The 114150-nt window shown below is 38.1% G+C and overlaps 9 protein-coding genes and 4 non-coding genes across 17 annotated transcripts; 5 read left to right on the top strand and 8 right to left on the bottom strand.

Annotated features, from left to right (window-relative positions):
- The first annotated feature begins 12425 nt into the window (after nt 1-12425).
- Nucleotides 12426-17484, top strand: b3gnt5b (UDP-GlcNAc:betaGal beta-1,3-N-acetylglucosaminyltransferase 5b). The gene is given in 3 exon segments (XM_034702185.1): nt 12426-12788; nt 15324-15897; nt 15900-17484. Coding segments are annotated over 2 exon segments (1161 nt in total). The 5' UTR covers nt 12426-12788; nt 15324-15614; the 3' UTR covers nt 16778-17484.
- Nucleotides 17485-23197: 5713 nt separating this feature from the next.
- Nucleotides 23198-31600, bottom strand: eif4a2 (eukaryotic translation initiation factor 4A). 2 transcript variants are annotated; one of them, XM_034703236.1, is made up of 11 exons: nt 31563-31600; nt 29733-29790; nt 26686-26818; nt 26322-26461; nt 25748-25916; nt 25547-25656; nt 25106-25249; nt 24585-24722; nt 24413-24502; nt 24089-24168; nt 23198-24007 (listed from the first exon to the last, which is right to left on the bottom strand). In XM_034703236.1, the coding sequence occupies exons 1-11, from the start codon at nt 31577-31579 to the stop codon at nt 23863-23865; spliced, it is 1224 nt and encodes a 407-aa protein (XP_034559127.1). In that variant the 5' UTR covers nt 31580-31600; the 3' UTR covers nt 23198-23862. The 2 variants fall into 2 exon arrangements, with proteins under 2 accessions (XP_034559127.1, XP_034559126.1); XM_034703235.1 differs by lacking the exons at nt 29733-29790; nt 31563-31600 and adding exons at nt 27661-27718; nt 28576-28703.
- Nucleotides 24841-25022, bottom strand: LOC117827442. Its single transcript, XR_004634217.1, has one exon. It is a non-coding gene; the product is annotated as a small nucleolar RNA SNORA81 (small nucleolar RNA).
- Nucleotides 25319-25500, bottom strand: LOC117827443. The gene has a single exon (XR_004634218.1). It is a non-coding gene; the product is annotated as a small nucleolar RNA SNORA81 (small nucleolar RNA).
- On the bottom strand, nt 26003-26077 carry LOC117827444. The gene has a single exon (XR_004634219.1). It is a non-coding gene; the product is annotated as a small nucleolar RNA SNORD2 (small nucleolar RNA).
- Nucleotides 26574-26647, bottom strand: LOC117827445. The gene has a single exon (XR_004634220.1). It is a non-coding gene; the product is annotated as a small nucleolar RNA SNORD2 (small nucleolar RNA).
- A 587-nt stretch (nt 31601-32187) lies between the features above and the next one.
- setd9 (SET domain containing 9) lies at nt 32188-33835 on the bottom strand. Its single transcript, XM_034702928.1, has 2 exons — nt 33817-33835; nt 32188-33271 (listed from the first exon to the last, which is right to left on the bottom strand). Exons 1-2 carry the CDS (start codon nt 33833-33835, stop codon nt 32334-32336), a joined length of 957 nt encoding a protein of 318 aa, XP_034558819.1. The 3' UTR covers nt 32188-32333.
- Nucleotides 33836-34425: 590 nt separating this feature from the next.
- Nucleotides 34426-41610, top strand: dcun1d1 (DCN1, defective in cullin neddylation 1, domain containing 1 (S. cerevisiae)). Its single transcript, XM_034703707.1, has 7 exons — nt 34426-34533; nt 36381-36594; nt 37218-37386; nt 40353-40483; nt 40568-40650; nt 40737-40833; nt 40979-41610. The coding sequence occupies exons 1-7, from the start codon at nt 34531-34533 to the stop codon at nt 41053-41055; spliced, it is 774 nt and encodes a 257-aa protein (XP_034559598.1). The 5' UTR covers nt 34426-34530; the 3' UTR covers nt 41056-41610.
- Nucleotides 41611-45752: 4142 nt separating this feature from the next.
- On the top strand, nt 45753-57063 carry ccdc39 (coiled-coil domain containing 39). Its single transcript, XM_034703785.1, has 20 exons — nt 45753-46012; nt 48861-48980; nt 49106-49252; nt 49339-49497; nt 49584-49676; nt 50705-50833; nt 50958-51149; nt 51317-51420; nt 51511-51643; nt 51986-52180; nt 52283-52447; nt 52549-52686; nt 54247-54455; nt 54627-54750; nt 54838-54997; nt 55113-55219; nt 55593-55733; nt 55959-56138; nt 56280-56368; nt 56648-57063. The coding sequence occupies exons 1-20, from the start codon at nt 45902-45904 to the stop codon at nt 56805-56807; spliced, it is 2856 nt and encodes a 951-aa protein (XP_034559676.1). The 5' UTR covers nt 45753-45901; the 3' UTR covers nt 56808-57063.
- Nucleotides 57064-63001: 5938 nt separating this feature from the next.
- On the top strand, nt 63002-65857 carry wu:fc46h12 (uncharacterized protein LOC568958 homolog). The gene is made up of 4 exons (XM_034703636.1): nt 63002-63456; nt 64647-64757; nt 65410-65488; nt 65590-65857. The coding sequence occupies exons 1-4, from the start codon at nt 63151-63153 to the stop codon at nt 65676-65678; spliced, it is 585 nt and encodes a 194-aa protein (XP_034559527.1). The 5' UTR covers nt 63002-63150; the 3' UTR covers nt 65679-65857.
- Nucleotides 65858-66913: 1056 nt separating this feature from the next.
- On the bottom strand, nt 66914-77286 carry LOC117827141 (Y+L amino acid transporter 2). The gene is made up of 11 exons (XM_034703635.1): nt 77012-77286; nt 75426-75537; nt 74653-75182; nt 72925-73050; nt 72685-72829; nt 71547-71670; nt 71210-71313; nt 71036-71132; nt 70773-70922; nt 69260-69443; nt 66914-67908 (listed from the first exon to the last, which is right to left on the bottom strand). Exons 3-11 carry the CDS (start codon nt 75170-75172, stop codon nt 67814-67816), a joined length of 1545 nt encoding a protein of 514 aa, XP_034559526.1. The 5' UTR covers nt 75173-75182; nt 75426-75537; nt 77012-77286; the 3' UTR covers nt 66914-67813.
- A 3078-nt stretch (nt 77287-80364) lies between these two features.
- On the bottom strand, nt 80365-93225 carry LOC117827178 (receptor-interacting serine/threonine-protein kinase 2-like). 2 transcript variants are annotated; one of them, XM_034703690.1, is made up of 11 exons: nt 92644-93225; nt 90646-90799; nt 89893-90048; nt 89106-89263; nt 88586-88635; nt 88286-88447; nt 87362-87447; nt 86170-86271; nt 85960-86056; nt 85567-85764; nt 80365-83547 (listed from the first exon to the last, which is right to left on the bottom strand). In XM_034703690.1, the coding sequence occupies exons 1-11, from the start codon at nt 92841-92843 to the stop codon at nt 83168-83170; spliced, it is 1743 nt and encodes a 580-aa protein (XP_034559581.1). In that variant the 5' UTR covers nt 92844-93225; the 3' UTR covers nt 80365-83167. The 2 variants fall into 2 exon arrangements, with proteins under 2 accessions (XP_034559581.1, XP_034559580.1); XM_034703689.1 differs by having other exon boundaries at nt 80365-83550; nt 92644-93224.
- Nucleotides 92722-100233, top strand: LOC117827179 (sorting nexin-16-like). Of its 3 annotated transcripts, XM_034703693.1 has the most exons (7): nt 92722-93169; nt 96021-96314; nt 96783-96869; nt 98985-99133; nt 99224-99293; nt 99379-99515; nt 99592-100233. In XM_034703693.1, exons 2-7 carry the CDS (start codon nt 96021-96023, stop codon nt 99824-99826), a joined length of 972 nt encoding a protein of 323 aa, XP_034559584.1. In that variant the 5' UTR covers nt 92722-93169; the 3' UTR covers nt 99827-100233. The 3 variants fall into 3 exon arrangements, with proteins under 3 accessions (XP_034559584.1, XP_034559583.1, XP_034559585.1); XM_034703692.1 differs by lacking the exon at nt 92722-93169 and having other exon boundaries at nt 95310-96314; XM_034703694.1 differs by lacking the exons at nt 92722-93169; nt 96783-96869 and having other exon boundaries at nt 95311-96314.
- Nucleotides 100234-114150: the final 13917 nt, after the last annotated feature.

Genomic DNA, 114150 nt, shown 5'->3' with positions numbered 1-114150 from the left:
AACGTGTTTACAGACTGGTACAAACATTAATTTTGTTCTCATTAGCCCATTTATTTATCTATACACTCTGTAACAGGGCGATTTGGGGGGAAAAACGTGTGTTGATTGTATTAAGTCTAAGGGTTATGGGTACTTTTGACTATTTACGTGTTGCAAGTTAACCTATGGGGAGTAGCTATTTGCCAGGAAGCGTTAGGCTCAGTGGCGGTTCTGGGGAGGGACCAACAGGGGCCGTTCCCCCTGTAATACTGAACCTGTGCCCCCCCTCCAAACAAATATTATACAATAAAAAAAGCTTTGGTATTGCGCCGATGTTACAGGCTGAACACATGCGTGTGGCACTTGGTTCCAGTCCCTTAGAGCGCTAAGGGACTCATGTTGAGTGTAAACAGCCAAACAGCTACTGTCAAGCTGCATTTTGATATAGTACACAGTAGTATATATGTCTAGTATATAGGGATGCACTGATGTTTTGCCAGTTTGTTCTCAGCCGGTCTTCGCCCTTCTCAGTCTCTTTTGTCAGGGTTGAATGTGTCCCTCTGACGACACCCTTGGCCCCAGCCTGCCCCCCCCAGTAAAATTGGTCTAGAACCGCCACTGGTTAGGCTCACCTCATCTCCACATCTTTGCCTGTTTATTTGAATCAAAGTTAAGTTGTGTCAACATTTACAAAATGGAAAGCCGCATTGTTGGGCTCATCGACAAAACATGGACAGGACAACAGTTCCCCAAAAGTGACGCCATAAGTTTTAGACCTGCCCCTGGTGACTGGCTGCAGTATAGATCTTAAAGCCCACCTCCTCCATTATAAAACATGGAACATGAGTCAAAGCAGGAAATTAAAATACTCGTCAAGTTTTTCTCAAATACGCTCTCTGTCGTAACAGTTAGCTCATATTATGCTTTATGTTTGAATTTGTTATTGTATGTTAAAAACGGAGGATGAGACATCATGATTGACTGCTCTGTTGACAAATCCAGCTCCTGCAGCATTCTTTTCTGGATTAGCAGTTCAGATAAGGATCTGGGAAGAAATTGTTTCCAACAATCATAGGCTGTTGAGCTTTCCATTGCCATAAGTGCCAATCAACACTTGTAGCTGTTTCCCTTCGGACTGTATCAGTAAGTTAGATGGGTGTTTTGGTGAGCAGAGAAAGGGTGTGACTTTACTTTCTTTACTTTTTTGCAAGGGTAGGATGTGGAGGCCGTCATTGCACATTGCATCCAATTCAACTCAACTTTATTTATATAGCACCTTTCATACATAGTAACATGCAGCCCAAAGTGCTTCACAGAATAACAGAGAGACAGAAAACAAAAGCAATGGTAAAATTAGAAAAGGCATGATTACAAATAAAGTACTTAAAAATAAAATAAAATCAATACAGTAAAAGTAATGAACTAAGTAAGAGTGGAAAGAAAAGTTAAAAATAAGGTAGCGTTGACAAGATCAGATGAATACAATAAATAAATAGATAAATAAATAATTAAATAAGATGAATAAATGTTAAAGCAATGATTAAAATAATAATGCAGTCCAGGGCTAAAAATAAATTACTCCAAATTAAAAGCTAGATTAAAAAGGTGAGTCTTAAGTTTACTTTTAAAACTTACTTTTATCCATGTTTCCTACAGTCCATGGTTTTCACCAAGATAGGATGTTACTGGTCCCTGTTGGCCCAGCTGTCGAAGCACATATGTACAGAGGCTGTAGTCCTCGTCAGAGCAGTCACAAACCCCCGGACTCTCAATTTGCTGCATGTCTTCCCCCTGCTTTCTACTACCCACATTTCCTGACTCTCAAGCTGTCCTAGCCTATTAAGGCAAACATTTCCCAAAACACAACTCAAAAAAGAAAAAAAGATAGGTTGTTACACAAATATAATTAAATGTATGTGAATTGTACACCAAAAATTATCTCCAAGTATCAAGCCTAACATGGCTGTAATGGCTATCTGTTGCCTTCTTTCTTACTGCTATGTATAGCGCTTACTTGTTTTCATAACCATTCTTGAGTGATGACATGACACTGCTTCACTCATTGAGTCAGCTCACTGACATACTTGCACACTGTAATACAACTGTGGTGCTCTGCCTCACTCCTTTATTGAGAACAACAGAATACCTGTCACAGACAATACTTCACTTCCTGTCTCTTAGTCACATGACTACCAGAGCCACGTAAGACAGCAAACTATATAGGAAATAAACCAGCGAATATTCCAATATACTTTCTTTTTTTTTGTATAATTTTTTTAATTCACATTTGACTGTATACACATGACACCAAAACAAATAAACAATAAAAAAATAAAACACAGGGGACAATTAAATTAACAGTAACACAAAACAACAAACAAACAAAAACAAGATCCACAAACTGAACAGAGGGAAAAAAAAGGACTTATACAGACATTAACTCACTCCTCACACCAACAAGCTCAACCTCTAGAATTTCATAATTTGTCTTCTTTAAATAAATTTTAGCTGTTTAAAAAAATATATATATAGATCGAAATAACTGAAAATATGTGATCACAAATCTAACGTTGTGCTACTCTCACTAAAACTTATGGACTAAGTGCGTGTAATACTTAAACCCCTATGTTTTTCAAATAAAATATTTTTTGCTTTTCATATTTGAATATTCCAATATTCTTTCCAAAACTCAACAAAATGTTTTTCTCTTTTTAGTCAAATTATATCATTAAAATACTATAAACTTATCATTGTTAAATGGCGCTTACACTGGCTTTACAAAGTGATGTAACTGCAGTTCCTGGATGACCACCTGAGGCTGGTGCCAAGTGCAGATCAATCTTCCTTTTATTTCTCCTTCATCTTAAAAAGCCTAACTTTACAGAAAGTTGTTTATAGAACCAAACATTACATTATTTGGGTTATTTTATATGTAACTGTGCCATTTTAATAATAAGACCAAAAGTTGTGAATGATTTAAGACAAGTGTAATATGTGGTTTTGGCTAGCTGCGATTTTAGCATCACTCTATCACAGTCAAAACTAGAGCCTGCCTACCTGGACTTTGTATAGTCACTGTTTAACATTTCCATTGTGTAAATGTTAAAATGCACTTGAGCAGCCTCACAGAGCTGGTAGCATGGATGTACATTCTTAACATTGCTCAACTGAAGAACAGGAAACCTTATAGTCCTCTGCCGTTACTGTCTGTGGTTCAACAGGATAAAGGTGCTGCCGGCAGCCTTTTAAAATGTCATCAAAATTATAAAGCACTTAGTACTGACAGGAATGACTTAGTCTCAAAGTTCCATATCTTCCACTAATTTCCCTTTTTTTTTCCCACCCAACCTTTGTCATCAGCGCTGCAGTTGTTCCCGCCCACTAGATTCTATTTTGTGCTGATAGGTTAAACCTCAAAAGCCTTTCCTTCAGTTAATATACAAAGCATGTTCAAACCATGAGCCTGATAAAATATGTCAACCGTGGGACAATGAACAGTCAAAACTCAGCCTGATATATTTGGTATCTTTAAAGACTATGGGACCTAAAACCAAACAAGTATTGAGACGCAAGCCTCTTGAAACAGGTTTAAATGCTGGATAATAACAATGAAAAAGATAAAGTAAAATACAAAGTGTCTCAGACATTGGCAATAGTGTGAAGTCACTCTATTTCTGGCAGATCTCATCTGCATCTGAGGTTTTTTTTAGGTAACACATGTAGTGTTTGGCCCAACAGGCTGAAGAGTCTGGGCCTGTTGATATACATGTAGTGTCCTCGACTGGTTGGAAGAAGAGCATGAAGTGAAGTTAGCTTCTGCCACCTGCAAAATTCAGTGTGGATGTTGGCTATAACTGGTGATAGTTTAATGTTATCTGCCACACTAGAAGACAGGGTTTTCTTACATAACTATTGTATTTAAAATGCAAACATATTTATACTAAAACTTTGACAACAAGACACCACTCCGCAGCAATCAAAGACTGAATGTTCAATCAATCAATCAAGCTTTATTAATATAGCACCTTTCATGCAAATCAAATCTAACCCAAAGTGTTTTACAGCAATTGAAAAACAAGAAAGAAGCCCTCTCTTCAGGCACAGAGGGCACGCTGTTGACTTAACCATGCCCCAGGAAAACAAGTTGGGTGGGCTTGGCATAACGTCATAGACAGCCTGGATTAAGAACTTTATTCGGTGGGGCTCAGCTTTCTACAGCTTGGTCCATGAGACTTTGCGCTCCATGGCTTGCTCCCATCTCGTCCAGGCTCCCTGTTGCCGCATTCCAACCATCTTGCTTGTTCGCTGATCTTCGACTGATGCTCTCACCTCCTCTTGGATCAGCGACCTCTTGTCCTTTCCCTGTGCCTAGTCGTAGCGAGGTGTTTTGCTGCTCCCCAGGCCAGCTCTTCCACGAGTCACTGTCCCCACCAGCACCCTGTGCTTTAGCCATGCCTCAGCGACATCGACAGCCTCTGCAGCCTTCCACTTCTGACCGGTCCTGACCTCAATCCCAGCCTGGGAGACTTTTGGGTCGCAGGACTCCCGGTATTGAAACTAATGCGCACCAAAAATAAAATATGTGTAACTAAAATAAGTTAAAGCATCAAAATTAAGAACACAAATAGTTAAAATAAATAGATTTAAAAAGGGGAAGGATATGACTGTTGAATGTTCAGTACGAATGATCTGCGACCTGCTTCAAAAGCAGGTTTGGAAAAACTCTTGATTTCATACTGATGAAGAGTGCTGCAAGTCTGTAGTTCATCAACAGGCACTCTTCATACTTAAACTGTGAAGGATATACTATAAATGTCAAAAGAGGATCAGATTTTTGCTGGTAAATCTATATTGAACATTTCTTGTGGTCACAATATATCGGAAGAGTTGGTGTTGCTGTTCAGCTATATAAAGAACTGAAATGAAAAAAAAGAGGGAAATGTCATTTATACCACTATAAAGTTTAGGGTTGTTTTTTTTTCTGACATTACAGCTTACAGACATTACAAATTCATCCCTTTGCTTTCCTTCTCTCCGTAAATGTATGAGGCGAATTTATGAAGTCCAAAAAATCTGAAATTCTTCCAACTACTTTACAGAAGTTTGGATCCAGTCAGGCTGATGTGAGGGTTCACTCCGTTACATTTAACATTGATAGTCGCAAACAGTTTTTTTTTCAATTCTAGCTTAATATAGACTTCACAAGGATGTGGACTGAAGCAGTTGACAGTTACAGGGACCTGTGACTGCTCACACGAGTGAATTAAGCTCTAACATTTCTCCACTGAAGCTAACATGTTAGTTTTGTTTATTCAAATTCCCCATCGTTTTCTTTCCCCTCATGACTCTGAGAAATACAACCAGTGAAAACACAAATTTCAGAGTAAAGTCATTAGCTGAACCTAGCTGAACTCAAGTTATTTTAGAGTCTCTTAATGCACATTTTAGAAGAAGGGCTCATTCACAGTCAGTGCAGAAAGGAAGTATCATAATAGCACTGAATACATCTTTGTCATACATGATTTGAATACTGTATCAGCATGAGCCTGAAATAAACCAAGGTCTTTGTGCATGTCAACCATTTTATTGATGCATAAATAGTTTACGCTGAGATCAGTTCCTGCTTTAGTAACAGAGATGCAGGTGTGTATTTTTGTATGTGTGTGTGCACAGGATCGACAAAGCTTTTTTTGTGTACTTAACTTGCGAGTCTGTTCAACAAGACCTGGCTGTTCTGTACTGCGACAGTCTGTGACCTGCAGTTACTCTAATCAGGTCTTTCATGATATTTTGAGATATTCGTCTTCTGCTTCCTGTTTTAATTCTGAAAAGCTGTGTATTAAACTGTTTGCAGGCAGTTCATCTCTGACTGAGCGATACAGTTAATAAATGATACCATCTCTGCAACCACTTACCTCAGTGAATAAAGAACGGCGTGACAGACTGTTTGAATGAAAAGTTCATTCTAAAATACAAAATAAAAATAAGTAAAAAAGAAAAAGATTCAATTGCTTTTGTTTGTTTTAGTTAGATTAGATTTTTTTTTTTTTGATGGTGTCATTGCATTATCATTATGGATGGGCCATTTTATTGTCTTGTATTGTAGTGTGTTGTGCTTGTACTTGATTTTTGTCTAGATAATAGACAAATAGAAGATAATAATACAAAAATAAAATAACATTTCGACCCGTAGGCATTAAATAATCACCCAAAATGCAGAAGGGTGCATTAATTTATACTATATTCCGTAAAATATTTAAAGGTTGTTTAGACAATCACATTAAAAACCACAAGCAAGTAAACCCAATACAAGAACTGCAGAGGACAAGTCAGTATGATGAAAATCAGGATGGAACCATGAACTTTTGTATTACATTTTTCCTTTCATAGACCCAAAAACAACTAAAACAATGATTATACATAATACATATACTTATGTTGATTGCAAAAAAAAAAGATTACTATTAACCGGAAGGATACAAAACCACCAACAATTGCTCAGTGGAAACCGAGACTGGGGCGGGTCTCCATCATGGAACGGATGACAGCCGATCTGCAACTGGACCTTTCTGTGCAGAGATGGAACTGCATTTGTATTTAATTGGACATGTAATCATGCAATTGGCATGGAGCGTGGTTGTACGGGTGGCCCTGACCCTTGCCTGAAATGCCTGTCATTATGTTGTGTTTTATTCATATTTTTACCATTACTTTGTATTATTATTAATTATATATATATATATAAATATATATATATATTTATTTATTTATTTAAATATTTATTTTTTAATTTATATACAAATGTTTATTTCATTTCATTTTATTTATTTCTTTATTATAATTTTTTGCCCTTTTTATATGGATTGTGAGTGGTGTAGAGAATGTGTGTTAAGTAGTGAAAAACCAAAATAAACAGTAAAAAAAAAAAAAAGATTAATTCTCAGTAGCAAAACAACACCAGGGCCAACCTGATTACACAGGTTAGATAAAACCACTCCGCCGGCACATTTCACCTCCTCCTGTTGACACTGTGGCAAAGACATTAGTTTCCATTAGTATTCTAAACCAGAAAACATGAAGGTAAAAACGTTAGTATCCGTCTCAGGCTGGTCTTCAGGGTCGGTTCAGTCACCAGGCACAGAAAAGAGAGCAGTCTTGGAAGCTACCTGGCCTCAAACATTGCTGAAAATGAAAGATGGAGCAACATCCCATCAATCCAGGCAACTGCAGCTGAGCTGGTGAGTGCACCCCTAAGTTTCTGATCCCTCCAAAGTACCTTCAATGATAAGAAATAGTGATAGCAGTGTTAAAAAAAATTGATAATTGCCTCATTTGTGTTCAAAGGTGTGTCAACTGTAAAGCTCTGTGGAGAAGCTGAATCAGGACAGAAATGTTAACATTAATATTCCTGCAGAAGTCAATCAATCAATCAATCAATCAATCTTTATTTGTATAGCGCCAAATCACAACAAACGTTATCTCAAGACGCTTTTACAAACATAGGAGGTCTAGACCACTCTATGTCAAATTATGAACAGAGACCCAACACCAAGACAGGGTAAGTCCTGTTCATCCATTCTTACTTTACCTTCAGTGGAAATAGTTTAATATAAATCATGACAAATTAGCAGGCAAATGTTCTAACTTTACTCTATAAGGGTTCATTGAGACTCTAATTTACATAACTACCTGTTGACTCTACATTATCATGATATAAATATATTTTCGGTTCTGTAAGTTCTTCATGTTGTTGTTCTTATAAGAAGCATACTATTATCTGTAAGTCATGGGGGGGAAATAGACGGAAAACCTCAGCCTGTTTCCAACGAACGTCACCTGAAACTAGGGCAGACCACCTCAATATGACCAGATTGAAATAGGTCAAGGAAATTTACAAGAAGAGGCATAGTTTAATCGGAAATAAGTACATTTTTGTATCTAAGTCATTGCCCCATGTGCCATTTGCTATGACATGGCAGCCATTTTACTGGCAACCAGCTCAAGATGAGAAGAAAATTCTGTTTATTATCAAACACATTTTAACATTTCCCTTTTTATCAGAAACTAAAAAAAAAATACATGTCGATGGTTTGGGCACTGGTTTGGCATAGTGGTTCAAGTGGGCACCCTATATACAGAGGCTGTGGTCCTCGTTTACAGCAGCCATTGATTTGAGTGCTGGCCACTCTTGCAGCATGTCATCCCCCACTCTTTCTATCCCAGCATTACCTCTCTCTCTCTCTCTCTCTCTCTCTCTCTCTCTCTCTCTCTCTCTATTTCTCTCTATATTTATTTTTTAATTTATATACAAATGTTTATTTCATTTCATTTTATTTATTTCTTTATTATAATTTTTTGCCCTTTTTATATGGATTGTGAGTGGTGTAGAGAATGTGTGTTAAGTAGTGAAAAACCAAAATATACAGTAAAAAAAAAAAAAGATTAATTCTCAGTAGCAAAACAACACCAGGGCCAACCTGATTACACAGGTTAGATAAAACCAATCCACCTGCACATTTCACCTCCTCCTGTTGACACTGTGGCAAAGACATTAGTTTCCATTAGTATTCTAAACCAGAAAACATGAAGGTAAAAACGTTAGTATCCGTCTCAGGCTGGTCTTCAGGGTCGGTTCAGTCACCAGGCACAGAAAAGAGAGCAGTCTTGGAAGCTACCTGGCCTCAAACATTGCTGAAAATGAAAGATGGAGCAACATCCCATCAATCCAGGCAACTGCAGCTGAGCTGGTGAGTGCACCCCTAAGTTTCTGATCCCTCCAAAGTACCTTCAATGATAAGAAATAGTGATAGCAGTGTTAAAAAAATTTGATAATTGCCTCATTTGTGTTCAAAGGTGTGTCAACTGTAAAGCTCTGTGGAGAAGCTGAATCAGGACAGAAATGTTAACATTAATATCCCTGCAGAAGTCAATCAATCAATCAATCAATCAATCTTTATTTGTATAGCGCCAAATCACAACAAACGTTATCTCAAGACGCTTTTACAAACATAGGAGGTCTAGACCACTCTATGTCAAATTATGAACAGAGACCCAACACCAAGACAGGGTAAGTCCTGTTCATCCATTCTTACTTTACCTTCAGTGGAAATAGTTTAATATAAATCATGACAAATTAGCAGGCAAATGTTCTAACTTTACTCTATAAGGGTTCATTGAGACTCTAATTTGCATAACTACCTGTTGACTCTACATTATCATGATATAAATATATTTTCGGTTCTGTAAGTTCTTCATGTTGTTGTTCTTATAAGAAGCATACTATTATCTGTAAGTCATGGGGGGGAAATGGACGGAAAACCTCAGCCTGTTTCCAACGAACGTCACCTGAAACTAGGGCAGACCACCTCAATATGACCAGATTGAAATAGGTCAAGGAAATTTACAAGAAGAGGCATAGTTTAATCGGAAATAAGTACATTTTTGTATCTAAGTCATTGCCCCATGTGCCATTTGCTATGACATGGCAGCCATTTTACTGGCAACCAGCTCAAAATGAGAAGAAAATTCTGTTTATTATCAAACACATTTTAACATTTCCCTTTTTATCAGAAACTAAAAAAAAAATACATGTCGATGGTTTGGGCACTGGTTTGGCATAGTGGTTTAAGTGGGCACCCTACATACAGAGGCTGTGGTCCTCGTTTACAGCAGCCATTGATTTAAGTGCTGGCCACTCTTGCAGCATGTCATCCCCCACTCTTTCTATCCCAGCATTACCTCTCTCTCTCTCTCTCTCTATCTCTCTCTCTCTCTCTCTCTCTCTCTCTCTCTCTCTCTCTCTCTCTCTCTCTCTCTCTCCAGCTATCCTAACTTAAAAAGGCAGAAGATAACTTAAGAAGTGAAAATGATGGTTTTTGCTTTATATATCTTAACAATCTAGCTCTACAAAAAGGGTCAATATGGTATATAGTGAGTGGGTTGTTATGGAGAATGGTACCCCGCTCATTAAACTGAACATTTATACTGATGTTAGAGGAAAAAAAGATTGACTTGACTGCAGATATATGTGCCCCACCTGATCGAGTTTTTCTGCTTCATCACGGTCAGAGACTGTGCCGTTTTTCTTCCATTTATCAGTCCATAAACATGTTGTATCCCGTACTGTGTCTCAGTGTTTACTTCGTGTACCATCTTTGATTTTGTAGATTTCTCTGTTGTAGCCGAGGGTGTCCAGACTTTTTTGACTAGGGTAGCCCAACATGGGCAGTGAGCTACACAGGGGTGGCAAAAAATATGTGTGCACCAACACAAGAATGAACATAACCTATCATCCCTTTTTGTCTCCATTAATGATATCTACTTTGATTACAAATGTTAGATTTTTTTTGAATAACTTTTTAAACTTTTAACACAACAGAGTGGCAACATCTTCTTAGCATTATTCTTTAAAAAGTAACTAAGCTCCTGAGAAAGTTGAACAACAGCGTTGGCAAGAAAACAAAATTGTTTAAAGGTACTTTTACCTTGAAATAAGAAAAAAAATCTGCCAATAGAACAAGCGAAAATTTGCTTGTTAAGATTTCTTACAAGGCGTAATATTTAGAAAACTGTGATCTTAAAATTAGCAGGGAAATTAATTTTAAGCATTATTTTACCAGTATTTTAAAGCTTACTGTCTCAGAATAAGCCAGAAATGCTAACAATTAGTATTTTTTTCACTGAAAAAAGTTTTTTTTTGTATTTTTAATACATTTCATGTCAACTTCTTCATTTGAGATATATTCACCTTAATTTGAGTTGTATTATAGCGGCACTTCTCTAGGTTTAAGACCATCTTGTACTTGAAATAAAGTTTAATTTGAGCATCTTGAGATATAATGTCTTCTCATAGTTAGCTGGATATACTAATATTAAGTCATGTTGTTTTTTAGGATAAGCCAGCTATGCTCAAAAGTTGGTGTTTCATTGTGTGCATGTAGTTTGAGAATGTATATTTGTATCTGATTAAGAAGAAACAGTGCCTGAAAACTGTAACCCACCCTTAAAAACAACAACTATTCTTTCTTTCTTTCTTTCTTTCTTTCTTTCTTTCTTTCTTTCTTTCTTTCTTTCTTTCTTTCTTTCTTTCATCAATGGAGCTGTTTTCTGAAAGATTCTCCAATAAAATGCATTTACTTAAATCAAGTGAAGGGTTTGTCTTCAATCAAGATTATCCATCTTCTACAAATAAGATCTCAGTTTGAATAATGTATGAAATGTAAAATACGCCTTGTTCCTTCTAAATTACAACTCAAAACAAGATCATTTCAAGATTGTTTGACTGAGCAAGATATTTAAGATGAATTGTCTTTAAAAAAATCCCTCTGTCTTGCTCAAATGTTACTTGTTAACCCTCCTGTTATGTTCCTTTCTAAGGGACAACAATAATGTTCCTGGGTCATCTTGACCCGGGGCATATTAAATGATTCAAAAGTGTCAGAACCCCAAAAAAACAACAAACATTTTTTAAATCTCATTATTAACTCCATTACTAACCATTTAAATCTGTATTTAGTGCATTGGTGTTCTTTATTTCTCACCGATTATAGTTCAATGAGGATAACTCACTCGTTTTTATGAAAATCCATGTTAAATTTTTTTTTTATGTACATTGGAAAGTGATTGGGTTGAAATGTGTCACACAGTTGCAAAGAAACATTTAGTATTTGACACCTCTGACTCCTTTTAGCCTCAACTTTGACTGCAGGGTCAAATTGACCCACAAACAGTATGTGGTATAAACATGGGAGGGGCAGTGGCGGTTCTAGACCAATTTTACTGGGGGGGCAGGCTAGGGCCAAGGGTTTTGTCAGAGGGACACATTCAACCCTGACAAAAGAGACTGAGAAGGGCGAGGACCGGCTGAGAACAAACTGGCAAAACATCAGTGCATCCCTATATACTAGACATATGTGCTACTGTGTACTAGATCAAAATGCAGACTGACAGCAGCTGTTTGGCTGTTTACACTCAACATGAGTCCCTTAGCACTCTAAGGGACTGGAACCAAGTGCCACACACATGTGTTCTGCCTGTAACATTGGCGCGATACCGAAGCTTTTATTTTATTGTATAATATTATTTTGGTATGGAGGGGGGCCAAAGGGGGGTCCGGGTTCAGTTTTACAGGGGCACTGGCCCCTGTTGGCCCCTCTCCAGAACCGCCACTGGGAAGGGGGGGTTGCAAATGTGTGAAATGAACCATTTTAATTGTATATGTTGGTCACACTAATTACAACAAGCAGAAGAAATTTCATAGCGAAAATTACTTTTAACATTTTTTTAAGATTTTTTAACTTTAGTATGGGTCAATTTGACCCGCAACATAACAGGAGGGTTAAGTAAATGTATCTTAAATCCAGTGGGATAAGACATTTTGACTAAAAATGAGACAATTTAACTTGGTTACCCTTTTACATTTTGGGGGGTATCCATGGGGACGCAGCCGCCGACGCCCTCGCCTGGGTTTGTTGGGCGTGGTTAAAAGTTGGCTGTAAAAACAGAAAGGGGGGTATGAACACCAAGGGAACCTGCACACTCACTAACTAACTGGCTTTCAACCAGTGTACACAGTCAGAGTGGTGGAGAAGAAGCGCCGTCAGTGACACCCCTCCTCACACAGACGCACACATAACGAGCCGACGGTTGAACAGCATTGGTGTCCTGATTATAAGCGCTTCTCCTGCTTACATGTGAGGGATAACTTAAAACCAAGGAAGGAGAGCATCTGTGCAGCAAAGAAGACCACCGTGGAAGGAGACTGTTGCTGCTCCTTGGATTCACTCACACGCAGATGTTTTCTTTTATCGGTGAGTCTTTTCCTCTTAAGTGTGGAGATGGTTTACTTTTTCCTCTTTCCAACCCTATGTGTGTGTGTGTGTGTGTGTGTGTGTGTGTGTGTGTGTGTGTGTGTTTCAAATCTATAAATAGAGAAGGGGTCTTTGGAAACATGCATGTAGGGTCGGGTAGTTCACTTTCACAGTGCTTGTTTTAGATGCAGCCGAGACTGTGGACGAGAATCGACACTGTGTTCATACTGGCTCCTCTGTAGGTGTTGTATAGCCTACAGGGTGAATGCAAAAAAACCTGTTCAAAGGACAAGACAGTGACAGCACCTTTGGTAAACAGTGAATACATAATGACTTTAAACAGCTAAAAGTTACCCTTCTTTAACTTATTGAAGCTTTTAGTTCATTTCACCTTTGTTTTCCCTTTTGAGATACAACATCTATTTTCCAATGAGCCCTGGATACATGGGGAAAAAAAGTTTTAAGATGTTCTTGGTAAATTAAAGTAGTACAGACAAAAACAGAATATGCAATGCTGAAAAAAAAAGGCTGCTCATATGTTGTCTGCGCTGCTGCCACATTTTCTTTGAGTGTCTTTATAGGCTATTAAGTTTGCTCTCTGTTGTCTTTGAGTCCGATTTTCCCATTGATAAGACAAGATTGTCAGGTCTCATATGTCGTTTGCAGTTTTTTATGAAGTTACACATTTCCAAACAGTGTGACAGAGAGAAACATACTGAAACATCTTTACTAACATGTCATTTTCTCTATCATTGTATGAGTACAAAAGCTGTGAGGAAGAAAAGGTTTGTATTGAGCCACAATAACTGGACCTGAACTACAGTTAAATACAGTGCTCTGTTCTCTCTGTGATTATCATGCAGATAGTTACTTTTTCTTAATTAGAAAAAAATGTTTTCAGGCCTTTATGCCTTCATTTAGAGATTCTAGGGTAGTGGTTTAGAGCATGAAACCTGAGAGAAAAAGGGGAGTGACATCCAGGCAAGTGTCTGTAGGTCGAATCTAACTGAAGCCGACTGCCTTACCATATAGCCTCTTTGCTCAGAACACATCTTAACCACAAAGCCACACTGGTGCCCAATTCATGCAGATAGTTTTGACTGAAGCTTCAAACTTAACGTGACAGAGGTGAATGGCATGCATAACGACATGTAAATGTAAAAAAAAAATAAACAGAACTTGTTATTACAGAAACATTCTCTGTGACTAGCTTGAGGCAGTTCTCATTCAAAGTGCTTCCTGCTGAAGGAACAGTCTTTGTGGAAACTACTAACAACAGTGATAGGGAAGCTTTTCCAGAAAGAGACAAATGTTGCTGTTTAATGTTAATAAAGAAATGTTTCAGTACTGTGTGCAAAACATTGAGTTAGTGTAGAGGGAGAGATATCAAAAACAGATATCTAATATTCACTAGAGTGACCTCCAGCATGGTTTGATGTCTGTCTTTTTTTATTTTGGGTGAGCTACACCTTTAAGGTTAAAATATGACTAGTTGTCTTACCCAATTTGATAACCAGCAATCCTTCTGTTTTCTCAAAAATTCATTATATACATGTACACGAACTATCATAGTGTAGTCCATGGTCCAGCAGGTGTTTGCTTATCTCTCTGTTCGGCAGTAAGACTTCATCACTCCCTTTTCAGTTGCTGGTGCTGCTTTTACTTTGTGAAGCTGTGAGCTAAAGTTGTATAGATAAGAAAAATGTACAGTATGATAAAGAGTTTAGTTAAACAGTTTGTGTCGGTATAAAAGCACATGGCTGATATGAACCAGAGGTGAAGCCGAGTGTCTCATTATCAGGCCAAGAGAAAAGAGAGCCATTCTGAGCCAGTGACCCCATTAGGCACAGGCCATCCAATGATGTTTAAAAAGCTCTCGGGGTGCGTTGGGAGTCCCAGGCCCCGGGCCCATCATGATCCCCCCTTGGTTTCAGACCGCGCCCGGGCGGAAGCAGGCTATTCTCATCCAGTATTGTGTTGCCGAGCTATTCTGACGCCTTCCATTGTGTCCGAATGCTTTCCATGACTCTCAGCGATTTCAGTGGGTCTGCCCCTTAAACCCCTCCATTATGGACTTTGCTCGCATTGCCATATTTGCTGTGTTGGCTTTTGCATTCAGCCATCCTCTCCACCCCCTGTACATCACCCACTAACATTTGACTTTTCAGCTAGCATTAGTACTCTTGTGCTGAATACAAGAGAGGAAAGTCAAATGCCAAGTTCAGATCCAACCAGAAGAAGAGTCTCAGTTGATTGTAGTTACATTTGGATGCTGTTATGACTCTGTAGGATATTTATTGAATGCAGAGTTAAAGAGCACTTCATTAAGAAATCCTGTGGCAACACATATCATGAAGTCAGCAGCATCGGTCTAAAATGTGCTTCCTAAAAGAGGAAGTATTGGTCAATCAGATATTGTGCAATGGGGTATTTTCACATCCTGACTTCCTTCTTTTTAGAAGAAAGATGGAGTTTTAGCTTTAAAGATGAAAATCTGTCGCAATAGTAAATGTGTTTTTTCTTTGTGTTCCACAGAGCAACTTCTTCATGAGTAAAAGATGAATCTCCAGCAGCTGGGTGACTGTGGGCGTTTTAGTGACTCTTCTGCGATTGTGGACGATTCGCAGCAGATCCATTGACCCCCATCTATGTCTCCTGCTGAATGTGGAAAGCCTAGGATGGAAGACCCACCACGTGCTGGTCCGAGGCACTGGAACAACATTCTCAACCATCACATCCTCAACCATCTTGCCTCTTCCCCCTCCTCACAAACTACCACCACCATATCAAACCAGACAGGGACTATCGCCAACGGCTGATTCCAGGATGTACGTGAATATGCGACGTATCCGAAGATGTCAGTGTGTGCAACTTATGGCCACCTGCTTGGTGCTGTCAGTGGTGATGGTTTGCTGGGAGCAGCTGGACAGTAACGTCGTCAGCCATGTCAAGTCCTACTCCTACCGCTACCTGGTCAACCGCTTCACCTTCATCAACAAGAGCCTCACCATCCCACGACAGCAGGCCAGAAGTTTCAGCCATTTCCCCTACCTGCTGGACCACCCGGACAAGTGCGTCGGCCAGAATGTCCTCCTCCTCCTCTTCGTCAAACATCTCCAGAGAACATCGAGAGGCGAAATGCTATCAGATCCATTTGGGGAAATGAGACCTACATCAGAACCGCCCTGGGAGTGACAGTCAAGGTGGTGTTTGCCTTAGGAGCACCTCGGACAAGGAAGGAGGAGCCCTCATGGAGCAAGAGGAGTGGGGTTGGTTCTCAGGAGCGGCTCATCCATGAGGACCGTCTTCATGGGGATTTGATCCAACAAGATTTTTTGGACTCCTTCCACAACCTGACCCTGAAGCTCATCATGCAGTTCCGCTGGATGCACAGCCACTGCGCACACGCCCGCTTCCTCATGACAGCTGACGACGACATCTTTGTCCACATGCCCAACCTTGTGAGCTACCTGCAGGACGAGAGCAGCAGGGGTGTCACGGATTTCTGGATTGGACGGGTGCACAGAGGGGCACCTCCAATCCGCAGCAAAGACAGCAAGTATTATGTGTCCTTCGAGATGTACCAGTGGATGTCGTACCCTGACTACACAGCTGGGGCAGGTTATGTGGTCTCCAGGGACGTAGCTGAAAGAATCTACCAAGCCACGCTAACCTTGAATGCCTCTCTTTACATAGACGATGTGTTTATGGGCATCTGTGCCAACAGCATCAATGTGTCCCCACAGGAGCATGTCTTCTTCTCAGGTGAAGGCAAAGCACCGTACCACCTGTGCATCTATAACCAGATGATGACTTCACACGGTCACGTGGAAGACATTTACGACCTGTGGAAGGCAGCGACCGACTCTCGGGTGAAACAGAAGACATCTGGACTCATAGGGAGGTTGTATTGCACGGCCGTGAAAATCTCACTCCTCTGTAAACCATACTTTTTTAACACATACCCTTGCAAAGCAGCCTTTTTGTAGTGTTACTTCAGGTTTGTGTGTGTAAGTGTGTGTCAGAGAGGGAGTTTGTCATAGGTCATAATGAAAGGAGAATCATCGCTGCGAATATTACCTCAGTCCTTTCAGTTGGACACCCATATCAAACACTGAAGTGTGTGTGTGTGTGTGTGTGTGTTCTACTTGTATGTTTCAAGAGGCAAAAAGACCAGACGGTTCGTGTTTGTGTGATCACCTTCCTGTCAAAGATGTTGAGTCCTGGAGGTTTAATAATAATGGTAATAACACTGGCTTATGAGCACATGCTCATGAATTAGATTTTAACTGATAAACTAATTTACTGTCCATTTCAGCAGGGTAATCAATACCTCCCTTCTGCCCCTTCAACTGCTGGCATATATAAGAGGGTTGCCAAAAACATGAATTGACTTCAGACTATTCATTAACTTAAAAGTTAACTTGATGATTGGGCTTATAAGAAAATCATGATGCAAAGAGGAAGTAACAATTTGAGTGTTGTGAAAATTGCCACAGGTCAATGACGTCTCTGAACCAAAAATGCCTCTGTGTCACAAAGTGCAAAATTCATCACAGTGAAGTAATGTGAAACCAATGTGCGGAAAGCTCCTGTGCTGCAAGTACTTGTGAAGTCATGATGAGCAAGAAAGTGGGGGTGCAAAATAGTATTTTGTGTTAAAAGATCTTTTTTTGTAATAAAAATCTGTGTCAAATGTTGTTTTTTTTTAAGAATAAAACCTCTAAAGTTAAAAGTGTTGGATTTTTTTTCTCATCAGCAGTAATCAATGTCACTTTGTTGGCCAAGAAACACAAGATCATGAAATGTATACAGTATATCAGGAAATAATCTAATTATTGAAGATTTACTCTGTGTGGCTACAAATTTCAGAATTAGCATTTCAGTGGCAGCGGGACAGTTCAACATATTCAACAACATAACGCTCTTTCTGCTTTGACTTTTCTCTAAATTACATTTCTATTCTATGTACCTAAAAAAATAATGTGATTCTCTGAACATTACCAGGAAACAGACACTTTTTATTGTCCATGCTAACCCTCAACCAATAAGCAACTTTGAACCACTTGAACATATTCATTATTTTAACCCTTAGCTCTATCCAAAGATAAGCATAATCTGTCTGTCAGCATTTGAAGGTAAACATAGATGTTATATGATAATAGTTTAATCTTTAGAAGAGACTAAAATAGTATCATGACATAATAAGTTTGTGTCCCGTCATCCTAAGCATGATTTGTAATTGAATCTGTTGTTGCCCAGTGACGCAAAAACACCAGGACACAAGAATGGCTGCTCACATAGCTTCGAACTTTAACAGTTTAAACTGGGTTTTATTTATTTATTTATTTATTTACTTATTTTGTTATCAGTGATGCTAGCCAGCTAGCCTACACTGACAGTTATGGAGGGATAGAAAAGATAGGATTTGTAACCTTTGTCACGATGATCGTGTGGGCGATGAGTACCATATTTTGTTTGACTGCAGGAACACAAGCATTCTGAATAATAGAGAGAGGTTCATACCTAGGTATTATTTCCAACGTCCCTCTGTGTTTAAATTAATTCTACTTTTGCAATTAGACAAGCCAAAACTTATCTGTAAATTAGGGGCTTTTCTGAAGAATGTCCTTCCTTTGTTTAAGTAAGATCAGACCATGCCGTGTGCCATCATTATATTGTTTTGTTATTTGTAATTTATGTTCTGCTGCTCCATACCATGTGATCATGGTCTGAGAATCAAATTAAAATGAAATGAAATAGCTCATCTAACTCTGTATTTATGCATCAAAATCTACCCTTGCCTATAAACCTGAGCTTTAAAATATTATACATAATTGTTTTACATCTTGCACCAGCCAGAAGTTAAAAAACAACAACATTGTTTTGGGTGTTGGCTACATGCTAAATTAAAAGCAAATAGATGAAATTACAAAATTTTCAAACTACTCCAGAAGAGAATAATTTATTTTGTTGCATTTACCTGAGAGCACAGAGTAAGGTTTAGTATTCAGTTACATGTGCACATGTTTTTTCAAGGAACTGCCACTTTAAATTAAAAACATGAGAAAAAAAGGACACAGCCACAGATCTGAAATCATAATGGGCATCATAAAAATGCATAATAAAAATATCACTCATTTTAAAGAGTCAAGCTGTATTTTAAGTAAGTTTTAAAAAATATTAATATTTTTAGCATCTCTTAAAGTTGGAGTTCCCTTTAAGAGCAGTTAATAGTGACTGTTAAGCACTGGCCTCTGGTGCACATGCAGCACATTATCACAGCTCTATCCTCACTCTGCTTTAACACCTTCAACCATTCAATGTGGGCATAGTTTTGGTAAACAGAAAGCTTCAATACAGACCCATGCATCAAAACCACCTGCAGAAGACAGAAAGCTCTACACAAGCCTGAAGCCTCTCCCCTCCAAGTGTTTGCCTCTTCTCTCCATAGCAACAGTTTGCAAAACAGAGCAGTTGAGGGGGCTGCACAGCCCTCATTAGAGAGGGAATGCAAACAGCTTTCACTTCAAGTACACACTCAATCTACACAAACACATCTTATATGTGAAGGTACAAACTTTGCCTGAGTGTGTGTACTAGAATGTTTCACTATGATTTTCATTCAGGCGTTTTTCCACCAGACATGTGATACGCAGAGCCAAAAATACCCCGGCATCAGCTACAGAGTCATCAGAGGGTCTGATCCATCGAGGCATCTGGCACAGTCCTGACAGTAATAACTGAGGCTAGTACTGTGTCAGCGCTCTGCAGGCAGAAATTAAATGTCACAGACAAACTAAACTGGTGGCTATACTTTCTATTTTGTGACTATGTATTACAGACAGGAAGAAATACTGTAAACGAAAACATAATGACAGCTATGACAGTCTGTTTAATAAGACACAAAAAGAACCCCCATGCTCTAATTAGTACATCAGTCCATAAAATGTTTCCTTTTATGTTTTTAAACCAAGCAATCATCCTGTTGTATCAGTTTAAGTTCATACAGAGGTCTCCCTCTCTTCCCTCCACCTTACTGTGAATGATCTATATGTTTATTTGGGGCACCTCGTCCTGAAATGTAATGTTTCCTAGATTAGCTGTTCCCTAAACAGCTGCCCTGTTTCCAAGGCAACACACAAGGAAGAAAAATTCACACAACAGACCAAAGACAGGCCCAAAATCTCCAACATCTCACATCTGTTTACTAGTCTGCTGAAGCTTACAGTTGTTAGAATTAGGACATCATGACAGTACCGAGTAGGTATGAGCTGTTTGTTGAGTCTGATTTTCCTTGGAGATACAGACGTGTTTATTTTTAGACCCTAGTGATTATTAATGAGGAGTCAGCTGCTAACTTCAGTCATCCAAACAATGAAACTAGTCTTTAGTCACCTAATAAGACTTGGATTAGCTAAATAATTGTGCTGACACGTGCGAAACATAGATACAGACTTTGCACGTTAATAAACAAGCTACTTTCTTGAAAGAAACTGTCTCTTTTTTTAAGAGAGATTGAGCTTGCTCATTTTGAACACAATCATGTGTTGTTTTGCCCTCTCATGTGTTGCAAAATAGTATTTGTCAATCCAAAATAAAATGTTTACACAATTTATCTGGAAGGGAGCAACAGTTCATTGAAACGATGACTTCAAGTGACTTAAACAAGTACATGAACATTTTGAGATTTCACTTCTTTTCCTTCTATTTGAATATTTATTCAAGTTTCACCTCTGAAGTGTTGAGCGATACCACACTTTTGCCAAGTTTGCCCAAAGTATCATCTTTTAAATCCCTTCTTAAAAAACACTTTTATTAACAAGCTTTTATATACATTTTCTCTCAGTGCCTTTTATTCTTTTAACGTCATCTTTTACAGTATCATAGCAAATGTCTGTTGATATCTTTTAATCATTTGCCTTCATTGTTGTGGATTTGTTGATTATGGAAAGCACTTTGTAAACTTTGTTTTAACAAAGGTGCTGTACAAATGAAAGTTATCATTATCATTATTATTATTATTATTATTATTATTATTATTATTATTATTATTATTATAGTATTATTATTATTTTTTGTATTATTATTATTATTATTATTATTATTATTATTATTATTATTATTATTATTATTATTATTATTATTATTATTATTATTATACACTTATTCAGAGGAAAGCTGGGCTTTAAAACTCCTTGATGGAATAAATGAGCAACATTGGAATCTATGAACACATTATTTTTTAGAAAATACATATAAATCAATCAAGTTCAGAAGCATTATGTCTATTTTATTTTAAAAGGAAAGCTATTTTGATGGCATGTATTTATTTTCAATGAATACTATTTACTATTTGTAATATCACAGACTATAGTACTTCATGTAAGCCAAAAGGAGTTTTTGAAGCTTGACACTAAAGCATAATTATCACTGAAGAATGCATTTTACCTTTTCTCATATTCAGCTCTTTTGATGATATAATAATGTTGGATCTTTATATGTGATAAAATACATAATAGATGACATAGTAAAAATCTTGTGCAACAACATCATTTTTCAGTGTCAAAGCACTGATGTTTACTCGTGACCATGGACCGAAAAGACATAATTTGCTCAAAGAGGTTCATTAATAGACACTTGTTGGTTGTATACATTTCCTGTTTTGGACTTCTGTCAGGACACACTTTGAAAATACCCCCACCCCCCACCAAAATTAACATCCTCTTGTGTGGTTCTTCTGATTTTTCAAAAACAGAAGATTCATATGTTGACATTTCCTTTTAACTTGTGTGACATGTGAAATGTAAGTGCAAGATGGACTTTTGTCACTACTGAAAACCATCCAAAGCTACCACTGAGACAGGCCAGACAGACTAACACAATTACTGTGAGGGGTGACCTTCTTTATAAATTACATTTTGGTGCCGGTACATGTAAACCATGAATGTATTGATCCATGATTGAAGGGGACAGATCAATGGATAATACAGGCTTAATCTATCTCATCTGTCTTAGATACATAGCCCCTTTTTCATTCAGGGGGAGACTAAATGTCAAAGCTGTCATCCAACATGAAGATTAAATTCTCCAACAGAAAAATGTTGACCATCATGATACCATTTACTGAACAAAATGATGCAAATGAAACATTTTCTTTATCGTAGGTCTCCTTCAGGAAGCAGATTCATTTGTTTTCCAGGGCAGCTTTGTGACTGCATTTGTTCTTAAGGACCCACCAGATACAGTTCAAGTGCAGTCTAGTCTTCCAGATAATTTCCCCCACCACCTTCTGTTTAGAGTGAAAAACATACATGTCAATTCCATACTACATCTGTTAAGTGTTTTAGAGCAGGGGATCCCAAACTTTTCACCCCCAAAATATAGATGCCAAAGTCTTGCGACCCCCACTGTTCCTCAGAGTGATTTGATGTGGGTTCATTTAGCTGGTCTGCAGAAAAAAGGTCTACCTATATGAGCATGTGTCTGTTTTTCCTGTGCCGTTATGAATTAACCTACTGCTACTGATGCTTTTGATAATTAACTGTTCCCTAACCCTAAACTTAGGAGCAGTTCTAGCTGTTGTATTTCCTGTTTGAAGCATTTTCAGTTTTTCTCTTGTTTGTAGCATTTTCAGTTGTAACTTACATTTGCAGTATATTCAGTTGTATTTTCTGTTTGTTGCATTTTTCTGTCCTTGTGTTTCATGTTTGTAGTATTTTTGTGTTTTTGTATTGTATTTCTACATAGCATTCAGTTTTTCTTTGTTTGCAGCATTTTCAGTTTTGTATTTGTTTTTTGCCTTTTTCTGTATTTGTATTTTATGTTTGTTGCATTTTCAGTTTTGAATTTTGTGTTTGTTACATTTTTCTGTTTCATGTTTGTTGCATTTTCAGTTTTGTATTTCATGTATATTTTGTATGTTATATTTGTTTTATATGGACCCCAGGAAGAGTAGCTGCTGCATTAGTTGCAGCTAATGGGGATCTGAATAACAGATTCATCTGGCAACAAAGAAAGGCAGACAACTCATTACATTTTCTAGTTTCAAGGTTTAATTTAAAGTTTAGATACCATAATGGGTAAATGTACTATTTTTAGATAACTTAAAAAAAAATAAAAAATAAAAAAATCTGGAAGATTTTTCACAACCCCTCATTTGCCTTACCCGTTTTTAGAGAATAGTCATAGTTGGCCACTAGGTGGTGCTGTCAAAATGCAATTTGTTCAGTGGCTCTCCAGCAACACAGCCAGATTTAAGAGTGAGTGTAGGTGGCATCTCCATGCCAATTACTCAGACAGCTTTACAAAAAAATAAATAAAAACCAGGTCTTCAGTTACTGTAGGAATATCAGCTTAAGACATGTCAAATTAAATACACTTAGAAAGACATATCTCCACACAGCAAGTTTACTTACAGTAATTTGAGTTTATTAAGACATTCATACAATTCCAGTGAGGAAGAAATCTGAGTAGTAGTTAAGAGGGAGGAAATAGCAATATACTCTGTAAGGTTAAAACCACGTCAGCAAAGTATGGCCAACCAGTGAGGAACTCCGATATGGCATGTGGGATAAAAGAAAATATATGGTACATTTAAATTAAAACATTCACAAAAGATAACCAAAAAGCAAGTGAATCTACAGTTTAATATAACAAGTGCCTCTATTAAGCAAGGCCCACGATACACCGCACATATGTTAGCATAACATAACTTGCAGACTTTATACAGCACTTATACCTTTTAGTCCACAAGTAGGTTACTAAATGGTGGAGAACATCAAATGCATACATATTAATCAAACATGGAAAGAAATACCTGATAAGAACCTTTATGTTTACAGACCCCATAGCTTTGTAGCTCCAACCAGCCCGCTGTCGAGGTTAGAATCTACAACTCACCAAGAGGGACCACCATAGAAGTCACCTCGCTTTTAACACATACCAAAATTCTGATCCAAGGTTTAGCATTTAGAAGTTTTTTTTTCTCCCCCTCGAATAATATAAGCACAATGCAAGTGGACGATCGCTATCACTGCGTTTAAAAGAAAAAAGAAAAGATAATTCTCAGGGCTCAAATCAGGTCAGCCACATTCATAGGCATCTCCTCAACGGTTGTATTGTAAAACGTCTCGATGTCCCGAAGAATCCTCTTGTCCTCCTCTGTGACAAAGTTGATAGCAACTCCTTTTCTGCCAAAACGGCCGCCACGACCGATTCTAGAGCGGAGACAGAGGAGTGACTTCAGACACTGATATCAGTTCAGCGCATGTGTTGGTGCGATGTGTGATTAAACGTACCTGTGAATGTAGTTCTCTCGGTTTGTAGGAAGGTCATAGTTAATGACCAATGAAACCTGCTGGACATCAATGCCACGAGCCTGTAGAATTAGAAACATGTCATGAAAAAGTAATTGGTGACCAACAGCATAACAACAAACATTGACATTTTATTGTTGCTCATTAAAAAGTAACAGGTTCCTACAGTAGAGGTACCCATTGTGGAGAACGAGCCCTAATCTCCCAAAAGTTTTGACTGCTTGGTCATTTCAGGACTGTTGCAGATTTGACACATTTTGGGTTTCAAGTTTTTTTTCACACAACACACCAAAGCCCCATACTAACCAGGAGATCTGTAGTGATCAACACTCGGCTTGATCCAGACCTGAACTCTCTCATAATCACGTCACGCTCCTTCTGGTCCATGTCACCGTGCTGGAAAAATAATTTGTCAGATGAGGAAAGGGGCCCTTTCAATCAAAGTGTGTTCTTCAAATTACATTTGTACAGATCTTACCAGAGCAGACACGGTGAAATCCCTAGCGTGCATCTTCTCAGTTAACCAGTCAACTTTTCTCCTGGTGTTGAGGAAGATGACAGCCTGGGTGATTGTCAGAGTTTCGTACAGATCACACAGGGTGTCCAGTTTCCACTCCTGGAACCAAAAAGTGAGAAAGAATGCATCGTCAGTTCACCTTACCACTCGAAATACAAGCCTGCAGCAAGGTCACTCAAACATTTGACTGTATTGTCCAAAAAAGACAAAAAATCTTATTTGTAACACAGAACCCTGAGACAAAGGACACTGGACATTAAGAAAGAGGTCCCTCCCAGCCTCATTTCAGGTACTGTGTCTTTAATCTCCTTCCCTGGTGTACCCATGCTTACACGGTCACATGAGCCAAACCTGAGGCCTGGCTCCTGCAGTTTTAGCAGGGTGCTTTAAAGAGAAGTGAAAACTAACATCCATAGCTGTTTAGGAGTCTTCAAATATAGCATATTACAGTGTACAGTAGTCCTAGGGTGACGCAAACCCACCTCTCGCTCCACATTAATGTAGAATTGCTTGATACCCTCTAGGGTAAGCTCTTCTTTCTTCACCAAGATGCGGATAGGGTCTCGCATGAACTTCTTGGTCACCTCCAACACCTCTGCTGGCATGGTGGCAGAAAGCAGGACCACCTGGAGACAACATGTAAACATGAGATCCAAGAGACTAAACTATCAAGTTGCTTTTTCTTTTAGCTCCATGCATGTGGCACAGCACCTTGAGACAGAGGCCAATGAACATTAAGAAAGCGGTTCGACCACGGCTCATTTTCAGTGCAATGCACAGTCATCTCCTTCCACATAAATACTCGGCTAGCATTATTACGTGAAACAGATCAATCTGAATCACACAATTATAGCAGACTTCTGTTAATGCAGAAGGGCTTTATATTCAACATGTTGGTGTGGAGTTTGTCCTTCATTACTCACTTGAATATTGGTGCTCAGCTTCTGAAAGATCTCATAGATCTGATCTTTGAACCCTCGACTCAACATCTCGTCAGCTTCATCCAGAACAAACATCTTGATGTATTTAGCACCTGTAAAGAAATGTGGCATGATAAGTTTAACCACTGCAAATGTTGCAGAATGACTAAAAGGTTTCACCATTTGAAAACCTGTCAGACTTACACAGATGTCCTCTGTTGAGCATGTCGAACACACGTCCTGGTGTGCCCACCACTATATGAGGAGCCTCAGCATCCAGCTTCTGGATTTCTGTACGGAGGTTAGTACCCCCAATGCAGGCGTGGCAGGCTGCTCCCATGTAGTCACCCAGAGCCAGAATGACCTTCTGGATCTAATAGAGGATGACAGGGGAAAAATAAATCTGGTTCAGTACTAATGCAGACACAATGACAAGACAGCTCAAACAAAATGTAGAAAGAGTGATCAGTGAAATAAAAGGAAGTCTCCATTTCAAGAGTCAGTCCCGAAAGATGATATGCCATCATATCACTCTGCATTCTACAGAAATACACAAATATTCAAAGGACAGTTTATTCATACAGCCAGATTGCCTTTCAAACCAATGTAGCCATGGACACAGACTACACCAGTTGTAAGAGGATGCATTAATTTCACATTATCAGAATTTGGACAGGTTTTAGAAAAAAAGGGTACCTTCGTACTTGAATCAATGTCCTCAATGTGCTGTCTAGGTCTGAGATACTGTTGAGGTTATTGTGACCTCAGAACAGCATACCTGCTGAGCCAGCTCTCTGGTGGGAGCCAACACCAGAGCCTGAGTCTCCTTATGCTCAATGTCCAGCTGCTGCAAGATAGAGATGGCAAACGTGGCCGTCTTGCCAGTGCCTGACTGGGCCTGGGCAATGACATCATAGCCTAACAGCAAGAAAATAATATTATATACAGTATAACATAGTGGTTATAGACATAAGAAGTCTGCTATGACCAATGCAAGTCAGGGCTGTTGGCAGTTCAGGTTAACTGCAATGAGTGATCAGTAAAGATAAAAGATATCCCCATGATTGGGTAAGTCCCGAAAGATGGTAAAGCATCACTTCACTCAAACAACCCTTCAACAAGTAACACTTAAGTTTCTGTACCTTTAATGCAAGGAATGATAGCCCTTTGCTGAATGGCAGATGGCTTTTCAAAACCATATGCGTATATTCCCCTTAGAAGAGTCTCCTTCAGGTTCATGTCATCAAAGTTATCCGTAATCTCACTCCAGTTGCTCTGTAATGAAAAGAGCACAGAGGTGAGTACATGTGTAAATGAAACTTTTTTTTATCAAGTATGAAAAGACTATAGAGGTGGGGTGTCAAACATGCGGCCCGTGGGTCAATCAGTCCCACCAAACGACTTTGTAAAGTGAAAAATATATAAAAATTTAAAAAATAAAATAAAAAAAATCACAGAAAAGACATTAACTGCATTTTTTCAATAAAAGTAACTATTATTTCAGATTTGTCCTCTGGGGGTCGCATAAAATCAGTGCTGATTGAGCGCACCTGAACAGCACTTTTTCTCAAAGTAAGAAAATTGATTACTTGCAGTTTGCATAATCCGGTTGAGATTCAAAGACTCTTTAGAGCACTATAAGATGATCCACTAACTACTAACACTACACCCCTGCATACAACACTGTCCAGCAAGCAAACTGTTCCTACTGGAGCTGAGGGGTCCAAAATAAATCAACTTTACCTTCTTCATTATTATAATCTATTCTGTTCTTTTGATGTCAACATTATACACCGTGTCAGGTGAACCTGTGTGTTTGGTATGTTTGCAGCAGGTTTCAGGGCTTAAAGAGCAACACAGTCGGCCCCACTATGAGACTCATCATGGCAAAAAAATACATCTGTTTGTAAAAATATAATTCATTAAATGTGAACATTTACAGAATTGCATCTTATTTGCACTAAAACAAAAAAAGGGACACATTTGGAGCTTTCAGTATTTATAGGTTATTAGGTCATGATTTTACTGGTCCAGCCCACTTCAGATCAACTTGGGCTGTATGTGTCCCCTGAACTGAAATGAGTTTGAAGCCCCTGGAATAGAGGTTTTGTGCTTACCTCGATGACACCATCAGGCTCCATTCCATCTGGGCCCCCATGGCCTCGATCTTTTGAGCTGTTGAAAAAAAAAAAAAAGAGACGCAGGTGAAATTTCAGGAAATGTCCACTTTGAATTAAAAAGAAATTAAAGTCCACTCCCTAAAGAACAAGCCAGGCAGGCTGGTGGAGCAACAATAGCGATCAGTCGGGTTTACCACGTGTCATGACATGCCACTCCTAACGAACAAGGCCGACCATGTAAACCAACTTTGTGTTTATAGTGTAAAAGTTAAGTAAGTTGTTAAGCAAGCATGTCTTCGGTGGACTGGGTTCCGCCCAGAGTTCCTCATTGAGTCCTTACTGGCGCTGGGCCCACGTGTCAAATTCCACGAGCAGACCATGATCACCTTCCCCTCCTAAAATACAGATTATGTAACACAAGGTGCGACAGAGACTCGTACGTCCAGTCTTACTTTTTCTGTTCGCAATGAAAAGCTACAGACACGTCTCTACAACTTCTGCATTTCTTAACGTGGAGCCATTATGTCGGGCATCTGGGCCTGTGCTGCCAAAAGAGGGCTCCTGAGAACCAGGCCGAACCGCAGCCTGGACTGATGGTTCCTCTAACTCAGACCACGATGGGAGAAAGCAGTTTAAAGAACACAACTCGATCAATACGGGTTATTTTATTTGGCTTTGAGAACTCTCACACCTTTAATGTACAAGGCGTTCAACGGTTACTTAGAACTGCGGTGTAACTATGAAGCTAACGTTAGCAACCACGTCTCCCTGACAGCCGTGTGGGGCCTACCTACCTAGATAACTGAATATTGGTCATTTTACAACACGCATAGTGCCAATTTCAGAGACACTCTTAAACACACTTAAAAACTGAGGGATGTCACAAACAGATGTCTCAAAGCGCGGGTTTACCTGTTGTAATCAGCAGAATCACTAGACATCATCCGTTCCCAACTTCAGCATGCGACTGGAAAGATCTCTGAAGGCGATGCCAACTGGTTTTATGTGGAGGGACTACTTTCACTCGGACGAGGAGAACGCTCGGTTTGGTGAACAATAGAGTCAAATTTGACAGATTTAATACATTAATCACATTTACTTTTGTAATAGTAAGTTACACAAACATTTTCATTTCAATAACAGGGAAATTGTGAACATTATTCCAGACTATATTCATCAGCGGAAGGATATTGCAGTAATAAAAGGTTCTTGGGCTCTACGGAGGCCCTGATAAGTCAAAAAACTGTCGACAAGGTTGTGCTTTTTTTTGGAGAGGGTTCGCGTGAAGCTGTTGAGATATAATTTATTAAATATGATAGAAAGGCGAATGCTTTATAGAACAACGTATTACTATTTATCTCATATAGTATAACACACATTCATTTCACTTGTGATAATCCTGCCATAGTATTTATCTGTTTCCCTTGGAAATGACTCATGTGATGATGATGATCTGCAGCAACAGTGCTGTAAACTTTATGCACAGGCAGAGGTGGGTAGAGTAGACCGAAACCGTACTCATGCAAAAGTACTATTACTTTACAATCCTATTACTCAAGTAGAAGTAAGAGTACTTGTAGAAATAAGGACTTGAGTAAGAGTGAATAAGTACCTTTAAAAAAAACTACTCAAGTAGTGAGTAACTTGTGAGTAGTATCATATATAAAATTGTAGTGTATTGGAAAGGCTAATAACAATGTGAAGAGCACACTGCCTTTCATAAAGTGACATAAATAGGAGCTCACTATGTGTCAGGTGAACTTTTGTGTTTGGTGTGTTCGCAGCAGGTTTCAGGGCTTAAAGAATGTCACATTCAGCCCACTATGAGACTCATCATGGCAGAAATACAACATCTGTTTGTGAAAATATAGTTCATTAAATGTGAACATTTACAGAATTGTATCTTTTTTGCATTAAAACAAAAAAGGGAAACATTTGGAGTTTTCAGTATTTATAGGTTATTGTGTTATGATTTTACTGGCCCGGCCAGCTTCAGATCAACTTGGGCTGTATGTGTCCCCGGAACTGAAATGAGTTTGACACCCCTGGAATAGAGGTTTTGTGCTTACCTCGATGACACCATCAGGCTCCATTCCATCTGGGCCCCCATGGCCTCGATCTTTTGAGCTGTTGAGATATAAAAAAAAGGAGACGCAGGTGAAATTTCATGAAAAGTCTACTTTAAATTAAAAAAATAATAATTAAAGTACATGGTAGGACTCCCTAAAGAACAAGCCAGGCAGGCTGGTCGAGCAACAATAGTGATCGGTCTGGTTTACCACGTGTCATGACATGCCACTCCTAACGAACAAGGCCGACCATTTAAACAGAAATGACTTATGTGATGATGATGACGATCTGCAGCGACAGTGCTGTAAACTTTATGCACAGGCAGAGGTGGGTAGAGTAGACCGAAACCGTACTCAAGTAAAAGTACTGATACTTTACAATGCTGTTACCCAAGTAGAAGTAAGAGTACTTGTAGAAATAAGTACTTCAGTAAGAGTGAATAAGTACCTTTAAAAAAAACTACTCAAGTAGTGAGTAACTTGTGAGTAGTATCATATATAAAATTGTAGTGTATTGGAAATTCTAATAACAATGTGAAGAGCACACTGCCTTTCATAAAGTGACATAAATAGGAAAATACCAAAATGAATGCTGTAAGGCATGGTTTACTTTCAAACATTAAAGTAAGAGGAGCTGCACTGTGCACAATCTAATGTACCCGCATTAGCCTAGAAGAAAAATTCTGAGTAGCTGAATATTTACAATTTGACATGAAAAACACAAAATGTCCTCTCACCTCAAGTTCAGCTGTCTTACTCCAGAGAATACTATGTAGGTGAGATCTGATCCTAATTCTGGAAATGTCCATACCCCAATTTGAGAGATAATTTACTGTACTCCTCCTTATACTGCCCATCTTTGGTGCAGTTACAGTAGAGCTAAGATGAAAAAGCTTCAGGTAGCATATAATGATGCATATCGAATTTTCCTTAAACTACCAAGATAGACCAGTGCAAGTTTTATAAAAAAATATAAATATATATCTATGCCTTCGAAACTTTCTTTTTTAACCTTCAACTTATTTTCAGTACATCTTACTTAAAAACATAACTTTAAAGTGCTAAAACAACTTGGAAGTGTTTAAAAAGGCCATGAACTCAGTCCTGAAGAATCTCTCTGAGGTGACTGTTGAGCTTCAGAAGCAGTTGTTTTTATCAGCATGCTACCTTACTGCTCTTATAAGTTAGTTTAGATTACTTTCCATGTGCAGCACCGGCTAATATGCTGGCTGACATTTCCAATGTGCACAGATAATGTTAAAACAGAGCTGTCAGATAAATACTCCACCTGTCAGATAAATACTCTCTGTAAATATACATGTAGATATACAATGCAACAATTCTCAAGCAGAATTCCATATTTCTATTTTTTGTATTATTTAACTTCTATTTTTATAATGTAAAACTACCTCTGCAACTCACCACTGCACTTTATCATATTTTTTAGCCTGTACATATTAGTCAAGCTATTGTTGTTTCTTTGTATTTATAGCTAAGGTTATTGTTATTATATTTTCATTTTATTTTTTATTGTAGTTCTTATTCTTATTCCTATTCTTATGCCTTGTACAAAGAGAGCACAGTTTACTAAAGTCAAATTCCTTGTGTGTTCAAGCATACCTGGCGAATAAAGCTGATTCTGATTCTGATTCTGATTCTTTTTAGAGCTTACTGTACTCCTCCTTATACTGCCCATTTGTGGTGCAGTTACAGTAGAGCTAAAATGAAAAAAGCTTCAGGTAGCATATAATGATGCATATCGCATTTTCCTTAATGTGATCTTTTCATACTTGATAAAAAAAGTTTGACTCCATTTACACATTTACTCACCTCTGTGCTCTTTTCATTACAGAGCAACTGGAGTGAGATTACGGATAACTTTGATGACATGAACCTGAAGGAGACTCTTCTAAGGGGAATATACGCATATGGTTTTGAAAAGCCATCTGCCATTCAGCAAAGGGCTATCATTCCTTGCATTAAATGTACAGAAACTTAAGTGTTACTTGTTGAAGGGTTGTTTGAGTGAAGTGATCTGCTGTTAAACTACAAGCATGTCCGTATGTGTGCATCACTTTTAAGTGTCCTCCGGAAACACTTCTGTCGTGTTGTGGTCTTTGCAGCGTTTTTTTCTAATGTGTTTATTTGTGGTCTTTGCAGTGCGTTTTTTTCTAATGTGTTGTGCTGTGGTCTTTGCAGTGCGTTTTCTAAATGCTGCGCATGTGTTGTCAAATTGATGAAGATGTTTTCTTAATTTGCTTGTGTTTTGTCTTTTTGCATGTTTTCTTAAGTTGCAGTGCTGTGAGCTCTCAGAGCCACCGTATATTTGTCTTTTGCAAATAACAACAAACAATTTTGGCTTTACTCCAAAGGACAACTGGACTTGTTTGCCTTTAAATAACTTTGAATTACCATGACTTTGGATTACTGAGAACCTTTACAGGAAAAAAGCCACCACCATTCAGACATGTTTTTAATTTAATTGTTTGATACAATTTACAAAAAACGTTTATTGGATTGATCAGCAACAATCGAATTTTACTTTGTAATTTGTGTTTTCTTCAGTTAACATTGAAGCAGCTCAGTTGGTTGTATTGGAGTCTAATGCACAACAGTGTAGTAGTTTGAGAACAGTTCTTCCCCAGCTGTAATGTCTCTGAGTGACACTAGGACCACACAGCGTACAGTACTCTGTGAGTCCTGGCTGTAGTTGACATTTGGGAGAAACTGGTGCAGCTCGATGGGAAATAAGTCGGGTACATCATACTCCTGGTAGCACACGTTAGCAGGCCATTCATTGGAGGAGTTGTTGACATACTGACCAACAGCAAGTGGATTTTGTGGACTTGCTGTCAGCCAGCTGGTGTCACTCAAAGTGAAAGGTCCTAATCTGTCCCTTCCACTGCAGGACTTGTAGACCACTTTGGAGATGCCTTTGTCATTTCCATCAATCAATACACCATCAATACACCGGAATACAAAAGGGTTTCTGATGGACTGGAGGAGAATTGGCTCGAAGACTTGATAAACCGTACCAGGATACATGGCAACTGTAGCTCCTTTGGGCACAAATCCTTTAGTAACAAACACCCCGGTCCCTGCAGAGGGCAGAGTGCTGGGTTTCCGCTCAATGCAGAACCCCAGACACTGTAACATGGCATCACCACCACTCGTCGGGAACCCTCCTTCTAAGTTTTCTTCATTTGTTACCCGCCTGAGAAAGTGAGTCTGAGCAGCTCTGAGCTCCGCATGTTCAGACAGGTGACTCCCGAGGAGGACTCTGAAGAGCTTCAGTAGAGTCTGTGAAACCTCCTCATCGGGGACCTGTTTGTCCTTCGAGCTCTCCTTCACCCGCCGCAGAGTTTTCTCATTTTTAGACAGATTTAGCACAACCCAAGGCACAAATCTGTGTCGATACGACTTCCATTTATCCTGAAATGTTCTGAGAACACTTCTTAACATCCAGAGCGACGTCTTTTCCTTCTCATGTGAAGGAATTAGTTTGTTCTGTGACACTATCAGCCACTTCCGGGTGGTGGCTTCAAAATAAAAGTATTTAAAAACATATTTTATATCCATTATAAAAAGATTTAAAGTTTATTAATAAAGTGTCGTATTCATGTTTCGATATATTGGTTTAATATGTATGATAACAATGATAAAATCGAATTATTTTATTGTGTAGGGTATGCAGTGGTGGACAAAGTACACAGCTTCATTACTTTAGTCAAAGTATAGATACTCCAGGTCAAATATTACTCCAATACAAGTGAAAGTTTCTCTGTCAGATTATTTCTTGAGTTAAAGTACTGAAGTACTTGCTTTTAAAAATACTTAAGTATTCAAAGTACTTCTTAAAAAATCTCGAAACATTGTATTTTCACAATACATAAGTGGAGTCAAGGATACATATATACATTTGGTTACATCATGTTTATTTAGAAACCATTACTTGAAATCTCTAAAAACTATACCATGCTTTCTCAGGTTGGACAGTGAATCTTTGTATGTTTGTGCAGAGTGGGAAACAGGGAGAACATTTCAAATGATACGTATCATTCTTCATTTCAAAAACCTCTAACACAGGCTGAAGATATGGTCATGGGTGCTTAGGTAGACACATGCGTGTGGAACTTGGTTCCAGTCCCTTAGAGCGCTAAGGGACTCATGTTGAGTGTAAACAGCCAAACAGCTGCTGTCAGTCTGCATTTTGATATAGTACACAGTAGTATATATGTCTAGTATATAGGGATGCACTAATGTTTTGGCAGTTTGTCCTCGCCCTTCTCAGTCTCTTTTGTCAGGGTTGAATGTGTCCCTCTGACAACACCCTTGGCCCCCCCCAGTAAAATTGGTCTAGAACCGCCACTGCCTGATCTGAGTGAAATTTGATATGCGTTTGATCCACGTTCAACCTTGGGATCAGATTTCAGAAAAGAGAAGGAAATCATGAGTTGACTTCAAAGCAAAGTAGTGAGTAACTAGAGCATTGATAAAAATGCAGTGGAGTAAAAAGTACAATAATTGTCTTCTGAATGTAGTGTAGTAAAAGTCATACGTTTTCCCCAAAAATAATACTCAAGTTAAGTACAGATACTCAAAAAATGTACTTAAGTACAGTACTCAAGTAAATGTACTCTTTTACTGTCTATCACTGAGGGTATGGCAGGATGGATAAGCAGCTGGTTTCATGCTTTTATTTTGAAAAGGGACGCTTCCACCGGAAATAAGTCATACCTGAAGTCTTGACGCTATTAGCCAGCTGGATGGGAGGAAAGAGAGTCAGGCAAAGACAAACATGGTAAGAAATTACTTTTTTAAATTATCGTTCCGTGATACAATCAAGAACAGTTCTCTCAGGGACACCGTATTACTTCAGTAGTTCTTTATATAAGTACAGAATGCGCTCATGATCTAGTGTTCCTTTAATATTTTGAAAACAAACGAAGCCTCCGACATCAGCATTAGCTAACTAGCTTACGGTTCAGACTAGCCAGTTTAGCTAAGCTTGCTAGGCTGAAAGCCAACTGACAAACACAATTAGCTCTACAAACTGCGGGAGCGTAATCTGTGAATTGTTGTCGATGTGATTTCAATACAATAGTGCTTGTTCAATATTAACTACAACGTTAAATTAGCCTTGTTGCAAACGCACGGTCTTCTCAATGCAATCGGTCACTGCTGTCAGAGTAGCATGTTATGCTAGTTCGCTTGTTGTTCTCATCTGGATCTGTTAAACAGGGTTTGTTGTTCATTGATAACCTACAGATCCACCAAGTTGTGTTTTGTAGGTGTCCTGCAGTGATATACTGACAGATGTTGATCAAATCTGTTTTTAAACAACATTTCTTTCCGTTGTTATACAGATGATACACAACTCTACCTCAACAAACTAACCAACCTCAACTAACTGTCTTCTAGAAGTGAAATCATGGATGGCTGCTAATTTCTTACCACTCAATGACAATAAAACAGAAATGGTTTTATTAGGACCACCACATTTGACCAATAGCATTTCCCCCCATCTTGACTCACTGCCCCCATTCATAAAACCTCACGCAGAAAACTCTGCAGTCATACTCGATTCAGGACTAAAATTTGACAAACAGATAAATCAGGTAGTAAAAATAAGTTTCATAGATAATAATGATACTGTCAGTTTGAAATTGTTCTTTTTATTTTGGTTTAAAAAGTCAGAAAAGCCTGAAGTTGCCAAAACATGATTCTGTCCTCACATTAAGGAATAGAGATTGTTAAATCAATACTGGGATCGAATCGGCTAGTATCATTATCAGCAGATACCAAAGCCCAGCAGGTATGGATAGTGGTATCGGGACCTAAAAAGTAGGATCGGTGCACCCCTACTCATTATCCCGCCTTCAAATAGTTCAAAATGCAACAGACAGGATCCTGACAAGGTCAAAAAAGAGAGACCACATAACACCATTTCTTGCCTCCCTACACTGGCTTCTGGTCAGCTACAGAATTAATTCCAAAATTCTTCTGTTTGTTTATAAAGCACTTCATGGTTTTGCCCCCACTTACATCTCAGAACTCCTGTCTCCGTATCACTCTGTCAGAGCACTCAGATCATCACACCAAAACGTCCTGTATGTCCGAACATCAAGGTCAAAAAGATATGGGGACAGGGCCTTCTCCATCTGTGCCCCAAAACTGTGGAATTATCTTCCCTCCACCGTCCGATTCTCCTCCTCTGACTTTTAAAAGTCGTCTCAAAACACACCTCTATTAATTAGCTTTTAACTGCCCCTAACCACACTGGCTCAGACACTCACTGCACTGTTAATTGTATTTCTTGTCATTACTGTTGTTATTATTACTGTTAATTTCATTTTTAATAATATTCCTCTCTTATCACTCGTCTTTCCCTCTCTCTTCCTCTGTTTGTGTTGTTTTTATTTCATTCTCTCTTTGTTTTCCTCATTTTCTGTTGTAAAGCACTTTGGATCAACTGTGTTGAGTGTAAAGTGCTATATGAATAGAGTTGATTTGATTTGAAAGTTGATTTTAAGCTTACTAAAATACTTATTATGTCACAGAGATAACATGTTTGATTTGTTATTACATGAGTCTAATCGTTTTTGCTGTACTGATGTTCTTGTCTTTGTTTTCCTTTTCCTTCTCTAGAACAAGCTGAAGTCCTCACAGAAGGATAAAGTTCGTCAGTTCATGATTTTCACTCAGTCCAATGAGAAGACTGCGCTGACCTGTCTGTCACAGAATGATTGGAAACTAGATGTTGCCACTGACAAGTTTTTTCAAAATCCAGAGCTCTATGTTTCAAGTTTAAAGGGGGCCTTAGACAAGAAGAAGCTTGAACAGCTGTACAACAGATACAGAGGTATGTGAAAGACTGAAGAAACACTGTGATATTCAGTACAAAAGGTGTTTTTCGACCGCCGGAACTTTACCCCGGAACTAGGGACTTTACCCCTGAACTAGGTGCGTTTCGACTGGAGGAACCAGGGTCTAAATTTTGTTCAGGGGTAGATAATCTCCCCCTGAAAAGCCCATGCTTTGGGGGTAGTACTTTTCAAAGGTCCTGGGACTTTCGGTTGAACGTAATGGTGTTTGTGGAGTTAACACAGTTGTTGAAACACAGAGGGAGTTCCTGGGAATGCATACTAGTTTAGTTTTTAATTAAGATTTCAAAATATTATTTAATATAATCTTTTTTCTCCATACATCACTGGCCTGATTTGTACAATCTACCCGACACTTCAGAGCCCGTGTTCGAAATGCAGACAATGGGGGCAGAGGAACCGCTTAGTTCCGGGTAAAGTAGTTCTGGGGGCTAAAAGACCCCGGGACCCTTGGTCGAAATGCACCTTAAGAACGTATTCATTTTTAACCGAGAGCAGAGGGATGAATCATAATCTTATTAAATGAAAAGTGTTGAGTTTTATTGATTATAAATGGTTGTGATTCGCTAGATCAAGTCACTCATCCCACTCTTTTACTTAGATCCCCACGATGACAACAAGATCGGCATTGATGGGATCCAGTTGTTCTGTGATGACTTGAGTCTGGACCCAGCCAGTATAAGTGTCCTCCTCATAGCCTGGAAGTTCAGGGCAGCAACACAGTGCGAGTTCTCAAAACAGGAATTCATGGATGGCATGGCAGAACAGGGGTGAGTGTGTTTTCAGCAGAGGTTGAAAGAGTACAGAATATTCTGCTCAAGTAAATGTACAGTTACTGTGGTGACATTTTACTTTAGTAGAAAGTAAAAGCACTGGTCTGTGAATCTTCTCAGGAACTTTGTTTTAAAATGCACTTAAAGTACTGAAGGATGAGTACTCTTACTATTAAACTGGGTACTTGGGGCTTGGGTTAAGCAATGAGATAGCTCTCCCCTCTGTGTAGTACACATGCCAAGAGGATATGAATCTCAAAACAGGTTGTTTAATGAAGTAGATACCTTTTTTACATTTAGCGCAATGCAACAGCAAATCTTGGAGCAGAGTCACTAATCCGGCCATGCTCCATAGCATTTAAACAGAAATATATACTAAGTAATCCACAGGAAAGACATGCAAACAGTTCAACTGAAATACAATGTAAGGCCAACCGGTGGATTATTCCAGGAGAAACATTAAGCAAGATAATGCAACCAATGATCATAATGTAAGGGAAAGTATGATCCAGTATAATATCAAACTGAAATTGTTTCCACCTTTTTAAATAAAATACTTCTGAATTCTTTTTTAAGCTCATGTGTCCACGTTTTACCATTTCACTCCAATTTTGCGGCTGTGCTCGAGCAGCAACTGTTTCTTAAAGTTAGTAGAGTTCTCTCCGGGGCAGGAAGTTCAGAATAGAGTTTTGATAGTCTGTTTGATGTTAGGGTGTTTGTGTAGTAGATCCATCTTGTCGTGGGTACCCATCCTGCTCCGCTGTATCTGGTGAGCTCTGGACTTCACTGAGGAGAAGAGATCCTCTCCCTCTGGTGAATGTTGCCTGACTTGCTTTAGCCCGTTCTCTGTCATCTGGTCAAGTTGTTTTTTCTCATCAACAAAACCTGAAAAGACCACTTTGAATCTACATTGTGAAGTGCAATTTCTAGACCTACAGATTTTCCTTTAGGCTACAAAGTTAGGACTCAGTGACCACATGATCAGAGAGGCACAGAGGAGGGTCTTCACAGCTATTATAACTCCCCATATTATGGTTAACATTTTAAGCTTATGGATCAAAACACCACAACTTCTGTTGTAACCATGGACAGTATAAATAATGGACATAGTATCCGTGATATCACCCATCTGTGTCTGAGTGCTGTTAAAGCCAATCGGCGGAGGCAGCCATATTGGAAATGCGGAACTCAACCAGGCATAGTGTGACGTAGAGAGGCGGAGTTTGAGCCTATGTGTTCGCGTCCGGGAGTCAATTCAGTCATGTCCTCATTTGGGCAAAAACAGGTTATCTTAATATCTTCTGAACTGTCACGTTAGAAAAAAACTCACCCCGTACATTGTGTGCCAATAGAGAAATCATCTACGTAGACCCAAGCCGTTTTTTGAACAAGGCTGTAAACATATTTATTAATGCCACAAAGACCGTCTTTTTTTAATTGGTGTCTATGTGGTTTCCGGTGTTTCTGCAGCCAGCCTCAAGCAGATTCTCGATGAATTGCAGTTTATAACACTTCCACATGGGCTTCATAGTTTGAGACTGGCGGTTGCCGCTTGGTTGAAACACAAATCACTATTATTTCTGTATGTCATCAATGAACTGTAACAGTTTAGTAACCAGCATATGGTTTGGGCTAACTAATGTTGATATTGAGTTTTCAGAAGCAGATAGCTCTTTTTCTCTGGGCAAACATGGGGCACACTCATAGACTGTATAAAATATGGACGTAGTATCCGTGACGTCACCCATCTGTTTCTGAAGCACTGTGTTGAGGCCAATCGTCAGCAGGCAGCCATAGTGCTGCTGTCGAGCAATTGTGACGTAAAGAGGCGGGCTTTGAGCCTCCAAGCCAACAGCTACAGTGTTCCCGCCTGTCCATCAAGTCAGCTGTGCCTCTCATTGGAAGACTTGTAATCTCAATATCTTCAAAATTGCTGCGTTAGATTTTTTTTAACCCCCCCACAGTGTGTGCCGATCGAGAAATGAGCTATCCACACTACACTTGTCTTTTGTACCAGACTGTAAACATGTTTATTTCTGCTGTAAAGATCAGCTTTTTTGAATTGGTGTGTATGTGACTTCCGGTACTTCTAGAGCCAGCCTCAAGTGGATCCTCATTGAACTGCAGTTTGTAGCACTTCTGCATTGGACTCATATTTTTAGACTGTAGGTTGCCGCTAGGGCACACTGCATGACAGATCTGTTGTGTCTCTTGCAGTTGCAGACGCAGTGGTCCCAAAAATAGTGGTCAGGGATTCACATCAATTTTCTTCAATTCTTCTTTACCTTTAATGGGCTTTGGATCCACATGTATTCATGATTCACCCCTCTGTCTTGTTGGGACTCTAGGGCGAGAATGCATGTTTCCCTTTGTTACATAGAAAGCCAATCAGTTGGAGTGTTTAATGCAGTCAAGGGAAAGCTTGGATCAAATTGATTTTAACTTCTTACATGTTTGAAACTCTGTAACAGAAATACTTGAGCAAAAGTACTAATTAATTATAAAATGTACTCAAAAGAGAACACAAAAAGCTACTCGATTTCAGTAACATGAGTAACAGTAGTTTGTTACTCTCCAACCCTGGTTTTCAGATGGTGCAAACAAAACTGTAACCTTTCCTTTGTTCTTTTCTGTACTGACATTATAGTCTCAATTCAACAATGCTTAGTTTATCATATTAACTGTGTGTATCTTCTTGATTATTGACTCTCAGAACCAGTTCAGCTCTTGAAGACATAATGACATGGATTGTAACCCCTTGACATGCTTATACATCATTTATACATGTATCCACTGTTGGGAAGAGTTTGTTTGAACGTTTTGAAGAAAGGTAGTTAGTTCGGTTTCTGGTTTACAAAGTTCCAAAGACAAAAGGTCTAATAACATTGCATAGCTTCACAAAAAAACAACCTAATCTGCTTTGTTAAAAAATGAATAATCTTATCTCCTTTTTGTTTTCCCAGCTGTGACAGTATAGAGAAGCTAAAAGCTCAGCTGCCAAAGATGGAGCAAGAGTTAAAGGACCAAGGGAAATTTAAGGACTTTTACCAGTTTACATTTAATTTTGCAAAGAATCCAGGCCAGAAAGGTTTGGGTAAGAATCTTTCCATGGTCATCATGTGAATTGTATTGTTTTTTTGGTTGAAGATATACTGAACCATGACTGTTTCTCTTACAGATTTAGAAATGGCTATTGCATATTGGAATTTAGTACTGGCTGGAAGATTCAAGTTCCTGGATTTGTGGAACAGGTTTTTAGTTGTAAGTTCATAATCACAAACAAGATTACTATTTTAAAAAATGCAATTATTAGTTATTCTTATGTGTTGCATGATCGTGTTTCACAGGAGCATCACAAAAGATCCATTCCTAAGGACACTTGGAACCTCTTACTAGACTTCAGCACAATGATCACAGATGACATGTCAAACTATGATGAGGAAGGTTAGTACAGAGTTTAGTCTAAGCAGGAAGGGAAGCCACCATTTCTCAGTTCTGCACAGGTTGTTTAACTATCTCTACCCTGCTTCATATTCATGTCCTTACTCATTGTTTTTGTTTGTTTATTTTTTGTGTGTACGTTCAACAGGAGCATGGCCTGTCCTTATTGATGACTTTGTGGAGTTTGCACGGCCACACATCGGGACAAAAAGCACAGCAGTTTAATGGTGGCTCTCACTGAAGGGACATCCATGTGAGGTTTCTACCGAGGGGAGAGCGCTGTGAAAGGAGGACAAGGGGACCGCACTGAGCTGAGAACTATGTTGCCTTTTCAACCCTCAGGACTGAAATATTTTACACAGCAGAGACTTTATATATGTTTGTGTGTATTTACATATATAAAAAAGGCATATCTCTTTGTTGGTCACCTTGTGGTGGTTTGGAACTTTTATCTAAAGTATTGGGCTTTTTGTGTGCGCTCAAGCCAAATAGAGAGGAGTCACCATCTTGGTCCACATGGTTCATTGATGTGGTTGGGCTCCACTCAGAAACAGGTAGATAGACATACTTTTGAATTGTAATCTAAACACGAGGGTTTGCAAGGGGATGTTGTTCTTTTAATATTGACTTTAATACCCGTGTGCTTTCTGGATTTTGTTATTGTTTTATGATACATTTGTGCAACAAGTCAGTATAAAAAATTGATTGTAATTTTTTAAGCATAATGCTGTTTTGTTTAAACACAAAAGTATGAAGACAAAATAAATGTTTCAATTTGGATATCTTTACAGCTGTCAGGTCTCTGACTGGAGCCCGGAATGGGAACTATTTCCAATAATCTAACAAAAGATATCGGGGTAAACAACTTCAAACTTCAATCAAATACTTTGCTGTTTTTTTATTCCTCCAAAGATTTTTTTTATATTGAATCAAGTCAAAAACCATCACAAATGCAGGAGTTGCATGATGCTCTCTTGAAAATTCTAAGGGTTTTATTTTTTATCTTTGCAGAAATTATGGTTTACAGTTGGCTTGCAATTATACCTAACTTATAATTTTCTCTTTGCTTGGATGTCTACACATTCTGAAACATTAATCAAAGTAATACCTCTAAAAACTGCTCAATATCAACCTTTTCATTCAATACATACCTTCAGTTGTATTAAATTTGAACTAATGAGATAATATAGTTAGACACTAGTAATTGTAGGAAAGCCCTTTGAATGTCCTCAGAAGGTAAAAATATATGACTGTTGTGTTAGTTGTATGCTCTGTAATGTTACTGGCATATATTATTGTATTAAGTAACTGTGAAGGTCGCTGTCCCTTTAACGGAGCTGAGTGTTAATTAGCGGCTCCTGTCAAGGTCTGTGAGGCAGTCAGTGCGTTCATGGCTAGAGATATAGGGGTGTCAAACTAATTTCAATTTAGGGGCCACATACAATCCAAATTGATCTGAAGTGGGCCGGACCAGTAAAACCGCAACATAATAACCTATAAATACTGAAAACTCCAAATGTTTCCCTTTTGTTTTAGTGCAAATAAGATTCAATTCTGTAAATGTTCACATTTAATGAATTGTAGATTTTTTTTTACAAAAACAGCTGTTGTATTTTAGTACTACGATAGTGACAGAGCGCACCTGTGACGCATCCACATGCACGGTAAGCACGCAGACAATATTGGCCCTTTTCCACTACCCAGTTCCAGCCCTACTTGACTCCACTCGGTTTGGGTTTCTTTTCCACCAGACCAGGTACCGACTCACGGTGGGCGGGGTTGTCATAACACAGCTGCGAGAAACTGCGTTCACGTCATTTTGAACACAAACACAAACACAACAATCACAAACAATGGAGGACATGGAGGCAATGGTGTACTAGCTGCTCGGTCTGTGGCTTTTTTGTTGCAGGCCGAGCGAGAGAGGAAAGCAAAAGAAGAGCAAAAGAGTACTTATGGGCTGTTTCCGAAATCGCCTACTATACTAGCAGTACGTACTGATATGTCCAAAATTCAGTATGTAGTAAGTAGTATGTGAACAAGAGCAAAATCTGCAGTATGCCAAAACTCCCCGGATGTCTACTGATTCGGGAAAATATCTCAGTGTACATCGGACCAGTCTGCCTCGCGTACTGTTTCCCATAATGCACAGCGCTCGTTCTGCTTTTTCTTTTTCCTCATTTTTTGACAGGAGGAAATCCGTTTTTGGGTGCTGTGAAAGTTATCAAATTACATATAAATCACTTCCTAACTTTTTAAATCATAAATGGATGCTAAATAAGCAGTTTATTTATCGGCTTCGCCGTTGTTTACTTCCGCTTTCCGAAACCGGAAATCCAGCGAAGTCTGGCTCAGCATGCTGCATGACAGATCGAACAGAACAGTCATACTACATACTAAATTGAATCGCAGTATGTAGTAGGCAATACCTACTGCCTACTACATTAGTAAGTAGTATGTAGCAGGCCGTTTCGGAAACAGCCATGGTGTTTTTTTTTTTAAAAATGGCGGGTTTGATTCCTGTGTTGAGCGCATAGGTTGAGCGTCGCACTCATGACTCTTCCGTGACGACATTCTCTGACCAATCAGTGGCCGGCAGTCCTTCGACGTCACCTTTTAGTATCGGCTCAGCTGGCTTGGAACTGACACGAGGCACTGCGCCCGTGGAAACCATAGACTGTATAAAATATGGACGTAGTATCCTTGACGTCACCCATCTGTTCCTGAGAGCTGTTTTGAAGCAAATAGACGGCGGCAGCCATATTGGAAATGTGGAACTCAACCAGGCAGAGTGTGACGAAGTTTGAACCACCTAGCCAATAGTATGTGTTCCCTACCAGGAGTCATGTCAGTCATGTCCTTATTTGGGCAAAAACTCGTAATCTTAATATCTTCTGAACCGTCACGTTAGAAAAAAATTCACCCCCCGTACAGTGTGTGCCCATAGAGAAATTAGCTTCGTAGGGCCAAGCTGTTTTTTTAACCAAGCTGTAAACATTTTCATTAATGCTGCAAGATCGTCTTCTTCCCATTCATTTCTATGTGGTTTCCGGTGTTTCTGCAGCCAGCCTTAAGCGGATTTTCGATGTATTGCAGTTTATAACACTTCCGCATGGGCTTCATAGTTTGACCGGAGGTTGCCGCTTGTTGGAAACACAACACAAACCGAGTAGAGTAGAGTCGAGTAAAGTAGGGCTAAGACGGGCAGGTGGAAAAGGGCCATATGTGGCTCCTTTCTAAGAATGTGGAACCACAGCTCCTGCTGTGACAAGTTTAAATCTAAATAAACTTGAGTGCTAATTGGATCTTGAAATGCTCTAAAAAGTCTTAATGAATTTCAACCGGAAACAGCAAGTATTCTTTTTCCTCACTTTGAGGAAAAAAAGTCGCAAAATGCCATTCAGTTGAGCTCCACTATGATTTTATGCAACAAATTTGTATTAGCAGTTACTTTTGTTTAAAAAATTGCAGTTAATTAAGGTCTTCTCTGTAATTTTTTCACTTTGCAGTCATCTCGCGGGCCGGATTGGAGCCTCTGACGGGCCGGTTTTGGCCCGCGGGCCATATATTTGACAAAAAAACCTTTTTTTTTTTTCCATTTATCAATTAATTGGCATGAAAGCAGTCCTTATTGTCCGGCATTTTTATGTTATAATATATGATGAGATGAGATGCGAAAGTGAATTGTGTATTCTGGAAATTAATTTCACTTTTAATCTGTGTGTCACTTCTAGTTATTTCTGAATATTATCTAAACCTCTAGTTTTGTACATTTTTTAACGCCTATTTATTGTTGCTGAGACTACGACGGCGTATTAGGGCCATTATGAAAAAAAAAAGAGTAAATTTTCGAGTTTATAAAGTCGTAAATCTATGAGGAATCAAACTCGAAATTTTCGAGTTTTTAAAGTCGTACATTTTCGAGAAAAACTCAAAATTTCTGAGATTATAAAGTCATAGATTTTCGAGAAAATACTTAAAAATTTCGAGTTTTAAAAGAAACGCCTGCAGAGACAATAAAAAGTCATTTTTGTAAATAATGAATCCACGAAGTCCAAAATATGAGCTGACAGCAGTTTGTGACTCTACAAAACATCAGACACTTACTTTATGGGTGGATGCATAATTCGGCAATACTGATTTGTCTGCCGAAATATGCATCCACCTATTATTCAGCTATAGGGACAGAGTTTTAAACTACATTGCCGTGGACAGCTCTACTATGAGCGGTGCGCATTCCGGCGAAGTGTATCCAATTCTCGGCGTGCAGGCGTTTCTCGGCACAACACCTGCAATGTCTTTTCAAAGTCCTGATGCTTATAAGAATGTGAAGATTCTGGGCTAGAATCAGAAGTATCTCCTTATTGCTGAGTCCAAGTAGGAAGTACAATTTGATGAGGCTGTCAAGTAGGTCCACGATGCAGTGAAATGGCCAAAGGGCTGCTTGAGTTTGATTTCTCACAGATTTATCAGAATCAGAATCAGAATCAGAATCAGAATCATCTTTATTGGTCAGGTATGCTTGAACACACAATGAATTTGACTTTGGTAAACTGTGCTCTCTTTGTACAAGGCATAGGAATAAGACATACAAATAAAATTAAAATATAATAATAACTTCAGCTATAAACAACAAAAGAACAACAAGTAGGTATGACTAATATGTAGGCTAAAATAATATGATACAATTGCAGTGGTGAGTTGCAGATGTAGTTTTTACATTAAAAAAAATAGTAGTTAAATAATAAAATAAATAGAAATATGGAATTCTTGAAGTCCACTGTCATATCTACCGTCTTGAGCGGGTTCAGCTCCAGATGGTTCTGACTACACCAGAGAGCCAGCTGTTCCACCTCCTTCCCCCCTCCCCTGCGGATGATCCAGCCTCGCGCTGCCTCCCTGTGGTGACAACACTACAAGGCACGTGCGGTTGCTAGGGGTGCCTGACAACAAACGGGAGTTGCAGCGTTCACTGTTCAGACAAGTAGAGAAAGAAACGACATTTTACTATAAAGTACCGGAAAAGCAACTCATGTTATTTTAGTCAAACCAAACGGAACAGTGTGTCAAAATGTCGAGCGCTGTAGATCAAGCTCTAGAGGCTCTAGAATTTGAAGTAGGCTGGGATAAGCGTTATGCCATCCCCGAACCTAACGCTGAAAACAAGGCCCTGATGGAGGACGTGAGTGTTAGAAACTGTTTTTAATTATCATATAACTCATTGTACTTTTAGTGGCCTTTTGTAAATAGCTATATGGTATGTGTTGTAAAAACCCTAACTTGTTCAGCTTAGGCCGATGAAACGCTGCTAACAATCAAACCAGAGTAACGTTTAACTTTTAACGTTTAATGTCGGATTACGTAAACTAACTGTAACTGTGTTCAAACAAAAAATTAACAAAGGACTCAAACAATGTGACTTTGGATAATATACTGTAAACGGTGACACTTTACAATAATGGAACAGTTTTCTTAGTAAAGTATTATGGGGCGCCGTTTGCAAAGTTGTGCACACTGAAAATAACAGGTACAATTCTCCACATTTAGCTCCAACATGTCATAAAAATTTAGAGTGCATTTTTAAAAGTCACCTTTTTTTTTTAATCACATTTAGAGGAATATTTGTGATTTTCTTCATATTTATTTTGTTGTGAAATATATTGAGTTAAAATCAATGTTAAATCTTATTGCTAAATCTAAATCTAAATGCTAGATCTAAATCTAAATGTTAAATCTAAATCTAAATGTTAAATCTAAATCTAAATGTTGAATACAAATCTAAATGTTCAACATTAGATCTAAATGTTAAATATAAAACTAAATGTTAAATATATATCTAAATGTTAAATATAAATATAAATGCTAAATATAAATATAAATGTTAAATATAAATGTAAAATATAAATATAAATGTTCAGCAATAAATCTAAATATTCAACGTTAAATCCAAATGTTAAATATAAATATAAATGTTAAAAATAAATATAAATGTTAAATATAACTGTTAAATATAACTGTTAAATATAAATATAAATTTTCAAAGTTAAATCTAAATTTTCAACGACAAATCTAAATGTTAAATATAAATCTAAATGTTAAATATAAATTGAAATGTTAAACATAAATATAAATGGTAAAAATAAATATAAATATTAAATATAAATATAAATGTTGAATATAAATATTAAATATAAATGTTCAACATTAAATCTACATGTAAATCACAAGTATTCCTGTAAATGTGATTAAAAAAAAGTGACTTTTAAAAATGCACTCCAAATTTGTATGACATTTTGGAGCTAAATGTGGAGAATTGTATCTGTTATTTTTAGTGTGCACAACTTTACAAACGGTGCCCCATAAAGTAATGCTTAATTCATGTTGAAGTAATGCATGACTCATGATTAATTCTGTATGAATTAATTATTAATTCCTGTTGTTCACTATGAACTAATGATCCTGACACTATGACTTCATGTAATGATAAAGTGTTTAATACATCATTAGTTAAGTTATGGTAATTAACAGTTACTTCATACATCAGTTCACATTTGACCAAATTTGCTGGACCGTTTTTTTATTAGGATAATTACATATGAACAGCTTCTCAGGCTGAATTTTAAAACATCATATTTCTGATGACAAACTTAATGGTTTGTGTGTATAAATATATATATATATATATATATACACAGTATATATACACATGTTTGTTTATATACAGACTGGTGAAGATGGCCAGCTCTGTCCTGGGCTGCCCATTGGACCCTGTGGAGGTGGTGGCTGACAGGAGGATGATAGCAAAGCTATCTTCTCTGATGGACAACAAGTCACACCCCCTCCATGAGACCATAACAACACTAAGAAGCTTGTTTAGTGACAGACTTCCTCACCCGCGGAGTCTCACGGAGAGACACCGCAGGTCTTTTCTTCCTGCAGTGGTCAGACTCTATAACCAATAATATATATACACCATGTCAACCTGTCACTATTGATTTTTTTTACATCTATTTAATTTAAATTCCATTTGTAACATTGTATATATCTAAATTGTATTCTACCTTTATTCATCTATTTTTATTTTTTCTTATTTTATTTTTACTTATTGAAACTTCTTTCTTGATTGTACTTATGTCTGGGTTGCTGTAACAACTGAATTTCCCCCCTGGGGGATCAATAAAGTAATATCTTATCTTATCTTATCTTATCTTATATGTGTGTGATTTTAAGATATGCTTATTTTTTTACCTCTTTAATTTAATTTTAATTTTAATTGCTAATAACTTTTTAATAATTGTTACTTTATAGGCTCTTTATATATTTCTTTTGCACTGTCTACTCTGTTACTGTGACACTTGAATTTCCCTGTTGTGGGACGAGTAAAGGAATCTCTCATCTCTCTTATATTATACTGTATATACATATATATATATATATATATATATATGTGTGTGTATATATGTGTGTGTGTGTGTGTGTGTGTGTGTGTGTATAGATACACACCATTCAGTTTGTCATCAGAAATATGATGTTTAAAAATTCAGCCTGAGAAGCTGTTCATATGTAATTATCCTAATATAAAAACCCTGTTTTTTGGTCATATATGAACTGATGTATGAAGTAACTGTTAATTACCATAACTTAACTAATGATGTATTAAACACGGTGTCATTACATGAAGTCATAGTGACAAGATCATTAGTTCATGGTAAACATCAGGAATTAATTATTAATACATACAGAAATTAATCATGAGTCATACATTTCTTCAACATGAATTAAGCATTACTTCACGAACAAAGCTGTTCCATTATTGTAAAGTGTTACCCTATAAACTACCATATATGACGGCAGGACTGCAAGATGGAAACGTATGCTTCTTTTATGAGCACTCCTAAGGAATATATGCTGCACTCCAGTCATATTGTAATAAACTATAGGCCTGAAAACATTTATTATAAAAAATAAGCAATTGAAATTTATTTGTTACAAATATTATGCATTTAATATGATGACTTCTTTAACAACAGATTCGTAAAAAAGAGGCAGAGTTGGAGCGACTGATAAAAAGCAATGCAGAAAAGAGGACTAAAAAAAAGTTAACTGCTGAAATGCTCAAAAATGCCAAACAAGAGGTGGAAAATGCTGAGGTAGGTTTATCACTGAACATTATTAATTTCATACATGTTGGAGTGCTTTCCCCACTTGTGGTATCTGAGCTGGATTAGTGTCAGTGTGTGTTTTTGATTTCTCAATTTCATTTTTCTGAACCCAGGCTCTGTGCAACGCTCTGGAGAGAGAGGAAAAGCTGGAGAAACACCTCACAGCCTGTGCTGAGAGGATGAAAGGTCGCCTGAGGCAGGAGGCTGCTAAGCTAGATAATGAAAATATTTCTTTAGCCGAGAGAAAGGACATGCTAGAGGTATATACCATCCACAGCATGTTAATATAGAAACAAGAATACAGATTGATGCCAATATGCTTCTTGACCCATGTCGTTGTCTTTAGGGCCACATCTTCAAGGCTAAGCAGAAGCTAGAGGAGTTTAGGAACCAGATGAACTGGGACCAACAGACCATGGATGCCTTTTTAGAGGAGTCAGCGCACAAGTATGAGGACACAATGGCCATCATTAAGTACACCCAGCAAGATGAGCAGAGGATCAAGGTGAGTTAAAGCTATATTTTTAAACAGGCTTTAAATCTATTCTGTTTTCAGCAGCGCTAACAGCTTTATTATCTCTCTCAATATAGTCAGTCACTCTGGCTATAGAGAAGAAGACACTGGAGGCCAATGAGAAGCGCAAAGCACTTGACAAAATACGTACTGAGGCTATATCTACACAGGTACTGTAAAACAAAAAATAAACAGTGCAGATTTTCTCTGTTTATTTGGCTTATGTCAGTAAGAACAGTATGAGATGAAAGACTCGAAAAATAAAATTACAAATTTTGGACGTGCATTTTATCTTTGTCTCAGTATTTCTAAAGAAACTAAATGTCAAGTTTACCAGGATTTCTCTATTTTTTTTCAATACAGAGATGCATGTGTGTCATGGAATCTTTTATTTTAGAGAAGTCAAATCTATTATATTAAGATGATAAAAGTATTCAACTATTTAAAAGAAGCACACTTGTCATACTGATAAGAGAAATAGAAAAAGTTTGAATTTGAAATTGAAATAACTGCATATTTGTCAGGATGTCCATTAGCAAATCTGACAACCTGGTCCCTTTAGTTTTTAACTTCAGGTTGAACGAAAGGCCAATTTCATAGACATATAAAGAGTAGACGCCGCATTGGCTGCCACTACCTATTGGCGCTGACGAGCCATGGGGCCGCCATCTTGGTCCGGTCACCCGCTCCACTCAGTGTAATCTGTTTGGCAGGTGCAATGAAGTGTCAGCTCATTTAATCAATCATAACTCACTGAATACTAAACTGATTTTCATGCGGGTTTCTTTTTCTGAAAACGTCATACATGTAGGTATGATACAGGACACATGGTTAGGCGTATTTTAATATTCATAGTGGGCTTAACAGTAATAGAATATTCTGATATGTGATATATGTGATGTATGATAGGTATTTTGCCGCACAGTGCTCTGGCATCTTGAAGTCTCTGCTGCTTCAGTCGACGTTTACAGGTAGGATCATGGTAGGATGACCGGACCAAGATGACCAAGATGGCGGCCGTATTTCTTGCCCCCGGCAGCCAATGCAGCGTCTACTCTTTATATGTCTATGGCCAATCACATCTAGAAGACGTTTGTTCAAGAACTGAGTATTTACATCATGCTGTTCTTGAACAATCCTCCCATGGGAAATCATGTTCCTCTTTAAGAATTAACTTGTCTGTCTGCTGTGTAAACAGATTGCTTTGGATAAAACAACAGAGAATCTGCAACAGGCCCACATGGAGATGAAGCAGCTCATCCACCAGTGGGAAAACACCACTGAACAGATGAAGCAACGGGACGCTGATATAGAGCAGTGCGCGCTGGTAAAGTCTCTGACTTATAAAACACACACTGATTCAAACTGATTCAAAGCATGTAACATTCTACACAATAAAAAACAAGAACTTGACTCTGGAGTAACATTTGTTTATTGCTTTATCTGTCCAGCAACTTGCCCAAGCCAATCAGACCATCGGTGACAAAAATGCCGCCATTGCAGAATGGAAGCACCTGCTGGACACTGAGAAGAACAACAACAAGGAAACTGAGAGGAAAATATCCGTGGCTAACCGACAGGCTACAAAACTGCGGCAGCAACGGAAGGAGCAAGAGAGCAATAGTATTAGGCTGCAGGGCGAGGTTAGCTTCTTGAAAGCACTTGCCATGAAAATCTATTACTCTTTTTAAAATAACAGTTGTGGACTTTTCTCAATGTGTGCAAACAATGCTACCATCTTTAAAAAATGAACCTGTAAAATTGCTTCATAATATAAAAGATTTTCAAATTTCTTGTGTGTGCTCTAAAGCTGCTGAGTTTAAAAGGAACACTCGACAAAGCAACATCCAACGTGAAGTCTGTGACATCCCAAATCTCTAGACTGAAGACAGAAATCCAAGATAACGAGGATAAGTCAGTGAAATATTTCAACACGTTTGTTGCTGAATTTATTGTAGCTTTTTGTTCACAGTTTCTCTCTATATGTATGTATTTCTGTTGTAGACTGAAACAAACCGGGGCCTATAATGTGGCGCTGGAAGAGAAGCTAAAAGTCGTTACCCAGACTGCCCTCAGTGAGGAGGAGAGAGCTTCACAGATGGACCAGTTCCTCAAGGACGAGGAGCAGGTGATCAAGGTAATCAGTCCAGCAATATTGTAGTATAAGCTTTTGATTTTCCATGGGTGACATTGGAGAGAACAGCCTTCGTTCTCATTTGTGAGTTCAACTTGTATCCATGCATAATTTTACAGCTGAACTTAGTTTTTATCATTTTTATGGAAGGCATAAAAAATAATGCAACAACTATCAATCATTCAATCATACTTGAGTAAGACACGTGTTTATAATACAGGATATTACACTATTATTTTGGTTGAGGGTGAAATGATTAGAAATGCTGGCTTCAAGAATTCATGTGTCTTTAACAATAATGTAAAAGTACTACCTAACCCTGCTCTGGTCTGTGCTTTTCTGTAGGACTTGGATGTCCAGCTACGTAACTGCAGGGAGGAACTTTTTCATGGTCAAGATAAGTTGCAGGCCCTCAAGAATAAGGAGAAGGATTTGAGTTCCCAGCTTTCCAGGAATAAATCCACCATCAGCACCCAGGACATTCACCTAAGAAAACTGGAGGTTGAATTATCCAAACAGCAGCGGAATCTGTTAGATAAGGCACGCTTACCATCTGACCTGCTGCAGAGCTACAGAGCTTTACTCCATCTTTATGAATCATGTAATCAGCTTTTTTTCCTGTTCCTTTCCTGCTGTGTGTAGGAAAGACAAATCCACCGACTGAGTAAAAAACTGGCGAGACTGCAAGGTAACATTAATTCAGATGAGAAAGAAGGACTGGACCAGAAGATCACAGAACTGACTGAAGCCTTGGAGGAGAAGAAGAAGACAGCCAGCATGCTGACCAACACATTCAAGGAGGCTGAGGTCAGTTCTAATGTTTGTTTGTTTTCTCCTCTAATGTCCTATTGTGCTTTTTACACACACTGATTCAGTGAAGAGTTCAATCCCACACTTGTCTCTGACAGAATGATGTTCACAACTTGAGGAAAAAGATGGAGAATTCCGAAGCTGAAAAGAAACATCTGGCTAAGGAGGTGGGGGAGCTAAGACTGCAAAAAAGCGTCATGGAGAAGGAGCTGATGAGAATCAGGCTCAGGAATAAGGTAACTAACTGATCTCATGGCAGGTGAGATTAAATCTCTTGAGTTACTGATAAATGCTAATCAATTTAGTAAACAAAATGTTCTTTGGATAAAGAAATAGGTATGTTGATTTCCATTGTTTTATTTAAAGCTCCTGTGAGGAGTTTTTAGCTTGTTATGAAACATATTGAAATTAGCAGCCATGCTTCGTTATTCAGCAAAGATATAAAGAGGTATCACTTTGTCTCAGTGGGGATGCAAAAAACAATACAGACAGAAAGTTCCTCACAGGAACTTTAAAGCTGTGACTCACATTCAAAGGACAATGTCCATGTTTTTATCAAAATAAAACGCTGCAATATTAATTATTGTATATACATCAACATTAAAGAACATTTATGGGATATTTGATTGTTACAGCTTATCAACTACAAAAGTGTATTGCTTTTCTCCATGGTGTGAATGCAAATTGTATGAACTCCATTGTTAAATCAACAGTTTCCTAAAAGTTAAGTGACAAAGAGATCTGTATTGGAATATACAACAAGATTCGATAATAGAGATACAGTACATAGGGCAACTATTTTCATTAAACTATTTTTCAATGCATTCTTGAACTATAATTATTCTGTAAACTATAAAAGGGAAGAGCACGTCTGTGTTGCGTCTCCAAATAGTGTAATAGACAGATGGGCTTTCTGATGCCAAGTAAAGTGCTGAAAAAATTCTCAGTAGAGCATACACCTAAACTGAGATGAATGCTTGGGTCGGAGTCTTTCAAAGTAAGCTAAATTATGCTGCAGAATTGGCCTCATCAGCAGAAACCTGTAGCCTAGCTTGCGTGCTGTTTCTCCCGGCAGTTTCTCATGAAAGGTGCTGAGCTGAGCGGCATCCGTTGTGGCGAGTACACCAACTAGTGGCATACAACTCAAAATGTATTAAGTTAATTAGATGAAACAACACAGAATTACAGTAAATCCTCCAAAGTGAAGCAAAGATAAAATGTCTGAAATTTGAGGTTCACTATGTACCATGGACCTTCAGTCCAGACCAAAAACTGATCATTTCTACAGAGATAAATAGGAAATCAGCAGAGGATCCAGTTTGTTACATTTCTAGTTGAAAACATATTGGGCACATAGATCCCTTATAAGCTAATGTCTCAGCTAACAGACCGCTGACTTTAGATACATGTGTATACTTTTTTTTAACAGACATGAGAGTGCTATCAAAACTTTGGCCATTTATAGTTTAAAAAAAAAGGAAGAAGGAGTTTTACAACGTCTTAAATGATTCCTTTAAACAAATAACAAACCATGATAACAACCATGACTGTTATGAACTCCACACATTCACTTTGATACAAAGTTAAATAAATCTGCTTCTGATAAATCTACAGAAGTTGTTTAACAAAAGACACTCAATGTTTGTGACCGTCCCTGAAATAACTGGTGCCATCTCTTTGGATTCTCTGGATTTATGAAGACTACTTCCCTACAAACTTGTAGACATTGTATTCTGCATCTGTCATGCAAAAAAAAAGCATGCCCTCTGTCGTTGACCTCACACATTCCTCATTAGGAAAACCTGGTAGAGTACAGCATCCTGAAGATGGAGGTGAAGCGTAAGAGAGATCTGCTGTTCAAGAAGGAGGACAGTGTGCTCTCATTGGAGGAGAAGAAGCTAGAGCTGCAAAGAGCCATTAAGGAGCGGGAGGATGAGATCGAAGTCAGCAGAAAGATGCTCGCTCAGCAGCTCAAGATCAGTGAGAAGGAGAGGCAGAGACTCAGGTGAAAACAACAAATAACAGACTGTGTTTATCTAACCACCAGCTCTCCTATATGATCAAACAGATAACACTTGGCTTGCTGTGTTTCATGTCATACCTTTGGGATTTTGTTATAAGACAAAACTTTGTTTTACAAAGATTATCACTTAACGTATAACTGATTCTCTCTCAGTGCTGATCTGAATGAGAAACTGTCCAAGATTGAGGTGAGTAAGAAACGTTATGAAGTCATAACACTTTCAATGGGAGCTCCTGAGGGGGAGGAGGAGAAGGCACAGGCACACTACATCATCAAAGTAAGATGCATTTCAACACACCATTGATATAAGGTCATACTTATGTCTGCTCTGCTCTAAGAATCGCTCCTGTGCGCTTTTTATCAGGCTGTGCAAGAGAAAGAGGAACTCCAGCAGAAGGGAAACACTCTGGATGCTAAAATCCGCAAGACAGAGCTGGAAAACAAAGCTCTGGAGAACACTGTCATGTTGTACAACAACAGTAACACAGCATTTCGCAAATCTCTCACTAAAGCAATGGAATCTAGTACGTATGGCTGAATAGACTGAAGGAAACTTATGTGAGCAGCAGAAAGTTATGTGATTATGTCTGTTTTTTAATCTCTATGATTGATCACAAAGTAATTCTGTTTTTGTTTTAGGTCCAGAGAACCAGGAAAAACTGAAGCTGGAACAGCAGTTAAAGGCTGCTGAAGAGACACTGAAGTTTAAGAGAAGACAGAAACAAGAGCTTCAACGGGACATACAGGCTAGTTCTATATATAGATGAGGAAGCTAGTCCACAACTTCTCAGATTTCATACCAAATCAGCAACATGCTCCTTTACGATACACCAATTTATCATTTTTACATGCATGATGCTAAACCCTGCTGTCAAACCTTTGTTGCCTAATGCTCCTCTTTCACTGGTAGAACAATCTATGGACCTATCAGTTACCACCTAACAAAAATACAGCCTCTGGGAGTGGCATTGAACTCTGGACATTCTTCCTAAGCTAGATGCTAAACGACTTCATGACAGAATTTATTTATTGCTTGTGTGTGGATCAAAAGTGAAGTCAAATTTGACCCTCCAGTTAAGTCTAATGCTGTAGTCATAAATCTCCGTTCTCCATTTCCAGGACATGAATAACACCCTGGAGAGTCTCCTACAAGAAGAGCAGGTGGAGACGGATAAGATAGAGCACAAACAGTCACTCATCAGTAAGCTGCAAAAAGAAATTGCTGCCCAGCAAGTGAAAATTGACAGAGCAGCAAAGCAGGTTTGATCTCCGCCTGTAACACTTTTCCTACACACGTCTGACATATTTCATCTTTAGTACATCAAAATGATTTTAAAACAAGCTGCTAGGAATCAACTCTAATGTGTGTGTTTGTTTTTACTGTCACAACCAAGTAGAATATGCACTGCTGTTGTAAGAAACAAACATTCATTGGGGATTAGTAGGATCTTGTTTTAATTTAGTGTCTCTCTGCTGTTTGCTAAGTGCTCCAAGCTTACCAAAAACATCCGCTCAGCTCAGAACACAAAGACTGAGACTTTTGAGGAGAAGGACATCAGGCTGAGGGAGCTGATAGAATTCAACAAGAGTATCAACAAGATGCTGATAGAAGCAATGGAGGAACAACCTGACCTCCGATTAGTGCTGGAGAAATACTTCCTGGAGGTATCAAATATGAAAGACTACTTTTTAAAATTAAAATCATTGATTAAACATTGAGTCATGAGGCGCAGGCTTCAATGTTTTTGTTTTCAGTTAAAGATAAGTTTCTTTAACTGTCTTTTTTTCTTCTGTTCTGTCTCTCAGGCCAATCTCTCTCTTCCGTCTCCGTCTTGCACTCCCACCAGCCACCGGAGCTCCAAGGCAAACTCTGCCTGCAGCTCAGCCTCCTTCAGGTCAGATATCCTGATAATTCTCCAGAGAGAAGATACATAATCATGGCTTGTTTTCTGATCGCACAAACTTTGTGTTTGAAGTTTGAACAAGGAGATGATTGGATTCTGGATTTTTAAAAACATGTTACTGTTTCTTTAATCCTAAATATTCTCTTGTCTTCATCCATAAAATAACAATGCCAAAGTTGTCACCTCACTTTGATACAATATAGGATCCTGTACTTAGCAAACTACATTGATATGCAGCTCTCCCTCAGTATCTCATGGTCTTTTCTGTAGGTCTTCAGCATCCTCAGCTGGCAGCAGCCCAAGGGCCTCTGCGCTGAAGACTGTGGCGCTGGGCCTGGATCTGACTGCGACCCCGCCTCCACCCAACTCCCCCAGCTCTGCCAGCAGCAGTAGCAGCAGCAGCAGCAGCAGGAAGTCAAAGAAACCATAGTGCAATGCTCCTCTGTCTACTTAATGTGTTATATCATTCTTTATTTACAGACGTGGATGAAGAACAACTCAAAACATTTGCTAAGATGAGACAGAAAGTTATGGTTACTAATAGCCTCTTAGAATATCTTTCTTAAGACACAAAGTCTTAAGAACAGTTAATGTTCAAAAAGTATTCAGTACGTTATTTATTCAGTACATTTGTTATTTGTGGTTCTTGTTTTTGTTTTGTCTTGAATAAATGTAAATGAATCTAATTTAATGAAAGAAGCAAATAAATCTTGGAGCTATCAGACATTTTTTTAATCTAAAAAAGTTATTTACACTGAGAATGCACATAGAGACAAGGCGACACAGGCACCTGAGAACTTTGGAAAAAACAGGCCTAAAAATATCACACCCCTGACACACTTCAAAACAAAGCCTTCTCATATTTCGTTGAATCATAGGAATTTTCTTTCACCTGAATTACCTGCTTCAGTCCCTCAGACCCAGACCATTCTTTTAGAATATAGTCTATTGTTGTTTAAAGCCACACCTTCTGAGCGAGGAGTCGTGTTGTCGTACGAAACAACAGTGCGCAGAAGCTCTGAGAAGGAAAAGAGAGCTTTTTCTCACCACAGATTTCTCAACATGCTGCTGCTGATCCTGTTTTCTGGATGTTTGAGCTTGTGTTCTGCACAAACAAGTGAGTAGACTGACAGAAATCTAAGGACAATGTAATGAAGAGCTTTTTAAAAATGTGCTGTTATTCAGTTCTTTTAGGTAAATTGTGAGAATTTGAAATGAGTGTGTATGTGCCTGTTTTGTTTACCCAGCATCTTTCCCCTTCTCTGAAACGGAGGAGACGTCCACCATACCTCCTTTGGTCGAATTCATCAAACCAACTTCTACCCTCCAAACCCCTCACTCATCAGACAATGGTAACAGCACTGGAGGCATAGGCGTTTCTTGCCTATTTTTGTGTGTGCGTGCGTGTTTGTGTGTGGGTATGTGCGTGTGTGGTGTGTACAGACAGATAGACAGCCTCATCATGCATATAAGATTGTTTTTTCGAAAAAAAAAAGAGCCAGGTTCAGGTAAGAGTGTAAGATAAAGTTGGATCAATGTATGAGTTTATATCTCTTATTAGATATAAAACGCATTGTTTGGTTATTTGCCTTTTGGTTGACAGTACAAAGAGAGAGAGGAGCAGAGAGAGGACTTTATTTATTAGTATTAGTAGTTTATTATTAGTATTTTTAAATGTTGATGAGCTTTTTCGTCTAGTTGAGAGATTGCAAGATCAGGGAGACTCAGGTAAATAAACAAACTGAGAATAGTGGCAAGCAAAACTTAACAAATTATATAATACAGACAAGAAGGAAAAAGGCAGAGAAAACATTGAAAAAGTCAGTTTCTGTTAATGTTATTTACATGTTGTGCATTGCATTCAAATGAAAGTGCAAAAAATAATTCCAATGTCAATGTTTGGTATTTTTGGTACTCACTATAGGGTGCTGGTTTACTCCAGAAACATACATACTGTTTATGTATATGTTGAGGAGCTGCTGTATCAAAATGAATTGTCTTTCCCTAGAAATCAGGGTTACCATATGTTTCTTTTATGATTCCAATCCATTTCTCTTTTGCTGTGGCTCAGCATTTCAATAACCTTCATCAGATTTGATGGCTTAGTCACAGACTTTCCCATCAAAAAGTGTAATACTTTTCTTTCACAAATGTGGGAATGAAATTACAGTAAAATGTACAAAACAGTGACATGTATCTTGGCAGCTCTCTGGGTGCTCAGCACCCCTAAACATCCAATCCTAGAATTGCCCCTGACTGGAGGCTTTTTAAATAACATTGAGCTCGGATTGGAACATGAGAAAAATGATTTAACGTTTCCCTTTATTTGTCACACAGTTATGGCGATCCTTGAGGTGGCTGTTTCATCCACTCTAGAGCTGAATGAAAGAAATGTTGCTCCAGTCTTGGAACAGGTCAATCACAGACAAATTCACAGATTTGAATATGCATTGTATTTCTATGATGATAATTTAACTCAACTAATACAATATTAAATGAAAATACCTGAATCTGATCAGTAAAAAGTTATTTGTGTCTTTCAGCTCAAAGACATCATCCAGGGGAACCAACCCGGTCTGGACTTCAACCTAAAATTAAGGAAAATCACCCGAGTCTGAAACTACAACTGACAGTACTTTTCTGATCACTTGTTTAAACAAGTTGTTGTCTATAGAAATTATTTCACTGCATTTTACTCCTTTATCAGTAGAGGGCAACACAGGCTGCACAGGCTTACAAACTATTGTCCTCCAACTCATCTAACTCACTACACTTAAAATGTAGGGTACACTATTTCATCTTTCAATCATCTACAAGTAAAGTATTTCTTCTTAGTAACACTTCTTGCTATAACCAAGGAAGATGGCCATAACGTTGGAGGGATTACAAGATACAGATTATTGGAAACATGATCAAAAATGTCAGAGATTCCCATGATGCAACTTTTCATTAAAGCCCTTCTCTCAGGGGAATATCTATACGTTGTTCAGTTTTATGCTACTAGCTTGTAACTTTTTGACTGCATACACCATGGACTTAGGCAAAGTGTGGTGATGGACTGCACTGGAAAAAATGCCCCTCAAAAAACAAGAAAATAAACTTATCTCAAGGTACTTTTCCCTTGAAATAAGTAAAAAAAATCTGCCAATAGAACAAGTGAAAATTTGCTTGGTAAGATTTCTTAAAATAGGACATAATATTTAGAAAACTGTGATCTTAAAATTAGCAGGGAAAACTTTTTTTAAGCAATATTTTACCAGTATTTTAAAGCTTAGTGTCTCAGAATAAGCCAGGAACAATTTGTAACTTTTCACTCAAAAAAAGATTTTTGCACTAGTACATTTCCTGTCAACTTCTTCATTTGAGATATATTCACCTTAATTTGAGTTGTATTATAGCAGCACTTGTCTAGGTTTAAGACCATCTTGTACTTGAAATAAGATGACAAAGTTTAATTTGAGCATTTCGAGATATAATGTCTTCTCATAGTGAGCTGGATATACTAATATTCAGTCATGTTGTTTTTAGGATAAGCCAGTTATGCTCAAAAGTAGGTGTTTTATTGTGTGCATGTAGTTTGAGGATGGATATATTTATCTGATTTAGAAGAAACGGTGCCTGAAAACTGTAACCCACCTTTAATCCTTTTCGGATCAAACTTCGGATTACCATTACCTGGATGGCTGAGAACCTTCACAGACACAGAGAAATTGGAAACTCAAAACCAGAGTATTTTTGTAAGGTTTTATCTTTGAAAGTGGTCATGTATCTCAGATCTACAGTTTTCTTTCTTTAGTTTTCATGCTAGCATATCATCATCAAATGTGGACACTGAATCCGCTTTGAGAGTAAAACCATTTTAAATGTTCCATACAGGTTGGTTGCTTCTTAAAGTAACCTGTTCAGACATTCAATTCTAGTCAAACTTAGACATTAGTTAAACATAAAAAACAGTTATTAAGTATGAGACAAAATAGTAAACAGAACTCACCATTTATATGTAACATGAACTACAGCCTGGCTCATTGAATACTGAATTAAAAGCAGTATCTGAGCACTCGTCATTAGCAGCTGCTTTAGTGGTTGTTTATGAAAGGAGTGAGATCAGATGTAACCACTGAGGCAAACAAACAGGAGCTTCCAGATTTCCCACGCTACACACACAGAGTGTGAAAATTGAGATGCATTAACATTCCTATACACATATTCCGTGCTGAAGACTGCATCCATTTCTGGCTCTGGTTCATCTTGTCTGGTCTCTGCTTATACAGCTTTTCATCCAGAGCTGTAACTCCACACAAGCAGCTGGCATCTAACCTAATGGCTAACAAACTCCTACAACAACAACCTGTATTTCAGAATATCTTGGAAAAGATTGATGGGATTTTGAGGGTTTATTATTTAGAAAAATCTAATATAACTCATAGAGGCATACCAAGCTGGATTTAAAAAGGTGTGAGGTGCTCTTTGGATAAGGATACATGCAGTCATAGAAACACTCGTGTTTTTTTTTTCCATCTGCGGTTGCCTTTAGTTAGGCGATCACAGCCTAACATAGTGATGACATAGTGATGATTTACTTGAGGAGTGAAGGACACAATAATAATAGTTTAAGATCATAAAAATCTTGCATCAAATACAACATTTTTTAAAAAGTTGTCACCGATGTGAATGAACCAAGCGGCAACCTCCGGTCTACAGTGAACAAGTGAAAATTTGCTTGGTGGGATTTCTTAAAATAAGATGTAATATTTAGAAAACTGTGATCTTAAAATAAGCAGGGAAAACTTTTTTTAAGCAATATTTTACCGACATTTTAAAGCTTAGTGTCTCAGAATAAGCCAGGAATGCTAACAATTAGTATTTTTACACTCAAAAAGATTTTTGCACTAATACATTTCATGTCATCTTCTTCATTTGAGATATATTCACCTCTAGGTTTAGGACCATGTTGTACTTGAAATAAGATGTCAAAGTTTAATTTGAGCATTTCGAGATATAATGTCTTCTCATAGTAAGCTGGATATACTAATATTCAGTCATGTTGTTTTTGGGATAAGCCAGTTATGCTCAAAAGTAGGTGTTTCATTGTGTGCATGTAGTTTGAGGATGTATATTTGTATCTGATTTAAAAGAAACAGTGCCTGAAAACTGTAACCATCCCTTAAAAAAAATATTTTCTTTCTTTCTTTCTTTCTTTCTTTCTTTCTTTCTTTCTTTCTTTCTTTCTTTCTTTCTTTCTTTCTTTCTTTCTTTCTTTCTGTCTTTCTTTCTTTCTTTCTTTCTTTCTTTCTTTCTTTCTTTCTTTCTTTCATCAGTTGAGCTGTTTTCTGATAGATTCTCCAATAAAATGAATTTACTTAAATCAAGTAAAGGGTTTGTCTTAAATCAAGACTATCTGTCTTTTACAAATAAGATCTCAGCTTGAATAATGTATGAAATGTAAAATAAACCTTGTTTCTTCTAAATTACAACTCAAAACAAGATCACTTCAAGATTGTTTGACTTAACAAGATATTTAAGATGAAGTGTCTTGGAACAAGTCCCTCTATCTTGCTCAGATCAAGTCCCTCTATCTTGCTGAAATGTTACTTTTTAAGTAAATGTATCTTAAATCAAGTGGGATAAGACATTTTGACTAAAAATGAAACAATTTTACTCTGTAAGATTTTGAGTTTTTGCAGTGTATAAGTTTATTTTTAGCGGTGGCTATACAATCCATAAAACTAATGTTTTTAAAATATAGTCATACAATTAAAGACTACAACACTATTCACTATTACATGATAATAATGTAAACAATGTAAATGGTATGAATTATCCAATAATCTTTAAAACTTTCTCTATGTAATTCTTCTTCATCTTCATCTTCATCCTCTGTTCCCTCCACTCTCTCCCGCTTTGGTCCATGATAATCAATGTTGTACGATCCACATGACCACTTGAAATGCAGTTCTTTAAAGCCCTCGAGGCAGATTGAGCCAACATTCAGAAGTCGCCTGCACACCGACCTCACACTGTCCTCCTTCAACATGGACCTGAGACGCCTGCTTGTAGCTTCAGCTGTTCTTCTGGGCTCCACGCTCGCCATCACACTGGCAGAACGAACCTCACAGTGCAAAGTCAAATGGTAAGGTTGTTTTGTTTTATATGGTATTTATATCCTCTGCATTCGTATCAAGATTTTAATGTTTAAATTCATGATCAGTATCAGTATTTTGGGCTCTTTCGATGAACTATCTTTATTTCTTTGCTAAAATGGATTTGATTATAGATGTCCATGATGCAGCTGTTACTCAGTGGTTGTTCTAGACCAATTTTACTGGGGGGGCCAGGCTGGGGCCAAGAGTGTTGTCAGAGGGACACATTTAACCATGACAAAAGAGACTGAGAAGGGCGAGGACCGGCTGAGAACAAACTGGCAAAACATCAGTGCATCCCTATATACTAGACATACTGTGTACTATATCAAAATGCAGACTGACAGCAGCTGTTTGGCTGTTTACACTCAACATGAGTCCCTTAGCGCTCTAAGCTTTTTTTTATTATAAAATATTTGTTTGGTGTGGAGAGGGGGGGGCACAGGGGGGTCCAGGTTCAGTTTTACTGGGGCACTGGCCCCTGTTGGCCCCTCCCCAGAACCCCCACTGCTGTTACTTCATGTTCTTAGAACCCTGAATCCTGTGACCAGCTTGTCGGCAGAGATTAATCTTGATGTGTGTTTTTGGGTTGCATGAAATCCATGTCTGTCACAGTGTTAAAGGGGCAAACGCATGTTAGACAAGGTACTTACAGAGTCAAAGCTCTGCAGACTAATTTCTCACGCATGTTATCCTGGAGATGTGGCGGCAAAAGGACTCATAAGACACACTTTAGTCATACCTGTGAGGAGAAATGCAAGTTTTGAGTGTTATTTTTTAACAGAGTTCATCTTCATCTTTATTAATGATGTTTTTTGGGGTCTATTCAGGTTGTTTGACATCTCGTGTCAAGTTGTCCAGGGGAAACTGGTGAGCCAGATCAAGGCCTGGCAGATCAGACAGAGCTGTCTGTACGCAGGAGAGAGGTGCTCATATGAGGTCAGAAACATGAAAATGGCAGTGAATTAAGAATTAGTAGGAATACAAGCTTATAAAAATGTATTTATTCAGTCTGGCTTTTATGTAGGGTTTAACAATTGTATTACTTACCTTTTACTATAATATTGATTTAAATGTTGCTTTATTATTTCAGTAATTTTAACTGTTATCTTATTCTATTTTTTTTTATACATTCATCCATTTATCTACTCAGTTTTAGTGATATTTTTAGCCTTAGTTTTATTTTCAACTCTTATCCTTACCCTTTTTTAATCTGATTTGTATTCTTAATTTAGATGCTTTAACTTATTGTAATCACACATATTTTATTTTTGGTGTGCATTAGTCTCTATTATATTTTATGTTCTTCTTCTTCTTCTTCTTCTTCTTCTTCTTCTTCTTCTTCTTCTTCTTCTTCTTCTTCTTCTTCTTCTTCTTCTTCTTCTTCTTCTTCTTCTTCTTCTTCTTCTTCTTCTTCTTCTTCTTCTTATTATTATTATTATTATTATTATTATTATCTTCCCTTAATATATCTTGCCATTGTTTTATTTCTGCTTCTTTCTTGTTTTTCAATCGCTGTAAAGCACTTTGGGTTGCATTTGTTTAAAAAAAAAGGTGCTAAACAAATAAAGCTTGATTGATTGATTGATTGATTGATTGATTGATTGATTGATTGATTGATTGATTGATTGATTGATTGATTGAAGCTTATGCAAATATTTATTTTATTTTCAAGTACAAATTTAAACATGGATGTAAGTGCAGGAAGCTTGTAGATGGACGTAAACATGTATTCTTTTTGACAGATCAGAATTAACGTGGTACAACTATCAATTCAATTGGGAGCGAAAAATGTGACAACCATCCCCAGTCTCCCCTACTATTGATCATGCCGCCTAGGAGGCATTGGCTCAGGCGAAAGTTATATTCAATCAGCTCGATCCCACTAGATATCTTGAATTTGACTTTTTAGAGCACTGAAATGGCTGTAGGAGAAAAATACAGTTTAAATTGTTTTCATTATTGTAGCCTTTATGGCAAACTAAAACATGGGGCTGTTGCAACAACCAGAAAACTAGCCGATGCGCATTATACATAATGTCATTGTTTTCAGTGTTAAAGCACTGAGCTTGGGATGTTTATTGTGTACTGTTCCTGTCAGACTGAGCTGAATGCATAATGTCTTGCAGCTCGTGTCGTCAGCACCTTACCTGATCACAGCCACACACACGTCTTCAACCACCAGGAAAGTGAGCGACCTGCAGTTTCTCCTGGAGCAGTCCACTGTTTGCAAAATGACCGTAAGTAATAATAATAACAATAATACATTTTATTTAACAGCGCCTTTCTTAACACTCAAGGCTACTTTACATAGGGATTAAAACACAATAAAATAAAATAACACGATAAAATAAATAAAACAACAAGCAGAGAAACACCAAGTTAAAAATTAAGCAGTGGAAATTAAACAGAGAATGTGGATTGGAACAGATGAGTTTTGAGTTTTGATTTGAAGAGGGGCAGTGAGTAAATATTTCTGATGTCAGGTGGGAGTGAGTTCCAGAGTTGGGGAGCAGAGCTTTCAGTCGCTCTGCTCCCCAACTCCGGAACTCACTCCACCTCTCTGTGCCCTCTGCCCGTCTGGGAGCAGAGCTCTGCTGTTATGTTATTGATATGAGAGTTGAAAGAAAGTGTGGAGTTTTTTTTCCTGTACAAACTTTGTTATAGACCACACAACTCTAGCACCAAATATTGATATCAACATAATGTTTCTCTGAATATTTAACACAGTCGAAGTGATAAGGTTGTTTATCTGATCCTAGAGAACAGTTCAAAGGCTTTATTAGCTTCAGTCACTGACTCTATTCTTCAGGACATTGTTTCCTATCTTATTGATCAGGAAAACTTGTTGTGTGTGTGCGTGTGTGTGTGCACTGATATCTTGATGAATAGGGCGAGGCGGTGTCTGAGTTCTCCAAAGATCCAGCTGACAATAGCACAAACTACTGCAGCCTGCAGAACCTGATGGATGGTAAATATTTGTTTATCTAAGACAACAACTTCAACACCACAAGAAATTATAGCATGTTTCCTGTTGTCTTAATGGGTGTCTCTGTGTTATTCTCTGTTCAGGAAGTGACCTCATCAATGCTGAGGGATACAAACAGTTCAGCAATAAGTATATCTGCTCTGGCTTTGATACTGCCAACTGCACCTTATAATAGCTGAGAAAATGTTTCTATGTGTGTTCTGCTTCTCTGTTATTTCTGTATGCATCATGAGGGTTGGTGTCATAGTTTGAAAAGTGCTTTGTTATCACCAGTGGTGGACAAAGTATACAGCTTCATTACTTAAGTCAAAGTATAGATACTTCAAGTAAAATATTACTCCAATAGAAGTGAAAGTTGCTCTGTCATTTTATTACTTGAGTTAAAGTAACAAAGTACGTGTTTTTAAAAATACTTAAGTATCCTAAGTACTTCTTAAAAAATCTGATCTGAGTGAAATTTGCTCTGTGTTTGCTCCATGTTCAACTGTGGAGATGCACGATATACAGGTATGACTAAACCACTGAGACAAACAGAACTACACAAACACATTTTACTGTCTTAGGGATCAGATTTCAGAAAAGAGAAGGACATTCATGAGCTGACTCCAAAGCAAAAGTAGTGAGTATCTAGAGCACTGATAGAAATGTAGTGTAGTAAAAGTAATCCCCAAAAAATAATACTCAAGTAAAGTACAGATACTCAAAAAATTTACTTAAGTACAGTACTTTAGTACATTTACTCTGTTACTGTCCACCACTGGTTATCACAGAAACTGCAGAGATTCCTCATGATAAACTATAGACACGGTTCAGTTTTACTAAGGCTCCACCTGATTATGAATGTGTGGACTGTGAAAAAAAGACCAAAATCAAGACTATTAAATTTGTAGTTTCTGTGTTTTATCTTTTTAATTGTGCTGTGGCAAAGATGATACAATCAAAAGATGCATTGACATTTAAACATTTACATTTTATTAAACCACATAATTGTAAAGAAAACCAAATACAAAAGAACTCAATGTCTAAAATAAAGGTTTGTCAGTTTATCATATGGAAAAGTCTTCATTAAAGTTATGAGCTTTGTTTACTTGTTTTTAATTTGAGAAAACTGAGCTGACATCTCTGTCTTTGTAATTCATTAGCTATTCCCCAATAAATACCAGGTATGCTAGTTCCTCCTTCATGTAATACACTCAACCAAAAATCCTGTTCCATTATCATTTAAAGCTCCAGTGAGGAGTATTTATCTGCTTATGAAACTGACTACAATGATAACAGATGCCTCTTTATGTGCTACAAAAGCAGTAGTCCTCCATGTGTATTTCTAATGCTGGGAAGCACTACCATGGAGTATCTCTCAAAGGAAATGAGATGCTAAAGCAGAAACAAACAAAGATCCACAGTGAGTGATACATCTGACTGTTTTCAGACAGCAGGAGGAGATTTTTTTTGTAGGAAAACCCTACTTACACATGTACAAGGCAAAATCAGAGATACAAGGCACTGGGTTGTCCACAGGGGGCGCCAAAATCAAAACCCACAACTCCTCAAGAGAGCGATGGGATTTGCCATTGATGCAGCAGTACTGAACCTGCAGTTCCTGATAAACCTGCCTCGCCTTAACATAAGAAAAGTACGCCTACAGCATTATGAATGTCGTGCTCACGTTCCCCTCCTAGTTCCTGGTAATAAAACTGGATGATGAAAGGCTAACATGGTGGTGCAGATGTAACATGATTCTGTGTTTGCAATGATATCACACACATCAGTCACATAAAAATTGGTGTATCAGTAGGGTGTGTTTTGTGTTAAAACATCATTAAAGTGGTCAAAATATTCAAGTTAATTTCAAACGTATAGCAGCAAAACTGGAATACACTTCAAGTGATTACATTAAACATTTAAAGTGAAAAAAAAGGAACACGATTTAACAGACATCTGCTTTAAAGCTATAACTTCTTTGTTCCCCAGCCAAGTAATCATCATTTGATATATTTTACAGACAAAACGTAATCACAAAAGTCAGAAAAGTCAAATATGTTCTATTGTAGTGAACATATTGATAACCACATCCTCACAGAAGATGTCCCATAATCTTTGAAGCAAAGTATTTGGCATTTTTAGAATAAAGCAGCCGTTAATCAACTGTAGTTCTTGCTCCTTTCCTGTGGAGTCTTTTGAGATTGAGTTCCCTCACAGCTCCATCCAGGAAAGACTTGTTTTTCTGCATCCAGGGAGCATTAGTGTCAAAACACAGGCAAGCTAAGGCCTCGAGGAGGAAGCTCAGCCACAGTGTCTGTTTGCAGCTCACTGACTTGAACTGCTTGCTTGTGCGTCCGTTTCAGTGTCAGCTTCAGTCAGGCAGCAGTAGAGCAGCGTCTGGGTGAATCTGGTTAACCAGGCTGCAGGAAAAATGAGAAAAATCCAGGATGATTGGTAAAGTGTTCAAAAATCATTTTCTTTTTGACATGTTTGACACATGACCAGGCAACAAAGCAGTGTAAGAGTCATGTTAAGAAGAATAAAAGAACAAACGGCAAAGAAGAGAAGAAGAAAAGGAGGGAGATAGGTGGGGGCAGAAGAAGACAATGATGAAGAAAAGGAGGAAGATGTCAATTGAGTAGAAAACAAGGAACAAAAATTCCAACACACATTCAACTACTTAAAGTATATATTTAAAATTTAGTAAGACTTTTGACTTTATTGTCCCCTTGGGGAAATTCTTTTCCACAGCACCTTTCTGCATTTCCACAGACATAGACAAACACAAGAACATACACTGTAAGCTCAACAAACTGTCCCCAATGACATCAACACTCAGACAAGGTTGTATAATTCAGTGAGGCCTTTTGTTCAGGCTCGCTATAACAGCAGGGATCAGGCTTTTGCAGAGGCAAGCCCTTCTGCACCTCAGTGCTGTACCTGCGTCCTGAGGGGAGTGGGATGAGGTGGGTGTTTCGTGGATGTGTGGTGTCCGGTTCTATTGAGGTTGCGATGCGTGTGATGGCCCTGTGGTTTAAGTCTGTGAGGTTTGGTGTGGGGAGACCGATTATTTTAGAAGCTGTGGTAGTGATGCGTGTGAGTTTGGCCTTGTTTTTAACAGATAACATGTTGAAGAAGCAGGTGGAGCAGTACAGGAGGATGGATTGAGTCATGCTCTGGTATAGCAGCAGAAGGAGACGGGGGGCAACAGAGTACTTTGAGTTTACGGATGGCTGACAGTCTTAGATGGCTCCTTTTTTGAATGTCACTGGTGTGCTGGTTGAAAGTGAATTGATTGTCCAATGTTACTCCGAGGTATTTAAAGCTGTCAACTGCTTCTACTGCCTGATGGTTGATGTTGATAGGGTGCTGAGGTGAGGTGGGGCTGAATATTAATTATTTTGTTTTAGTGACATTGAGATGGAGATAGTTATCCTTGCACTAAGGAAGAAATTCTAATAGCTGAATATCCTGCCAACTAGATACATACTGTTTGTCTGCTGTAATCATGGTGAGCCAGGGTTTTTGTCCATTTTTAGTTCCTTTATTTTGCATGTAAATTAAGTTGACTGTCCTTCAAATGGATTTGTATGGAAGCCTGGAACAGCTTGTAGTTATTTAATTCAAGATTTTTTTTATAAAAAATAATAAGCCTCTGTGATTTTCTGAGATACGGCAGATTATCTTGCCAACTTGCGATCTCAAGGTGTACAGAAAATATTTGACATAATAGCAACTCCTGGCCCCCGTAGCTTTGAGCCTTAAACTTACTGTTTAACTTGCGAAGGGATCTGGGCCTCCTCTCCTCTGGCAGGTAGATGGCCACATAATACACTGGCAGTCCAGAGAGCGCGATGCCAATTCCTATGAAAGAGTTTATGGTGTCTGCGTACAGAGGGACGATGACTAAGAACAGGCTGCACAGACAGTAGACGATGGGAAAGAACAACGACAACTGTGGGGAGAGAGAGGGAGAGAAATGTGATTAGTTTGTCAGAGTATGTTGTAATAATTCAAATTGTGTCATCTGTGCTTCATTTTAGTATGTTTAGTATATGTACAACATGACAGATCAACTGAACTGTATGTGTTTAATATGTAAGAAGAATGCCCCGGTCCTATTTTTTTGTTCACTGAACATAAAGATCACTGAAATTTGGAGGCTAAAAAAATCTAAAGTCAAGTCAGTTTCAGAAGAGAAAGAACAGCCTTCTACCCTAAGACCATCAGGATGTGGAACGCTCACACAGTGTCCTCTGTTGGTCCCGTACGCTGCACCTCTACGTAAAAAGCTCTCAATCTTAAATCAAAATATAACTCTGGATGTATGGGGCGCCGTTTGTAAAGTTGTGTACACTGAAAATAACAGCAACATTTCTCCACATTAAGCTCCAAAACGTCATAAAAATGTAGAGTGAATTTTTTAAAGTCACTTTTTTCATCACATTTGGAGGAATATTTGTGATCTTCTTCACATTTAATTTTGTTGTGAAAAATATATTAAGTTAAATCATTGTTAAATCAAAATGCTAAATCTAAATGTTAAATATGAATCTAAACGTTAAATATAAATCTAAACGCTAAATCTAAATGTTAAATCTAAATCTAAATGCTAAATATAAATATAAATATAAATGTCAAATCTAAATCTAAATGTTAAATATAATTTTGATCGACTGCAGATACATCCATATGGGGTGCCGTTTGTAAAGTTTAACAGCAACATTTAGCTCCAAAACGTCATAACAATGTAGAGAAAATTTTTAAAAGTCACTTTTTAAAAAAATGTATAAATCTAAATTATATTTAACATTTAGATTTATATTCTTTATTTAGATTTGTATTTAGCATTTAGATTTAGATTTAGCATTTAGATTTATATTTATATTTAGCATTTAGATTTAGATTTAGCATTTAGATTTATATCTAACATTTAGGATTATATTTAGCATTTTGATTTAACAATGATTTACCTTAACATATTTTCCCAACAAAATCAAATCTAATTGTGATGAAAAAAGTGACTTTTGAAAATTCACTCTACATTTTTTTGACGTTTTGGAGCTAAATGTAGAGAATTGTTTTTGTTATTTTTGGTTTGCACAACTTTACAAACGGCGCCCCATATGGATGTATCTGCAGCCAATCAACAGAGTTGAAAGCAGAATTTTAAGTTGTACCAGAAATTAAATATATCCATTACCCCTACTTTAATATACAGTACTCTTCAAACTGTGTATTCTTTTATACTCAGTGTGAGTCTGAACAATAACACAAGCAGCACCTTCAGAGGCCTGTGTCTGTCTGGCTGAGTGAAGCGCAGGTAGATGAGGCCAGCCACAGAGAGACCCACATAGAGCCAGTAACTGAAGCTGAAATAATTGATGAGCTGAAACACGTCCTCCACGCACAAGAAGATCAGACCCATCAGACCCTGCAGGACCACAGCACAATGACAGATTGCTCATTATTCTAAATTAACCATTTTAGTTTTTAGAGGTTTGAGGAATTCTTATGATATATTGAAGTCAGATAAATGGTCCTCACGTTGAACAGCAGTGCAGGTATGGGTGTGTATCGCTCAAGGTGAATCAGACTCAGACTGTCGGGGAGGTGACCCTGTCTGGCCCCGACGAAAAACAACCTACATGGTTGACAAACAAGGAGAGTTATCTACAACATACTGATCATATGGCTAAAGTCAGTATTGGTTCTGATTACCTTGAAGCAGCGATGATGGAAGCATTGAGTCCTCCGTAGCAAGACATGGCGACTGAAACAGGAATGATCCACTTAAAAGGCCCCAAGACTGCGTTTCCAAATGTCTGTGGATTCAGATTAACATGGATTATTAAAGAATTCCCTTCACATATGTTTTCAGAGGAGCTTTCAGACCATTACGTTGTCTAAATTTCTGACATCATGCAAACAAAGTCTACTGTCGTTTCTGATGTCAGAGTGCAAAACATATGATGTTGATGGTTTCTGAGTAGGGCAGGATTATTATTAGCAGCAGGGTGAATTTTCTGTCTCAGGTGACTGTGTGTGTGTGTCTCACCACAGCAACTGCATCACTAGCCAGCAGGGATGGCATGTCCAGAACAACATAGTATGCTACGTTACTCAGCAGGTAGATTATGGTCACTATGGGCATGGAGATGGCGATGGCCAGGGGAAGATTTCTACAATAAAAACAAAGAAGTTAATAATAATAATATAGTACATTTTATCTATAAAAGCGCTTTAAAAGATTCTCCAAGACACGTTACAGGAAAATAAATTATACGATAAAAAAGCAAAGGAAAGCAAGCAATCAATTATAGGTTAAAAGCCTTTGTAAATAGGTGGGTTTTGAGTCCGGATTTGAATTTGGTGAGTGAGGGAGAGAATCTGAGGTGTTGGGGGGGAGAGTTCCAGAGGGTAGGGGCAGCAACAGAGAAGGCCCTGTCCCCCCAGGTTCAGTGCTTGGGTTTGGTAAGAGGGGTGAGGAGGTTGGCATTGGTGGAGCGGAGGTTGCGGGAGGGACTGTATATGGCTGCAGAAGGTCGGTGAGGTAGGAGGGAGCTAGATTATGGAGGGCTTTGTAGGTGATGAGGAGGATCTTGTACTGTATTCAGGAGGTGATGGGAAGCCAATGGAGGTTCTGGAGGACTGGGGTGATGCGGTCTCTGGAGCGGGAATGAGTGAGGAGGCGTGGAGCTGAGTTTTGTATGTATTGTAATTTGTTGGGTGTTGGGTGAACCGTAGAGGATGCTAGAGAAGTTACCGAAAGAAGTCACTGAAGGAGATTCCTGTTATGACAAATTACAATCACAACCTTCACAGCCTCTAATGGTTCAAGTTTAAGCCAAGCTCATTTGGTTTTTCAACCATTTAAAAAAAAAAAAAAAACGGCAAAAATGATTGATCTAAGAAATATGTGTAGTTATTTTTTTTTTTCCGACTGATTTATCCAGTCTGGCCATTTGGGGGCAGCAGAAACAAGCTCCAAACAAAACTCACACATCATCACTAAGGGTTAGATGTCAAATAGGTTAGCCAGCAGCTGTGTGTGTGTGTGTGTGTGTGTGTGTGTGTGTGTGTGTGTGTGTGTGTGTGTGTGTGTGTGTGTGTGTGTGTGTGTGTGTGTGTGTGTGTGTGTGTGTGTGTGTGTGTGTGTGTGTGTGTGTGTGTGTGTGTGTGTGTGTGTGTGTTACCTCTCTGGATTCTGAATTTCTTCGGTCACAAAGTTGAGAGTATCCCAGCCTGAGTAGGAGAACAGAGCTGAATAAAGAGCCAGAGCGATGGCTCCAGGGTCTTTAGTGGAGCCTTCAAATGGACTCTCAAAGTTCTTTGACTCGCCTATAGAAAGAGAATTCACCGTCAGTCATACATGCTGTATGTTGTTTTTTGTTCATGTTTCCTCTGTTGTGTTCATACCTATAGTCTAATCTTACCAGTGGATGCTTTCAGTATTCCCATAATGATGATGAGGATGAGAGCCATGAGTTTGGCATACGTGAAAATGTCTGTGACCAGAGTGCCCCATTTCACATAGGCACAGTTGATGAAGATGAGCATACCTGGACAAACCAGAGGGATAGGATGAGTGAACCCTTTTCTGCAGAGCTAGAGAGTTTGGTGTTCTGAGTGCGTTGCATTTTAACTTTAAAGAAAGATAAATTATTTCTGAAATAATGATAAAACACGGTGGTGGGTTTGTGGAGCTTATTTTGAAGTTAGTAAAGATGTTTTTACTCAGGCAGCTATTACTCAACCCCCAGACCACAAACCACCTGTGTATTTCATCATGAGCCACATTCAGTCTGAGGACTCAGAGACAGACACTCAGCAGTTTATGAATCATTCTGACCTCTAACCTGAATACCAAGACAACACTCTCCTACATAGAAAGCCAGGCTGTAAACGCATGGTGGTATGTCAAAGACTGGTGGTCTAAGTTTAGCTGATGTCAGACCTACTTACAGACAAGGTTACTGGGTTTGGAACTAATGGATAGCTTGAAATGCACTGGGACTATATTAAGACTCCAATTTTGCCCGTGTCATTCTTCATAGACAGAACCAAGGCTCCTTTTAGAGAGTTTAAACTCCTGAATGATGAAGGATATCTGCACTGACAAATGTACTTTCACCAGTGACTACTTCAAAGATACACACACAAAAAAAACACTTGAAAAACAAAACAAAAATAGAATTTATAATAATTTTGGGGTCTTTTTGCCTTTATCAGTACATTTTGAATGAGACAATTCATGTATGGAGTAGAGAGTGGAGGAAGTCATGCAGCAAAGGGTCGAGGCTGGGAGTCGAACTTGCAACCCTTGCAACAAAGTCTACAGCCTCTGTACATGGGGCGCACGCTTTAGTCATGAGCCAAACTGGTTCCCCAACAATCTTCATATTTAATTGTAACTGTGAATGTTTTTTTCCATTAACTCTGATTTCTTGTTAGGAGGGTGACGTTGTTATCAGTGAGATAACTTTAAACAGTCATGCTTGAATGTCTCTTTTTGTGTATGTGAGCAAGCGTCACACTTTTCTACTTACAATTAAAACTACATCACAGAGAGGTGATAACAGCACACTAAAAAGTAAGAGAAAATGCTTCCACAAGTGTTTGACACAGGTATTAAGTTTGTGAAGTTATAAATATTAAGAATACACACATCTGTATGAAAAAGGGACAACTGTGATGAATTCAGCGGCAGCAAAATTAAAAGGCAAAAGCGCAGTGTTTGATTTATCTGCTCTGGGCTATTAGAGTGACATGACAGTGCAACATATGGACTTGGTAAATTGACTTGTACACAGTGCTTTTACTCTACTCTCCACATGTACACACTGATGGCAGAGGTTGCTGTAGAAGAGGACCACAAGTATTAACTAATCTCATTCATATACATTCTGAAATCAAACCACAAATGACCCACTCTACCGCTGAGCAACAGCAGCCCAAGTTATGTCTGCTCTGCTTTAAAAGGACCCACTCTGTAAAAATATCAAGCTCTGTCTGAGGTTTAAAAAACACAGGAACTCTTATTTAGAGGTGATTATTTACAATTAAAAATGTATTTGTAAGTAATGTGTTTTTTTGTTTTGTGAATAGATCGACCAAAATCTTGAACTTGATCTGTCACACTCATTCACACAAAGAGTACTTACAGAGGCAGGCTGCAGCTATAAGCCGTATAGAATCGTACGGTGGCTGGCAGGTGGGGTATAAAGCATCCACCAGGTAGTTGGCAAAGGTCAATGAAATCACCGCCTGGCTGGCCGGCTCGATCAGCAGGATGGACGTCCACAAACGGACGAAAGCCAGGAGGCCTCCAAACGACTCCAGGATGTAGGAGTAGCTGGCTCCGGATTTAGTGATGGTGGTGCCGAGTTCTGCGTAACACAATGCCCCAAACACAGAGAAGATACCTCCAAAAGCCCAAATCAGCAAGGACAGCCCGTAAGAGCCGCTGTACATGAGCACACCTTTTGGTGAGACGAAGATCCCAGAGCCGATCATGTTTCCAACAATGAGGCAGACTCCATTGATGAGGGAGATTTCCCTCTTCATCTGTATCTTTTCTTCTTTAACATCATTTTTGGCCTTTAAGTCCTCATCAGACGGAGCCTGTGAACTCGAGCATATAGTCCCAAACATGGTCCCCATCTTCTGCCTCAGGTCCCCCATTGATCCAGTGCTGATGTGGAGATGGTAGAACAAGAGTTAAAGAGTACACCAAAAAATAACCAGATACTCAATAAATACATGACATGACTTTCTCTTGAACAATTTTCATATAGTGTCTAACAATGGTCAACAGACAGGTCAAACACATGCATGACACAGCAGTTACATTTAATGCTCACTTGATGCATGCAGACAGGAACAGAATGTACTGAAGGAAAAGAAGACGTGTGTCAAAGCACCAAAGTGAACTTACTTTAGGTTACTTAAAGAATATCAACAGGTGTTTTTGTTCTCCTGAATGTGTAGAGTCTTCCTCAGGTCACTGTACTCCTCTTAACCAGGTACTGAGACATTGGTGAGATCACCTAAGAGGGGGAGCAACAGGGCAGTTGATGTTGAAATCACCGCAGCCCAACACATCCACTGCATGTGTTTTTCTAGCAGCAGTCGACCCACACGCTCGTGTTCCTCTCCTGTGCTATTTTCAGAGACCAGGAGACCTCCTGCCCCCAGAGAGCTCTCAACTTTAGATAGAGGGAGTCAGGCTGCTACTGGGTCAACATACAGATTACAGTCAGTGGATTGTGTAATATACTCCTCATCAGTAAAATCATTTCAGCAATACATGACACACTGATAATTTGTTCTGTGTGAGTTTGTGATCATTTTCTATTCAACTATGAGATTTGTTTGGCATATTGTGTAACATTTTTTGTTTCATTCTGTAGTTGTGAGTCTGTTTTTTAAGTCTTTGTAGATTTTTTATTCATTAGTAGCTGTTTTTTTGTAAGCAGGGCCGGCTTGTGACAGGCAGTATAGGCAAATGCTAGGGGCGCAGGCCATCCATAGGGAACGCCGCTAAATGAGTGAGGAAGAAAATTTGAAGATAATAGGAAAAACAATATTGTTTTATCTAATTTAATTTTGGATTAAATTGCAGAATGATGTCAGTAAACATTTAAAAAAAATTGATTTATTTTTGGTTTTAAAAATAATGGTATGCAAATCAGTTTTTGAAGTCAAGTGTTCATGAATTACTTGTTTTTGTTTTGTTGTTGTTTTTCTTTACACTTTGGAAGCTGTTACCTTAATTAGATAGAAAATGTAGGCTAGGCTTCAATAAGAATTTTGCTTCTGCTTTTTCAGTCATCACTTAATACATTAGTGTTGCTTTGTTTAAAGTGTCTGCACTGTGGAAATTATTATGTTATATAAGGACTGAATAAATTATGCTACTATTACATTATGCATTTTGAAATTGTATTATTATTTCCCTGCGAAATATCAGTGTTACTACCATTTTATTAAAATTCTTTTAGATGTCATTTTCATTTTAAAACAAAGGAAACCTTTAAAACATAAAGTTGGATGTCAGTTGTATTTCAGTGTATATGTGATGTGATTGTTGGAGTTGGTTACAATACAAGGGGCACCAGTTAAAATCTTGCCTAGGGCACCAAGTCGGTTATGGACGGATCTGTTTGTATGTCTGTAGTTTCATCTCTTTCTTGTTACTTTCTCTTTGTGATATTATTTTCTCTATTGTTTCTTCAAGGTCTTTTTGTGTCTCTTTGATGTTTTCCCTCCCCTTGTAGTTGTTGTGTATGTTTGTGCTCATTATTAGACTTTGTGTCTCTTTGTAGTTGTTGTTTTGACTCGTTGACTTTATATGGAATGCCCTCGTTTCTACCCATTGCGAGATGTGAAGCCAGGAAACTGCCACGACAGCTGTTGACATTTTGCATTGCGGGAGCCGAAGCACGCACAGAAGTTAACTGACTGGTAGAAGCGTTGAACTGGTTTCACACCTTCTGCTAATCAAAAAAGCATTAAACTTACCGATGTTGAAGATCTCTCAGGTGGGCACAATCCACCGTGGAACAGATTTTTGTATTGACTTGAAGCAGACACTGTCACATTGGGTAAAAAACTATTCTCCATGTGCAGAGAATGGAAGATTCAAAAAACAAAATGTGCAAAAGGTACAAAAAAAACCTTACTTTTAATGTCAAAGCAAAACTAAATCCAAAAAGATCCAAAAGAAAACACCAGAGAACCATCAGGACGCATGAAACGCAGGGAACACAGGAGAGGATGATATGATCCAATACAGAAGAGAGGAGACAAACTAAATACATCAAAGGTAATCAAACACAGGTGTGACACAAGGCTCAGGTGAAACCAATCAGGGTGAAGCACACAATCACAGAAGAGTGAAAACTCAGGAAGTACAAATAGACTTGACACACTGGGGTAAATAATACAAGATAAAACAGGAAACCAGACAGAACACAAGTGTAAAGAATGACAACACAACACAAGAAATGACGACTGAATAACAACTCTGGGAAAACTACAACAAGATTAACTAATATCAGACATGAAATCAAAGCCAGAAACACAATGGAAATACAAAACTAAACAAAACAAAACTCATGACACACTCATGGCTGTCAATCAATCATCTATTTAAACTCAAATTAATAACTAAATTAAACTACTAATTCTCAGAAAAATGAACACTAGGACCCAAATCAGCATGATAAAACTATGGCGACAGAAGGCATGTTTGAGTAAAATGTATTTGATGTACATTTAGATTTTATAGTTTGACCCATGTTCCTTCTGTTGACATGAAGTAGGCAGGGTTTATGACATGTACTGCAGCCAGTCACCAGGGGGAGCCATACATCTTTTGGCTTCACAGTCAGTGAACATTGATGGTGTCCATTTTAATATACAACTTATATAGTGGCCCATTTTTATTTCACATCTCTTTGTATTTGTTGTTTTGTCTTTGTGTAGTTGTTACTCAGTGTCCTTCATTGTTTTAATCATTTACTGGTTATGTTTATTGCTGTACTTTTGTCATTGCTTTTTCTCCTTTTGTGGTTGTTTTCGTTGGATTAGTGGCTTCATTGTTTTTTCCTTGTTCTTCCTGCTCTTCCTTACACTTTCTCTGCCTCAGCCTCTTTCTTCCCTGTCTCAACCTTCTACTTTCCCAACATTGGACTTGAACCCAGAACCATCAGACTGAAAGGCAGCTGCCCTATCCACCATACCACAGAGCTTCTTAGCACTGCACGCATTTTTGGTGTTTTCATTCCACCATTTGGATATTGAATTGCAAAAACACAGTTCAAACTACAATGTGAGGAAAGTGTTTATTTCCTTTTCCATAGACAGTCCATGTCTGGGATTCGAATCCAGGATACTTGCATGAGGAGGCAGCAGTCATATCCACAACACCACAGAGCTGCAGTGGGTGCTTTTTTTTTTAGGTCTTTTGATTCCACCATTTTAATGTAGTGGTTTAAAAGCACAGCTCATCCACATTGTAAGGAAACCGTTTCATTTCCATCTCACAGTGGAAGCTCATAGTGGAATTCAAACCCAGAACCATCACATGAAAGACAGAAGTCCTACGCTCAACACCACAGGGCTGCTTGGAATAGCCTTCTGTTGTTGGTCTTTCTATTCCACCATTTGGATATTGAACTTCAAAAGCAAAGTTCATCTCCCATGGACAGTCCATTTCCAGGATTCAAACCCAGGATCCTTGAATTAAAAGGTAGCAATCCAAACCCCAACACTACAGGCCTGCTTGGCAGTGCTTGCCTCTGTAGGTCATATAATTTACATTTTATAGGTACTTCAAAAGCACAGCTCGTCTCCTTTGTGATAAAAACATTTCATGTCTACCTCAAAAAATATGTCTCTGCCAGGATTTGAACCCTTAACTATATCACTGAAAGCATGCAGATCAATCAATGACTGGAGGAGCCAGAACTTTCTTCAGTTAAACAAAGAAAAAACTGAAATGATTGTTTTTGGAGACAAGGAAGAAAGGTTAAGGTTACTGCTCAGCTCCAATCTGCACAGATGAAATGTTCAAACCGAGCCAGAAACCTTGGTGTAGTCTTAGACTCAGACCTTAATTTCAGCAGACACATTAAGACAATTACAAAGTCTGCCTACTATCACCTTAAGAATATATCAAGGATTAAAGGACTTGTGTAAAACTCGTCCATGCATTTATCTTTAGCAGACTAGACTACTGTAACGGGGTCTTTACAGGACTCCCTAAAAAGTCCATCAGGCGACTGCAGCTCATACAGAATGTTGCTGCTCGAGTCCTAACAAGGACCAAAAAAGCAGATCACATCACTCCAGTTCTTAGATCCCTACACTGGCTTCCTGTCTGTCAGAGAATAGACTTTAAAATCCTGCTGATGGTTTATAAAGCACTGAATGGTTTAGGCCCAAAATACATTGCTGATCTGCTGCTACTTTATGAACCATCTCGACCTCTGAGGTCATCAGGTACTGGTCTGCTTTAAGTTCCTGGAGTCAGAACGAAACATGGTGAAGCAACGTTTAGTTATTATGCACCACATATCTGGAACACACTCCCTGAAAGCTGTAGGTCTGCTCCAACTCTCCCCTCTTTTAAATCAAAGACTAAGCCTTTTTTATTTGCCACTGCCTTTCTATCTTAGCTTATTTTAACTCACTTTAAATTAAAATTTTAATGTAATTTTTAATATATTTCTAATTTTCCTTTTCTTTTCTGTTTTATTATATTTGTCATTTTAATTATGTTGTTTTATGCCTGTCTGAATGTTTCCAATGCTTTTAATGTTTTAATGTAAAGCACATTGAGTTGCCCTCGTGTATCAAATGCGCTGTACAAATAAAGCTGCCTTGCCCCGCTTGCAGAATCAACCACCTCACCACAGGCCTGCCTGGCAGTGCTTATCTTTAAGTTGTTTTGATTTCAATATTTTATGTATATCCTCTTCTTCCATTCCTTCCAACTCAGTTTGAAATTTGTGAAGGGACTCAGCTGGGTTGTAGTAATAGAAACAGGAAATAGCGTCAAGCTGTCAGGTTTTGTCCAATCAGAAACAGGCAGTGTTGTCCCCACACTCTCCATTTTCTGAAATGTTGTTGTATTTTCTGTAATGTTGTCATATTTTGTGAAATGTCATTGTGTTTTCTGAAATGTTTTGTGTTTTGCCCTTGAGGGCCACCATAGTTTATTATCCATTTCATTATCTTTGGCTAACATAGCCCCTGAATTTGTGGGTATATATTAGCCAATCTTCATAATTTAGAGCTGATCTGAAATCAAGTATTGAATCGATTTATGTTAGATAAAAATTAGGAAGACAGAAGAAAGTAGGCAGGAGTTTAAAAAAAAGTACCTTTTTAATGAAGGGTTTGATACAATATATGAAAAATAACTGTTTCTATTGCAAGTACTTTGAAGATAACACATTACATGTTTGTTCGATGATCAGACTCTTAATAACATATGCACTAAATCAGGCTGATTCCTTACAGAAGGCAAATCTTCAAATATGAAATTATCCCATAATAAACAATGTTTGAGTTTTTAACAACAGATCACAAATGTAAATATGCATAAAAAGATGACACTGTTCTGTACCGTAAAAATGTTACAACATATCCAGTTATCAAATTTGTATTTTACTGAACTTTGCTTGATGCGTGTAAAAAGCTCTTGCACTTCACAATAGTTGAGATCAAATGCTGAACATGAGGCACAATTATTTAAGACAAGGCAATACAAGTCCAAGATAAGGGAAGCATAGATCCTGTGTGGCCTTGATGTTGTCACTTAAAGTATTTTTCTATTGTCCGGTATGATTTCCTGTAATAATGTCTCATACTAAGAATGACCTGCTGTGACTCATTCCTACAGTCTTTATCAAGTTACAGCGACTTTAGCTGTAAAGATAGGGAACCTGTGGATCGATAAAACCAAATACTGAAGAGCATCTATTCAGAGAAATGTAAACAACAAAACATAGATTGCTCTGTAATGCTTTTAGAAATGGTAGAAACAGTGGATACCACAACTATAGATCCTTTTCAGCACCAATTCTATGCAGCGACTGAGAAACTACAGGTGTGGGGATAACTATCTCTCAATCTGAAGAAAAGTTTTTCTGAAAAATGAGATCCAGTGCCACAGCTGCACTTCATGGTGTCCAGTATTTTCAGCAAGTGCTTAATTGTCTCTTGAGTCACATCATCATCTTATGTCCACCCAGCATGCCATGAACGCTCTGCATACAACCTCCATCAGATCAGAATGATCTCTTTATCTGAAAAGCGGCAAAGTCCTAATCTGCCTGTGCAAAAACAACAAACAAATCATCACCATACAACCTATGTTACTCAAAGACACGAGTATCAGCAAATCTCTCAAACCCAAACCTAAACAATACTGGATTCAACTGAACGTCCAGGGCATGTTTGCTTCCGTAAGGGGACCAAATGAGAGCTTCCATTGGGATTTTGAGGCACTGATATCCCCTAAATTCAGAAAACAGAGGAATTATCTTAAATGAATCCAGTATGCTTCAGTACATTTGATATAAAGTTAAAAAAAAATCTGATTCCAGCATCTCAAATCTGACAATGAATGAGTAACATTTTGTTTTCAGGCTACAGCTTAAATAATCAAAGAGTTTGAAGATGTCAGGTTGGGCTCAGTGAACTGTACCTTTAAAGCATTCTCTTAGGCCTATATGTACAGACCAAACTATTATTGGAGTAAATAACTGACATAAACAAAAAATGTTTAACCCAAACTCTTGAATACAACATGACTCACACCAGGAGTGAAAGTTACGTCTACGCCATAAAAACAGAAATCCTTAGTTTGTCTACTAAAACACACTCTGGCTTAAAGAACAAATACCCTGTAGGTATGTTTGAACCAACAACATAACAAGTATTACCTCTATATGTACAGATCAGCTGCTACTGTTGTGATGTATATGTGTGTATGTCCTTATATTGAGTGATCCCTCTCCATGAGAAAGAGGGAATTCATTACATTATAAACAGTTGTTTCTGTCATGTTGAGCAGATCAGGAAGCACAGGTAAGGTAGAAAAGACAGCGGGAGTGAAAAGTGATAAACTTTAAAAAGGAGGTAAACAAACTGTGTGCTACAAGCAGAGCAATAGTCATGTTTTCAGTCAGAGCAGTAATGCAAGTATTTTTTTCTAATCTTAGCTCAGAGTCCAGGAATAAAGTGTAACTTTGGAAGTATCCTGATGAGTTTGATGTAAATGAATATACTTAGAATTAGAGGTGAGGTCTCTCCTGAGAGGAGCAAATGAAATCAGATCACTTTGGTCCACTTTTAATCTGAACACAGACGTGCAGTCAAACACGTCCCTCTTACTCTGGGTGTCATTTCATCACCGCCACGTCCTCTTTACTCCATATCCCAGGGAATCTCTTTATCTCAGCATTAAAGCAGAGAGTGGGAAAAAATAGCCCAGTAAGGGGGAAAAAAAAACCTCTCACACAGTTAGATGGCTATCATTAGAAGCACTGACTCACTTCAAAAGTGTGTCATATACAGCGGTGTATAGACGCTCTCAGTCGTTGTGGTGAAAACATCCTCTTTAAGGTAATACACAACATCAGGACAGCATGGTACTGTAAGATTGCGATAAAGGAATAAACCTTATTTTTAGCTGCAGGTTTTCCAGCATATTAACAGTCCTTTTTGTCAATGACTCATACATACACACACTTAAACACTCACCCAACACACTCCAAAAGACTCTGGAGGCTCACCAAACACAGAAAACAACTGGGATATCCAATAACATGTTCAGAAGATGGTCATGAGCTTAAGAGTAATCCTGTAATCCATCCTGTAAAAATGAAGGGACTTTAAATAAAATCTCCTCTTTAAATCCACAAAATAAACTGTGAAATAAAATCACTGATTCAGTCAAAACTTTTGCTTCTGATTAAACAGAATATAATCTTTAGTCTCTTGTTTATGAGTGAAAACAACACGCCAGTGTTTACTTCTTTTCTTTGTATCTTCTCCTCTTTTCGTTGTTTTTTTTAGGGAGTCATCTTTATGAGAATGAGACCATTGTGAGCTCAGTGTAGTGTAAAATTGGCACAGTCTATAATCTGAATTCTTTTTGCACTGCTACATTTTCCTGGGTATATTATATGACATGGTCAGTGGCGGTGCAGTTGGGAAGATGACAGGCAGAGGTGAGCCGATTTCGGGTGGGTATGGCTGCAGGCCCATCTGCTTGTTGTCATGCAGTTTGCGAACGACGATGCGGCAGAAGTCTTCGTTGTGACAGTTGTCCAGCAGCTGACGGACCTTGGCTGTGCGGGTGAGCTGGTTCTTTACAAATTCATAATCCTCTTGCATCAGCAAGGTGCGAGACAACAGAGCGTCCAGGCTCTGATTTAGACAGGCCTCCGTCATCTGAGAGACGATCTCCTCGCGGCGTGTGGAGATCCACTGAGCGAGGAGGCCTTGTGAGGGGGGAGAGTGTTGCAGGGGAGGAGAGTAATCTGCTGCAAGAGAGGAGGGAGGAATATAAAATGTGGATGTTAATTATAGTTTCAGCTTAACTACTCATACTGGGAGTGGGAATCATAGGTTAAAACACAATATGATACAATATGATATGATAAGACATGATAGAATACCATGCACAACACATCGCCCATGATAACACTAATATATCGATTCAGAGATTCTCTGATAATTGCTAAATAACACTGACAAATCACAATATCTGACTCATTGAAGAACACAAAATACCCTTAAAAGGTCAAGTGTAGTGACAAGTTGTATACTGTAAAAAGACAGCCTTCAAAAACAAGAAAAAGTATACAAAAATTGGGGTCATATTACTTAAACTAAGCAAAGTTATCTGCCAACAGAGCAAGAAAATTTGGCTTGTCAAGACTAAGAATATATTTCTCATTATGTAGGATCATTTTCTTAAAAATCTTAAATGAGCCAAAAGCTGCGGAATTCATAAATCATATAAATGCCATGTAATTTGGAAGAACTTATCTGAATGTAATGTTCTGTTTGAAACTGTTTGAAATGTTAAATGTTTAAATATTAAGTGTCAGTTTACAGTACTGTGCCAACTGTACTAATATATTGTAGTACATATTTTCTATTGTTTCATTGAATATAAAACAGTGGATTACATTTGGCTGTCATTTGTTTTAATTGTGTGAAGATATAAAGTCATGATTTCTTATTTAATGCTTGAAATAAGAAATTCTGACTTTGAAAAAGCAGTTTTATACTTGTGAGTGTTGATGAAACAGCTTTGTAACAGTTGATATTCTAGTATCAAGCATGTATTACTCAATATAGGTCATTAAATCTCAGTAACAAGCTGTAATATCTTACTGAGATAATTTAGGACCAAAACACTCAAAACAAGTGAAACACTCCAACATAAAAACTGCTTAGTGAGAAAAACTATCTTAAATATATTCCAGATCCTACATTTGAATGGGATAAAGTATGGATTAATGTGAGATTAGCATCCAGGAATCCTGATCACCAGCAAATACATTTCAATTATATACACAGGGTATATTTAACTCCTAGGAAGCTTCATATGATGGAGGTTATTAATCACCCTATATGTACTTTTTGTTCTTCCAAAGTTGTTGGTAGTTTTTTTTCATATGTTTTGGGAGTGTACACCAGTGTCCAAGTTTTGGAAGATGGTTGCCTTAAATCTTTCTAAGTTGTTTAAGATCAGGTTGTCCTGTTTGCCAGCTATTTTCTTTTTTAATGATTTCCCAAAGCTGGGCCTGATCCTGGACAAGAAAAGAGCATTGTTGGCTGGACTTATGGCTGGAAAAAAACTAGTGGCCACATGTTGGAAACCTTCTGATCATGGGTTTTGACATATTTGGACATTGTTTATTTGGAGTTGTCGATAGCCAGGGTCCACGGAGCAAAAGACTCTGCCATACAGGCTTGGTATTCACTTCTAACCAGCCTCTGTGGGTTTCAGGTGTTACATGTACAGAAACTGAGGTTTGTAGTTCTGGATTCGGGGAATGGAATTTTTTAGGGTTTGTTGTGGGTTTTTTTGTGTTATGTTTTTTTATCATATATTATATTAATCTAATATGATTATTACTATCATTTTTATTTTATCTTAACTGTGTATTCATGGTATTTGTATATAAACCTTTGTATAGGTATGTGAACATGAACTCACAAAAAAAAGGAAAAACCATCTTATCAGGCAAAAAATAAGCAAATTTCACCCCTATCTGAGATATTCAATCTTACTTAGATTTCAGTTTTTGCAGTGTAGTCATCACATCCTGCAGTATGAGCTATACATATGGGCTTTACATTGACTTATACAACACAATTTTCTTACTTAAGTGTAGGTTAATAATCAAAAGGTTAATGGTGATGTGTCTCCTAATATAAGGCACAATAAAACATTTCCTATCAAACTTTCTATCATACAGTATAATTATTACCATCACTATGATTGTTGTTTATCATTTTGTGCACTGTGCTATAACTGTTAGTACCTTGTTGCTGAGGTTTGAGGGTCAGGTTGTTCAGCTGTGTCTCGTACTCAGACGCAGGCAGTCGTGGTTTGATGGGAATGTTCAGATCTGTCATGGGCCTTGCACTCTGGTAGCCGTTTAGATCGTTGACTGGGCAGTTGTCCTTTAAAGACTCTGGAGGCTCCAGATTGTGAGCTAAAAATGAGGATGGTAGCCCCTCTATATCAGAAACAGAAGAAAGGAAGAGTGATGTAAAAAAAAGAAGAATTTAATATAAAACAAAACAATGGTATTTGCTGATCTCTTCCGTGCTCCTAAATCTTTCTAAAATCATGCCTTTAATTTTTTTTCTCAGACTCACAGCAGCATTACCGTTTATAGGATTACATGAAACAGTAGTCCTGCTGTGATTACCTTTAGAGGGGGGAGCATTGCTGCTGGTGAGGGCTCCTGGTAGAGAGATGTCAGTGTCCTGAGATGAACAGGAGCCTGAGCCTGAGGTGGAGCTCTCCTTTAACAGAGCAGACAGTAAAAATCAATATTTAAGATATAATAAGACGACCATGCTACCCTTAGCTGTCACTGTTTATTTCATTATTCCATAAAGACCTGTTGGCTACTGACCGGCCAGGGGCTGTGTACGTCCTTTAGCATGTTCAGGGACTCTTCCTCAGTCCTCTTGGCACACTCTGACTGAGCTGAACAGCAGCCTGATCGGCCCATCAGCTGCGGAGGAACAAAGACGAAGAAGGAGGTGAGGCTTACTGACAGGGATGATTAGTAGGGAATTAAAAACACATCGACTATATATAGGTTTCATGTTGTCCAATGCATTTTAAGGATTGTGTCGGTTTTCAAAGTTTATAAATATGAGAGAATTTCAAAACATTTTCCACTACAGCAATTTGATTTTGTGTCTGGTAAAGAGAGAACTAACTGTTTTTCCATCTTCAACAACTTACAATAATCTTTTTTAAGGACATATTATATAAGACACTGAGCGCCTGATTGATCCTGGTGTCAATAGTTAACACTAATGAGCGCTTTATATAGCAGCCTCTACCCTCAGTGTATGACAGGCTAAATGTGACATGTAGTGTAGAGTGGTCTCAAGACTTGAGAAGGGCATAGAAGTACAGAATTGCATTCAACCATTAAAAATATGCAATTGCACTGTCATCAGTGGTTTCGCTCCTGTGCACACACACACACACAAACGCACACACATAGAGAAAGAGGAAGGATCTGTAAAGGGGAACTTATGAAGTAAAGTTTCTGACCTGTCGTTCCCTCTTGGTCAAAGCACAATCGAAACTGTCATTTATGCACACCGCTTTAGTTTTAGCTTGAAGGTAACTACAGTACTCATTCTGAAAGGGGGACTCCATTATAATCATGTCCACATTCATACAAGTGTTACCACAAACAACAGGGACAAACAAGTCTAAATATGATGCAACAGTTTCTGAAGAGTTTCTGAATAGTTACGTTTTAAGGGAAGATAAACTGAAAGTATGGATTACACACGTTTACAGCTTTGACCTTCAATATACAGTCACAACAACAACTAACTCCCAGCTGTGAGGTCAGTAAAGGGAAACACCTACAGTATGAGGGTTTAATAAAATGTTCATTGTTCATTTATCAAACTATAACAAGTTGCTTATTTTTCTCCTTTTATGAAACTTTTTTGAAACATATTTTCGAATTATTTCTTGCCGGTTTAGTCCATAAGTCAACTTTAGTAATCAATGTCTATTTAGTAACTCGTAACAGTTACAGACATTTTTTTTTACAGACAAAACTCTTAGCTCACCTTTGTCTTTTTTATCTCCAACACAGCCTCCAGGAAGTCAATTTCATCAAATCTTCTCACCATGGGCTCCAGCTCTATTAAACACTCTGAAATAAAAGTTAACACGTTAGAGTTTCATTTTTTTATCAAGAATTAGAATTGTATTAAAGAAAGAAGGACAAAACTGTGACCATGGGATTTTTGTCTATCTGCATCTCTCAGACTGAGACTGATTGTTTTTGATTATTCTCTTAAATAAGAATGGAATCCACCTGAGCTGTTAAATTCAAGTTCACATACGACAGCATCGAGCACAGTGTACTCACTACACGGACATATTGCTGTGCTGTATAATGTAACTGTTTTACTGCAGCGTGGCAGTTTGTGTGGGTGTGTCCATGTAATATAAATAGATTGAACAGTTTTATTTGTCTGCGACATTTTGTGATTATAAACAAAACATATGTTATTGGTATAGTTTTGGTCATTAAGAGGAGCAAAATGAACATTTAAGTTTGATTAACATTTCAACATTGATTGAAGGTTATTGATGTTATCTAATTGAAACATTTATGAGGCCATTTCAACACAGCTCAAGTTAACATTAGTTTGACCATTTGGCTTTACAGAGCAGTAAATGAGTAATGGACTTGACATGAATTCATGCCCTGTGGGTCAGGACGGGTTTCTTCTTGATTTCAAAAAGGAAAAATCTGTTTAAGTAAAGAAAGCTGAGAAAAAATTCCACAATGTGACAGGAAGCTGATTCTTAGTCACTGCTCTGACAGCGTAAAATTTCGCTTTGAGTTAGTTGCTCAACATGAAGAGAGACGTCCCCCCAAACTATAAGAGAGGTCAAGCTGCTACGACAGAGCTGTTGTTGTGAAAGAGTGAGGTTTGTGGTCTTTGGGAGAAATCAGTCCCTGCGGTTCAGTCTGAACTTACTAAGGAAGGAAGGCCGCTCGTCTGGGTTGGACGTCCAGCCGCAGGTCATTAAACTGATGAGGGTCTCTCTGCTGGGGATCTCAGCAGGCAGACTGTCCAGACCGGTGTCAGGACGCATGCCACGCAGCACACTGAACATGATCTGTATGGGGTTGGTCACATCTGACCACACATACAACACATATACATAAATCAGGGATGTGTCTGGTAGCAACACTGAAGAGCAAAGATTACAGAGAGAGTGACAGAACAAGAGAGAGAGAGAGAGTGACAGCTGGAGAAGTGTGAAAAATGTTTTACCTTCAAAAGGAATCTGTCTGGACAGGACCTCCCACATGATTATGGCGTAGCTAAAAATTAACATAGAGAGAATTTAAGTTACATCACTCTTTTCAACGGTACTTTCCCTCAGAGCAGGGGGGATTTACAACAAGCTGACTTACTGCAGAAGTCTAACACCTCCAGGATACAACCTCAGATCTCTTCCACTTCTTTTTTTTTTTGTAAAAGCCACCACTTCCCCTTTCACAGATTCTTGACATCAAACTATTTTACTTGAATGATTGACAGAATCAGCTCTCGGCACATTGCCCTGCATTGTGTGGTATGATAAGAATCCAACCATGCTGGCACATTGTGTTGCCTCAACACACAGGAAAACTTCCTGAAAGTGTCCCTTAATGCTGATTGTGCTAAACACACACTAAGTATGAGAGAATGAAGCCATCACAAGTTCATCCAGTTCACTCGACCCCTGAACAGCAGAATCTCTTATACTTTAAACATTTTTACGAGTACTTATTGGGATTTAATGTGTCACCTGTACATATCGTGCTTCACGTCAGCCCGACGGCTCTTGGAGTGTTCGTACTTCTCAGGGGGCATGTAGATCACTGTGCCCCCCATTTCTGTAGGCTTGGACCCTGAACCTTTACTGACGGATAGCTGCCGCCACTTTGAGAGACCAAAATCTGCAATCTGAACAGAACCACAGCAAAACTTCAGAAATACTGAGGATCCTCTGAAGACATTTGTTTTTTTTCTAGTGCTTTTCTATCATCAGCTTTTGGTTTTATGAATGGAAGACACCTAAGCTGTGCTGTGGGGGACTTCTCGTTTTTTAGTGACAGTCGATATGACAAAACTTTCTTCATCAGCAATGCATATTTTGGAGTCAGCAGTCTTTCTATGTATTCTAGGTATGTGTGGAATTATTACCAGATATACGAATCAAGCCTGCAACTAACACTTACCTTCAAAACAAACATTTTCAAAACGCTTACTTTAATGGAGCAAAAGTTAAAATCCCTGGAATACTCAGTTCAAGATCGACAAAAAGGTAAAGCTGAAAACTTTCTATTTGAAAACCGTTATCCAGAGAATTCTTTTTTTTTTATTTTAGAATAATTATTTTAAAAATAATTGCTGCTGATTTTCTGTCATCTACTTTTGGATTATTCTAGTAATTCTGTCAGTTGTCAGGTCTATTTACAAACAAACATACATACATTATGAAAGTCACTCTCAGGGTACAGTTCTCAGACATTTTCTTTTCCAATCTTGCCCCTAAAGTTCTGACTATACCAGACTTTCACTGACACACATACCTTCACATGAAATTCACCGTCCAACAGGATGTTCTGCGTCTTCAGGTCATGATGTAAGAGAGGAGGATTCATGTTGTGTAGGAAGTTTACCCCAAGTGCAATCTCGTACAGAATCCTCAGACGGAGAGGCCAGGCGAGCAAAGGGTACATGTCCTTCTGTGGGCACACATCAGACCGGCACACAATTAATTACAGTACCAGAAATGTGTGTCAGCATGTGTCAATGCACGTGTAGAGGGAGAGGGTGTTGGAATGTATCAACACTTTAATCCAAAACCTTCAAGGGTGACGTAAGAGTGGAATTCCCCCAAAAATATATTTGTCCGTTTTCCTGACAGCTCAGTTCTGGTGGCCCTCTGCTAGTTTCAGAGTTTCATCAGAGACTCTGAAAACATCCAAGTTTCACTTTTGCTTGTCAGACAGGAGTATGGTGACATGTTATTGAGACGTCAGACAGATAGAGCTTGAGGTGAATGTGGTGCAGCTTGCCAAAAAAAACAATGGCTCTTTCACTTCAGTCTTTTTGGCATCATAAAATCATAATGATTCAAGAAAACACTTTTTGTTTCTGTCTGGTAACTTGTTACTGTTTCATCTCTGAGAACAAGAGGAAAGGATAAAGAATGCCTTCAAGCCAAGAAAAGCTTTTCAGCTCTTAATCCACGTAAATTCTCTAACACTGAGTCTTGGATTATGTTGTTGTGATAAAGACTTTTTCCTGAATGAGAGGCTGTTTGAATGATAAATAAATACCTCATGGAGTAACAGGTCCAGAGAGCCATTGCTCATAAACTCTGTGACAATGCAGAAGAACTCTGGCTCGTTGCAGATGCCAAAGATCTGGATGATGTAGTTGAACCGAGCTTTGTGCAGGACCTCGGCCTCCTTCAGCAGGCAGTTTCTCTCTCTGAAACATGGCCAGGTACACAAAGTCAGTGCTTACACTCAGACAGACAAAAATGCTACAGCTGTGCTGACATTTGCAGTGTTGCTTGTGTACACACAGTAACAGGACTGAGCAATACTTATGAAATCATTACCAGAGTATTAACATTAATATTTTGAGATATGCATTAATCATGATACAACACATGTAGGCAAACTATGTGCGGTTATGTGGACAATTTGGATGAGTACGTTTCTGTTAAATGTCCACCACAGTCAGGCATGTAGTGACAGATTAAGCAAGCTTGTACAAGTCAATAAAACAACTCCTGGGACACAACAATTGCCCCCTCTAAAAATACAGCAACAACTCAATGCTTTTATGGTCTATTCATTATTATTGGTTCATATGTTTGAGAAAGAAACTAGAAATAATAGTATACCTATATATGTCTGAGATCATATAGAACAAGTGTCATCAGTTTAAAGTATGTTCACCTTACAGCACAAACTTTGTTCACTGAGATATTCTGCTCAATAAGAAGAATCCCGATTAAAAAAGATGATCACATATTAATTTTAGACATTCAGACATGTGAGAGTTCTGCTTTACCCTCATTCAATGTTTCTTCTCCATCTGAATTGCTTGAAGGCCAAAGAGACACTTTCACCTGCTGCAGCGATGAAACAACATCTGGTACACTATTCATTTTGATATCTGATCAAATGATCCTGTGAACTTTTGAGTGGATTAAATCCTACACAGATTACAATTCTCATTCTCTGATTTTCCCCACAGAGAGGTGTTTGAGACTGCACAGCAAAAACTCAAAATCTTACCAAGTGAAATTTCAAGTCTCATTTTTAGTCAAAATGTCTTATCCCACTTGATTTAAGATACATTTACTTCACAAGTAACAATTGAGAAAGATAGAGGGACTTGTTTTAAGACAATGCATCTTAAATATCTTGTTAAATCAAACAATCTTGAAATGATTTTGTCTTGAGTTGTAATTTAGAAAAACAAGGTTTATTTTATATTTCATACATTTTTCAAGCTGAGATCTTATTTGTAAAAGATGGATAATCTTGATTTAAGACAAACACTGTACTTGATTTAAGTAAACGCATTTTATTGGCGAATCTATCAGAAAACAGCTCCATTGATAAAAGAAAGAATGAAAAAGGAAGGTTGTTTTTTTAAGGGTGGGTTACAGATTTCAGTCACTGTTTCTTCTAAATCAGATACAAATATACATCCTCAAACTACATGCACACAATGAAACACCTACTTTTGAGCATAGCTGGCTTATCCTAAAAAAACAACATGACTGAATATTAGTATATCCAGTTAACTACAAGAAGACATTATATCTCAAAATACTCAAATTAAACTCTGTAATCTTATTTCAAGTACAAGATGGTCTTAAACCTAGAGAAGTGCTGCTATAATATAACTCAAATTAATGTGAATATATCTCAAATGAAGAAGTTGACATGAAATGTATTAGTGCAGAAATATTTTTTTGAGTGAAAAAATACTAATTGTTAGCATTCCTGGGACACTAAGCTTTAAAATACTGGTAAAATGTTGCTTAAAATAAGTTTTCCCTGCTAATTTTAAGATCACAGTTTTCGAATATTACGTCTTATTTTAAGAAATCTTACCAAGCAAATTTTCCCTTGTTCTATTGGCAGATTTTTTGGGTTATTTCAAGGTAAAAATACTTTGACATGTGTTTTTTGGAGGGGATTTTTTCCAGTGTGACTGCAGAGCTGAGTTAAGAATTCACTTGAATCAGTCTGCAGCTGTAACATGTATCCCAGTCTCTATGTTAATATTTTAAGGACAAAGTTGTTCAGTACCTTTCTCCAACAGGGGCATCGAGTTTCAGGCACTTGATTGCCACAGTGGTCCTCCAGTCTGAGTGCTGCGCCTTGAACACGGTGCCGAAGCCGCCTCTGCTCAGGTAGTACAGGTCTGTCAGCTTTTGGTAGGGGATCACTGGTAAGGTGCTGGTCAGACTGCCGATGTTCACACAGCCTATGGCCGCAGACGGCTCCATAGCAGAAGTGAGCCTTTACGAGAAGTATCAGAGGATCTATCAGGCGCTGAAAGCAGAAATGCCTCCTTTCGGTAAACGCAATAAGGAAGAAGAGCTCCTTCAAACGCAGACCATCATGTCGCTGACAGCTAGCGAGTTAAGCTAATGTAGCAGGATGAGAGCGGCTGAAAATGGTTTCCAGATTTCTGGAGGAAGAACTATTCAAATGAATGTCTGCTTGTTCATGAAATATCATCAGACTGCCACTGATCGTTTCTCAGGCTGAAACAAAGAGAGACAACCCCACAGAGAGCTGCTGCTGAGCTGCGCTGTCACTTGGAAGGCAGGTGGGTTTGTTGTTATTAATGACGACATGCTTCCGGGTTTGGTACGAGATGCGTTCATGTTCGTAGGTTTTATAGCAATCGCAAAGATCACTTGGTTTGTTTTGTTTTTTCAAAACACCCCTTCTACTCACATGGACTTCAGTATTTTGTCTTATTTAAAACAAGAACAAATAAAAGACATTTAAAAAAATGTGAGTTGATATTTTGCTTGGATACTAGATTTTTCAAGGGTTCAAACTTTCATTTTAGTTTCAGTTTCATTGAGACGAGATACTCCTACGAGCTTGAACTCAACAGTCAATAATCGGGGTTTTTTAACCAACATGCTGGAATTCCCCAAACTCGTGAGGATCCTTCCCACACATGTTGACATCATGTGTAATGGATCTGTTAAAAATCGAAAACTTTGGGAGGTCCCTCAAGGACAATTAGGCTTCACATCTCAAATAGATGAATAGATAGATACAGTGGCGGAGCCAGACAATTTTCAAAGGGGTGGCAAGACTGAGACCATTGCTCACACAGGGGTGGCTGATTTAATGGTGTTTCTTAATCACTTACTCATTTACTCAAACAGGAGGGGACTGCCATGTGGTAACTGTCACTTTGACTACGATCCGCATAATAAGCTTTTTAATGTATTCCTAAACTAATATTACAAAAGACTGACAAACACTATTAAGCCGAATTAGCACTGAAAGTTGAATTTACTTGTACAAATTGTAGAAGCATTGTAGAGTACAATGCTGGGGCTTATTAATACTGAAGATCTTTTCAATAGCAGAGAGTGACACGGTGAATCTGATCGATTTTCACACTGTTAACAGCCTAAATTAGCAAACTTTGCCATATCTGTTTCAACTCCAGCATAGCAAAAAATTATACATACATTAGGAAAGGAACATTTCAAACATAGTAAATCAAACTCACCTCCGACCTCTGGCAGGGGGGGGGGGGGGGGGACTACTCTCCTCCACTCGTCACGTAGGTGAACCGTGCATGTGTAAGAGAGGTCAACCCAATGTGAACCACAATAATTACCACTTCTTCTCCTTTAATTGCGGTTGACATTCAGGTTGAGTGTATTACCCATAGACAGGTATTATCGCCACCATCTGCTCTGGTGGAGAACTACTCGTTAGAGGTGCACTGTTGAATTGCGTCCCTGTGGGGAGACGGACACACAGAAAGGTACCGCAAAAAAAATGCCGGCAGAGCGGTGGTGGGGGGGAGCTGGGGGGGTGGCCGAAGATTGATCTATGGTGGCCGTGGCAACCATTGGCCGTCCCCTGGCTCCGCCCCTGGATAGATTGTGATCTACATCAGGGGTTCCCAAACTTTTCAGCCCACGACCCACAAAATATAGGTGCCAAAGACTCGCGACCCCCACTGTCCCTCAAAGTGATTTAATGTGGCTTAATTTAGATTGTCAGCAGAAAATTAGCTTAACTATATGAGCATGATGCTGTGTTTCCTGTGCTTTATGAATTAAACTACTGCTACTGATGCTTTTGATAATTAACTGTTCACTAACTCTAAACTTAGGAGTCATCTGGCAACACTAAAGGCAGAAAACTCATTACATTTTCAATTATCAAGATTTTATTTCAAGGTTAGCATCTACTTTTGTATATATGTTTTACTATAAAAGGCTAAAATGTACTATTTTTACATAACTTTTGTCATTCAAATTTATTTATTGCATTTTTTCAGTATTTATTTGTTCACCACAAGTTAACAAATTATATATAAGTAATACAAAACCAACAAAGAGAAGAAAAAATTAATAAATAGATAAATAATAATAATTAACAGTACAAACAAAAATGAGGATAAACATAAGAAACAAGGTAAATAAACAAAAATAAATAACAATAATAATAATATATTTTTTTAGATAATTAAAAAAAAAACATTCTGGGAGACATCTCATGACACCCCATTTGTGTCCCGCGACCCCCCAGGGGTCCCCGACCCACACTTTGGGAACCCCTGCTCTACATAGTCCCTTTCAGGAGCATATCCAAAGGTGCAGCCAGGGGTGCCTGGCTGCCATGATTGGCCACCATGGCAACATAACTAACTGTTTACAGCATAGTACAGTTTATGCTGTTTATTCTAAAGCTCTGTGTCAAAGGCCCTGTTATCATAGCTGAGCAGTATACCTGAGTGAACATTTAGTAAGACATTTCCCAGTTTTGATGGACTCTAAATCATCAAAGATAATAAGGCATTTCAGAGTGCAATGAACTTGTACACATTGTACTATAATTTAAAGCCCAAGAAAATCACTATAGCTTGATATAAAATTGCTGGCTTTTGATTGAGTAAACAAATTAATCCAAAGAGAGAAAACATTTTGATCAAAAGTAATAGGAATTTGCAATCTAGAACAATCATAACGATGTCTGACTTCATAAAGTCAGGATCTCTTGGTATCTTGCTCATGGGGTGAATACTGGTAATTTGTAAGCAACATTCACAGTAGGGAACACTAAAGCTGACTGCATAGAGACAATACAGTTTTAAAGTCCTAAAAAGAAAGATGGGGAATGAGGCATGAAGGGCTGTTGCTGCAATATTATTACCAGAAAACTATGTTTTTTTTCACATGGTTAACATGTGAACAACACAGGGTGTCACCAAATCAGTCAACACGTTTCAATAAGTGCTGACGTAGGACAAACGATACCTGTCTGTGCATTTATGATGATCCAGCAAGACAGTCCCTGCACAGCTCAGGCAGGACACAAACGTGCAGAACAGAACAGGCTGGTGTGAGCAGGCAACTAAATTCCTTTTTCCAGTGGTCACATGAATCAAATTTCTAATCACAATCCTTCCCCCACAGATGGCTGCGCCTTTTGTTCCAGTTCCCTTCCTTGTGGACCAGACTGAAGCTTGCAAGTCCTTGGTCAAGAGGAAGTGTGGACACCCGCCTACAGAAACATCTCCCTCTGTGAGTGCACTGAGACACTGGATGAAAATCTCAACTTACTTCTGGAGGAGACCCAGAGGAGACATGCTGGATGGGATGTCTGCAATGCTGGAGGGTGAAGGGAGAGTTGGGGACTGCTGGGTGGAGAGACCCATCACGCCGACTCTGCTGGGTTATGAGACCCTGGAGGAGAGGGCCAAATTCACGGTGAGGATTTTAGAGTTTTCAAGCCAAAAAAAGAAGATAAATATAGCAATGAAAGACAATTTAAAGGAAAAATCAGGGTGACAGGTTTCTTGGATTGAGTGAAACATTTTGTTTTTATTTGTTTTTGAGTAAAAACCTTGTTTATAAAAACGTGTCAATGAAAGCTTGCATGAGGATTTGAAAAGGACGTGGACTTTGGCTGTGCTTGTGATGTCACATTAGCATCATATGACTCCCTCTGTTTAAGAGGCTTACGTAACGTGTGTGAGTTTGAGTGTGAGTGTTGCTAAATGATTGACAAACTAGCAAATTAATTCACAGTCACAAGTGTGAGCATGTCACAATAAAAGCTGCACTTAATATTCTCCTCTTTCAAAGAATAAAGTTCAGATATTTCTCCTTGGACTATTATTTTGTTTACATGTGTATGTTTTTGTTTGTACACACTAACACTTTGAACTACTTTAGGTTTATAAGATCTATGTGACGACTGCTGAAGGAGACAGCTGGGTGATCTTCAGAAGGTATACTGACTTCTGCCAGCTGAATGATAAGGTGACATTGTGTGCCTTCATCACTCTTGCTGATAGTTTTTTGAGCAGAAGAATTTCAGTGGTAGTGGCTAAATTGAAGAAATAGGAATCATAAAAGCCATTTTTTTAGACTTGATGTGTATTTTTTCAACCAAAATGAAAATACGTGAGGGTCATGCATGTGAGAAAAGAGGGGCTAAATGAGAGAACAAGTATTGGAGAACGTTGAAAGAAGAACAGTGGGTAAATAACATTATAATGCATATTACATTATTATTGTTTACTACAACTTTTTTTTTCCTTTTTCTCTTTTTCTTTAACCCTAATCATAACCCTAACCCTAATCATTTCCCTAACCCTAACCCTAACCCTAATCATAACCCTAACCCTAATCCTAACCTTAACCCTAACCTCAATCCTAACCCTAGCCCCAACCCTAACCCTAATCCTAACCCTAACCCTAAGTTGTTTACTACAACTTAAGGTCATATTATATACCCACATTTATTTATTTATTGTTTAATCTGTCATTACCAATCATAATCACACCATGTCAACCTGTCACTACTGAAACATTTTTAATACTGCCTGTAATTACTACTATCCATTTGTAACATTTGTATTTATCTAAATTGGATTTGATCTTTATTTATCTATTTTTATTTTTACTTATTTTTATTTTACTAATTGGAACTTCTCCTTGATTGTACTTATGTCTGGGTTGCTGTAACAACTGAATTTCCCCCCCGGGGGATCAATAAAGTAATATCTCATCTTATCTTATCTTATCTTATAAAGGTTAAGTCAAAAATAAGTCTGCCAATCATGCCGTTTTCTTAAAGATGCTATTCATTGAGTCTCTTACAAGGTATCAGGGGCAGAGCAAGATGGTTTTGACTGGGGTGGCCAAACTGGAACACTAACTGTTCTAGTGGTGGCCAGGCGTGATAAACATTAGGGGCTTACCTCCAATAATCACATCTACTTAAACTTCTTGTATAAAATAATTTAAAAAATGTTATACTGTTGTAGATTTTTAATGTGAAAAGGTAACTCAACAGAATGGCAACATTAAAATCTGCTGAACTTAACTCTTTAAGGACTCCAAATCAATATGATTGTCCAAAATCAGCATTTTAAGTATCAACAAAAAGAATATTAAAATGCAAAGAAGCTACTGTCTCTGCAGCCTGTTGAAGTACAACCCAAATAGCTGATTTCAATATAAGTAATACCACTGACAAGGCAAATAGCCAATCATGGTTTGGCCATTTTGGTGGCCAATCAGATTTCAGGGGTGCCCATGGCCAGGTAGCCAAAAATGTCCTTGCCAGAACCTCTTTTGATCTGAAATCAAAGAAGAGGAAGTGCCAAAAGCTAATGATAACCCAAGGAAACAAACAACCACTGTGCCCTTGAGCTGCAAGTCATTTAATGTCAAATCCAAATAAATAACAAATCCATGTTTTCTCTTAATAGTTGAAATATAATGAAACTTTATTCCTCTTGAATGTAGGAGCCAGATCCATAACCATATCTATTTTATGTCTGTCTCATTCTTTGCACCATAAGGAGTGCATCCAGAAGGGTAGCCAGGATGGCATGGACCCCCCTTGATTTCTCCCCTGGATGCCACCCCAAAATCCTTAACTATTATTGGCCGACTGCCTTGTCAGACTGAGGAATGGTGATAAATCCAGCTAATTTAATTGTTTGCTCACATTTTTTCAGTACTTTTTGATTTTGGACAAACATCCTCTTATTGAGTCCTTTGGAAGATTTTTTTGTTGCCTCTCTGTTGTATTACTATTCACATACTTAATGCCACCCATGTATTGTAATTTTAAGCCATTGCCCCAGTTGGGCCACCTCTGTCAAATGTCTGGACACACTTCTGTGCACTTGGTCTATAGTCTATAAAAATGTGCATAGCAGTTTATTGTTTAATGTTTGTATTACCTCTTTCTTGTCTTATTTATTAGGAGTACAACTAGAGTTACATTCCCAGTATGTGCATGTATACCTAGTCAATGATAATGATACTGATTCTGATTACTCTGTTTTATCACCCCTCAGTGAAACTTTTCTTTGCCATTCTGTTTCGTTCCTGAACCCTTTCGTTAATCATTGGTTTCAGCTTAAAGAACTGTATCCCAGCGCTAATCTGGCACTGCCTCCTAAGCGCTGGTTCAAAGACAACTACAATGAGGAGTTTCTGGAGGAGAGGCTGAGTGGGCTGCAAATGTTTCTGCAGAGCCTGGCATTACACAAAGAAGTCGTCAAGAGGTCTGTGTTGTAGTGATAAGAAGTTTGAATTCTACAGGTTTCAATCTTCATCTTGTTTGATTTGGAGATTTTGATCTGTTTGCTCCTCAGTGAGGCAGTCAGACGCTTCTTGTGTTTGGTTGACCCGCCAGGTCCGTTTGACAGTCTGGTGGAGAGCAGGGTAAGCTCTTTGCAGAAATATTCCCTGAAGAGATAAAAGCTAAGATTGTTGAGTGGTAACTTACTGGCTGTTGTTGTGACTTCAGGCTTTTTGTGAGACTCTGGAGGAGACAAACCATCGTCTCCAGAGGGAACTCCTGGATAATCAGAGAGAAGTTGATGCTTTGAAGAAGATCCTGAAGGAGAAGGAAAACCACTTTAGCCTCCTTGTGAAGAAAGCAAAGTAAAGATTTGTATTTTTCATGGAGAAATTGAGGCATGCACTTCACACTATATTGACATGATTTCCTCTCACTCAGATCCCTGACACTTTCTCCTGAGAGCTTGGAGGGTGGACGCCAGCTGACGGAGACGATAGCCATACACAAAAACACACACAAAGAAGGAGACATCACTGTGAAAGGATCAGAGGAACAACACAACAATGAAAGTGAAGTTGCAGATGATGACACAAGAATCTCTATAACTGAAGTTGTCGAAGAATCAAACCATGAAACAAGTTCCTATATTTACCCTTTATGTTACTGGTACTGAATTTCAATAAAAATAAAATTGTACAACATTCATCAATGGTAAAACAATTCACAATTAATTTTGTAGGTTACAGTCTGACATACCAGTTTAGATCAGGAAACTCTCTGAAAGTGGTCATCTGTTATTTCCCTGCAGCAACTTTAAATTCAAAAAGCTCTTAAAGCTCCGGTGAGAAACTTTCTGTTCCTGTTGATTTGTGCACCATCCTAGACAAAGGCATAGACCTCCAACACCATCCTTATTTCCTTTAACTGTAGAATAAATCACTCATCATCAATGTCTGCTGTAGAAAAAGTTTCATGAGTTGCTTTTGGTTGGTGTTGAATTTTCCTTGTTTTGTATTCCTTTTGTCATTTCCTGTTTGATTTGTACTTTTTACCTATTGTCTTGTGTTGTCCCTTTTCTGATATAAAGTCATCTTTTTTATATTTTTCAAAGTTTGGTTGTTTGTTTATTTTTTACCCCTGTGTTCTTTTACTCCTTGTTTACATATATTCTAACTCTTATTTCTCAATGAAGTCTTTAGTGTTTCCTGCTTTATTTGGTAGTTTCTTGCTCCTTGTTTGTTTGGTCTAGTCTTACTTCCTGTCTTTGCCTATTTTCCAGCTCTAGCAATTGTGTGCTGATTAGTTCCACCTGTTGTCTCACCTGTGTCTGATGCCCCTGTCAGTATTGAGCCTCTGTGTTGGATCGTCTCCAGTGTTATTGTGCTCTCTGTGGTCCCCTTGTGTTTTCTGTTGGACCTTTTGGAATGTTGTTTAATGTTACAATGTTACAATGTCATTTAGCAGACGCTTTTATCCAAAGCAACGTACATACAAGAACAACACAAGCAAAGATCTAGACAAGAGGAAACAAGATCAGTAAGAGTAACAGAGTGCTTCAAGTCAATTTGGGTGCAGGTACTGCCAAGCAGTGTAAAGGCAATGCACAAAAGTAAGTAAGGATTTTTTTTTTTCAAAATAAGGAACATCTACAATGAAGCAACCAAACAATTTAAGACCTTCCACTATCACCAACAAACACAGATTCCCAGAGTAGAGCAGGACAGTGCGAGTCAATTGTAGCTGGAAGACATGATCTGCCACTGGGGACAACAGTGGAGAATAGTCTAGCTAAGTGCATAGTGCTTCCTAAAGAGCTGGTTCTTTAGCTGTCTTTTGAAAGTAGAGAGGGACTCTGCAGATCAAATGGAGTTGGCCAATTCATTCCACCATTTAGGGGCAACAGAAGAGAAGAGTCGAGCTAGTGATTTTGATTTTGAGGCCTTGTGTGCTGGAAGCACTAGGCGCTTTTCAGAGGCTGAGCGTAGCGGGCGAGAAGGGCAGTAGACCTGGATGAGGGGTTCCAGGTAAACTGGAGCGGTTTTGGTTACTGCTTTGTAAGTCATGATTAGAGTTTTGTATCTGATGCGAGCTGCAACTGGAAGCCAGTGTAGCGAAATGAGCAGGGGAGTGACATGAGCTGTCTTAGGCTGGTTGAAGACCAGACGTGCTGCTGCGTTCTGGATCATTTGCAGAGGTTTAACTGTGAATGCAGGGAGGCCTGCCAGTAGAGATGGACACTTTAGGTACCTTTTTGTATAACCTTTCAATCTTTGCATGTGGGTCCTCCTCCCTTGTCTGATCACACACACGAAAAAAACAATGGAGCTTTGATGCCACCTTGTAGCAGTTACAGATATTAAAAATGACTTCATAGAAATCATAAATCTTTTTAATAATGTTTTTGTTTGCTTATCAGGGTCATAAAGAGACATCAAAAATTACCAGCTATGAATAAGCAAAGCAGATACACTTATGGAAATGTTTTTGAAAGCATCGACCTCTGTCAACTGTGAGACTTGTCCAACTTTGGATAGCTCTATCTTTCTTTGATGTTCATGTTGTATTGTTTGTCTAGGTGCTCTACTACACAGCCTTCATGTTCATGTGCTAAAAGTTATTTGTTAAGTTTCATATGGAGAAGCATTTTGACCAGAAACACTTAGATATTTAGCTTTGAAGATTTTCCTTTGTTGTTTGTGTGTTTTTCCACATTTTGGCATTGAACAGTGAAGACTGTCTCCTTACCTGAAAATAAACTATGATCACTTTGTTAATGACACATCTCTCAGAAACCAGCTCCTTACTCATACACTTCACTTACTTGGTTTTCTTGTGATATCTAGTTACTGTCAGTGGTTTTTCTGGGGATTTAGACTTATTTAACCCATTAGCTTATTTTCTTGTGACAGTAGGATGATTATCGAGTGATTGAAAACAAAACGTTAAGCTGGTCACTGTGATGAGCCAGATCACAGCTGTCATGCTGCCACAAGGGACCATTTAAGGCTTAAGATACTTTTGAAGGTGTTTCCAGAAAATTAGGTGATTAGAGGGACACACTTACTTTACAATATGGAACTTTCAGTATCTCATAAAGTTACTAAATTTTCCAGAATGTTCAAATTTTATGTGATACTGAATTTTAGATTTTCATTAACTTTAAGCCATAATCATAACAATTAAAGGAAATAAAGACGCGAAATATTTCACTCTGTTACCTGAAGCTATAAAATATGAATTTCACTTTTTGAATTGAACCACTGAAATAAATACACTTTTCCACTATATTCTAGTTTATTTAGATGCACCTGTATATCAGGCTAATTGTCAAAGGGAAAATGTTGGGGAAATGGGCAAATGACTGAACAATATAGGAAACTAAAATTAGACATGGTACAAAAACACCAGGATTACAAAATGAAACAGGAAGTGAACACAAAACATGAAGACATAATTACAGACTCAGCATAGTACCAGAAAATCCACATTATCACAATAAGACTGGGTGGAAGAAAAAAATTATAAATAAATGTCTACTTTGGGCTTCTGTAGTAACGCAACCAACACCTTAAATCCAAGGTTGGGTTGATTTATTGTCGTGGCAACCTGTTCACAGAATGAGAAAACATTTCTCCCATAAATGTCACAAAATAAGGTCTGTAATATACAACCTTTAAACACTCTGTCTACCTCATGTTACAAAAGAATATGAATAATGTCTCTTTGTTTTCACATCTTTGACAACCCATTCACAATCATAAAACTTCCTGATCTGAGGAAGTTATGTTTTTATAGACTTTTGTTGCTGTTTTCAACCATGACCAGAAGGTGGCAGTGTGCCAGTAGTTTATTGCAGTAAAGCAGATGCACTTTGAGTGAAGGGCACATTGGGAACTCAACGTTCTGTTCCCGTCCTCCAGCAGCTCCACTGGCTCCCGGTCATCTTCAGAATCAACTTCAAAATCCTCCTGTGTACTTTTAAGGCCATCCACAACCTCTCCCCCCCGTATCTGTCTGATCTCCTCCACATTGTCACCCCCTCTCGCTCCCTCAGGTCTTCCTCTTCCCTCCACCTCTCTGTGCCCCCTGCCCGTCTCAGCACCATGGGGAGCAGGGCCTTCAGTCGCTCTGCTACCCAACTCTGGAACTCACTCCCACCAGACATCCGAAACACTGATTCACTTCCCGTATTCAAATCAAAACTCAAAACCCATCTGTTCAAATCCTCATTCTCTGTTTAACTTCACTGCCTCATTTTAACTTGGTGTTACTTTGCTTGTTGTTTTTATTTATTTTATCGTGTTGTTTTTAATGTGTTTTATCCTCTCTGTAAAGTGTCCTTGAGCGCTTGGAAAGGCGCTTGAAATAAAATATATTATTATTATTATTATTATTATTATTATTAGTAGTAGTAGTAGTAGTAGTATTAGTATTAGTATTATTATTATCACGCACACATGCGGCTGGCTCTGCAAAACTTCAACTCCAAGCTCTTTGATTTTGTCCCCTGAGACAATGGTCTCCTCTCTTCAAGAACAACTGTGTGTGTGTGTGTGTGTGTGTGTGTGTGTGTGTGTGTGTGTGTGTGTGTGTGTGTGTGTGTAGGTGTGTGTGTGTTTGTGTGTGTGTGTGTGTGTGTGTGTGTGTGTGTGTTTGTGTGTGTGAGAGAGAGAGAGAGAGAGAGAGAGATCTCATTCATGCAAGCCTCATCCTCACAAAGAACAACTAACTTCATTCAATGTATGTTACATGGGCACTAATTCAGAGGTCTGGGTACATCCACATGGCAAAAATAAATATGTGCATTACAATAATTGTATTTGTACTGAAATAAAAAACTAAATGCACATGTGAAGAAATAAAAAAACACAAAATATCTGATCAGGCTAGGAGTGTTGGTGCAGTCAAAAGCATGATATGAAGGGTAATAAACTATGACTACAAAGGCTAGAATAGAAAAAATAAAACACTGGATAAACATTAAACTATGACTCAGAGTTAAGTAATCTTAAACATCTGATAGTAGTGCTTTAAAGAAGTTTTGATCATAAATCTCAGCACTGTCCTCTAATGATGATGATCTATGAAGCATCTGATCAAACCAACATGAAAGCCTCTGTGCCTAACATCATCAATCTGCAGAACATTCAGCTGTATCAAAAAAATATACATGTCTAAAAATGTTCAACAAGAGGAGTTGCATTATGTTCACAAGTAATACCGTTCTGAACAATATAGGTTTGGGTGTGAGAAATGATTTCCAAACGCCGCTTTATACTTGTATCATCACTCCATCCATACACACTAAGCGGCAACCTCCGGTCTCAAAATATGAAGCCCATGCGAAAGTGTTATAAACTGCAATTTATCAAGAATCCGCTTGAGGCTGGCTGCAGAAAAACCAGAAACCACATACACACCAATTCAAAAAAGACGATCTTTACAGCATTAATAAACTTGTTTACAGCTTGGTTCAAAAAACGGCATGGCTCTACGTGGCTAATTCCTCTATCGGCACACACTGTGCGGGGGTGATTTTTTTCTAATGCGACAGTTCAGAAGACATTAAGATTACGAGTTTTTGCCCAAATAAGGACATGACTGACTTAATTGACAGACGGGAACACATAGCTCTTGGCTAGGAGGCTCAAACCCCACCTCTTTACGTCACACTCTGACAGGAGGAAGAGGTGCAGAACAATACAGTGGACACAACAAAAGACTATCATGGATCTGAAACCAAAAAGTTTGGACTTAGGACTGAGCTGGTTCTACATACTGAGACTTGTAAAAACATTGTGGTACTGTCTTTGGTAAAATATATTGCCCCAAAAATGAGGGCTAAGATATATGGGAGCTTCCATTTAGATACAGCTTTGCCTTGCCTTGCCTACAGTTCATTCATGTCATCATTATGTGCAACCATCCACCTCCACATCACCTCCCAGTCTATGCACATTAATCAGCCTCGTTATCTGGTGAGCCTCAGACACATCATGGACCAACTCCTCCTCCAGCAGTGTCTGGACCTCACAGCAGGAATAGATTTGCTGCTGCTGCTGCTGCTAAGGGCTAACTAATTTAATAACAATATCTACCATAGAGATAATTATTCATCACATCGAAAATAAATGGTACTTTACTTCTGTCACCTGGTTGAAGTACTGTTATTTTATATCTATTTGCTCTTGGTTGTTGTAGGTCATGAGAAACTGTAATGATTTATAAATTCTTGATTAATCAGAAACTAAAAAGCCAGTGAGAAGTGCAAATCTGAATCTAAAGAGACCTTATTAGTATTTAGCTGTTTCCTAGATAATAGCATAGTAAGCTGGGAGGTTTCTGAATCCCAACATTTCAATTTTTGTTACAGGATAAAATAAAAAATATGCTTGTTACAAGTAAACGTAAAGCTAGTTTAAAGTTATCTTATTGTTAGCTAAAAAACTGTTAAAGGCTAACATTAGCTGTTGTCTAACAGTAGCTACTGTCTGTCAAATGTTTTGCTTCCTTTTCTTGTATGTGGCCCACTGCCCTCTGTATTTTCACTATTCAGTGTCATTCACTATTTAGAAGCTTAATTACGGATGATGTAAAGTGAGCGGGTGGTTATGCAGATTAAAACCCTGACAGTATGAGCACAGGAGGTCATGCTCCTAGCAAGCAACTAAAGACATAAACAAGTTAACTCAAAATATTGATTTAAATATGATGTAATAGATTTTAAAATAATTTATACCGCAGAAAAATGTAGTCCCTTTGGTTCCATGGTTCATTACGTTTCCAGATCAGTCAACTTGCAGCACCTGTTCACTTGATACTGAGCATTTCCAACAAAGGTAAAGGACTACAGCAAGAATATTTAAGTTGACATTTCTATCTAACTACAGCTCTCTCTCTCTTCTCTTTCTCTTTGGCACATCTTAAAGCATAAACCAATATCACAACTGCAGCTCCACTTTCCCCTATTGGAGATGGATCATACCAGAGTTTTGTGTTGTCCAAATACATTAACAGTGCTAAAAAAACAGAATCCTCTTTGTTGTGTAACCCACTGATTAATAACGCAGAGAAAAACAAACACTTTGTGCCAAAGTGTCAACAGGCATAAGTGAAATGTTCCGGACTCATTCCTTCAGATAGTTTTGATATGACGTGTGATGTTGTATCCGGCCTCACTTTTGCTGTTTAGAATGAATTACTGTTGTGAAACTTTGACCAATCAGCATAAAGTATTCAACACAGCTCTGAACCAATTGAACCATGATGCTTATCAAGCAATGACGACTGTCGGATGTCTTCATTTTGAATGATCTACTATCAAGATCAGAGAAGTACAGCATCAACATGTGAATGTCTCAACCTTAGAGGAAAAAGGCTAGTGTGTGAATGTGATCACTTAAAAACATAAAAACCAAAGATTACAATAGATTTAGTTTCTGTTAAAGGTCACTTAATCTATTTTAAAGGTACAGTGTGAAAAAATAGGAATATTTTGTTATATCTGGCGGCGTTGCTCACCCCTCCTGTTGGCGGAGCTTGGCCTTTGAAGACAAGAAGGTTCTGTGATGCATGATACATGTGGTCATCTATTCATTAAGTTTTAACTTTTAAAAATGTCTATTAGTACAAATTATTTTGCTCACAATAACCACTCTCTTCTTCTTCTTCTTCTTCTTCTTCTTCTTCTTCTTCTTCTTCTTCTTCTTCTTCTTCCATCTGGTGCATTTCTCTTGTCCACTCCCTCAATACAAAAACGTGTATGTGACAAGTTTTTCCATCTTGCCCTACATTAGAAACAAGGCAGACGGGGTCACACTCCTTATGTGGATATAAAAGTCTCATTCTCAGTTTGTAAAATCCAATTAATTTTTTATATTCAAGTGATAGAGCACTAATTTGAACATACTTGTGAATATTATTCTATATCTATGACATCTGTTCAGCTAAATGCTGCTCATGACTACACACTGCACCTTAAATGCCTACAAAAAAATGTTGTTAGATGTTGTGGGCTAAGTTTTTGTTTACAGAAAAACAGGTTGTGTCTTAGAGTGGATTTTAATCTTATTGAAAGAAACACATGAGAACAACCTGTACATTCTACACTCGAGGCCAAAACCTGCATGAGAAACTGTGTTCAGTGTTGGCAGTTTGTTTGCGTGCAATACAAAATCTACTTTAAAAATGATGCAGCACCATTATGGAGGTGTCCATTTTTTCTCATGTGTCCTGCACCAATTTGCCGCACTTCAAGAGAACACAAAACTCTAAGGACATTCCCAATCGATTGCCCACACCTGTCGAAAGACAAAGATTTATAAACAACTTAACAAAAACTCTGGAACAGCCTCCTCACAAATTACTCCACAGGGTTCCACCATCTGAGATTAAGTGCACATTTTGAAGCACATACCATCTAAAAACAGGACTCTTTATCAAGCCTGAATAATTGACGGAGATGATGCTTGGACCATCCATTTTGTTCATGAGCCACATGCTTCAGCCTGGGGAAGATTCATGTTGCTCGCATTAGGGTTGTGCAGTGAGTGGAGCAGCTTGTTCAGCTTTGAGTCCATCCAGAACACAACGTACCTCTTCCCAAATGCACATAGATCTCCACAACATCTGAGAGCTTCACCATGTATGGTGATGAGTGCTGTGGTGGTTGTGACTTTCATTATGGAGTTCCTGTTTTCTGAGTCCATTTATAACAAGTTGGAGGCCATTAGGAAGATTGAAGTCATAGGCCTGTGCAGACCCCTTTGATCTCCATCCTACGTATTGAGAGCTCTGCGCGTATCATGTATACCCAGAGCAATATATCATTATATCTGGGGAATTTGTAGACCAAGTCAACACATTGAACTTCTTTGTCCAGGCCACTTTCTTCCATTGCTACATGGTCCAGTCCTAAAGTTCATGTGCCTATTGTAGATATCTTCAGCAGTGGACAGGGCTCCAGCAGCTGTTCTGTTGGATCAAACCCCACAGGGCAACCCTCACTCCCCACACGTCAATGAGCCTATGCTATCCCTGACCCTGTTGCCAATTACTGGTTTTCCTTCCTTGGATCACATTTGGTTGGCACTGACTTCTAAAAAGTCCACCAGACGACTGCAGCTCATACAGAATGCTGCTGCTCAAGTCCTAACAAGGACCAAAACAATAGATCACATCACTCCAGTTCTTAGATCTCTACACTGGCTTCCTGTCTGTCTGTGAATAGACTTTAAAATCCTGCTGATGGTTTATAAAGCACTGAATGGTTTAGGCCATGCTACTTTATGAACTATCTTGACCTCGGAGGTCATCAGGTACTGGTCTGCTTTCAGTCCCGAGAGTCAGAACGAAACATGGTGAAGCAGCGTTTAGTCATTATGCACCACATATCTGGAACACACTCCCTGAAAGCTGTAGGTCTGCTCCAACTCTCACCTCTTTGAAATCAAAGATTAAGACTTTTTTATTTGCCACTGCCTTCCTATCTTAGCTTATTTTAACTCACTTTAAATGCAAATTTTAATTTAACTTTTAATATATTTCTAATTATCCTTTTCTTTTCTGTTTTATTATATTTGTCATTTTAATCATGTTCTTTTATGCTTGTCTGAATGTTTCCAATGTTTTTAATGTTTTAATGTGAAGCACATTGAGTTGCCCTCTTGTATGAAATGCGCTATACAAATAAAGTTGCCTTGACTTGCCTTACTACGGGCCGGGATCACACCATAAAAGCAGCAGATGCTCTGACCCAGTCGTCTAGCCATCACAGTTTTCTCCTTTGTGTAAGTCTCTTACATCCTTACACCTATTTTTCCTGCTTCCAACACTTCAACTTCAAGGAAAAAATGTTCACCTGATGTCTGACATATCCCACTCACTGACAGGTGACACTATAAAGAGATAATTAATGACATAACTTCACCATTTTGCATTTCAAAACAGTTTTGACTTCCATATTAACAATCTAAAGAAATGCTTACCAGTATCTTGATTTGCATATCAGAGTCTTCCTCAACGTTGACTTGCCTGCGTTCAGTTACCACCAATTTAGCCAATGCTGTTAACGTTTTGGATAAGTTTTGTGACATCAGTTTAGATAGCAATATTTTTTGCTGGTAGGTGGTAGCTTAAGTTCAAAGTACTTCAATCACATTTACTTCCATTTGACACAGGCTGTATATTACCTCTGATTTCTTCACTGAGCTGTCTGGTAGTTTTAAAAAGGAAAATATGCCGTTCAAAAGCTCAATGGTTTGTTGTTTTCAGTGAGCATCAGCAGGAAGACACTGTGCAGCATAATTACGGTGTACTGAAAGGGACAAAATAGCACATGTTTAAAAAGACAACAACGAAACGTTAAATTCAGACCTTAATTGCATCATGATTAAAGTCTTAATACCTAGCCCTAAAAAGAGGAAAAAGAGAGAAATAAAAGGAAAAAGTGTTAAGTAAGAAAGAAAGTAAGAAATATTGCCATACAAAGGTATGACCATCATATTCTTTATGTGTTTTCTTTAGTTTGTTCCAATGAGACATCTTTTTTGAGTCCTGAACTCAACATTTTATCTGAAGGTTTTGTTCACAGCAATTTTTCAGGTTGACTTTTTTTGAGAGTACAAAATGAAATTCAATATATATAGTGTTAACAGGAACATTCATATTGTCTTAAGCTCCCATGCAGAGTTTTTGGCTATATATATATATATATATATATATATATATATATATATATATATATATATATATATTTGTAGAATGTAGAAGAACAAATTCAGAAAAGAGATAAAAAGAAAGTTAGGGTTTGGTCCACGGGGGTCAGTTAGATCGTCACAGAAGCTTTAACTTTAAGCTGCTCTTTGTCTTGCTGTTTTTTCGCCTTGTCATAAACAAACTGGCAGCTTTTTCAAATATCATTAATGACTGCTCTGGTCTTTTCAAGTGCCTCAATGAGCCGTGACAGTGCATCACTGATTTATTATTTGCACCTCAGTTCTATAGTAAAAATAGTCCTGAATGAAAAACACCTTTCACACTGAGGGGTTTATAGAGCTGCAAAAGATGGACAGTATTGCAGCGAGCAAACTGAATCTACTCTAAAGGCTTCAATAGACCCATGGTCCACATACACAGATGTATTCACTTTTTTTCCCTGAGCAGACCTTGTTTGAGGACTTGTACAGGCTGTGACATTCGCACACAAAGAAACCAAAAGCAAGGCAAATAATGGAATCTGCACGTAACCATAGAAACAGTGAAGTGATCCTTCAACCTTCAGAGAAAAGCAAACCAGATGAAACTGTGAGTTCAGCTGACCAAAAAACATTTAAAACAGTTATTTCATGAACTCATTTAATCATGGTTTATTTTTAACCTTGGACTGTAAAGCAGGCCTGATTTGTACTTAATCAGTAGCATGAAAGGGGAACCACTGACATCTTTTTGCAGGTTTTATCTCTGCTGAGGGGACTGTTTGAGGCTGTATCAGCTGCAGAACACAAACTAAGCACGACTACAATCACAAGCATACTTTCTGAATTTGTACGGTGTGTCAAGAAGGAGGAAGATGTTGGAAAATGTTTGATATATCTTTTTTTCCTATATTGTTTTTAATTGAAACTCGTTTTTGATTAGATTACTTTTTTCATTCTGTAATAAAAACTATTTTATTTTAACTCCAATCTCATATGTTACCATAATGTTCCATTTCCAAAACTCCTAACTTTACCCCAGTATATTCAAACTTCTGGTCTTGGTATTGAAATGTGTTACACATATCTTAAGTTTTATTTTACGAAGTTAAACTCTTGTTTCATATACAAACTTTCATTCTTCCTATTTAAACTGTAATTCTATAGTTTAACGTTCATCTAACATGTTCAAACTTTAATCCTTCATATTCAAACAGAAAAATACAGGTTTTATTTCACAGAAATAATTTATTTTTCCATATAATCTCTCATTCTATGTTTCAAACTTTCATTCTATATTTTCACAATCTTATTCCACATATTCATATTCATTCTCATTTTCAGTGTATTTACACTTTTATTCTCTATAGTTAAACAGGGAAAGACCATTGAGTTTCCTTTTTTTACTCTCATATGTTTTGACTACAGGCTTCCTCAGAAGAGTCAAGTGATGTTGTCATGCAATTGTCTGTCGGCTCATTTATAGAGGTTTGATCCTTCAACCTGAGGCAGCAGGCTGACCATGCCCCCTGTTGTTTGACAGTCTTAGCATCCCGAGTATGTGACAGCCCCATCCTGGTTTACTGTCCTGTTAGCCCACTTACTTATCTCTACTGCCTCCCTTGGTTGGTATCTGTTGCTCTGAATGGATCACCTTGGCCTTTTGCCAATCCATAATGTGATTGTCTCTTTTGCAGTGGTCTGACGTGGATGATTTAAAGTTTTCTTGGTCCACTTTCTGCTTTATTGCATGTGTGCGTGCTCCAGATGTTTCTTTCTTACATTCTTTTCTGTGTTCACTTTTTGTGTGCCAAACATTCTGCCTGTTTCATCGATCTACAGTTGTGCTCATAAGTTTACAAACCCTGGCAGAATTTTTTTGGCCATTTTTCAGAGAATATGAAAGATAAGAGAAAAACTTTTTTTTCACTCATGGATAGTGGTTGGGTGAAGCAAAATTTGTATCAAACAACTGTGTTTACTCTTTTTATATAATAAAGACAACAGAAACTACCCAAGAAACCATAAATTCTGCCAAGGTATGTAAACCTATGAGCACAATTGAATGTCTGTTTGTGCAGACTGCAGGAAGTTTGTAGTAGAAACATGTGAAGGCAAAAAAGAAAACACACTGGTCGAGTTACAAGAAGTGTTAAACTATAATGATTTGTCATACCAAATTATTATTATTATTATTATTATTATTATTATTATTTTACATTTATTTTACCAGGAATAGTCCCATTGAGATACAAAGTCTCTTTTACATGGGAGTCCTGGCCAAGACAGCAGCATAAAAAGTTTCACAAATAGAACAGGACAAAACATATAGTGAGAAGTAACTATTAAATGGATTTATAAATTAACCAAGATGAGGGAGCAAAGACATGAAAAGCACTTTTACCAAAGACAGAGCGAGTCCGCAGAAAGACAAAAATAATTTGTCCATGGGACCGAAGATGACAGCCACTGACAACTTTAGGACAACAATGAACTTTTCAGACTTTTATTCTCTATGTATGTGTAGCGTTTTAATGGCCAGCTGAGGTTTGATTCGAGATATATAAACTTTCAATCCTCATATTTTAAAGGTGACATATCATGCAAAATTGACTTTTTAATGGTTCTTTACCTGAAATATGTTTCCCTGGCATGTCTACAAACCCCCCGAGAATGAAAAAAATCCATTCTGCCCCTGTTTTGATTTCTACACCTTTCTGTAAATGTGTGTGAAACGAGCCGTTTCAGACTTCCGTGTTTTTGTTACGTAACAACAATATCCGGTCTGTCACGGAGTCAGAGCTCGGAGCTTGTTCAGCCCATAGACTGTATAAAATAATACTGAATCCCTCCCCCGTTTTTCATTACCTGCACAAATGTGTGGTAACAAGGAGCTTAGGAGGGAGGCATGCTAGTTGTAGGCTGTCTTAATAAACACAAAGGTCGGTTTTACTCCCCATGTCTGCAGATTTGAAGATCTAGTGGATGATTTTTATTTATCATGGATAAGTGCTAGCGCTAGTTAGCATAGCCACATAGCTACATGTTCGTAGCTGTGTACCAAGACACACGTCTACATACTGATAAATAAAACAACAAGAAACACTAAATCTATGACCAATCGTTCAGAAAGGTCCTGCTACAGGCGCCTCTCCGTCAGGATCAGATTCAGAGGGTTGAAGTAACATGATCTCTGAGCAGCCGTGTATATTCAGCCAACATGTAAACATTAGATCAACGTGCTGGAGAGCCGAGGCACATCCACTTCCGGAGGGGGCGTGGTCAGAGGGAAAACAGAGTGTTCTGAGGACTGTTGAAGAAAAGGACTTTTCAGGCATGCCAAAATCTGATTTCAAAGTGTTTTTTTGAGCATAAACTTTAAAGACATGTTTTGGGGACCTCTTAGACCAATATATATTGATGAAAAAAGCGTGATATGTCACCTTTAACTTTCATTCCCCATACTTACACTTTTACTTAGTATATTTACACTTTGATGGGAAAAAGTAGTCGACTAATAAGATCGGTTTTTTTTATTTTCAATTCACTTCCATTTAATTAATTCAACTGTTTTCTTTAGCAAAGTCAACCTTATACATACTCTAACTTATTGCAAAATAAGCTTCTATTACACTTTATTCCATATCTGCTCATCTCAGTCCACATCTGAAAACTTTCATTCCCCATATCCAATTCCTCTTCCCCATATTTTAACTCTCATTGTATATATATAAACTTTTATTCTTTTTTTTTTATTATAATTTTCTATTTATTAAGTTTTTCTCTTTTTAACAACCAAACATACATACATATGGGACCAATAGGATGACATACCATTCTGTAGATAAAACAAAACATAAAGATGAAACAAAGACAGTGGGAGCGCAGCAAGGACAGAGCAACATATCACATGACCTGTTTATCCATTCATTACCTACACAAGTGTCCAAATAAACTTTGTGGGTATGCAGATGCTAAATATATACTCTAAACAATATATTGTCAATATTAGGTACTACATCATTCTAAACTAAACAACCCAGCATTCTCAGACTACACTTGACACCTAAAGAAATATATCATAGGTAAGTTAAGGGTGTAACTCTAGCATTTCAGGTTAACTTTGTAAACTTTTATTCTAAAATTCAAACCTATTTTAAACTTTAATTTCATTGAAACTCACAGTTGTATATTCTCACTTTCATTCCTTAGCCTGTATTATACATTAGTTATTCATTTGCACCAGCACCCAAAATACATATTTGAGTACAGTATATCGACTTAAACCTAAACATATGACTAC

This window comes from Notolabrus celidotus, chromosome 15 (genome assembly GCF_009762535.1).
Source record: "Notolabrus celidotus isolate fNotCel1 chromosome 15, fNotCel1.pri, whole genome shotgun sequence".
NCBI lineage: Eukaryota > Metazoa > Chordata > Actinopteri > Labriformes > Labridae > Notolabrus > Notolabrus celidotus.
This window is presented reverse-complemented; position numbering and strand designations above follow the sequence as displayed.

Bases quoted from the DNA above. Each gene is read 5' to 3' on its own strand.
- eif4a2 (XM_034703235.1), bottom strand. From the start codon at position 28,607: ATGATGTCTAGTGATTCTGCTGATTACAACAG. The intron at 26,819-27,660 runs GTAAGCACAAAA...TTTTCATTACAG, and splicing joins AGCCTGATGGTGTCATCGAG to AGCAACTGGAGTGAGATTAC. The intron at 24,723-25,105 runs GTGGGTTTGCGT...TTTTGGTTCCAG, and splicing joins ACATTAATGTGGAGCGAGAG to GAGTGGAAACTGGACACCCT.
- dcun1d1 (XM_034703707.1), top strand. The intron at 37,387-40,352 runs GTGAGTGTGTTT...TTGTTTTCCCAG, and splicing joins GATGGCATGGCAGAACAGGG to CTGTGACAGTATAGAGAAGC. The intron at 40,484-40,567 runs GTAAGAATCTTT...TTTCTCTTACAG, and splicing joins TCCAGGCCAGAAAGGTTTGG to ATTTAGAAATGGCTATTGCA.
- ccdc39 (XM_034703785.1), top strand. From the start codon at position 45,902: ATGTCGAGCGCTGTAGATCAAGCTCTAGAGGCTCTAGAATTTGAAGTA. The intron at 49,253-49,338 runs GTATATACCATC...CGTTGTCTTTAG, and splicing joins AGAGAAAGGACATGCTAGAG to GGCCACATCTTCAAGGCTAA. The intron at 50,834-50,957 runs GTAAAGTCTCTG...TTATCTGTCCAG, and splicing joins ATATAGAGCAGTGCGCGCTG to CAACTTGCCCAAGCCAATCA.
- wu:fc46h12 (XM_034703636.1), top strand. From the start codon at position 63,151: ATGTTAGACAAGGTACTTACAGAGTCAAAGCTCTGCAGACTAATTTCT. The intron at 63,457-64,646 runs GTCAGAAACATG...AATGTCTTGCAG, and splicing joins GAGAGAGGTGCTCATATGAG to CTCGTGTCGTCAGCACCTTA. The intron at 64,758-65,409 runs GTAAGTAATAAT...CTTGATGAATAG, and splicing joins CCACTGTTTGCAAAATGACC to GGCGAGGCGGTGTCTGAGTT.
- LOC117827141 (XM_034703635.1), bottom strand. From the start codon at position 75,172: ATGGGGGACCTGAGGCAGAAGATGGGGACCATGTTTGGGACTATATGC. The intron at 71,671-72,684 runs GTAACACACACA...TTTTTATTGTAG, and splicing joins GAAATTCAGAATCCAGAGAG to AAATCTTCCCCTGGCCATCG. The intron at 71,314-71,546 runs GTGAGACACACA...CTGAATCCACAG, and splicing joins CTAGTGATGCAGTTGCTGTG to ACATTTGGAAACGCAGTCTT.
- LOC117827178 (XM_034703689.1), bottom strand. From the start codon at position 92,843: ATGGAGCCGTCTGCGGCCATAGGCTGTGTGAACATCGGCAGTCTGACC. The intron at 88,636-89,105 runs GTGACACATTAA...GTTAATTTTTAG, and splicing joins GTGAAGCACGATATGTACAG to CTACGCCATAATCATGTGGG. The intron at 86,057-86,169 runs GTCAGTAGCCAA...GCTCTGTTAAAG, and splicing joins ACGTACACAGCCCCTGGCCG to GAGAGCTCCACCTCAGGCTC.
- LOC117827179 (XM_034703693.1), top strand. From the start codon at position 96,021: ATGGCTGCGCCTTTTGTTCCAGTTCCCTTCCTTGTGGACCAGACTGAA. The intron at 96,315-96,782 runs GTGAGGATTTTA...GAACTACTTTAG, and splicing joins AGGAGAGGGCCAAATTCACG to GTTTATAAGATCTATGTGAC. The intron at 96,870-98,984 runs GTGACATTGTGT...CATTGGTTTCAG, and splicing joins TCTGCCAGCTGAATGATAAG to CTTAAAGAACTGTATCCCAG.